Source organism: Staurois parvus, unplaced genomic scaffold (assembly GCF_062004578.1).
Source record: "Staurois parvus isolate SC_StPar_1 unplaced genomic scaffold, SC_StPar_1.0 ptg000423l, whole genome shotgun sequence".
Lineage (NCBI taxonomy): Eukaryota > Metazoa > Chordata > Amphibia > Anura > Ranidae > Staurois > Staurois parvus.
The window spans coordinates 1,413,197-1,557,375 of record NW_028318219.1 but is presented as its reverse complement, the minus strand read 5'-3'; the positions used below and the strand labels follow the sequence as shown (position 1 = coordinate 1,557,375).

Below are 144,179 nucleotides of genomic sequence, written 5' to 3'. Positions count from 1 at the left end.
TGTACAAATATATCATAATTGTTTGGACTCTTTACCTCTAAAATGTCTTTAAAACTTTTTTTTTTTTAATAAAAATGCTGGACCCTAAGATTTTTGTTTTTTTTATTATTATTATTAATAATAATAATAATAATATTCAGTGAGGACTACGTGACTGCAGCAGTTGGGTTGTCTAGGGCTCACAGCAGGCATCTTCCACCCGTCACTGTTGGTGGGACCTAAAGATTAATTCCAGGTATGGCAATTTTTACATGGTTCCATTGACCCACTTTGGACCAATGTACCTGTTCATGTGCCATACCTGTGAAATCGTTAAGGAAGCTGGAAATGACTGTAGTAATTACTGCTACTACAGTGATCAGTGCTCCAATCGGGGTCCTGTGTCAAGCGGTTGCCCTGATTTCCACCACATTCAATCAGTGAAGAAAGTGTTCTATGAATGGCACCTGTACCAAACTGGTATCCTTCCAGTTCAGAAAGCAGCAGGCCAGGTGCTCGGCACGGGACCCGGAAGCTAGCAGTAACCACTGGAGTGCCTGCTACAGTGATTTCCAGCTTTCACAGCATTCCCACAGGTATGGTAGATACTGTACATATACATTGCTCCAAGCTGGACCAATGCAACTATGTAAAAATTGCCATACCTGGAATTCAGTTTTTAAGTATGTGCTCTCTTTTGGTCTGATAAATATATTATTTTGTTATATCTGTTCTATAACGGCAAACATCTATCTTCTGATCCTGCCAGAAACCTAGTGAGCTGATAATTTCCTGGTCTCGTTGCCTCTGGACTGTTTTCAGTTAGCATTGTTCCCAGGTCTCTATGTGGACTACAAAACATCTTGTCGTTATGTTATGGACAGGGGGAAGTATTCTGTAGTCCTAAGATACTTCCTGTCCTACTGTGACAACACTCCTACATAGATTCAGCACAGTGACTGTTGTCTCCATAGTATAGGAAGTGATTTACTGCCAGGAACACCAGGTGAAAACAAAGGAAATAGAAAACTAATGTAGCCATAGATTGCTTGCCCCCATAAGGATGCTACTATAAATCACTTGCCCCCATTACTGTACCCCCATAGATTAGTTGCCTCCATCACAATGCCTCCGTAGATCAGTTGCCGCATGACAGTGCCCCATAGACTAGTTGCTCTTATCACAGTGCCCTTATAGATTTGTTGCCCCATCACAGTGCCCTTATAGATCAGTTGCCCCATCCTAGTACCCCCATAGATTACTTACCCCATCAGAATGCCCCCATAAATTAGTTTCCCCCTTTACAGTGCGTCCATAGATCAGTACCCAAATAAATTGTCCCCACAAATCAGCTGCCCCCATCACAGTGCCCCCATAGATTTGTTGCCCCATCAGAGAACATATATAGATCAGTTTCCTCATGACAGTCTCCCCATAGATTCGGTGCCCCATCTCTGTGTCCACATAGATTAGATGCCCCATCTCTGTGTCCTCATTGATTACTACGTGGAGCCGGGGACAATGCGTGGAAGGGTACTCATCTACTCTTTCCATATATGAAGGATGATAGGAGAATTCAGATTGAGTAGGTGGAGCAGAATAGTTAGGGGCGGGGTGGAGGCGTATGTGGTGATCCCTCTACTATAGTGTTGTGGGGGAGGTGCTAGGAGAAGGAGACTGCAGCTGTCACCAATGCCCCACCTCCCAACATAGTGTCGGGGTCAGGTGACCCTTCTCTGCCCCTTGTCCTTCTTGCACTAGTATGGGGACATACTGCTTACCTCCCAAGTTTTTGAGATGGGAACGAGGGACACCTATAATGTATGTAGGCATAGGACAACCCCCCCCCCCACCCCCCCCCGCCATGCCCCCTTAAAGGAGAATTATACCAAAAAATAGACTAGTTAAACTCACAAGTGCTTTTTTTTTTTTAACCAATGCTATTCTTTTATACTGGCTTTTGAAGTTTACAAATCCAGCAATTTAGAAACTGGATGAAAGGTTTAACAGTGGGAAACACTTTTTGAAACATAAATAGTTAATTTTATACACAACAATATAGATCAGGCCAAAATGAGGGACAAATGTGGAGGAAAGAGGGACAGACGGACTTTGTTCCAAATCAGGGACAGTGCCTTGAAATCAGGGACAGTTGGGAGGTATGCATACTGTATAAACCACCCATGAATTGTAGAGATAACTAAACACCAGTAAGATTGCGTTCATATCTGAGTGACACAGAAGCCTCACTTTTTTGTACACTTTTTTTATGCATTTTGGCTCATTTTTAGTTACGTTCTAGAAATGCGGGCAGAATCACATCATTTTTCCTGCAATTCTGATATGCTCAGAAGTGAATGGGGCCTAAGTGCAACAACACCAAAATGTCAGCCATATACTTCCCCCCATCCATATATGTCCTGCTCTGTATGTAGAATCACTCATGCCTGGAACTTGCTGAAAAAGGAAAAACTGGAACAGTGAAGAAAGCAAAAAAAAAAAAAACCCGGAAACCTGGCGGAACAACAACGCATAACTCTGTGACCTGTTTCATGTATACCACATCTGCTTGAGAAACTTGCCATTAACAGTGACTAAATGCAGCAGTTTGCTGTGCTGCTCCACCATATCAGTTAGTCTGTTCACATCTGTGCATTCTTTTCCACAAATTCCTGGAACATGCAGAAAAACAAGTGTGTCACGCCTGTGTTACCATTAATTTTAAATGGTACCCCAAATGCGAGAAGCCAATGTGTGTAAATAAAACACGCAAACTGGAACACGCCATGAGCTACTATGGCGCACATTGGACAGCCGATTGTAATCATTGGGCTATTATTGCTTGTCACAGAAAAAAATTGCTAGATAAAAATGGGCATTTGCCATACAGGTGTATGTCAGTGGTGTGAATGGGGCCTTAATAATTTCATACACTATGTAATGCTTTGAGGACAGACATGACCAATTAGCAAAAATGGGGGGGAAAATGTCCAGCAGGGAAAGGGTTAAAATTACCCTAAAAATGACTGAGCAAAAAAAAAACCTGAAGGGGGGGGAGGTTTGGCAGTGAATGGGTTAAAAACAAAGGGGGGGGGGATTTGTTTTGACAATGAAAGAGTAAAAAAAAAATGAATAGGAAAAAAAAAAAAAAACCTTAGTTTGGCAGTGAAAGGGTTTAAAAAATTGAAAATGGGGAAAAAATTGGCTTGGTAGTGAAAGGGTTAAAAAAATAAAAAGGCAAAAACATATATGGGTTGGCAGTGAAAGGGTTAAAAAAAAGCTGAAAGGGGGGGAAGTTTGGCAGTGAAAGGGTTAAGAAAATGAAAAAGGGGGGGGGGGAGGATTTGGATTGACAATGCGAGATACAAAAAAAAAAAAAAATCAACAAAAAAAAAACCTTGTTTTGGCCGTGGAGGGGTTAAAAAAAATTGAAAGGCAAAAAATAAGGTTTGGCAGTGAAAGGGTTAACAAAATTGAAATGGCAAAAAATATGGTTTGGCAGTAAAAAGGTTAAAAACAAACTAAGCGGGGGGGAGGGGGAAAAAAAAGTTTGGTAATGAAAGGGTTAAAAAATGAAGGGGGGGGGGGGGGATTTGGTTTGACAATGAAAGTTAAAAAAAAAATACTTGGTTTGGCAGTGAACGGGTTAAAAAAAATTGAAAAACCAAAAAAAAAAAAAAGTGGCTTGGCAGTGAAAGGGTTAAACATTTGAAAAACCTGTTCTAAAAATAGAAGCCTCTTCTGAACAGTGATGTCATCACACGCCCATATAAGGAGCTGTGCACACAGTCACTTCATTTGCAGCATTTACCTGGTACAGAGCAGACGTGATTTCTCCTCTGGACAGTTCTGCTTGCAGTTTCATTGGATCAGAATGTATTTCATTCGAGTTTGCGGCAGTTTTATTCTTGCACAGTTACAGCAAGTTTTATTATTCTTCATAATTAGACCATTTCAGCTTAAAATGTTTGTTTCTCCGGAAAACACCAAAGAGAAACCAACCAAAGGAAAGCCCCTTATGGAAGGCAGGATCACTGAGCAGCCTGAAGGCACCCCAACCAAGAAGACCACCAGAATGAAAAGAAAGAAGAGAAAGAGGACTCAAGCTTGCATTGAGACTTTGTCAGGATGTGATGTTCGCATTGAGACTTCGCTAGCATCTGACGTTCGCATGGAGACTCCCCAAGAATGTGCCGTTCACATTGAGAATCTGCCAAAATGTGGCATTTACATGGAGACTCCCCAAGAATGTGACGTCCGCATTGAGACTTCGCCAGAATATGACATTCGCATTGAGACGCCGCCAGCATGTGAGATTCAGATTGAGACGCTGCCAGAATGTGACATTCACATGGAGACTCACCAAAAATGTGACGTTCGCATTGAGACTCCGCCAGCATGTGACGTTTACATGGACACTTCGCCAGAATGTGGTGTTAACCAGGATACTCTGCCAGCATGTGATGTTCACATGGAGACTCTGCTAGAATGTGACAGTCATCATATGACTCCACCAAAACGTTGTGTTGACTTTCAGACTCCACTAAGAAATGACGTTCCACAAAAACTTAAAGGCATTTTGCGTTCTGAGAAAATTTGCGTTAACCTTAAGACTCCACTAGAATGTGGTGTTCAGGTTGAGGCTCCACCAAAACGCTGTGTTCACTTTCTGACTCCAGAAGTAAGTGACGTTCGCTATATCGTTCCATATCCACTTAAAGGCATTTTGCGTTCTCAGAAAAGTTGCGTCAACATTGAGACTCCACTAGAATGTGGCGTTCACATTGAGACGCCACCAAAACGTAGTGTTCACTTTCTGACTTCACTAGTAAGTGATACATTTATATTTCATGATGACAGTCCACAAAAACGTCGCAAAGGGAGTCCTCATTCTGAAAAAAGTCGCGATCACTATGAGGCCATACGAAAACGTGCTAATCGCAGTACGCTTCCTCCGGAAAGTGACGTTATTAATAAGACTACACAAAAACATCACGATCACTGTGAGGCCGTACCAAAACGTGCTAATCGTGTTACGCGTCCTCCAGAAAGTGATGTTAATAGAAAGATTCCACAAAAACGTCCCGATCGCTCGCAGATTCCACCAACAGATGAAGATGACTGTAAAGTTCCACAAAGACTTCACAAACACATTGAGCGTTCTACAAAAAAGTCGCAAAAGTCACACCGCTAGAGTCTGACCTTCCCACTCTGGATCAGCTATGAGGGGAGGATGGAGGTGGTACTATTTTCAGGCGTGTGAAGGACAAGCTAAGAGGGGAGAATGGAGGCTGGTATTTTGTTAGGTGTGTGTTGGGCCAGCTATGAGGGGAGGTTGGAGGCTGGTATTTTTTTGAAACGCCGCAGGAATATGATGTTCGCATTGAGATTTCGCCAGAATGTGACGTTCACATGGAGAATCCCCAAGAATATGACGTTCGCATTGAGACTTCACCAGAATGTAACGTTCCCATTGAGACTCCCCAAGAATGTGACGTTCACATTGAGACTTCGCAAGACTGTGACGTTCACATGGAGACTCCTCAAAAAATGTGACGTTCACGTTGAGACGCCGCAGAACTATGAAGTTCGCATTGAGACTTCGCCAGAATGTGACGTTAGCATTGAGACTTCGCCAGAATGTGACGTTAGCATTGAGACTTCGCCAGAATGTGACGTTAGCATTGAGACTTCGCCAGAATGTGACGTTCACATGGAGACTCCCCAAGAATGTGACATTCGCATGGAGACTCCGCAAGAATGTGACGTTCGCATTGAGAATTCACCAGAATGTGACGGTCGCATTGAGACGTCGCAAGAATGTGACATTAGCATTGAGACTTTGCAAGAATGTGATGTTCACATTGAGACTTCGCAAGAATGTGACGTTCACATGGAGACTCCCCAAGAATGTGACGTTCGCATGAAGACTCCCCAAGTATGTGACGTTCGCATGAAGACTCCCCAAGTATGTGACGTTCACATGGAGACTCCCCAAGTATGTGACGGTTGCATTGACACTTCGCAAGAATGTGACGTTCGCATGGAGACTCCCCAAGTATGTGACGTTCGCATTGACACTTCGCAAGAATGTGACGTTCACATGGAGACTCCCCAAGAATGTGACGTTTGCATTGAAACTTCGAAAGAATGTGATGTTCACATGGAGACTGTGGTAGAATGTGAAGTTCACATGGAGACTCCCCAGGAATGTGACGTTCACATGGAGACTCCCCAGGAATGTGACGTTCGCATTGACACGCCGCAGGAATATGACGTTCACATAGAGACTTCGCCAGAATGTGACGTTCATATGGAGACTCCCCAAGAATGTGACGTTCACATGGATACTTCACCAGAATGTGACATTTGCATTGAGACGTCGCCGGCATGTAACGTTCACATGGAGACTCCACCATCATGTGACGTTCGCAGTGAGACTCTGCCAGCATGTGACGTTCACATGGACACTCTGCCAGAATGTGGTGTTCACCTGGATACTCTGCCACAATTTGACATTCATCATATGACTCCACCAAAACGTTGTGTTGGCTTTCAGACTCCACTAAGAAATGACGTTCCACAAAAACTTAAAGGCATTTTGCGTTCTGAGAAAAGTTGCGTTAACCTTAAGACTCCACTAGAATGTGGTGTTCAGGTTGAGGCTCCACCAAAACGTTGTGTTCACTTTCTGACTCCAGAAGTAAGTGACGTTCGCTATATCCTTCCATATCAACTTAAAGGCATTTTGCATTCTCAGAAAAGTTGCGTCAACATTGAGACTCCACTAGAATGTGGCGTTCACATTGAGATGCCACCAAAACGTCGTGTTCACTTTCTGACTTCACTAGTAAGTGATACATTTATATTTCATGATGACAGTCCACAAAAATGTCGCAAAGGGAGTCCTCATTCTGAAAAAAGTCGCGATCACTATGAGGCCATACTAAAACGTGCTAATCGCAGTACGCTTCCTCCGGAAAGTGACGTTATTAATAAGACTCCACAAAAACATCACGATCACTGTGAGGCCGTACCAAAACGTGCTAATCATGTTACGCGTCCTCCAGAAAGTGCTGTTAATAGAAAGATTCCACAAAAACGTCCCGATCGCTCGCAGATTCCACCAACAGATGAAGATGACTGTAAAGTTCCACGAAGACTTCGCAAACACTTTGAGCGTTCTACAAAAAAGTCGCAAAAGTCACGCCGCTAGAGTTTGACCTTCCTACTCTGAATCAGCTATGAGGGGAGGATGGAGGCGGTACTATTTTCAGGCGTGTGAAGGACCAGCTAAGAGGGGAGACTGGAGTCTGGTACTTCTTTCAGGCGTGTGTTGGGCCAGCTATGAGGGGAGGTTGGAGGCTGGAATTTTTTTGAGACCCCGCAGGAATATGACTTTCGCATTGAGACTTCGCCAGAATGTGACGTTCACATGGAGAATCCCCAAGAATGTGACGTTCGCATTCAGACTTCGCCAGATTCTGACATTCACATGGCGACTCCACAAGAATGTGATGTTCGCATTGAAACTTCGCCAGAATGTGACGTTCGTATGGAGGCTCCCCAAGAATGTGACGTTCGCATTCAGACTTCGCCAGAACGTGACATTCACATGGAGACTCCCCAAGAATGTGACATTCGCATTGACACTTCACCAGAATGTGAAGTTCGCATTGAGACTTCACCAGAATGTGACTTTCCCATGGAGACTCCCCAAGAATGTGACGTTCACATGGAGACTCCCCAAGAATGTGACGTTCACATGGAGACTCCCCAAGAATGTGACGTTCACATGGAGACTCCCCAAGAATGTGACGTTCACATTGAGACTCCCCAAGAATGTGACGTTCACATTGAGACTTCCCAAGAATGTGACGTTCACATTGAGACTTCGCCAGAATGTGACGTTCACATGGAGAATCCCCAAGAATGTGACGTTCGCATTGAGACTTCGCCAGAATGTGACGTTCCCATGGAGACTCCCCAAGAATGTGACGTTCACATGGAGACTCCCCGAGAATGTGAAATTCGCATTGAGACTTAACAAGAATGTGACGTTCGCATTGAGACTTCGCCAGAATGTGACGTTCGCACGGAGGCTCCCCAAGAATATGAAGATGGCATTCAGACTTCGCCAGAATGTGACGTTCTCATGGAGACTCCCCAAGAATGTGACATTCACATTAAGACTTCGCAACAATGTGACGTTCGCATTGAGACTTCGCAAGAATGTGACGTTCACATTGAGACTTCGCCAGAATGTGAAGTTCGCACTGAGACTTCACCAGAATGTGACTTTCCCATGGAGACTCCCCAAGAATGTGACGTTCACATTGAGACTTAACAAGAATGTGACGTTCGCATTGAAACTTCGCCAATATGTGACATTCATATGGAGACTCCGCCAGAATGTGACGTTCACATGGAGACTCCCCAAGAATGTGACGTTCACATGGAGACTCCCCAAGAATGTGACGTTCGCATGGAGACCATACCAAAACGTGCTAATCGCAGTACGCTTCCTCCGGAAAGTGACGTTATTAATACGACTCCACAAAAACATCACGATCACTGTGAGGCCGCACCAAAACGTGCTAATCGTGTTACGCGTCCTCCAGAAAGTGCTGTTAACAGATAGATTCCACAAAAACGTCCCGATCGCTCGCAGATTCCACCAACAGATGAAGATGACTGTAAAGTTCCACGAAGACTTCACAAACACATTGAGCGTTCTACAAAAAAGTCGCAAAAGTCACGCCGCTAGAGTTTGACCTTCCCACTCTAGATCAGCTTTGACAGGAGGATGGAGGCGGTACTATTTTCAGGCGTGTGAAGGACCAGCTAAGAGGGGAGACTGGAGTCTGGTACTTCTTTCAGGCGTGTGTTGGGCCAGCTATGAGGGGAGGTTGGAGGCTGGTATTTTTTTGAGACGCCGCAGGAATATGACTTTCGCATTGAGACATCGCATTGAGACGTCACATTCTCGGGGAGTCTCCATGTGAACGTCACATTCTTGGGGAGTCTCCATGGGAAAGTCACATTCTGGTGAAGTCTCAGTGCGAACTTCACATTCTGGCGAAGTCTCAATGCGAACGTCACATTCTTGCGAAGTCTAAATGCGAACGTCACATTCTTGCGAAGTCTGAATGCGATCGTCACATTCTTGGGGAGCCTCCGTGCGAACGTCACAACGTTCACATGGAGAATCCCCAAGAATGTGACGTTCGCATTGAGACTTCGCCAGAATGTGACGTTCGCACGGAGGCTCCCCAAGAATGTGGCGATCGCATTCAGACTTCGCCAGAATGTGACATTCACATGGAGACTCCCCAAGAATGTGAAATTCGTATTAAGACTTCGCAAGAATGTGACGTTCGCATTGAGACGTCGCAAGAATGTGACGTTCACATTGAGACTTCACCAGAATGTGACTTTCCCATGGAGACTCCCCAAGAATGTGACGTTCACATGGAGACTCCCCAAGAATGTGACGTTCACATGGAGACTCCCCAAGAATGTGACGTTCGCATGGAGACTTTGCAAGGATGTGACGTTTGCATGGAGACTTCACCAGAATGTGACGTTCACATGGCGAATCCCCAAGAATGTGACGTTCGCCTTGAGACTTCGCAAGAATATGACGTTCGCATTGACACTTCGCAAGAATGTGACGTTTGCATTGAGACTTCGTCAGAATGTGATGTTCACATGGAGACTCCCCAAGAATGTGACGTTCACATGGAGACTCCCCAAGAATGTGACGTTCACATGGAGACTCCCCAAGAATGTGACGTTCACATGGAGACTCCCCAAGAATGTGACGCTCGCATTGAGACTTCGCCAATATGTGACATTCATATTGAGACTCCGCTAGAATGTGACGTTCACATGGAGACTCCCCAAGAATGTGACGTTCACATGGAGACTCCCCAAGAATGTGACGTTCGCATGGAGACTTTGCAAGGATGTGACGTTTGCATGGAGACTTCACCAGAATGTGACGTTCACATGGCGAATCCCCAAGAATGTGACGTTCGCCTTGAGACTTCGCAAGAATATGACGTTCGCATTGACACTTCGCAAGAATGTGACGTTTGCATTGAGACTTCGTCAGAATGTGATGTTCACATGGAGACTCCCCAAGAATGTGACGTTCACATTGAGACTTCGTCAGAATGTATGCACGCATTGAGGCTTCGCCACAATGTGACGTTCACATGGAGACTCCCTAAGAATGTGACGTTCGCATTGAGACTTCGCCAGTATGTGACATTCAGATTGAGATGCTGCCAGAATGTGACGTTCACATGGTGACTCCCCATGAATGTGGCGTTCGCATTGAGACTTCGCCAGAATGTGACGTTCACATGGAGACTCCGCCAGAATGTGGCGTTCACATTGAGATTCCACCAATACGTTGTGCTCACTTTCTGACTTCACTAGTAGGTGATACATTTATATTTCATGATGACAGTCCACAAAAATGTCGCAAAGGCAGTTCTCATTCTGAAAAAAGTCGCGATCACTTTGAGGCCATACGAAAACGTGCTAATCGTAGTACGCTTCCTCCAGACAGTGACATTAATTGTAAGACTCCACAAAAACATCCAGATCGCTCTCAGATTCCACCAACAGATGAAGATGACTGTAAAGTTCCACGAAGACTTCACAAACACATTGAGCGTTCTACAAAAAAGTCGCAAAAGTCACACCGCAAGAGTCTGACCTTTCCACTCTGGATCAGCTATGACGGGAGGATGGAGGCGGTACTATTTTCAGGCGTGTGAAGGACCAGCTAAGAGGGGAGACTGGAGTCTGGTACTTCTTTCAGGCGTGTGTTGGACCAGCTATAAGGGGAGGTTGGAGGCTGGTACTTTTTTTTTTCTGTCATGTTTTGGAACAACTATAATGGAAGGTGATTTCACATATGATTGCAAATATATGCAACCAAAACCTCTGTTTTTGAATGATTTTTTGAAGAACTAGTTTAGACCCTGAATGTATTTCTTGTTATGTATGTCACAATTTGGAAATGACATTAGAGTAGAGTTAGGGACCGCACTTTGCAGAGGGGCCTTGACGTGGCAGTGCGGCTTCACATATATTTGCAAATGTATCCAACATAAACTATAAGCAAATTGCTGAAACATTTTAGACTTTTTGTGATTTTGCTGGCTGCCGGGTAAGTACGCTGGATGTCTCTGTGCATTGTAATGTTCTGGGAACGACCCTGTCTGTGTGCACCTTACTTTAAGCATCCAATCACACTTTTGTGTTGCGGTAACATGTATTACTGCAGCGTAGGGTGACGCATGTTACATGTGTTAGTATGTTGCAGTGCCAGCCATTGTCGATGGTAACCCAACACATTCACCCCACGCACCCCTGACACACATGCATTGTACCAGACTACACTGCACATCCAATGTGGTGCGCTGAGTCAGAAGAAATGGTGCGTGTCTGATATTTATTTTGTCTATTCTGGGGTGTTGGCAACATGTTCAGTTGAACACAATGCAGCGGAATAAACAACTGGGATTCCAGTCTTGTAGCTAGCAATAAATTGATCAGAGGAGGTGCAGCTCTGACAACAGAAATCTTTAAGGGCCAGTTCACACTGCATGCATTTCAGTTGCTTTTTTTCTGCATCCAAAATGCACAGAAAGTAGGTTATATGGTTGTCAGTGTCATCAGTGCTTGCAGTTCCAGTGCGTTCCGGTTGCAGAAAAGAACGTAGACCAGGCTGCATTATTCCTGCACAGAGCTGTACTGGAATGCGGTAAAACGCATCAAATACGCACTGGAGCGCACATGTCCCTATTTGCATTGAAGAAAAAGAGAGGGAAAAAAAACGAAATTGAATGAATAAAAATCAGAATGCATCAAAAACACACAGGAACGCTAGTAGCATGAATACAGGGATCAGTGAAACATTCTATATACAAACACTGTACTAATGGCACTGGCTGGGTGATGGGGACGATCAGAGGGTTAATAGGGGCGATCAAAGGGTTAAATGTGCTCATCTAACGTGTGCGTGTAAACTGTAGTGCTTTTACTCTGTGCCGTGTTCTCTTTCTCTACCTGGACAAACGGGGGGGAGGGGGGGGGCACTCACGCCCTGAAATAGGAAGTGACATAAGATTACATCGCTTTGCCCAGAGCCGCTGCTCGCCCACAAAATGCGGGTAAGCAGTTGGCACGTAGTTAAAAAAAAAACAAACATTAAAAAATGTTTTTTTAAATTCTCAATATGGTATTTTTTATTTTATTTTTTAAACTTTATTTTTATACTTTTATCAGAATAGTACAATGTTACCATCGTAATATTGTACTACTGTGGAGGGGATCAGGGATTTTTTTATACACACTTTGCTGTGCAGGGGAAATAAAGAGAATTTCTCCTGGAATACAAAGCTTGCTGTCAGAACCTGTTGAACTGTCACGAATGAGTTAGGTTTTTGACAGCTCAAGATAGTGATCTGTGAATGGCTGGAAATGGTCACACGGTACAGGGTGCTGTGATTGGCCCCAGGTATTATGTGACAGCTGTGGGCCAATCACAACTCACTAGGAAGAGAAGCAGAGCTGTTATGAATGAGAATGATCCAGCTTTGCTTACATTGTGATCATGTGATTGCATCGCTATAGCAGAAATACTGCTACAGGGCGGCACGGGTGCGCAAAATCACGTATATATATATGTGATTTCGCATTTTCTGGGTAAGGGGCCCACGCAATGCGGGCGCCCTACCCGCGCCTCCGTTCACAGCTGTGGCTGTCAATCACTGGGTTCTGGCATGTTTAATAGCAAAAAGTCAAAAATATTGTTTTTTTTCCTCAAAATTGTTGTTTTTTTTCTCAATTTGTGAAAAAAAAAAGAGGACTTAAATTTCATTTTGGTGCAGCGTTGCATGACCGCGCAATTTTCAGTTAAAAACGCAGCACCGTAATGCAAAAAATGGCCTGGTCAGGAAGGGTGGTAAATCCTCTGGAGGGCAAGGGGTTAAACTCGTTTGCAAAACACTGCTTTAGGCACATTTTTTAAGTTGCTTTTCCCCTGCCGGGAGACAAGCGTTTAGAAGAGCCCCAGTGTGCCTGAGGCCTTTTTGTCCCCTATGATATAAATAAAGTTTTGGCTAAAGAAAAAAAAATGTTGCACCCAAGTACTTAACACCCCTTCAAAAAAAACTTTGAGCCCCCCCGCCACCAAATCCGCGCACATAGGAATATAAACACACATGTTGGGAGCATAAAAAAACATTGCTTCACATGTCAGATATTGCCGCACACAGCGCAGTGACAGCAATCATTCACAATTATCTCTAAGCTGATGACCTGGAAGGTGCTTTTAAAGCATCATGTATGAACAATAGAGCAACGTTTGCTGCCATTTCACACACACAACATTTTTAGGTCTGACATGTTGGGTATCTATTTACTCAACACAACCTCATCTCTTATTATAAAAAAAATAGTCATGTATTTGTACAAAGATGAGAAATGGTCAACGAGAGTGAGAGCCGTCCTACAGATCTTCAAGGAATGCATTAAGAGGGCTCAGTCATTTGGGCCCGATAACATGGGTAGGCGGCCGCCCCTCCCTCTTTTCATTTAACCAATCACCTACAGGGCACTTATACCCCCTTCCTGCCCAGGCCAGCTTTCAGTGCTGTTGTACTTTGAATGACAATTGCGCGGTCATGCAACACTGTACCCATATTACATTTTTATAATTTTTTTGTGACAGATAGAGTTCTCTTTTGGTGGTATTTAATCAGCTCTGAATTTTTTATTTTTTGCTAAACAAACCAAAAACCACTGATTTTTTTTTTAAAGTTTTTTCTTAATTTTTGTTATAAAATTTTGTAAATAAGTAATTTTTCTCCTACACTGATGTGCACTAATGAGGCTGCAGTGATGGGCACTGATAGGCTGCACTGATGGACACTGATGAGGAGGAACTGGTAGGTGGCACTGATGGGCATTGACAGGCATCACTGATGGGCACTGAAAGGCTGCACTCATATATGGCACTGATAGGCGGCATTGATGTGCAGTGATAGGTGGCATTGATGTGCACTGATAGGCGGCACTGATATGCGGCACTGATAGGTAACACTGATAGGTGACACTGAGAGGCAGCTCAGATGGGCACTGATATGTGGCATAGATGTGCACTGGTAGGTACTGATATGTGGCTTTGATGTGGCACTAATGAGCACTGACAGCTGGCATTGATGGACACTGACAGGTGGCACTGCTGGGGCTACACTGATCATCAGTGCTCTGATGATCAGTGTACATGTCCCCTCTGAGTAAAGCCGATTACCAGCTCTCCTCTCCTCTGTCAGCGTGACAGCTCGTGAGGAGAGAAATGCCGATTACCGACATTTCCCTATTTACATGTGATCAGCTGTGATTGGACACAGCTGATCACATGACCGAGCCAACATCTTTAGCTCTTTCCGTTGACCGGTTATCCTCTGTGTCAGAGGGACACAGCACATCATCGATCGCTGCGCTGCGCGCTCCCTGAGCCGCGCATATGCGGTTGGAATGGGAGGATATTATATGACGTCCTCCCAGAACGAGAGAACCGCCTTTCGCCCATCATTACCTTATATGGTGGGCTGGAGGCGGGTAAAAAAAAAATTGAGCTATGTATATACATACAGTTGTGGCCAAAATTATTCAACCCCCAATGCTGTAAAGGGGTTTAGGGACTATAGTGTACATTTGGAATTGTATTCAGAATCAAATCCTACAAGGACGTTGTAACTACCCAAATGCAACTAAAATGACATCAATTGTTTATGTAATACAGTAGTAAATGGTTCTTATGTGGTTTCTTCATTGCCACAATTATTCAACCCCTTAAAGACTACCACTCTGAAGAACAGAGGTTCATACAGGTGCTTTCCATCAGGTATTGAAAACACCTGTGGATGTCACCGAGCAGCAATCAAGCATAATAAGCACCAATTAGGCAGCTTTAAAATGACTGTGATACTCAGCTCCTTCTAGACATTTACTGGTGTGGTTACAAACATGGTGAAGGCAAGAGAATGGTCCAGGAAGACAAGAGAAGAGGTGATTTCTCTTCACAGGAAGGGCAATGGCTATAAGAAGATTGCAAAGATGTTAAACATACCAAGAGACACCTTAGGAAGCATCATTCGCAAATTCAAGGCAAAGGGCACTGTTGAAACGCTACCTGGTCGTGGCAGAAAGAAGATGCTGACTTCGACTGCTGTGCGCTACCTGAAGCGTAGAGTGGAGAGAAGTCCCCGTGTGACTGCTGAGGAACTGAGAAAAGATTTGTCAGATGTGGGTACAGAAGTTTCAGCCCAGACAATAAGACGCACACTGCGTAATGAAGGCCTCCGTGCCAGAACTCCCAGGCGTACCCCCTTGCTGTCTCCAAAGAATAAGAAGAGTCGACTGCAGTATGCCAAAAGCCATGTGGACAAACCACAAAAGTTGTGGGATAGTGTTCTGTGGACTGATGAAACAAAATTAGAACTGTTTGGGCCCATGGATCAACGCTATGTTTGGAGGAGGAAGAACAAGGCCTATGATGAAAAGAACACCTTGCCTACTGTGAAGCATGGTGGAGGGTCAATCATGCTTTGGGGCTGTTTTGCTTCTGCAGGTACAGGGAAGCTTCAGCGTGTGCAAGGTACCATGAATTCTCTTCAGTACCAGGAGATATTGGATGGAAACGTGATGCAGTCCGTCACACACCTGAGGCTTGGGAGACGTTGGACCTTTCAACAGGACAATGATCCCAAGCATACCTCCAAGTCCACTAGAGCATGGTTGCAGAGGAAAGGCTGGAACATTTTGGAGTGGCCATCGCAGTCACCAGACTTAAATCCGATTGAGAACCTCTGGTGGGACTTAAAGAAAGCAGTTGCAGTGCGCAAGCCTAAGAATGTGACTGAACTGGAGGCCTTTGCCCATGAAGAATGGGCGAAGATACCCGTAGATCGCTGCAAGACACTTGTGTCAAGCTATGCTTCACGTTTAAAAGCTGTTATAACTGTAAAAGGATGCTGTACTAAGTACTAAGATTGAATGTCACTTGGGGGTTGAATAAAACTGATAATGCTGTGAGCACAGAAAAGACATTTGTGGTTATTTCATTATAACTGTTATGTTATATTTGTCTGACCTACAAGTGCCTCTTTAATGTAAATGTAAGCAAGATGACTGAATGATCAAAAGCAATGTCAAACTGGCCAAAACACTCAATTTCAGTGGGGGTTGAATAATTTTGGCCACAACTGTATATATAAGGTTACTGGGCCTTTAAATTTTAAAGAGAGTTTTGGCAGAAAAACAAGTAGCACGTGACCTGGGAGAAAATTCCAGAAGGTCACATGACTAGTGAAAAGCTGTAGAAAGTGGGGCTCATTATATAAAGGCGCTCCATCGGCAGGAGATTGCCAACTGGTCCGTGTCAGTGCATGAGCTCCAGGGAACCTGCACCTGACCATGAAGACACCGATGAGGAGAGTATTGGAGCGAGCGGGCACCAGAGGAGGAGAAGAATGGCTCAGAAAATACCTATAGATGGCTGAAGAGGATGAGGAGCGGCAGGAGCAAGTGGAGGAGACAGCAGAAGACAAGCCTGAAGACTCAGCAGGATGTCGTGCAGCACAGGGGCTAAATGGTTGGCACTTCCGCCTGGCAGTACTAGGGTTGCTGCTTCAAATCCCAACCACAGCACCACCTGCATGAAGTTTGCATGTTCTCCCTGTGTGGGTTTCCTCCGGGTACTCCAGTTTCCTCCCACACTCCAAAGCCATGCTGGTAGGTTAATTGGCTCCTGTCTAAACTGGCTCTAGTATGTGAATGTATGAATGTAAACCCTTAGATTGTACGCCCCTTGAGGGTCATGGACTGATGTGAATGTACAATATATATGTGAAGTGCTGTGTAAATTGATGGCGCTATATAAGTACCTGAAATAAATGACTGTTGTTGGGACAGAGGGAGACCAGCAGCTAGGAGTCCCAGAATCTCCGACAGAACCAGCGCGGCCCGCTGCTGTGTTCAAATCCTTCCCCGGGTCACCAGGAGGCCAGTCTGGAGCAGCAGGAAGAGGCGGCATCAAATGTGGGACAGCAGAGTAAATCCCTGTGAGAAGAGGAGGAGGAGGGGCCGTCCCCATCACCGCCCAGAAGGTCAGGTAGGAGGGCCCAACACTCAGCTTCACATGAGGTGGCTGTGGAGGCAGCGGCTGCTGAAGAGGTTGCTAGGCAACTGACTCTGCTTTCCTGGGGGCGGGAAGGTCAGCACAGGGCTCCTATGGAACAAGCCATTGAGACAGAGACATCTAGTGGTGAGTTAACAGATTTATTGTATTTTGGATTCTTTAAAAAAAATGTATTTATTTATTTCAGGTACTTATATATCGCCATCAATTTACACAGCGCTTTACATATATATTGTACATTTACATCAGTCCATAACCCTCAAGGGGCGTACAATCTAAGGTCCCTAACTCACATTCATACATACACATACTAGGGACAATTTAGACAGGAGCCAGTTAACCTACCAGCATGTCTTTGGAGTGTGGGAGGAAACCAGAGTACCTAGAAGAAACCCACACAGGCACAGGGAGAATATGCAAACTCCAGGCAGGTGGTGTCATGGCTGGGATTCAAACCAACGACCCAAGTACTGCCAGGCGGAAGTGCTAACCATTTAGCCACTGTGCTGGTTTATTTATTTCTTTCAGGTACTTATATAGTGCCCAGGGGCGGACTGACAACTCATGGGGCCCCCGGGCATTAGGAGATCATGGGGCCCTGTGTCCTTGCCCAAACAAGCACCTGGGACACCTTATGGGGCTCCCTACTGACCCTGTGCCCTCGGGCATTGCCCTAGTTTCCAAATGGTCAGTCCACCCCTGATAGTGCCGTCAATTTACGCAGCGCTTTACATATACATTGTACATTCACATCAGTCCCTAACCCTCAAGGGGCGTACAATCTAAAGTCCCTCACTTACATTCATACATACACATACTAGGGACAATTTAGACAGGAGCCAGTTAACCTACCAGCATGTCTTTGGAGTGTGGGAGGAAACCGGAGTACCCAGAGGAAACCCATGCAGTCACAGGAAGAACATGCAAACTCCAGGCAGGTGGTGCTGTGGCTGGGATTCGAACCAATGACCCCAGTATTGCCAGGCGAAAGTGCTAACCACTTAGCCACTGTGCTGCCCGTATAGTTAACAATATTCCTGCTTCTGTTAATACTGATACTAATTATGCGGCTGTTTGGTCAAGTGCGTTAGGTAATTCCAATTCAAGGGATATTTTTCCCATCAATAATTCTATAGGAAAGTTTGTGAGCAATACTTTGCCTTTGGTACAATCTACAACACCTAATTCGTCTATTAATAATTTAGCAGTTCCTGAGACGTGTCTAAAGGAGGCATTGCCTTGTGAAATATCACCGCTAGGTTATCACCTCTCAGCTCAGATAAAAGAAAACATTTGGAAAGGGGAATTTATTATTATTATTATTATTATTATTATACAGGATTTATATAGCGCCAACAGTTTGCTCAGCACTTTACAATATAACGGGAGACAATACAGCAACAATACAGTTCAATACAAGAGGGATAGGAGGGCCCTGATCCTTGGAGCTTACAATCTAGGAGGGAGGGGCTAGTGGTACAAAAGGTAGTAACTGTGGGGGATGGACTGGTTGGAAGAGTAGAAGATTCCATTATTAGCTGAGGGCAGGATAGGCTTCCCTGAAGAGATAGGTTTTCAGAGATCACCTAAAAGTGAGCAGAGTAGGTGATAGTCTATTAAATTGGGGTAGAGAGTTCCAGAGGATGGGGGAAGCTCTGGAGAAGTCCTGGAGACGAGCATGGGAGGAGGAGACAAGGGAGCTAGAGAGTAGGAGGTCTTGTGAGGAGCGCAGAGTACGGTTTGGGTGATATTTAGAGACAAGATCGGTGATGTAATTTGGGGCAGAGTTATAAATGGCTTTATATGTTATTGTTAATGTTTTGAATTTTATCCGTTGGGCAATGGGAAGCCAGTGGAGGGATTGGCAGAGAGGGATGGCTGATACAGAACGGTTAGTAAGGTGGATGAGTCTGACAGCAGCATTTATGATAGACTGAAGAGGGGATAGCCTGCGATGAGGTAGGCCAATGAGGAGGGAGTTACAATAGTCAAGGCGAGATATAACAAGGGAGTGAATGAGTTGCTTAGTGGTTCCCGAGGTTAGGAACGGGCGTATCTTGGAGATGTTGTGGAGGTGAAGTCTACAAGATTTGGACAGTGATTGGATTTGGGACTGAAAGGACAGATGGGAGTCTAGGATTACACCTAGTACCCTGGCATGAGGGGAGGGACTGATGATTGTGTTATTGATCTTGATGGCGAAGTCAGAGGAGGGGGCACGGGCTGGAGGGAATAGTATGAGCTCAGTTTTGGAAAGACTGAGTTTGAGGAAGTGGAGTGACATCCATGCCGATATGTCACTTAGTGGGTTAGTAATGGTTAGCTCCAGGTATTGCACTCTGGTGCTGCAGACCAGCTGGCCACCCATGAGCGTGCGTTCAGTACCCAGAGAGTAGAGAATGCACACGGAGACTGAGGACTGCAATAAAGTGTATTCACGTAAAATTCCAGCAAGGTGGAACAAGAGTCTGTGTAACACAGCTGAACTGGATTGGCAGCATTTACAGAGAGTTTGCAGAGCCTATCCAGAAACAACGTATGATGGCGATAACATCTGTCAGAGGAGGCGACTGGAAGGCAGTCTGCCAACAAGTTAGTCTGTAAGGTTCAATATTGAGTTGGCCCCGCCCTTTGCAGCTATAACAGCTTCAGCTCTTCTGGGAAGGTTGTCCACAAGGTTTAGGAGGGTGTCTATGGGAAGGTTTGACCATTCTTCCAGAAGTGCATTTGTGAGGTCAGGCACTGATGTTGGATGAGAAGGCCTGGCTCACAGTCACAGCTCTAATTCATCCCAAAGGTGTTCTATGGGGTTGAGGTCAGGACTCTGCAGGCCAGTCAAGTTCCTCCAACCCAAACTCACTCATCCATGTCTTTATGGACCTTGCTTTGTGCACTGGTGCGCAGTCATGTTGGAACATGAGGCCATCCCCAAACTCTTCCCACAAAGTTGGGAGCATGAAATTGTCCAAAATGTCTTGGTATGCTGACGCCTTAAGAGTTCCCTTCACTGGAACTAGGGGGCCAAGTCCAACCCCTGAAAAACAACCCCACACCATAATCCCCCCTCCACCAAACTTTACACTGGGCACAATGCAGTCAGGCAAGTACTGTTCTCGTGGCAACCACCAAACCCAGACACATCCATCAGATAACCAGACAGAGAAGCGTCATTCATCACTCCAGAGAACATGTTTCCACTGCTCTAGAGTCCAGTTGCGGCGTGCTTTACACCCCTGCATCCGATGCTTTGCGTTGCACTTGGTGATATAAGGCTTGGATGCAGCTGCTCGGCCATGGAAACCCATTCCATGAAGCTCTCTACACACTGTTGTTGTGCTAATCTGAAGACCACATGAAGTTTGGAGGTCTTTAGCTATTGACTCTGCAGACAGTTGGCGACGTCTGTGCACTGTGCGCTTCAGCATGCGCTAACCCCGCTCTGTCATTTTACGTGGCCTACCACTTGGTGGCTGAGTTGTTGTTGTTCCCAGTTGCTTCCACTTTGTTATAATCCCACTAACAGCTGACCGTGGAATATTTAGTAGCCAGGAAATGTCACGGATGGACTTATTGCACAGCTGACAACCTATCACAGTACCACGCTTGAATTCACTGAGCTCCTGAGAGCGACCCATTCTTTCACAAATGTTTGTAGAAGCAGTCTGCATGCCTAGGTGATGATTTTATACACCTGTGGCCATGGAGGTGATTGGAACACCTGAATCACATGATTTGGAGGGCTGGCCCAATACCTTTGGCAATGTAGTGTATGTAATATACATTCTCTGCAAGATCACAAAGAAAACAATTGTTCTCTATGTGCCCTGTTCACACCCCAATGTTGATGTCACATCAGGTTTTTTCCATGCAGAAAACTTCATAAACATTGCAGATTCTTGCGTAGAAAAAAATCTGCACATGATACCAGTGTTGTAGTGTGAACAGGGCACATAGAGAACAATTGTTTTCTTTGTGTTCATGCAGAACGCATGCAGAAAAACTGCACATGGTGTGAATGAGGCCTCAGTCATACAGTGTATATTAGTGCCATAAAAATATGAAAAAATAAATGTTAGCAGTAATTCTGAAACCCAAGTCTGTCCACAATTCTGTATTTGAAATGCTATCATGAAAACAGCACAGTAAACATTATAAAAAGTCATAAATCTTTTTCCCATACATTTTGCAATAATAACTATAACTCAGAATTGAATTCACTAAAAATACCAATCTATATCCATTTAAAGAAAACCTGTGCTGAGAGAAAAATAGTTGTTATGACTGATCTATCATTCTGGAAATGTCAGTTGCCTGACTGGCATACTAATTTAAAGCCTAACTGAGCCACCACAGCCTGAGTAGAAAAGCCTGTCCCCTGCCAGCATGTTGCAGAGAAGGACCTTTCTCTCCAGGTGGAAATAGTAGCGCCTCTGCAGAGATCCAAGACAGCGAACCCCATTGAGCCAGGCCTATAGCTCTGCAGTCAACCAAACTCATGTTACCTGCTGATTGGAGGGCTTCTTCAGAGAGAAGATTTTTTCACAACAAATCGATTTTCAGATGCAAATATGATTTTCAGAAATTCGGATGTATACAAATCTCCAAATGGACATAGTAATGAATGTCAACGAATCCAAAAAAAGTTATAACAAAATTACCGAATGCATTTGTTTCATTCAAATGTCACATGATGCAATAATAGTTTGGGCCTATGGGGAAATCCATTAAAATTTAGAATTTGCTCGATAATTCGCATTCAAAGACATCTTTTATTTAAATTGATTTAATTGTCACAGCCAGTTCAATTTCACAGTCTAATGCAGTGGCCACCACATTTTGCATTATTTATTCCGTTGCGTCTGAAAAGATCCAATCCTTCCGAATAGTTATGATAGAGGACTATTGATCGAATCCTTCTGAAATATACAGCAATCTTTCAAATAAAAAAAAACACCAACATTTTTCTAATCTACCCAGATCAATGAATATACAAGACGAATGCCAGAAATATGAAACATCCCGAATACAAATCCGTTCAACATAACAAAATATGATGAAATAAAATTCTTCGATGAACAAATGCATCCAAAATAAAAGGAAATGAAAATGTCCAGCGTGTACATGTCTAACCACTGCTTCCACACAGAACTCAAACAGCTTCTGCAGCATGCTGGCAGAGATCAGGCTTTTCTACTCAGGCTGTGGCTGCCTTCTAAAAGTATGAACTACAAGACTTTAAACAACTTTTGTTGTGATATACCTGTGTAGCCCCCTCAAAGCATAGGATGCTAGGCAAAAACGCATTGACTCCTGCTGCTTTTCTCTGGGTAAACGCACCTGTCTCCACTCTTAACTAGGAAAAAAAAAATGGTAATGTATTTGTACAAAGATGAGAAATGGTCAACGAGAGTGAGAGCCGTCCTACAGATCTTCAAGGAGTGAAAACCCATATTTATTCAGCTTTGGATGGATCGGTGAGGGATTAGAACCTCTGTTGGGTTTCATTGTCTGTGTTCTCACAAGGCAGAGTCACGCTCTAGAATAGCCCTGGGGGGGGGGGGGGACCATTCTCTATGGGACTGAAAATGAGAGAAAATCCAAACTTTTGAGCAGTAATCAGATCAGCAATAGAGGGTAGTAATGGTGCCGCTTGTCACTTGAACCAAAGACAAATATGTTTTTCTTTGGTGTCTCATTGGGACAATTTCCCTTCACTTTCTGTCCAAGAGACACAACAGGCAGCGAGAAGATCTCTCCAAAGTAAGGGTGTCATTTGTCACTTGAACAGGTGTCCTCATTGGTAGGGGGGACACCTGTTGAAGTGATAAATGTCACCATTACTTTGGAAAGATTGTTCTCACTTCCTGTTGTGTCTCTTGGACAGGAAGTGAAGGGATATTGCCCCAATGAGACCCAAAAAAATGGCTTTGGAAACACCTTATGAGAGGGAGAACCCAGCCAAGGTGGGGGATGGACACAAATGATGACCTCACATGTTACGGAATAACTCACTTCTCTTGAACGCATGTAGGTGCAGGTGTACTCTGAGCTTGCAAATGGTATCTTCTCCATCACCAGGCACCTCTATGGTGGCGACCATTCTTGGAGCTCTGCAAGGAAGAATAGACCAAAAATGTTATATGGGAGACAAGCTGACCATAATTCAGTTATCATGGAATCTCAATGCTGCTCATCACCTCCAGCCTCTTTCAGCCGCTTCCTGTCTACATGCACTAAATTCAACATTGGCAAATAGTTGCTGTGGACTGAACCATGCCTGAGCTATGTGTGTCAGTATAACCACCGTGTGGTGGGCGCACCGAGTGTGAGACTCGCTTCTAACTCCGGGTGCCGCATTATTGCTGAATTCGCATGACCGCAGCCCCGCCCTGTCCCGAACATTAGTGGGTGTGCACACCGGAGAGGGAGGAGGTCTCCTGTGCACTGGTGGGGTGGTCCCGCCCACACGCCATTCTAACCTAAGTGACGCAGTGTCTCCTCCCACAGCCTGCTGGGAGATCCATGTCACATGACAAGAGGCTGCAGGAGCCGGGACTCACAGGGGCCAGAGGGGCCGCAAGTCATCTGGGGCCCAAAGCCGGAAGTCAGCAGAAAAGGCCGGCTCCCAATAACATGGCGAAGCAGAACTCGGATCACAGCAGGAGGAAACACTGCACTGGCAGAGTGGGTGTCCCCATCAGAGTCCCCCCTTATATCAGTGTCCCCATCAGAATCCCCCCCCACTTATATCAGTGACCCCCCATCCTAGTCCTCCTTACATCAGTGACCCCATCAGAGTCCTCCTTACATCAGTGTCCCCATCAGAGTCCTTCTTATATTAGTGACTCCATCAGAGTACCCCCCCTTATATCAGTGCCCCCATCAGAGTCCCCCTTATATCAGTGTCCCCATCAGAGTCCCTCCCTTATATCAGTGACCCCATCAGAGTCCTCATTACATCAATAATCCCATCAGAGTCCTCCTTATATCAGTGTGCCCATCAGAGCCCCCCCTTATATTAGTGACCCCGTCAGAGTTCTCTTTATATCAGTGACCCCATTAGAGTCCCCCTTACATCACTGACCCCATCAGAGTCCCCCTATAAACCAGTGTCCCCATCAGAGTCCTCCTTAAATTAGTGATACCATCAGAGTCCCCCCTTACATCAGTATCCCCATCAGAGTCCTCATTACATCAGTAACCCCATCAGAGTATTCCTTATATCAGTGTCCCCATCAGAGCTCCCCCTTATATCAGTATCCCCAGCAGAATCCCCCCTTATATCAGTGACCCCATCCGAGACCCACCCTTATATCAGTGCCCCCATCAGAGTCCCCATTATATCAGTGCCCCCATCAGAGTCCCCATTATATCAGTGTCCCCATCAGAGTCCCTCCCTTACATCACTGACCCCATCAGAGTCCTCATTACATCAATAACCCCATCAGAGTCCCCCTATAAACCAGTGTCCCCATCAGAGTCCTCCTTAAATCAGTGATACTATCAGAGTCCCCCCTTACATCAGTGTTCCCATCAGAGTCCCCCTTATATCAGTGACCCCATCAGAGTCCTTATATCTATCCTCTTCAGAATCCCTTTCCTCCATGTCAGTCCTCTTCACATTAATGTCCCCATCAGTGACCCCCTATACAGCACACGTCCGGTGTCCCTGTAGCTGGGCAAACAGGAAGCAAAGACGAGATTGGCAGGGGGGCGGGGTACAATTGGTTGCTAGGAATGTGCCGTCCATAGCAACTAGTGAAGCAGCCCACCATTTTGAAAAAAGCTTTCCATTCATGCCATTCATGAAATATTACATGATGCAGATATATATTATACAATGAATATATATACACACATGTATACACGATGCACGTGTAGCCACCAATACAAATCCCTGCAACCCACTCCCCGCCCACCACACTCTCCTATTGGTCCTTGGAGGGCAGGGCGGCCATGTGTTGTCTGTAGAATGTAGGCGGAGGTGGGGTGGTGAAGGGGGTGTTACCCAAGGTCTCTTGGAGGCGGGGTGAAAGGTGTTCAGTGAAGGTCTGGGTATAGGAATGTGGGCAGTATCGGGGAAGGGAGTAGGTGGAGCAGGGGGTGTGACCAAGTCTTCGGTCCTGGTGTCTGATCCAAAAACAATATGGCTTTTCCAGTGACCCCCCCACCCCAGAGAGCTGACCTGAAAATAAACATGGCAGCCAACATCTCACCTCTACCAATCAGATGTCACCCTCTCCTGTCTTTGTGTTTTCGGATTTCCCTTCCCTGGATGTATACATCTCTAGTCATAACCTGTTTTTATTGTGATAGCAATAAAGTTGAATGTAAAAAGAACGTTTAAAAGGTGCAAAAAATACATTTAAATAAAATACATTCAAATAAAAAATAAATAAAACAACGTTTCTCAGGCGTGCACAATTTAAACTACTTCCCACCCTGGCCAATCCTGCCATTTCTCTCAGACATGTAAAAATCATCATTTATTTGCTATAAAATTACTCAGAACTTTCAAACATTATATATATTTTTTAGCAAAGACTCTAGAGAATAAAACGGTGGTTCTTGTAATTTTTTACCTCACACAGTATTTGCGCAGCAATATTTCAAACACAATTTTTTTTTGTGAAAAAATACACTTTGATGAATTTTATTGCAAAAAAAACCCCACATTCTATAATCCACTTTTTTGGTAAAATATAAAAGATGATGTTACGCTGAGTAAATAGATACCAAACATATCACACTTGTGGAATGGCGACAAACTACGGTGCTCAGAATCTCCATAGGTGAAGATTTAAACATTTTTACAGGTTACCAGTTGAAAGTCACAGAGGAGATCTAGCGCTGGAATTATTGCTCTCACTATAATGTTCATGCCGATACCTCACGAGTGGATCGAACATCCTCTACATACGCACTTGCTTTTGCATGTGAGCAGGAGGGGACAGGGGCGCTTTAAAAAAATGTATTTATTTAATTAAAATTTTTGTAATTTTACACTAATTCCTTCATTTTCTTTTATTCCTATTACAAGGAAGGTAAACATCCCTTATAATAGGAAAAAGGCACGACAGGTCCTCTTTATGGAGAGATCTAGGGTCACATCTCTCCTCTATGCTGGAAAAAAAAACAAAAAAACAATAGAAATTGGTCTCAGGCTCTCCAGCAAAAAAAAGTCACGTCCGACCTCCCGGGGTCATAGCTCTGTGGTAACCCGGCACCACCGCAGGATCGGTTCTCAGGCGCCTTGATCGCACGACAGAGCATGGAGAGATGACGATGGGCAGCGGGAGGGACGTCCCCACCTGTAAAAGCCATCCAGCGGCTAGGATGGCTTTTACATTGCAGGGAATCGCAGGCTGAAATAAAAGATATCTGCAAGATACCGATAGGTGCAACCATCATCCCGATATCTCCAATCAAAGTCCAGAACGTCATATGACGTCATGTGGACGGGAGGTGGTCATATATGACCATGTTGGGTATCTTAACTTCTCGGCTCATCATCATCATGTTTTATCAAAAAATTGGGAATCATATTGTATTTGTCTGCATGAAAATGCATTTAAGTGGATTTTTTCAATAAAATTTGCATTTAATAAACAACTGCGCCAATATCATGCAACATATAAAAACAAAAGAAAAAAAATAGTGAAGCGCTTAAATGAAATGATATAGCAATAAAATCCTCTCAAAATTGTGCTGAAATATATACCATTTCCAAGTAAAATCAATGGAATATAATCCACATTAATACCGCCCCCCAGTGGAGGAAGGTGGAATAGTGCAACCAAATGTATTTAGAATTGGTGAATTAACACACACAGTGAAAAAACGGACTTACAGGGCATAGACTTGAAAACTCCACAGATCGGAGTAAATAATAAATAAAATAAAGCAGTGAGTGAAAACCACTTATAATATATGAATTATTCACTTTCATTAGTGTCTTATGCAAATAAACTATATAAACATCAGAAGTGAAAAAGTCCATGCATGTGACTCTGTGCTTCAAAAACACGCGTGTTCTCCACTTCTAGGTGCAAAATTGGATCCTCCGAATGGCAGCAATGCCTGCTCGCCTCCCCTCCTTGACCCACACAGGGCCACACAGCTATTTCCACCTCAGTGGTAGATCCCTTCTGGCAAACTCCTGATTTATAATTGGACTTGTTGGTTTAAGTTGAGTGACAGCAGCTAAATAATAGGCATTAATTATCCCATTGAGCGCAGGAGGATTTCTTCATATTTAACATATAAAAACAGTAACAACCCCCATTTTAATCTCCGGGGTCTCTGCTTTCAGAAATGATATCATGTTTGGGCATTCTTAGTCATTTTCTAGCAGAAAAAAAAATGCTGTTTGTAATAAATGTGTGAGAATTGTTAAACATGTATTGGGCAGCGAGGAGATAACAACTTCAAAAATGTGAATTTTGTCAGGTTAAGGTCACATGACCTTGGCTTGGCTCTAACTGAAAAAATTCAAATTTTTGAATTTGTTAACCCCTGAGTATAAGCCCCGCCCCCAGCAGTTAGAGCCAAGGTCATTTGACCCTTCAGTCTGAGTATAAGCCCCGCCCCCAGCAGTTAGAGCCAAGCCAAGGTCATGTGAACCTACAGTCTGAGTATAAGCCCCGCCCCCAGCAGTTAGAGCCAAGCCAAGGTCATGTAACCCTACAGTCTGAGTATAAGCCCCGCCCCCAGCAGTTAGAGCTAAGCCAAGGTCATGTGACCCTGCAGTCTGAGTATAAGCCCCGCCCCCAGCAGTTAGAGCCAAGGTCATGTGACCCTGCAGTCTGAGTAGAAGCCCCGCCCCCAGCAGTGGAGGCTCATTCGCTGAGTTTCCCTTGTGTGGAGAGGAAGCGAATCTTGTTGCTCTGACAGACGTTGCTGATTATTCTATAATGGCACGTTTTCATTGCCAGCAAACAGCCAGAAAACCAGCCGATCTTCTGAACACCATCAAAGGAGAACCAGTTATGTTTTCAAAAATGGTCCCCTTATCTGGGAACCAGAATCCCCCCGCCCAGTCCACAGGCCCTCGTAAGGGGGTATTGAAGGCCATCAGGCGGGGGCTCAGGGCGCTTCTACACACCACCTGCCCTTGTATTCACCTAAGAACCCGACAGAACAACGCAAAAGGTACGTAAGATCTTGGTCTATGACTGCATTATAATACAACCAAGTATAGGGACATATATAGAGAGAGATAGATAGAACAGTGTCAGGGTCTATATATAGATACACTGTATATACACTATTTTCTGGCGTATAAGACTACTTTTTATACTTCAAAATATACCCCAAAAATTGGGGGTCGTCTTATACGCGGGGTATAAAATGTGAACCTTGACTTTGTTTGGGTCAAGCTGGCTGGATGTGTGCTAATACTGTACATACAGTATACCGTGCTGAGCCAAGCTGCCTCAAAACAAATGTCCCTATGACAGATGAATCTGCCAGCCTGCTGGATGTGCGGTATATACAGTATACTGCGCTGAGCCAAGCGCTTTCAAAACGTACCGGTACGTCCCTACTGTAATCAGCCCGCTGGATGCGTGTATGTACGGTAGCTGCGGCTACATACAGTATACACTGGGCCAATCATGGCGAGGGATGTATTCTACTAATGAATACAAAGCCTGCTCGGATTGGCTAAGTCAGAGAGGTGGGCTGATTATGTCACAACCTCAGCCAATCCGAGCAGGCTTTGTATTCATTAGTAGAATACATCGCTCGCCGTGATTGGCCCGGTGTATACTGTATGTAGCCTCAGCTACTGTGCATACACATATCCAGCAGTCTGATTACCGTAGGGACGTACCGGTACGTTTTGAAACGGCTTGGCTCAGTATACTGGATATATCGCACATCCAGCGGGAACCATCTGACTTGGAATTTGATCCATATGATGACTGTCTTACAAATGTATCACAAGATGTCATTCATGAACTTATGATGTCAGAGGATGAACATGAGGATTTTGAAGGATTTTAAGTACCGGTAAGTCATAACCATTTCAAATAAAAAATCTGATGTTTTTAAATGGTGTTGCCTCGGAAGGGGGGTAGTCTTATACGGCGAGTATAGCCCAAAACCGAGGTTTTAACTGGAAAATTAGGGGGTCGTCTTATACACCCAGTCGCCTTATACGCCGGAAAATACAGTAGATCCTGCCACGTTTTATTAAAATATATATACTGTATACACAACTGCCAGGCAACCGGCATTTTTATACGAAGGCCAACAATAGTCACGGCTGTGTGCCTGTCATCTTCGGGTTTATTGATTGCCCCAGGCACTGGAGTTTTGATGTTTTCTTTCTATAATTTTAGGTTTTATACAGACAAATATATAAAATGTAAATGAAGGTGCTAAATGCAATTCTTCTTTATTACAGATGTAAGCAGTATTTACTACAGACACAGCTCACACGGCAGGCCTGCCCTAATGAGCGAGAATGAGCTTGAAATCCACATGAAGACTCCACCAGCGTGTGATGTTCAAATTGAGACTTCGCCCGAATGTGACGTTCACATGGAGAGTCCCCAAGAATGTGATGTTCGCATTGAGACTTCGCCAGAATGTGACGTTCGCATTGAGACTTCGCCAGAATGTGACGTTCGCATTGAGATTTCGCCAGAATGTGACGTTCGCATTGAGACTTCGCAAGAATGTGACGTTCGCATTGAGACTTCGCAAGAATGTGACGTTCGCATTCAGACTTCGCCAGAATGTGACGTTCGCATTGAGACTTCGCCAGAATGTGACGTTCGCATTGAGACTTCGCCAGAATGTGACGTTCGCATTGAGACTTCGCCAGAATGTGACGTTCGCATTGAGACTTCGCCAGAATGTGACGTTCGCATTGAGACTTCGCCAGAATGTGACGTTCGCATTGAGACTTCGCAAGAATGTGACGTTCGCATTGAGACTTCGCCAGAATGTGACGTTCGCATTGAGACTTCGCCAGAATGTGACGTTCGCATTGAGACTTCGCCAGAATGTGACGTTCGCATTGAGACTTCGCAAGAATGTGACGTTCGCATTGAGACTTCGCAAGAATGTGACGTTCGCATTGAGACTTCGCAAGAATGTGACGTTCGCATTGAGACTTCGCCAGAATGTGACGTTCGCATTGAGACTTCGCCAGAATGTGACGGTCGCATGGAGAATCCCCAAGAATATGACGTTCGCATTGAGACTTCGCCAGAATGTGACGATCGCATGGAGACTCCCCAAGAATGTGACGTTCGCATTGAGATTTTGCCAGAATGTGACGATCACATGGAGACTCCCCAAGAATGTGACGTTCGCATTAAGACTTTGCAAGAATGTGACGATCACATGGAGACTCCCCAAGAATGTGACGTTCACATTGAGACTTTGCAAGAATGTGACGTTCACATGGAGACTCCCCAAGAATGTGACGTTCGCATTGAGATGCCGCAGGAATATGACGTTCACATTGAGAGTTCGCCAGAATGCGACGTTCGCATTGAGAGTTCGCCAGAATGCGACGTTCGCATTGAGACTTCGCCAGAATGCGACGTTCGCATTGAGACTTCGCCAGAATGCGACGTTCGCATTGAGACTTCGCCAGAATGCGACGTTCGCATTGAGACTTCGCCAGAATGCGACGTTCGCATTGAGACTTCGCCAGAATGCGACGTTCGCATTGAGACTTCGCCAGAATGCGACGTTCGCATTGAGACTTCGCCAGAATGCGACGTTCGCATTGAGACTTCGCCAGAATGCGACGTTCGCATTGAGACTTCGCCAGAATGCGACGTTCGCATTGAGACTTCGCCAGAATGCGACGTTCGCATTGAGACTTCGCCAGAATGCGACGTTCGCATTGAGAATTCGTCAGAATGTGACGTTCGCATTGAGACTTCGCCAGAATGTGACGTTCACATTGAGACTTCGCCAGAATGTGACGTTCATATGGAGACTCCCCAAGAATGTGACATTCACATGGAGACTCCCAAGGAATGTGACGTTCACATGGAGACTCCCCAGGAATGTGACGTTCACATGGAGACTCCCCAGGAATGTGACGTTCACATGGAGACTCCCCAGGAATGTGACGTTCACATGGAGACTCCCCAGCAATGTGACGTTCACATGGAGACTCCCCAGGAAAGTGACGTTCATATTGAGATGCCGCAGGAATATGACGTTCACATTGAGACTTCGCCAGAATGTGACGTTCACATGGAGACTCCCCAGGAATGTGACGTTCGCAGTGAGACTTCGCCAGAATGTGAAGCTCACATGGAGACTCTCCCAGAATGTGAAGCTCACATGGAGACTCTCCCAGAATGTGAAGCTCACATGGAGACTCTCCCAGAATGTGAAGCTCACATGGAGACTCCCCGAGAATGTGACGTTCACATGGAGACTCTCCCAGAATGTGAAGCTCACATGAAGACTCCGCAAGAATGTGACTTTCACATGGAGACTCCCCAAGAATGTGACTTTCACATGGAGACTCCCCAAGAATGTGACGTTCACATTGAGACTCCCCAAGAATGTGACGTTCACATGGATACTTCGCCAGAATGTGACATTTGCACTGAGATGCCGCCAGCATGTAACGTTCACATGGAGACTCCACCATCATGTGACGTTCGCAGTGAGACTCTGCCAGCATGTGATGTTCACATGGACACTCTGCCAGAATGTGGTGTTCACCTGGATACTCTGCCACAATTTGACAGTCATCATATGACTCCACCAAAACGTTGTGTTGGCTTTCAGACTCCACTAAGAAATGACGTTCCAAAAAAACTTAAAGGCATTTTGCGTTCTGAGAAAAGTTGTGTTAACCTTAAGACTCCACTAGAATGTGGTGTTCAGGTTGAGGCTCCACCAAAACGTTGTGTTCACTTTCTGACTCCAGAAGTAAGTGACGTTCGCTATATCGTTCCATTGCCACTTAAAGGCATTTTGCATTCTCAGAAAAGTTGCGTCAACATTGAGACTCCACTAGAATGTGGCGTTCACATTGAGACGCCACCAAAACGTAGTGTTCACTTTCTGACTTCACTAGTAAGTGATACATTTATATTTCAAGATGACAGTCCACAAAAACGTCGCAAAGGGAATCCTCATTCTGAAAAAAGTCGCGATCACTATGAGGCCATACGAAAACGTGCTAATAGCAGTACACTTCCTCCGGAAAGTGACGTTATTAGTAAGACTCCACAAAAAAGTCGCGATCACTTTGAGGCCGTACCAAAACGTGCTAATCGCAGTACGCTTCCTCCGGAAAGTGACGTTATTAATAAGACTCCACAAAAACATCACGATCACTGCGAGGCCGTACCAAAACATGCTAATCGCATTACGCGTCCTCCAGAAAGTGACGTTAATAGTAAGACTCCACAAAAACATCACGATCACTCTGAGGCCGTACCAAAACGTGCTAATCGTGTTACGCGTCCTCCAGAAAGTGCTGTTAACAGAAAGATTCCACAAAAACGTCCCGATCGCTCGCAGATTCCACCAACAGATGAAGATGACTGTAAAGTTCCACGAAGACTTCGCAAACACATTGAGCGTTCTACAAAAAAGTCGCAAAAGTCACGCCGCTAGAGTTTGACCTTCCCACTCTGGATCAGCTATGAGGGGAGGATGAAGGCGGTACTATTTTCAGGCGTGTGAAGGACCAGCTAAGAGGGGAGACTGGAGTCTGGTACTTCTTTCAGGCGTGTGTTGGGCCAGCAATGAGGGGAGGTTGGAGGCTGGTATTTTTTTGAGACGCCGCAGGAATATGACTTTCGCATTGAGACTTCGCCAGAATGTGACGTTCACATGGAGAATCCCTAAGAATGTGACGTTCGCATTGAGACTTCGCCAGAATGTGACATTCACATGGAGACTCCCCAAAAATGTGACATTCGCATTAAGACTTCGCAAGAATGTGACGTTCGCATTGAGACTTCGCAAGAATGTGACGTTCGCATTGAGACTTCGCAAGAATGTGACGTTCGCATTGAGACTTCGCCAGAATGGGAAGTTCGCACTGAGATTTCACCAGAATGTGACTTTCCCATGGAGACTCCCCAAGAATGTGACGTTCACATGGAGACTCCCTAAGAATGTGACGCTCGCATTGAGACTTCGCCAGAATGTGACGCTCACATGGAAACTCCCCGAGAATGTGAACTTCGCATTGAGACTTAACAAGAATGTGACGTTCGCATTGAGACTTCGCCAATATGTGACATTCATATTGAGACTCCGCCAGAATGTGACGTTCACATGGAGACTCCCCAAGAATGTGACGTTCACATGGAGACTCCCCAAGAATGTGACGTTCACATGGAGACCATACCAAAACGTGCTAATCGCAGTACGCTTCCTCCGGAAAGTGACGTTATTAATAAGACTCCACAAAAACATCACGATCACTGTGAGGCCGTACCAAAACGTGCTAATCGTGTTACGCGTCCTCCAGAAAGTGCTGTTAATAGAAAGATTCCACAAAAACGTCCCGATCGCTCGCAGATTCCACCAACAGATGAAGATGACTGTAAAGTTCCACGAAGACTTCGCAAACACTTTGAGCGTTCTACAAAAAAGTCGCAAAAGTCACGCCGCTAGAGTTTGACCTTCCCACTCTGGATCAGCTATGAGGGGAGGATGGAGGCGGTACTATTTTCAGGCGTGTGAAGGACCAGCTAAGAGGGGAGACTGGAGTCTGGTACTTCTTTCAGGCGTGTGTTGGGCCAGCTATGAGGGGAGGTTGGAGGCTGGTATTTTTTTGAGACGCCGCAGGAATATGACTTTCGCATTGAGACTTCGCCAGAATGTGACGTTCACATGGAGAATCCCCAAGAATGTGACGTTCGCATTCAGACTTCGCCAGATTCTGACGTTCACATGGCGACTCCACAAGAATGTGATGTTCGCATTGAAACTTCGCCAGAATGTGACGTTCGCATTGAGCATTCGCCAGAATGTGACGTTCGCATGGAGGCTCCCCAAGAATGTGACGTTCGCATTCAGACTTCGCCAGAACGTGACATTCACATGGAGACTCCCCAAGAATGTGACATTCGCATTGACACTTCGCCAGAATGTGAAGTTCCCATGGAGACTCCCCAAGAATGTGACGTTCACATGGAGACTCCCCAAGAATGTGACGTTCACATGGAGACTCCCCAAGAATGTGACGTTCACATGGAGACTCCCCAAGAATGTGACGTTCACATGGAGACTCCCCAAGAATGTGACGTTCACATTGAGACTCCCCAAGAATGTGACGTTCGCATTGAGACTTCGCCAGAATGTGACGTTCACATGGAGAATCCCCAAGAATGTGACGTTCGCATTGAGACTTCGCCAGAATGTGACGTTCGCATGGAGAATCCCCAAGAATGTGACGTTCGCATTGAGACTTCGCCAGAATGTGACGTTCGCACGGAGGCTCCCCAAGAATGTGACGATCGCATTCAGACTTCGCCAGAATGTGACGTTCTCATGGAGACTCCCCAAGAATGTGACATTCGCATTAAGACTTCGCAAGAATGTGACGTTCGCATTGAGACTTCGCAAGAATGTGACGTTCACATTGAGACTTCGCCAGAATGTGAAGTTCGCACTGAGACTTCACCAGAATGTGACTTTCCCATGGAGACTCCCCAAGAATGTGACGTTCACATGGAGACTCCCCGAGAATGTGACATTCGCATTGAGACTTCGCCAATATGTGACATTCATATGGAGACTCCGCCAGAATGTGACGTTCACATGGAGACTCCCCAAGAATGTGACGTTCACATGGAGACTCCCCAAGAATGTGACGTTCGCATGGAGACCATACCAAAACGTGCTAATCGTGTTACGCGTCCTCCAGAAAGTGCTGTTAACAGATAGATTCCACAAAAACGTCCCGATCGCTCGCAGATTCCACCAACAGATGAAGATGACTGTAAAGTTCCACGAAGACTTCACAAACACATTGAGCGTTCTACAAAAAAGTCACAAAAGTCACGCCGCTAGAGTTTGACCTTCCCACTCTGGATCAGCTATGAGGGGAGGATGAAGGCGGTACTATTTTAAGGCGTGTGAAGGACCAGCTAAGAGGGGAGACTGGAGTCTGGTACTTCTTTCAGGCGTGTGTTGGGCCAGCTATGAGGGGAGGTTGGAGGCTGGTATTTTTTTGAGACGCCGCAGGAATATGACTTTCGCATTGAGACGTCGCCAGAATGTGACGTTCACATGGAGAATCCCCAAGAATGTGACGTTCGCATTGAGACTTCGCCAGAATGTGACGTTCGCACGGAGGCTCCCCAAGAATGTGACGATCGCATTCAGACTTCGCCAGAATGTGACATTCACATGGAGACTCCCCAAGAATGTGACATTCGTATTAAGACTTCGCAAGAATGTGACGTTCACATTGAGACTTCACCAGAATGTGACTTTCCCATGGAGACTCCCCAAGAATGTGACGTTCACATGGAGACTCCCCAAGAATGTGACGTTCACATGGAGACTCCCCAAGAATGTGACGCTCGCATTGAGACTTCGCCAATATGTGACATTCATATTGAGACTCCGCTAGAATGTGACGTTCACATGGAGACTCCCCAAGAATGTGACGTTCACATGGAGACTCCCCAAGAATGTGACGTTCGCATGGAGACTTTGCAAGGATGTGACGTTTGCATGGAGACTTCACCAGAATGTGACGTTCACATGGCGAATCCCCAAGAATGTGACGTTCGCCTTGAGACTTCGCAAGAATATGACGTTCGCATTGACACTTCGTAAGAATGTGACGTTTGCATTGAGACTTCGTCAGAATGTGATGTTCACATGGAGACTCCCCAAGAATGTGACGTTCACATTGAGACTTCGTCAGAATGTACGCACGCATTGAGGCTTCGCCAGTATGTGACATTCAGATTGAGATGCTGCCAGAATGTGACGTTCACATGGTGACTCCCCATGAATGTGGCGTTCGCATTGAGACTTCGCCAGAATGTGACGTTCACATGGAGACTCCGCCAGAATGTGGCGTTCACATTGAGATTCCACCAATACGTTGTGCTCACTTTCTGACTTCACTAGTAAGTGATACATTTATATTTCATGATGACAGTCCACAAAAAATGTCGCAAAGGCAGTTCTCATTCTGAAAAAAGTCGCGATCACTTTGAGGCCATACGAAAACGTGCTAATCGCAGTACGCTTCCTCCAGACAGTGATATTAATTGTAAGACTCCACAAAAACATCCAGATCGCTCTCAGATTCCACCAACAGATGAAAATGACTGTAAAGTTCCACGAAGACTTCACAAACACATTGAGCGTTCTACAAAAAAGTCGCAAAAGTCACACCGCAAGAGTCTGACCTTCCCACTCTGGATCAGCTATGACGGGAGGATGGAGGTGGTACTATTTTCAGGCGTGTGAAGGACCAGCTAAGAGGGGAGACTGGAGTCTGGTACTTCTTTCAGGCGTGTGTTGGACCAGCTATAAGGGGAGGTTGGAGGCTGGTACTTTTTTTTTTCTGTCATGTTTTGGAACAACTATAATGGAAGGTGATTTCACATATGATTGCAAATATATGCAACCAAAACCTCTGTTTTTGAATGATTTTTTGAAGAACTAGTTTAGACCCTGAATGTATTTCTTGTTATGTATGTCACAATTTGGAAATGACATTAGAGTAGAGTTAGGGACCGCACTTTGCAGAGGGGCCTTGACGTGGCAGTGCGGCTTCACATATATTTGCAAATGTATCCAACATAAACTGCAAGCAAATTGCTGAAACATTTTAGACTTTTTGTGATTTTGCTGGAGGCCGGGTAAGTACGCTGGATGTCTCTGTGCATTGTAATGTTCTGGGAACGACCCTGTCTGTGTGCACCTTACTTTAAGCATCCAATCACACTTTTGTGTTGCGGTAACATGTATTACTGCAACGTAGGGTGACGCATGTTTCATGTGTTAGTATGTTGCAGTGCCAGCCATTGTCGATGGTAACCCAACACATTCACCCAACGCACCCCTGACACACATGCATTGTACCAGACTACACTGCACATCCAATGTGGTGCGCTGAGTCAGAAGAAATGGTGCGTGTCTGATATTTATTTTGTCTATTCTGGGGTGTTGGCAACATGTTCAGTTGAGCACAATGCAGCGGAATAAACAACTGGGATTCCAGTCTTGTAGCTAGCAATAAATTGATCAGAGGAGGTGCAGCTCTGACAACAGAAATCTTTAAGGGCCAGTTCACACTGCATGCATTTCAGTTGCTTTTTTTCTGCATCCAAAATGCACAGAAAGTAGGTTATATGGTTGTCAGTGTCATCAGTGCTTGCAGTTCCAGTGCGTTCCGGTTGCAGAAAAGAACGTAGACCAGGCTGCATTATTCCTGCACAGAGCTGTACTGGAATGTGGTAAAACGCATCAAATACGCACTGGAGCGCACATGTCCCTATTTGCATTGAAGAAAAAGAGAGGGGAAAAAAACAAAATTGAATGAATAAAAATCAGAATGCATCAAAAACACACAGGAACGCTAGTAGCATGAATACAGGGATCAGTGAAACATTCTATATACAAACACTGTACTAATGGCACTGGCTGGGTGATGGGGTCGATCAGAGGGTTAATAGGGGCGATCAAAGGGTTAAATGTGCTCATCTAACGTGTGCGTGTAAACTGTAGTGCTTTTACTCTGTGCCGTGTTCTCTTTCTCTACCTGGACAAACGGGGGGGGGGAGGGGGGGGCACTCACGCCCTGAAATAGGAAGTGACATAAGATTACATCGCTTTGCCCAGAGCCGCTGCTTGCCCACAAAATGCAGGTAAGCAGTTTGCACGTAGTTAAAAAAAAAACAAACATTAAAAAATGTTTTTTTAAATTCTCAATATGGTATTTTTTATTTTATTTTTTAAACTTTATTTTTATACTTTTATCAGAATAGTACAATGTTACCATCGTAATATTGTACTACTGTGGAGGGGATCAGGGATTTTTTTATACACACTTTGCTGTGCAGGGGAAATAAAGATAATTTCTCCTGGAATACAAAGCTTGCTGTCAGAACCTGTTGAACTGTCACGAATGAGTTAGGTTTTTGACAGCTCAAGATAGTGATCTGTGAATGGCTGGAAATGGTCACACGGTACAGGGTGCTGTGATTGGCCCCAGGTATTATGTGACAGCTGTGGGCCAATCACAACTCACTAGGAAGAGAAGCAGAGCTGTTATGAATGAGAATGATCCAGCTTTGCTTACATTGTGATCATGTGATTGCATCGTTATAGCAGAAATACTGCTACAGGGTGGCACGGGTGCGCAAAATCACGTATATATATATATGTGATTTCGCATTTTCTGGGTAAGGGGCCCACGCAATGCGGGCGCCCTACCCGCGCCTCCGTTCACAGCTGTGGCTGTCAATCACCGGGTTCTGGCATGTTTAATAGCAAAAAGTCAAAAATATTGTTTTTTTTCTCAAAATTGTTGGTCTTTTTCTCAATTTGTGAAAAAAAAAAAGAGGACTTAAATTTCATTTTGGTGCAGCGTTGCATGACCGCGCAATTTTCAGTTAAAAAGCACCGTAATGCAAAAAATGGCCTGGTCATGAAGGGGGGTAAATCCTCTGGAGGGCAAGGGGTTAAACTCGTTTGCAAAACACTGCTTTAGGCACATTTTTTAAGTTGCTTTTCCCCTGCCGGGAGACAAGCGTTTAGAAGAGCCCCAGTGTGCATGAGGCCTTTTTGTCCCCTATGATATAAATAAAGTTTTGGCTAAAGAAAAACAAATGTTGCACCCAAGTACTTAACACCCCTTCATAAAAAACTTTGAGCCCCCCCCGCCACCAAATCCGCGCACATAGGAATATAAACACACATGTTGGGAGCGTAAAAAAACATTGCTTCACATGTCAGATATTGCCGCACACACCGCAGTGACAGCAATCATTCACAATTATCTCTAAGCTGATGACCTGGAAGGTGCTTTTAAAGCATCATCTATGAAAAATAGAGCAAAGTTTGCTGCCATTTCACACACACAACATTTTTAGGTCTGACATGTTGGGTATCTATTTACTCAACACAACCTCATCTTTTATTATAAAAAAAATAGTCATGTATTTGTACAAAGATGAGAAATGGTCAACGAGAGTGAGAGCCGTCCTACAGATCTACAAGGAATGCATTAAGAGGGCTCAGTCATTTGGGCCCGATAACATGGGTAGGCGGCCGCCCCTCCCTCTTTTCATTTAACCAATCACCTACAGGGCACTTATACCCCCTTCCTGCCCAGGACAGCTTTCAGTGCTGTTGTACTTTGAATGACAATTGCACGGTCATGCAACACTGTACCCATATTACATTTTTATCATTTTTTTGTGACAGATAGAGCTCTCTTTTGGTGGTATTTAATCAGCTCTGAATTTTTTGCTAAACAAACCAAAAACCACTGATTTTTTTTTTTTAAGTTTTTTCTTAGTTTTTGTTATAAAATTTTGTAAATAAGTAATTTTTCTCCTTCACTGATGTGCGCTAATGAGGCTGCAGTGATGGGCAGTGATAGGCTGCACTGATGAGGAGGTACTGGTAGGTGGCACTGATGGGCACTGACAGGCTGCACTCATATATGGCACTGATAGGCGGCACTGACTGGCACTGTTAGGTGGCAGTGATAGGCAGCATTGATGTGCACTGATAGGCGGCATTGATGTGCACTGATAGGCGGCACTGACTGGCACTGATAGTTGGCACTGATAGGTAACACTGAGAGGCAGCTCAGATGGGCACAGACATGTGGCATTGATGTGCACTGGTAGGCACTGATATGTGGCTTTGATGTGGCACTTATGAGCACTAACAGCTGGCATTGATGGACACTGACAGGTGGCACTGCTGGGGCTACACTGATCATCAGTGCCCTGATGATCAGTGTACATGTCCCCTCTGAGTAAAGCCGATTACCTGGTCTCCTCTCCTCTGTCAGTGTGACAGCTCGTGAGGAGAGAAATGCAGATAATCGGCATTTCCCTATTTACATGTGATCAGCTGTGATTGGACACAGCTGATCACATGACCGAGCCGACATCTTCGGCTCTTTCCATTGATCGGTGATCCTCTGTGTCCGAGGGACACAGCACATCATCGATCGCTGCGCTGCGCGCTCCCTGAGCCGCGCATGCGTGGTTAGAATGGGAGGAATGGTTGAGCTATGTATATACATATATATAAGGTTACTGTGCCTTTAAATTTTAAAGAGACTTTGGGCGGGAAAACAAGTAGCACGTGACCTGGGAGAAAATTCCAGAAGGTCACATGACTAGTGAAAAGTTGTAGAAAGTGGGGCTCATTATATAAAGGCGCTCCATCGGCAGGAGATTGCCATCTGGTCCGTGTCAGTGCATGAGCTCCAGGGAACCTGCACCTGACCATGAAGACACCGATGAGGAGAGTATTGGAGCAAGCGGGCACCAGAGGAGGAGAAGAATGGCTCAGAAAATACCTATAGATGGCTGAAGAGGATGAGGAGCGGCAGGAGCAAGTGGAGGAGACAGCGGAAGACAAGCCTGAAGACTCAGCAGGATGTCGTGCAGCACAGGGGCTAAATGGTTAGCACTTCTGCCTGGCAGTACTAGGGTTGCTGCTTCAAATCTTAACCACAGCACCACCTGCATGGAGTTTGCATGTTCTCCCTGTGTGGGTTTCCTCCGGGTACTCCGGTTTCCTCCCACACTCCCAAAGCCATGCTGGTAGGTTAATTGGCTCCTGTCTAAACTGGCTCTAGTATGTGAATGTATGAATGTAAACCCTTAGATTGTACGCCCCTTGAGGGTCATGGACTGATGTGAATGTACAATATATATGTGAAGTGCTGTGTAAATTGATGGCGCTATATAAGTACCTGAAATAAATGACTGTTGTTGGGACAGAGGGAGACCAGCAGCTAGGAGTCCCCAGAATCTCCAACAGAACCGGCGCGGCCCGCTGCTGTGTTCAAATCCTTCCCCGAGTCACCAGGAGGCCAGTCTGGAGCAGCAGGAAGAGGCGGCATCAAGTGTGGGACAGCAGAGTAAATCCCTGTAAGAAGAGGAGGAGGGGCCGTCCCCGTCACCGCCCAGAAGGTCAGGTAGGAGGGCCCAACAGTCAGCTTCACATGAGGTGGCTGTGGAGGCAGCGGCTGCTGAAGAGGTTGCTAGGCAACTGACTCTGCTTTCCTTGGGGTGGGAAGGTCAGGTGACTGACACAGTGGAAGAGCCTGTGTGTGTTATCCCGGCCATAACCAGCAGGGGGAGAAATGGTCAGCACAGGGCTCCTATGGAACAAGCCATTGAGACAGAGACATCTAGTGGGGAGTTAACAGATTTATTGTATTTTGGATTTTAAAATTATAATACTTTTAAAAAAAATGTATTTATTTATTTTAGGTACTTATATAGCGCCGTCAATTTACGCAGCGCTTTACATATATATTGTACATTCACATCAGTCCCTAACCCTCAAGGGGCGTACAATCTAAGGTCCCTAACTCACATTCATATATACACATTCTAGGGCCAATTTGGACAGGAACCAATTCACCTACCAGCATGTCTTTGGAGTGTGGGAGGAAACCAGAGTACCCAGAAGAAACCCACACAGGCACAGGGAGAAAATGCAAACTCCAGGCAGGTGGTGTCATGGCTGGGATTCAAACCAACGACCCAAGTACTGCCAGGCGGAAGTGCTAACCATTTAGCCACTGTGCTGATTTCTTTCTTTCAGGTACTTATATAGTGCCCAGGGGCAGACTGACAACTAATGGGGCCCCCCTGCAATAGGGGATCATGGGGCCCCCAGGCAATAGGGGATCATGGGGCCCCCAGGCAATAGGGGATCATGGGGCCCCTGTGTCCTTGCCCAAACTCAAAAAAGCCTATGAAAAAAGTACCTGGGGCATCTTATGGGGCTCCCTACTGACCCTGTGCCCTCGGGCATTGCCCTAGTTTCCAAATGGTCAGTCCACCCCTGATAGTGCCGTCAATTTACACAGCGCTTTACATATACATTGTACATTCACATCAGTCCCTAACCCTCAAGGGGTGTACAATCTAAAGTCCCTCACTTACATTCATACATACACATACTAGGGACAATTTAGACAGGAGCCAGTTAACCTACCAGCATGTCTTTGGAGTGTGGGAGGAAACCGGAGTACCAAGAGGAAACCCACGCAGTCCCAGGGAGAACATGCAAACTCCAGGCAGCTGGTGTCATGGCTGGGATTCGAACCAACGACGCCAGTATTGCCAGGCGGAAGTGCTAACCACTTAGCCACTGTGCTGCTCGTATAGTTAACAATATTCCTGCTTCTGTTAATACTGATACTAATTATGCGGCTGTTTGGTCAAGTGCGTTAGGTAATTCCAATTCAAGGGATATTTTTCCCATCAATAATTCTATAGGAAAGTTTGTGAGCAATACTTTGCCTTTGGTACAATCTACAACACCTAATTCATCTATTAATAATTTAGCAGTTCCTGAAACGTGTCTAAAGGAGGCATTGCCTTGTGAAATATCACCGCTAGGTTATCACCTCTCAGCTCATATAAAAGAAAACATTTGGAAAGGGGAATTTATTATTATTATTATTATACAGGATTTATATAGCGCCAACAGTTTGCTCAGCACTTTACAATATAACGGGAGACAATACAGCAACAATACAGTTCAATACAAGAGGGATAGGAGGGCCCTGCTCCTTGGAGCTTACAATCTAGGAGGGAGGGGCTAGTTGTACAAAAGGTAGTAACTGTGGGGGATGGACTGGTTGGAAGAGTAGAAGATTCCATTATTAGCTGAGGGCAGGATAGGCTTCCCTGAAGAGATAGGTTTTCAGAGATCACCTAAAAGTGAGCAGAGTAGGCGATAGTCTGATAAATTGGGGTAGAGAGTTCCAGAGGATGGAGGAAGCTCTGGAGAAGTCCTGGAGATGAGAATGGGAGGAGGAGACAAGGGAGCTAGAGAGTAGGAGGTCTTGCGAGGAGCGCAGAGTATGGTTTGGGTGATATTTAGAGACAAGATTGGTGATGTGATTTGGGGCAGAGTTATAAATGGCTTTATACGTTATTGTTAATGTTTTGAATTTTATCCGTTGGGCAATGGGAAGCCAGTGGAGGGATTGGCAGAAAGGGATGGCTGATACAGAACGCTTAGTAAGGTGGATGAGTCTGGCAGCAGCATTTATGATAGACTAAAGAGGGGATAGCCTGCGATGAGGTAGGCCAATGAGGAGGGAGTTACAATAGTCAAGGCGAGAGATAACAAGGGAGTAAATAAGTTGCTTAGTGGTTTCCGAGGTTAGGAACGGGCGTATCTTGGAGATGTTGTGGAGGTGAAGTCTACAAGATTTGGACTGAAAGGACAGATGGGGGTCTAGGATTACACCTAGTACCCTGGCATGAGGGGAGGGACTGATGATTGTGTTATTGATCTTGATGGAGAAGTCAGAGGAGGGGGCACGGGCTGGAGGGAATAGTATGAGCTCAGTTTTGGAAAGATTGAGTTTAAGGAAGTGGAGTGACATCCATGCCGATATGTCACTTAGTGGGTTAGTAATGTGAGAGGAGACTGAAGGGGTGAGGTGAGGAGTAGAAAGATAGATTTGTGTGTCATCTGCATAGAGATGGTACTTAAAGCCATAGGAGTTTATCAAGTGACGAAGGGAGGAGGTGTAGATGGAGAAGAGTAGGGGCCCAAGGACGGAACCTTGAAGGACCCCTACAGAAAGAGGGAGTGAAGAGGAGGAGCCAGAGTTAGAAGTAATGCTGAAGGAGAGCTGCGATTGGTAGGAGGAGAACCAGGCGAGAGCAGAGTCTCTGAGCCCAAGAGAACGGAGATTTTTGAGGAGGAGGGGATGGTCAACAGTATCAAAAGCCGCAGAGAGGTCTAGTAGTAAGAGTACGGAGTAGTGACCATTGGTTTTATCTGTTAGTAGATCATTAGTGAGTTTTAGTAGGGCAGTTTCAGTGGAGTGGAGTGAGCGAAACCCAGACTGTAAAGGGTCAAGAAGGTTGTTGTCAGTGAGGTGGGAGCTCAGGCGATTGTACACTAAGCATTCTAGGAGTTTCGAGGTAAATGGGAGCAGAGAGAAGGGTCTTAAGTTGTTCAGGTTGGTGGGATCCAGGGAGGGCTTTTTAAGTATGGGAGTGATGTGTGCATGCTTTAGAGGGGAGGGGAAGGCACCGTTAGAGAGGGAGAGATTGAAGATGTACGACTATGTCGTTTAAGTTTTCTGGTGTCGTCAGTCTGCCAAGGTTGTAATGGTCAGGGCCTGATGCTTCGTGTTGTTAGAGGAGCAAGTGAGTCTAATGTGGATGAAAGTGAACTGTTGTAGACAGCAGTGGCCAGGCCAGGGCAGGACAGGGAAGAGATCCTGTCGTAGAGTTGGTCAGTTGCAGAGTGGAAAGGAGCAGGGTTCAAGTTGTGAAGGTTTCGGGTAATTGTTTGCTGCTGGAGGGATAGGTGTTTGAAGACAAGGACACTCTGAACGTGATGAGATTGTGATCAGAGAGAGGAAAGGGGGTGTTTTTGAGGTTGTAGGGAGTGCAAAGATGGGAGAAAACAAGGTCCAATGTATTCCCATCAGAGTAAGTGGAGGACTGTATGCACTGTGCTAATGCAAAAGATGAGGTTGTCAGGAATGGACTCACCACTGGTGGTGCTGGGGTTCACCTGCCGTGTGGGCTGCAGTACCGATGCTTGCCGGCGGGTGCTTTCAGCAGCCAGGATCTCACTCCTGCAATCTAGCCATCTCCTGAGGCTGATTGCAGGAGGTGTATTTAGGCAGATCCAGGCCTGCAATCAGCGCCTTGGTGTTTGTTTCCCATGTGCCCTTTTGTCCGGATCCTGTTTCCTGTATCCTGTCTCCTGCCTGCTCGACTCTCCTGCTTGACTCTGACTCTGCTAGAACTCCGCCTGCACCGACCCCAGCTATTTCTGACCATTCTCATGCCTGCTCCTGTTGTACCTTTCTGCCCGATTGTTCTTGACCCGGCCTGCCTGACCACTCCACCTCTCCAGCCCTGACTGCACTTGTACATATTAGTATTAGTTTAAGGTTTGTTTTGTTTTGCACTGCATTTGTTTATTTTGTGCAACTCATAATAAATATTATTATTATTTCATCATTTCTGAAGCCTGCTATTTCCCTGTGTTAGTCCACACATCTCTGGTCATACCTGGATCCCTGACAGAGGTTATGCTGAAGAGTTGGGATGTAGCCGGGTTGTTGACATTAATAGGGATGTTAAAAACTCTGAGAATGATAGTGGGTAGTTCAGAGGAGAGAAAGTAGGGTAGCCAGGTGGAGAAATCATCAAGAAAGCGGGACACCAGTCCAGGATCACTGCAATCCTCAGAGAAATGGGAGAAAACAGCCGGATGCAGTGAGTCTGGAAAGAAGAGAAGGATAGAGAGGGAGGGTTAGGGAGGACTTGAAAGGTGCTCAGTGGGGATAGAAGCAAACCAGCTCCACCACCTTTCCCACCACTGGGTCTGGGTGAGTGGTCCAGAGAAGGCCTCCATAGGAAAGTGCTGCGGGAGAAGAAGAATCTGCTGCTTGAAGCCATGTTTCAGTGCGGATTCCACCAGGTTCCACCTCAAACTGTCCATTAATCAGCATCTAAGGCAATTATCAAACTAGTTCCCTGTTTAGGATCACTGCAGTTTTTTGATGGTCCAATGTACATTTTGTTTGGCACTGCCAGGCTCTGATGAAGGAGGGCCTGTTAAATCCCCAAAATGTGTTGGATTTTTTTTACACAAGAGTAAGAATGAAATTGAATCTGGACTTAATACAATCTACTGTTGGTGCTTTCCTTTTGGCATACTCAGTCCCTACTTGAGCAGAGGGCCAACCTTCAGCCCCATTTTCGAGGTCGTTAATTATGAGATCCCTAAATAGAACCATTTCCTTTTCACTTCTTAAGACCTGACGAAGAACATTTACTACTTTAAGAGATTCAGCGTCCCACACCTTTCTTCTGCTTTCAGCAATAAAAGCGTAACAGAGGTTCTAACTATTTTCAATCTATCCAAAATTTAAAAAAAACTATTGGCTTTAGACAGACTTTAGTTTACTAAAACAAGATATAAATTATTTAACCACTGCCCGCCCTGCCGGTGTACATTTACTGTGGCGGGTCAGCACGGACAGGCACAGTCACATTTCTATATGTGACTGCCCTCTTCTGAGTGCTCCCTCTGGCAGCTGATTTCAGCCAATGATTTTGGCTGTAGTCAGATGATCGGCTGTGTCCAATCACACACAGAGTTCTGTTTACAAAACACAGAATGTTGTGTACAGGGAGCAAAAAACATCCCTACAGTATAAGCAGCACATATTATACACACTACACATGAATAGGCACACAATTAACCCTTTGATTGCACCTGGATGGCAACCCTTTCCCAGTCAGTGTCTTTAGTACACTGACAGTGTACAGTTTTAGCACTGATATCTGTATTAGTGTCACTAATGATGTCGCTGTCAGTTACTGTCCCTCCCAGCCAGCATCAGCTAGTGCCAGATTGCCTGCCACACTATCACAGTCCCACTATAAGGCGCTGCTCACCTCCATTACCAGTATAGCATCATAGTTGCATCAATTCCAGTATATATAATATACTATATAGACGCTATACCTTTCACACAAACTAATGAATATACACTTTTTGGGATTTTTTTTTTTTACCAAAGACTGAAAATGTAGCTGAATACATTTGGCCTACATTTTTTTGAATAAATTAGATTTTTAAATTTTTTTTTAATTGGATATGTTTTATAACAGAAAGTAGAAAACAGTTTTTTTCCAAAATGTTCAGTCTTTTTTCGTTTATATAATAAAACAATTAAAAACCCAGTGGTGATCAAATACCACCAAAAATTATATAAAATTCTTTTGGGTACAGTGTTGCATGACCGACCAATTACCAGTTAATGTAGTGCAGTACTGAATAGCAAAAAACGTCTGGTTATGAAGGGGGTAAAACCCTTACAGAGGTCACATTTTTGTATTGTTTGTAAACACTGTGGTATATACTTGAAATCACTTCCAGTGTCCTGGGTGAAGATTTCAAACTGCTCTCCCCTACCCCAGATGTCTTCTGCAGCTGTGATCTATGATACTGGCACTGCAGCATAGTTTCTGCCTGTCTGAAAGTTACAAGGTGCAAAAGAAAAAAAAATCGCCCTCAGTGTGCCACTACCCAGTGCGGACTGCAGCCCCTAAGTATGTCACAGGTGTAGATAATGGATCGTCTCACCTGCTCGGGCTCCTCCTGTCAGGCAGGGCAGCCCCCAGGCAGCAGGATGGAAGGGGTGAAGTTGGGCTATCAGTTCAGTTGAATATACTCTATGGGCTGCTGCCTTGTGGCAACCCCCAACACATAAAGACACTGCTCTGAGGGCAGCTGCCCCTCCTGCCCTCCCAGTCCTGACCCTGCTTGAAAAAAATATTTTTATTCTTAACATTTGTGTGAATATCTTTGCTAGTGAGTAAAAAGTGCACATCACATAGTGACACAGATGTTCTGTCTTCATTGCAGTGCCCCTATAGACACAAGTGTGAATGGGTCGCAGTGCCATGCGTGTATTAAGAAGGGAAATACTTGCACACCAATAGAATCCGCCACTTGCCTAGAATCCCAAGATCGTTGCTTTGAATTTTTTGGAGGTGTCTAAGGCAAGTGAGGAAGGCTTTTCAATTATTCATTGACTGCTATTTACACTTTTACCCAACCACACATGTATTATTATTATTATTATAATACAGAATGTATATAGCGCCAACAGTTTGCTCAGCGCTTTACAATATAACGGGAGACAATACAGCAACAATACAGTTCAATACAAGAGGGTTAGGAGGGCCCTGCTCCTTGGAGCTTACAATGTATCCAGTGTTACATTGTTACATCTCTGAATTGCATGAGAAGGTTTATTAGGGTGAAGAAAGTATATGATGCCAAGTTATCTGTATTTAGATAACTTAACAGGCACAAAGAAAAAAGGCCATACATTAAAAAAAAAGGAAAAAGAAAAGAAAAAACAAAGAAGAAAGGTAAATCAGAAAAGAAAAAATGGTCATGAATCCAACTTAATATTTTCTGTTGTGTTTCACAGTGTTCTCCATTAGATTCCAGCCTGAATATTATCCAAAGAAGGGTTTAGACTTGCAGCCTGGAAAGTTTGGAAATAAATAGAAATGTTCGATTTGTTTCATTACGAAACAAAATTTGGACAAAATGTTTGTTATTCGGATGTATCACAATAGTAATGAATTTCAATGAATCTGAAATTAATTAAAACAAAAAACGAATTAATGCATATTCATTTGTTTCATTCGGAAGACACAATGATAGTTTGGGCCTTTAGTTAATGCTTGCAGCATCTGAAATAACGTAACAACATATCAAATAATACAAAATTATGGTAACTTCGTTCCATTCATTCTTTTGGATTCATTTCATTTTTATTTTGCATTAACATTTTCATTATTATAAAAAATGCAATACATATGAAATGGGAACATATTGGAATAAATACAGTAAGGTATAAAAGTGAAATAAGATGATCCCTACTTGTTGTGTTTGGGTTGGATGGAGGTAGATTCATCAGAATCTCCCAATCATAACATAATAACCAATAAATCCAAAATTAATTTTGTCCCTTTCATTCTTTCGGATGCATGTGACTCCAGTCAATATTGTCCAACCAGCTCGTTCCATTTCTTGTTGTGGGTTGGACTAGCAGGGATGACTCAGAGTGCGTAAGTAATCTCCTAAAATAACATGTTAAAAAAATCATAGCCAATCTTTCGAAATAACTTCTGAAATTACAAATCAATTCAGTACAATGAATATATTAAACAAATTTGAATATACAAAATGAATCTGAATATACAAAACAAATCCAAAAATGAATCATTCTGTATAGTTACATAGTTGCATAGTTAGTCTGGCTGAAAAAAGACAAAATTCCATCCAGTTCAACCATTAAAAAAAAAGTTATAATCCTACACCCACCACAGTTAATCCAGAGAAAGGCAAAAAAACCCAGCAATGCATGAACCAATTTGCTCCTGCAGGGAAAAAAATTCCTTCCTGATCCCCTGAGAGGCAATTGGATATTCCCTGGATCAACTTTACCTATAAATGTTAGTATCCATTCTGACATAACGAATATGACAAAATGAAATGATTTACAAATAAATCAGAAATTAATTTTTTGTCATGCACATCTCTAGAAATAAACTGTGGGTATCAATGAATGTGACAATTTTTAGCAAAATTTCACCTAAATTTTTAAAAATTTGCCAAAAATTGCTAATTTTTTCACTTATCCCTAGTGGCAAAATTCTGGTATGGTGAAACTTTGTCTTTTGGATAAACACACTGGAGCTACTGGAGAAAGTGAAATGAAAGTGGAACCCCATTTATTTACTTTTATCTAATTTTTGTGTCCCTCCCCCCAGTGATAAAAAAATATGCTCAAACATTACTTACTTTCTATGTTCGAGTGCTGTCCCCAGCTCTCTCCTCCATCCAGCTCCTCCATTCCTCTTATGGCAGAATGACACTGAGGTCATCCTGCTCATATCCAGTTAGCTCAACCCAACCTTTCGTTCACACACCCCAGTGGGTTGCGCCATCACGCAAGCTAGGTTCACAATATTCCACACTGCCCTCTGCTTGCTAGGCCTCAGACTATTTATGGGCTCTCTCTCCACCTTCTGAGCACACCTCCACATGGATTGGCTGGAAATATTTAGGCTGCGTGCCCTGTTCTTCCTCCACTATGGTTCTAGAATCCTCTAGAACATGGGTCTCCAAACTTTCTAAAGAAAGGGCCAGCTTACTGTCCTTCAGACTTTAGGGGGACTTCCCATATGGAAGAAAAATATATTTGAAATATATTTTAAAAATATTCTTCCCAAATATATTGCCATATATTTGAAGAAATGCTACAATTTTGGCCATATTCAATATATATATATCTATATAATGTTGAAATGTGTTTTTATTGCGAAATATATGACAAATATATATATATATATATATATATATATATATATATATAAAAATACATTTCAAATATGCTGTATGTCTTTTAAACTACAAATCTACATTTTTGGAATGCATTTACAAATATATGTAAAAATATATGTTAAAATGACTTTATTATATGTTAAAAAAATCTGAAGAATATAGTTAAAAAATATATATTTTTAAAAATATATATTTTTTTAATATATTATGAGATGCCCCTGGTACTGTTTTCATAGGCTTTTTTGAGCTTGGGCAAGGACACAGGGACCCCATGATCCCCTATTGCCCGGGGGCCCCATGATTTGTCAGTCCGCCCCTGCTCCAGTCCAACTCCCCCCATCCCATGTCCTCCTCCTTCTCCATCCCATGTCCTTCTCCAGGCTCATCTCTCCCATCCTATGTCCTCTTCCTCCTCCAGTCCCATCCCCCCATCCCATGACAGTGATGTAACACGTAGGTCGGAGAGCGGACTGTGGTGACATTATTTCTGACACGAATGGCCGCAGCCATATTGGTACACCCAGTACACCCATATCAACACATGTGATTGATGCCTTGTTTGATCTGTTCCCATGTAAGTGCGCATTTATCTTTACAATAAATTTGATTCATTTACAATATTACACTATGGAAGCACTTTTTCTTGTCTCCCTGGGAGTGCTGTGAGCTGGCAGTTTTTTCTGGTCCAAAGAACCCCTGGCAGGAGTTTTGTGCGTTGGCGGATTTCTGTGTCCAACGGTGAAAGATATATTACCTCCACTGAACAGTATGGTCCACCATTGAGGGAGATATCATCCCTACATCGCCATTTGGGATTCCACTTAAAGGGCCCCTGCAGTGAGTGTCCTGAAAGCCTTTTGGCCCCTTGGGGTCTGGGTGCAGAGGTGAGAAGGCAATTTAGCTGGTGTGGGATTCAACAATCATTTACTTATCCGCGTTGTGTTTATTTTCTTGTTGGATGTTGTATTTACGATTTTTTTTGTCACATGTTATTTATTTCTTCATTGTGTTATTGTATTTTACGGTACACAGTAATACATTCATTTGGTTTCACTGTGCGTTTATATCACCATTTTCTGTTTTATACTAGTTGCACTCTTTATATGTTTGCTGCATTTATTTATGATATTTATATGGTCAATTATTAGTCGTTTTATGTCACATGGCTCTTTGATGCACATTGTGTTATGACTCTTTAGTCGCATGGTCACAATTTTTGGCCTCACTGTGCGTTGTTATTGTCATTCTTCTGTGATAAGTGGTTTGTCCACTTTTAATATTAAGCACTTCATTTTGTATTTTTCACATTTTGCTCATCAGTTGTATTCACATTATTTCATTTATGTTGTAACGGACTCATATGTCTCACTATTACTGTGATTTAGTTAATATTTTATTTCTCCCTGATCATTTCCGTGCGATTTGCCCACGGTCACGATTTATTGTCTGTTACACCTTTTGGTCCTCATTTTGAACCTTTATTGTTTCACCTTTCCCTTCACTCCCATACTCCTTCCATTTACTGATTATGTTATGGTGTATTATCTATTGTCTCCTCATCTCATTATTTGTTTTGGAATGTCATTATTGTGACATTATTGTGATTAGCGCAACATCAAATTTCTCTTTGTTGTCTTTTGCTAGTGGTATAGCCAGGTGTGTGCTGCTGTCCCAATAGTCCTATCTTTTCTAGTAGCAGCGCGAAAAGTTTTTTACATATTTCTTCCCCATTCATCGTATATATATATATATATATATATATATATATATATATATATATATATATATAAATATTATATACTGATGCCGCAAGAAACATTTCTACAGATATGCAGTAAGTACTGTCCTGACATTGCCAGAAACATCATCAATAATGAATTCACACAACTAAGTCATATGATATGGGTGGGGAGGGCAGTTTTGTGGGATATTAGACTATATAAGCCTCTTAATAAGCCAGCAATATAAGTATGATCATTGGCACATACCACCAGGCAAGAATGTGTGTTGTAAAAGGAGAAGAGCAACACCCTGCCCTCACTCAGTGGGCATGAGGGAAAAAGTTCATAATAAACATTGGTGTAGTCTGGGACAATGTTTGCATGTGTTTACTGCACAGATCAAATGGGAGAGGGTGGAGACACAGAGCGTGCCATCATAGTGGGTAGAACTTTATCCAGGAAAAGAACAAAGATGTCATGTCACTGAAGCACAAAACACTATGTTCATCTAAGTCAGATTGCGTCTAGTTTAATTTTCACCAGCTGCCTGGGAACACTTTAAGTGGCACTTCTCTGTAAGGATGGGGCCCCTAGGAACACCCCTGATACACAGCTCAGTGTACAATCAGCATGTCTCCGTGGCGGGATAAATTAACTGCTATGTGCAAAAGAGGTGCCCCCCGGGTTATATCATCTTAACCTAGCCAATCAAAATGGCTGAAGATTCCAAACCTAGATGATAATGGGGTAAAGGATTCAGCGCCAGCGAACGAGCTAGCAGATGTCCCATCACTTGATGGGAGGTATGCACTTGGCCAGGTAGCAACACAAATTAAAGCAGCTCTGTAATCATTAGCTAATCATTAAAATGTATTTTTCTAAATACCAGCAATGTAAGTGCCTGAATTTGACTTGGTATTGGCATCTTGAAATCCCTTGTAGAGTAGAGTGGAGGATGGAGAAGCAACACAAGGAGCTAATCAGTTGCACTGCAGTGCTCATATACCAACAAGGAGCATGCTGATTGAAGAGAGCAATTGAGAAAGAGATGAGATCATCAGTCTGCTGCTTCTTCTTTCACTGTCCAGTCATAAGCTGGGGGAAGGACTATGTAACTGAAACAGAGGAAAATTAGGTAACCTGCCCTGCAGGACATGGTTGGGCTACACGGCAGAGCATTGTATGCCTTTGCACTTTAATTTGTTTAGCGTCAGCTAGAGAATAAAGATGATATTTGTCATAAGGGGTTTCGATAACAAACTCCTATAGATATGATACCAGACACTGGCCATGCCACAAATTTTAACCCGTTCTTATCCAACCGTTGCTGGCCCTGTCATTAGGAGGGCAGTACCCTACCACACATCTGGTGGGATTGCCCCCTGCTTCAATCCTGTTGGTACAAGGTGCATTCAGTGATTTCTTGAGTGACGCCTTATACCTTGGATTACTTCCTAGAACAACACTTATTACATCACACCTCGCTCCCCTAAGGTATACTTTAAGTCACTTGCCATGCATATGGTGAAAGTGGCTATGATGTGGTTACCTGTTCACTGGTGCTCCATACATGCACCTTTCATCCTGCAGTGGTTCACTCTCCAGGGAAAATTTATATTTTCAATTCTTATTGCTAAAGATTCCCCTTCCAACTTCATGGCAACAAGGGCTTGTTGGCTTCACTTTCTGGAGATGGGTACCTACAATCAAATTAAGAACGACTCTCCGGCGTCACAGACACCAACCAATGCAACTGCTATCTGAACAACTTGCAACTTCTTGATGTGGGTTAAGTTTACACCCTCTCTGTATTTGTATGGCACTGTCCGCACGGCCCATCCCTTCTGCACAGGGTGGCTGAGGTTGCAGAGTCCCTATGCCAGAGGGCCTTCTTTGTTGGTTCCACTTTCGCTCCCTACCCCACCACCCAACTCCCTCCCCCCACTGTGCTCTTATTTCTTTTTTTCCTCTTCTTTTAGCCCTCTTGGGATCCTATAGACCACTGGACATGTTCAATACCTGGGTGCCACAGTTAAATTGAACCCTCCACTACTCAAGACAACACACTCTTCCCCTTCCAGGAGCAAGATACCACCAGTTTCTTCCCTAACTCTACACTGCCCCCCTGCCTCGTTCAGGTTTACCCCTTTATGCCTTGGGTTCTAAGCAAGATTCCACAATGAAAATATCACCACATGCTTGATTTTAGCAATTAGACACCTGCATCTTATTGTCGATTTAGCCTTATTATTTCATGATCTCTCTCTACAGCTACATACCACTGAATCTATGTAAAATGTAATAGGCATGGAACCTGGGGTGGTATCTTCTGTATTGTTATGACCTTGATCTGGTTATAAATACTTTTATCATTTGACTGTCATTTTACTGCAATGTGTATTGTGGATAATTCCAATAAAGTTTGTTTGGAAAAAAAAATATATTTTTCTGGTCACTACAGGCAACAGACCACAGCCACTTTATTAGGTACACCTGTTCAATTGCTAATCAGCCAATCACATGGCAACAACTCAATGCATTTAGGCATCTAGACGAGGTGAATATTACTTGCTGAAGTTCAAACCGAGCATCAGAATGGAGAAGAAAGGGGATTTAAGTTACTTTGAAAGTGTCATGCTTGTTGGTGCCAGATGGGCTGGTCTGAGTATTTCATAAACTGCTGACCTACTGGGATTGTTACGCTCAACCACCTCTATGGTTTACAGAGAATGGTCCAAAAAAGAGAATTTATCCATTGACCGGCAGTTGTGTGGATGAAAATGCCTTGTTGATGTCAGAGGTCAGAGGAGAATGGACAGACTGGCTCGAGGTGATAGAAAGGCAACAGTAACTTATGTCAATATGGACTAAAATCTCTGAGGAATGTTTCCAATACCTTGCTGAATCTATGCCATGAAGAATTAAGGCAGTTTTGAAGGCATACCTAATAAAGTGGCCTAGATTTAGATTAGCAGCTACCTAGGGCTGTCTTACACTTAGAGTGACAGGCACTGGATCCCCTGTCCAGGGATTCCTCCAGGCAGCCGGATAAAGGAGTATCTGGGGTCTAGGGTAGTACATCCGGAGAGGTTGGCTAGCTGTTCAAGAAGAGGATATTTGTCTAGAGACTTGTACATAGTTCCAGGAAGTTGTCCTCAGTTACTATACCCTTGGGCATCCCATGCACCCCTTACCCCATCCAAGTTCAATCTCCTAATAAAACAAAGCTCAAGGATTGGTTACTGTCTCCTAGATGTAAGTCTGTGTGAGGAAAATGCATGTTGCCTGGCTGTGCAGAACTATAGGGGGACCCAAACTTCAGTGACTCCTAAGGGGGCAGTGCTACACATGTAACATGTTATGAAATATGATCTTATCCTTTAACATAGGATTAAAATAAGGCCTGGTTCACACCACAAAAACACACTCCAGATCCATTTTGGATGCATTTCTACATGTGCGTTATGGTGCTTCAGGATGCATTCCAGATGCTTTTTCACTTCTTTATTCCTGTTTTTTTTTTCACTGCACTGTACTGTACTGTACTGGTGCCTGGTGTATTTAAGATGCATTATTGATGCGTTCCAGTACAGCCCAGTGCAGGAAAAATGCAGCATGTTCTACTTTTTTTCTGGAACTGGAATGCCCTGGAACTGACCGCACTGATGTGAACTATGCCATTGGAAACCATATAACCAACTTTCCATACGTTTTTGATGCAGAAAAAAAAAACGCACTGGACTGCATGTGGCGTGAACTGGCCCTAATAGTAGATTTATTCTGCAAATGGGTAAGATCTAACGAGGGACAGATGTGGAAGAAAAAAGTGCAGAGGGATTGGGATCCAGGTCAGGGACTGTCCCTCTAAATAGGAACATTTGGGAACTACAAATAATCACTACACCACACCTTAAGTACAGAATATTTTGATGACTTCCTTTAGGATCATTTCAAACCTTTGCAGCACAATGATTATCCAAGTATCCATACAAATAGTAAGCCTCCTCAAGCCTAGAGATGGGAAAAACACATAACAATAAGCTGAATGGCAAACATAAATATTAGGACAAACATATCATGTATCCTGCTAGTGTGTGAATTTACATATTGAGAGCTTTTATAGGTTTTGAACACAACAGTTTACATCTTTGAGATATCGACTGTACAAACAATATTCAAGCATACAAGCGTAAATTATATTAAAGGGAGGCTATTGATATATACCGTTTGAAAAAAATATATAGCAAGCAAATATAGAAAAACATTATTATTATTTAAGACTCCTGGCACAGCTACTGTAACATGCGAAATGGAGGTAAAATGATGAACATGGAGGTCATTAGTCTATTTGGCTTCCCTTCTATTTATGTGACTTCAGTTGGGCTTTAATGGTCAGGGTTTAAATGAGGTGTTAGGTTCAGAGTTAGGTGTAAGGGTTAGGATGAAGTTGAGTGTAAGGTTTAGTGGTTTAGCAACGGTTAAGTCTCAAAGAATATGTGAACCTTCACATTATTAAAATAGAAATGAAGGGCAAAACATTTATTCATTGATATAAAAAGTATTATAAATACCTTTTAATTCCATTTTTATAAGTGATCACATACCTTCTGTTCTCAACTGCATAACAATCTTAGAGAGCTGGGGGAGGACTAGCAGCAGTACATTGGTCTTTCTAATGAATGACTGTGTCACCACAAGTCTGATCATTGGAGGAGAGCAGGCTACGTTCCCAGCACAGCTAGAAAACTGACCATGCTGTGCTCTCATGCCTAGTGTGGTCAGTTTTTAATAGGAAAAAAGAGGAACTGGGATTTCACACAATGGAAGCAATACAAGGGAACAGGATACTTTTGTCATGCAAAATGTTTGTGAAATGAAATTTTGGGTTGACATATTCTTTAACCCCTTGGTGCCAGCACCTGTCAGCCCTTTAAGAGGTTTGTGAGGCCGGGAGGTGGGGCAGAGTTTAGGGTCATGTGACCACTGTGATTGGTTGTCACGGCGGTCACATGATTGGAAAGCTCTCGACTGCATGTAGCAATCGGAACCTTTCCATGAGGCACCAGTAAATGTACTGGGAATGCGCGGGGCACGTGCTCTTGGTACATGTTTTGTTTACACTGGGTATGCAAATCTGTGTCCCCTCAGCGCCAAGGCCCAGCCACTGAGAAGCCGCATATTTTCGTACGTTCGGTGCCAAGGAGTTAGGCGCAGAGGTTTGGTTTTGGTCAAGGAAAAGGAATAGGGATTGTGTAAAGGTTAAAATTGAGGTGTAGGGGTGTCACAGTCAGGGGTCAGGCTCGGAGACCATTAGCTATAGCAGTAGAGGAACTCCCACTGACCAGCTAGATAAGTACACAAGCAGGCCACCCTGATGTGTGATGTGGGCTCACCTGAGGTGTGGGGGGTCTAAGCACTAACTGGTGTTCTCCTGAGCTGCTGATGGTGGAGATGAGTTTTGTTGTGTGTTAGTACCAGGTTGCCCCTCCAGGAGAAGTGCAAGGTGGGGTCCAGGACCAGATATAGCAGGAAGGGATGAAACATTAGTGTAGTCAGTAAACAAGCCAAAGATCATTAACCTCTCTAGCAGTTTTCCCGAGCCTGGCTCGGGGTTAAATCTAGCTGTCAAAAGCTGTCACGGTCACCGCAAAATACATACTTGGTCCTGTGATCCGTGTCCCAGGTCCTGCAGCCACTTCGAGCCACCCCGTCTCCTTCCCAGCTATCTCACGCTTTTCAGCATGAGACATTCGCGCTGTGCCATTGGGGGGCGGGGCTTGCGGGAGGCGGGAGTTTTAAAAATAGACCTGTGTCAAAATAAAGTGTTATTCTAGTGCATACATTGTAACATTACCTCAGATATATCCATACTGCAGTTTTTCAGTTTCTGTGACTAAAAACGGTGTTGCACTCATGGCTTCCAAAAAGTGTCTCGCTAGGGCCAAAGCGGTTTATGATGAGCTAGCAAACAGCGACAGTGAGGCGCTACTTGAATTGAGCGATAGCGACTCATGTGGCGATTTGTCTTCAAACACCGACAGTGAAGACAGCGGCGAATCTGAGATTGACGTGAGTGATCTGCGAACGTGGTGCACTATTGATTGCAATACGCCAGCGCCACAAGGGTTTCCATTTACCAGCGCACCTGGTATGAAAATCCACATTGAAGGTGACAACCCCTTGGCATACTTAGAATTGTTTCTGACCGAAGAGGTTATTGAAATAGTCGTGATGGAGACAAATAGGTACGCAGTGCAACAACTTGCTGCTCTACACAGCAGGTTTTCATGAAGCAGAAAGTGGCAACCTGTGACCAAAGAGGACATTTGGCTGTTTCTCGGCCTAATTATTCTGCAAGGAGTGGTGGGGAAACCTCTGCAGAAGTGTTACTGGACCACCAACAAAATGCTTGCCATGCCATTCTTTGGCACAGTCATGTCGGAGTACAGCTTTTCACTTATTATGAAATTCTAATGACCTACAAGGGAAGGCTCAGCTGGATACAGTATATCGCATCGAGGAGAGCACAATTTGGCGTCAAATCCTACCTGCTGTGCGAATACTCTACCTGCTACATATGGAACACAGTTATATAAGTCAGGAGAAATAGTTGCTTGGCAGAAAGGCAAAATGATGGCACTGAGATGAAGAGACAAGGATGTGTGCCTAATGAGTACCATTCACAATGCCTCCACAGTGATGGTACAAACAAAAGGTGGGAAAAACATCCAGAAGCCTCAGGTTATTATTGACTACAATAGCACCATGGGAGCTGTCAACAGAGCTGACCAAGCTATGACTTTCTATCCAGTGATGAGAAAGCATCTTCTGGAACAGTGCTTGTGGAATGCTTATATTCTGTTCAGCAAAAAACAGTGACAAGCCTGTGCTTCATGAGGACTTTATCTGGAAAGTTGCGGAATCCATTTTCCTCAAACATCAAACACCATCAGTGTCTGTGGGTAGATCCGGATGTCGTGCTGTGGGAGTTGTCAACCCAGAACTCCTGACTGGACGTCACTTTATGGACCACATCCCACCAACCCAAAAAAGGCAGCACCTACACGGATGTGCGTGGTATGTTGCTCTTGGCAAGATGAGCATGGAAAAAAAATCCAGAAGGAAATGAGGTTTCACTATCCTGATTGCGATGTCGGACTTTGTGCAGTCCCGTGTTTTAAAATATGCCACGCCTGTGATGTTTTCTAGAATATGCAAAGCACAGAGTTCCGTGTGTTTGATTTGATTACATTGTTTAATTTATTATTATATTATTATTTTTTATTTTATTATAATTTATGATTTAATGTATTAAACTTTATTGAACCCAGGATTTCTACTAGACTCTTGTTTAAACAGATTTCAGTGAGTTATTCCTAAGAAGTAAAGGCCTACAATAAAAAAACAACATATTTCCATTGAAAACAATGTACTGCTTTGAGCACAGAAATACTGACCACGGGCGGACTGATCATTTGGAAACTCGGGCACTGCCTGAGGGCCCGGGGTCAGTAGGGGGCCCCTTGAGATGCCCCTGGTACCTTTTTCATAGGCTTTTTTTGGTTTGGGCAAGGACACAGGGGCCCCATGATCCCCTATTGCCCGGGGGCCCCATGAGTTGTCAGTCCGCCCCTGATACTGACATAATCATACTGCTAGGGAGGTTAACAAGTGGTTGCAGGTTGGGATCAAGATGAAGCATAGTTGAGGAACAAGCCAAGAGTGATAACTAATGGTTGCAGGTTGGGATCAAGAAAAAATTTATTCGAGGAACAAGCCAAAAGGTCAAAGACGAGTGGTAGTGGATAAAAGGACAGCTGCAGGTATGCAAAGGATCAAGATATCAGCTGGAGAGAGCACAAAAATCTGGCAAACAGAAATTGCAGAGACATGGCTTAAATCAGGAAGTTCATGGGAGGAGCAAAAGTTCAAGCTTCACCAGAAAAAAGAGACAAGGCAAGATAGTCCAAACAGTTCAGATAGGGAGCTGTCCAGCATCTCAGGTTGCACAGTGAAAGCTGCTGCAGCCAGATACCACAAATTTCACAGGTTCAGATCTAGACCCTAACAAGGGGTGAGGTTGAGTTTTAAGGGTTATGTTGCAGTTTGGGGATTCAGTTTATAGGATAGTTTATGTTTTTACATTGTGGTTAAGGTTGAAGCTGCCCATAGATTAATCATTTTATTGTTCAGTTAGTGGGCCGAGTGAAAAAACAAATTCCCCCATCCACACAATCGAGATTGGTGGAGGAGTCCTCGCCACTGTCAGAATGCACTGATCAGCGCCTGCAGCCACTGATTGACAAACGTTTTCCAACGTTCCCATTAGTTGAGTTCTGTTGAGTGGGAATGGTGGGTGGAACTTTGGCCAGTCCCTGCTAAACCAGTTGGATTTCAGTGCATCTATGGCCAGCTTTAGCTAAATGGTGCTTGTGTAGGGTAAGAATTAGAATTAGGGACTATGATAAGATTAGGTTGGGGTGTAATGGTTGGTTGAAGTTTAAGCTTTATGTTGTAGTTTGGGACAAGGGTAAGGTTGAAGTAAGCAGTTAGGTTTAGTGGTTACGTTGTAATTAAAACTTACTGTAGGGTGTTTGGCTTAGGTTAAAGGCTTGCATTATGTTAACGGTAGTTTGAGGTGTAGGCATTATTACGTAGTTTGGGGTTTGGTATAGGTAGTTAGGGGTAAATGTATTGGTTACACTTTAATTAGTGTTTAGGTGTAGAAGGTATGGTTAGGTTTAGGGTTTATCCTCAGGTTAAATACAGGTGAGGGGGTTAGACTGAGGCTTATGGGATTCTGGGGTCTGGTATAGGGGTTAAAGTAAAGTTTAGTATAGGGGTCAAGTTAAAGTTAATGGTTAGGTTTAGAGGGTATGTTGAGATTAATGGTCAAAAAAAGAGGTTGCGTTTTTTCGTTTTCAGAAGAATGAGCTGAGTTTGAGAAATCACAGGTTCATGTACAGTACCGAATTGGAAGGTCAGGTCAATATTTTAACCTATATGGTTGGCCCACAGTGTCAGTAAAGAAGGGGACTACAGCAACAGCCGTAATAATCATAAACCAGACTCACTTGTCCGGAAATGTAATGCCATCCACTCATACTGGAAGAAACATTATGCCAACCTCTGGCACCAAACTGTGATGTCTACTTTCTACAAACAACCAGTGAAATTGGTACCATTTGTATGAAAATAAAAAATATGCAAAATACGTGAAAATGTAAATGCATTAAAGTGTTTGTTTACCAATGCCAGAAGCCTGCCAATTAAAATAGGTGAGTTGGAAGCTTTGGTGCATGAATAGAACTATGATTTAATTGGCATTGCTGAATCTTGGCTTCATTCTTCACATGACTGGGCCATTAATATTTCTGGCTATGTTCTCTTTCGGAGAGACAGGGTAAATAGGAAAGGTGTAGGTGTCTGTCTGTATGTGATAAGTGATCTCAGAGCGAGTGTGAAAGAGGACCTAGTTGATGGAGAGTGTGATGAGGCTGAAGTATTATGGGTGGAACTGCACATGGGGGCGCGTACTACAAAGGTAATCATTGGAGTTTGTTATGAATGTCCATATAAAAGAACATCTGGGTAGCAGTGACCAAAACATGGTGTCAGGAATCTAGGAATGACCAGAAAGGTGTGGACTGACACAGGGAAACGCGGGTTTCAGGTATAGTATAATAATACAGTTTATTATTAGCCACCCAGATATATATATATATATATATAAACGCACAGTGAACAAACCAACCTTCCACTAATCTTAGTAGGTGCAGGAACACAGGCGTAGTCAGGGCTGGAGAGGTGGAACGGTCAGGCCGGCCGTAGGGTTCTGTAATGACCGTTTGGTGGTACCTCTAGTGGTCCCCAGGACAGGATTCCCCAGGGTGCGGAGTCTAAGTCCCAGTCTGCTTATTCACCAGGGCCCCTGATGGTGGGGATGGACTTGGAGCAGACAGGAACCAGGTCGCGGCCCCTGAGTACACCTGCTAGTGGTAGAGGGATCCGCCAGAGGTATGTGCAGGTACGGCTGGATCCGTGCAGGATGGATGGATGGCAGAGTAGTTAGCGTGGTCAGACGGGCCAAGTCAGCAATGTGCGGGCAGCAAGGTACCAAAGGAGCAGGCAGAGAATAGTCAAGGTCACAAGCCGGGTTCAGTAACTCACGGGCAGCGCAGTACAGGGGATCAGGCAGAAGGATGGTCAGGCAAGCCAGGGGTTCAACAGGAGACGGTCAGCAGAGGTCAGGATCAAGCCGGGTCAGCAACGAAGCAGGAACACAGGATACCAGGTACAGAGGCTCATGGGAAAACATACACCAAGGCCCAGAGCACAGGCCTGGCCATGCCTTAAATACACCTTTCTGCAATCAGCCCCAGGTTTGGCTGATTGCACGTGTGAGCTTCTGGCTGCTGAGAGCACCCGCTGGTCAGCTCTGGTGCTGCAGCCCACACGGCAGGTGAGTCCCACCACCAGTGCTGAGTCCATTCCTGACACATGGTTTCATTTATTGTTAGCTGTAAACAGCAAGCACATATGGGAGAAATAAAAATGCTCAATTTTAAGAGAGTTAATTTTCCAAGGCTGAGAGCTGCTCTCCAAGACTTAGACTGGGATGGAATATTGGCATCAATGAACACAACACAGAAATGGGAGTTCTGTAAGATATATTCCTATGGGCAACAAGTTTAAAAGGCTAAAAATCAAACCTATGTGGCTTACGGCCAAAGTTAAAAAAGCTATAGATAATAAGAAAAGAGCTTTTATTAAATATAAAAATGAAGGAACGCTATCATCGTTTAAACATTACAAAGAATATAACAAAATATGCAAAAAGGAAATAAAGGCCGCAAAAACTGAAAACGAACGACAGATTGCAAAAGATAGCAGAACCAGCCCCCAAAAATTCCTCAAATATATTAATAGTAAAAAGGTTCGGTCCGAGCATGTAGGCCCTCTAAAAATAATATAGAGTTTGTGACTGGGGAGAAAGAGAAGGCAAATTTATTAAATACCTTCTTCAGCTCTGTGTATACAAAGGAGTATGGGGGAGCTCTTGTCCATAATGGGCATGGTATTGACACAGCTCCAGATGATCCACATTGGCTCACAATTGATATGATCCAAAAATATTTAGACATAATAAAGGTGAATAAGGCACCTGGACTGGATGGCATACACCCACGGGTCCTTAAAGAATTGAGCTCTGTCATTTCAAAGCCATTGTTTCTTATTTTTAGGGACTCTTTAATGACTGGCATAGTACCACTAGATTGGCGTAAGGCCAATGTGGTGCCAATATTTAAAAAGGGGTCAAAATCTTTACCAAGTAATTATGGACCAGTTAGTTTAACTTCTATAGTTGGGAAGATACTGGAGAGTTTAATAAAAGACCACATAGATGAGTTCTTGCTGGAAAAAAATATTTTATGCAACAGACAGCATGAATTCATGAAAGACAGTACATAAGACAGCTAGTAAACATACCTTAACATAACCGGCTAGTAAATTTATTGAATTTTTCTTTTTTTCTCATGATACACGTTTGCCGTCTTATGCTAAGGATAATGGATAAATAAAGTGCAGCGCTAAAAATAGTAAGAACTATAATAAATAAAATCAAAGTTCGTTCAAAAATATTCGTTCACTCGGCTGAATCTTTTAAGTGACACAAATAATAATCTCCACAACAGCAGATATCTCTAAGAGCTTGTGACAGGAAACAAATAGCAGAAATGCGCACTCACCAACTGCGCATAAGAAATGCACATATATATATAACCGCCAGATGGGGTATAAACAGCAGGCAGATGGTGGGCTTCTCTCAGAAGACAAGGTCATCAAGCTTGGGTGTAGTGATACTCTGCTGGGTCCAGAGGTCTCCTTTAGGGATGTGTGGGTATTCAGCCTGGATACAGGGCTCCCTCCTCTGGCTACTGGATGTTATTGGGAATTGCTCTGTGGGTTTAATAGCTCCTCCAATAAGGAGCCAAAGCAGAGGGGGTGCCAATAGTGTAGTAACTTCTGATATTTATTGAATAAACATGGTAAAAATGGTCAAAATCATAGGGTGCAGGTACAATACAGAGTGCCAAATGTTAAGTAAAGCAGAGTACTGCAGCACTGACCCTTAAGCAAGATGGCTGCCGGACCTCCTCGTGGTCTCGGCGGCGATGACGTCACACGCTGTCAGCTCCTCCTGAGGCCTTTCGTGCTAAGGCACATCGTCAGAGGGGAGGCTAACAGCCGTGTGACTGACGTCTGATTCTTAAATAGCAAAAATGGCGCATGCGCATTACGCCGCAGCCATTTTCGTGGAGAGCTTGGGACTGCACATGTACGCTCCCAGAGACGCCATTTTGCCGTGGATCATTCCAACAACAGGACACACTCCACAGAGCAGTGTTCATCTCAATGAAAAAAAGCCGACAGCCTGAAGCAGAAACGGCACAGTACCCAGGGGGATTATATACAGCCAATGAAGTGGCTGGTGATATATATTGAAAGGGGGAGCAATATATTGGAGAATACTCACAAAACTCCACAGCTCCTAAACTATTCATATCCCAGGGATGTTAATCCTGAAAAGGATTCCTGAAAACAATCTGTGTTATTAAGTAATAATATCCACGACATGTAAGGCGCTCGAAAATAACAATATTAATGAATACCATAAAACATAATTAAATAAATTAATAGTATCAGCAAAAGACATAAAAGAATAATTATAGGGTCATATTTACAGGAAGAAAATTGCACACAATATCAGAAAAAATAGGTCATTAATGATAAACCATCAATGGCACATAGGGCTCATGCAGATGGTAATAGAAATAAAATCAATATATGTAGCAATGTTAAAAATATATATAAAAGATAATAATTGATAAATGTAAGGTTAAGCACTTGGGGGCTAAGAATATGCATGCATCATACCAGGGGCGGACTGACCGTTTGAACACTCGGGCATTGCCTGAGGGCCCGGGGTCAGTAGGGGGCCCCATGAAATCCCCCTGGTACCTTTTAGAGGCTTTTTTGGGTGTGCTTTGAGTGTGGGCAAGGACACAGGGGCCCCATGATCCCCTATTGCCCGGGGGCCCCATGAGTTGTCAGTCCGCCCCTGCATCATACATACTAGGGGGAGTAAACTGGGGGAATCAATGGTGGAGAAGGATCTGGGAATTCTGGCAGATCACACGCTTAATAATGGCATGCAATGCCAAGCTGCGGTTTCTAAAGCGAACAAAATCCTCTCTTGTATTAAAAGAAGTATAGACTCCAGAGAGAGAGATATCACATTACCTCTGTACAAATCATTAGTAAAACCTCATCTGGAATATGCAGTTCAGTTTTGGGCACCAAGTCACGAAAAGAACATTGGGGAACTGGAGAAAGTACAGAGAAGGGCAACCAAACTGATAAGAGGCATGAAGGAGCTCATCTATGAGGAAACATTAGAGGAACTGAATTTATTATTTTTTGAGAAGAGAAGATTAAGGGGGGATATGATCACCATGTATAAATACATAAGGGAGGATATGATCTCCATGTATAATACATAAGGGGGGATATTATCTCCATGTATAATACATGAGGGGGGATATGATCTCCATGTATAATACATAAGGGGGGATATGATCTCCATGTATAATACATAAGGGGGGATATGATCTCCATGTATAATACATAAGGGGGGATATGATCTCCATGTATAAATACATCAGTGGTTCATATAGTGAACTCGGTGTAGAGTTATTCACCCTGAGGTCATCACAGAGGACAAGGGGGCACTCTTTACGTCTGGAGGAAAAGAAATTTAATCTCCAAACAGGGAAAAGTTTCTTCACAGTAAGATCTGTGAAAATGTTGAATAGACTCCCTCAAGAGTTGGTTCTGGCCAGCTCAGTGGATTGCTTTAAAAAAGGCCTGGATTGTTTCTTAGATACACAGAATATAATTGGATACTAACATTTATAGGTAAAGTTGATCCAGGGAATACCCGATTGCCTCTGGGGGATCAGGAAGGAATTTTTTCCCAGCAGGAGTAAATTGGATCATACTTTGCTGGGTTTTTTTTACCTTCCTCTTGATCAACCAAAGGTATAGGATTATAACTTTTTTTTTTTTTTTATGGTTGAACTGGATGGACTTTTTTCAGCCAGACTAACTATGTAACTATGTAACTTTGGCTTCTTCCATCAAAATTAATTTGACTTCTACTATGGAAAAAAAAATGCTACCATGATGTATTAAATGGGGACAACTTAATTCTGTTGCTACTTTTCAAAAGGATCAGCCCACCCAAGGATGAAATTTTAGTGATAGATGGAACATGATGGCTGGCTGATGCGAGACAGCTTCTGGAATATTCCATATCTTGGATGTTCTTTAATTAAGATCTACTTGACATAATTCAGATCCTGTTTCTGTCCACCTAGAAGGTTTTGGTGTTTCCACCCATATATTTGTGTTTCAGTTCCTTCTCTGTTACATGTTCTGTGATATAAAATAAATCAAATTTCTAGCAGGGAAGGACAACCCTTCATAATGGGCACATGAGTGTGCAGACCTGGGAACAGAGATCTCACCCAGGGGTGGACTGACAACTCATAAGGCCCCTGGGCAATAAGAGATAATGGGGCCCCCTGTTTCTCCGCCTACACTCAAGCCACACCCACACAACACCCCACCTACATATTGCAGCTCAGTTGCATAGAAAGGGCATTAAAAAAATGGCATGGGGTCCCCCCCAAGATCCATATCAGACCCTTATCTGAGCATGCAGCCAGGCAGGTCAGGAAAGGGTGGGAGACAAGCGAGCACCTCCCCTCCTTAACCATTTCAGGCCATATTCCCTCGACATGGGGGGGTGCTTTGGGGGGTTCCATGTTGATGGGGACAAAGAACTCTTCCCTTCAACCCTGGCAAGTGGTTGTGGGGTTCTGCGGGTGTGGGGCTTATCGGAATCTGGAAGCCCCCAGATCCTGGCATCCCCCCATATGAATGAGTATGGGGTACATGGTACCGCTACCCATTCACAAAAAAAGAGTGTAGTGTGAAAAAAGACAGGAGACAGTCTTTGACAAGTCCTTTATTAACCTCCCTGGCGGTATGATTATTTCAGATTTTTGGTGCTGAAAGCGGTACCATTATTTTGCATGGAAATATGTAGTTTTTTTATTGTAGGCTGATATTTTTTCGGAATAACTCCCTGAAATCTGTACAAACAAGAGTCTAGTAAACATCCCGGGTATGATAAAATTTGAAACACGAAATCATAAATTATAATTTAATAAATAATCATAAAAAATAATAATATAATAATAATACATTTAATTCAATAATATAATCAAACCAAAAACACTGAAATTTGAAATAGAGCGCCAAGTTCGCACATTGCTGAGCAAAGTCGCAAAATCGTTTTCAGTGTCTGATGACGAATTTCCCCACGAATCATTATCACTCAATTCTGCAAGTGGTTCTGATTTACTATCGCTGTTCTCTAGCTGGTCTAAACCCGCTTTTGACCTAAAGGGACACTTTTTGGACGCCATGGACTTTTCTCAGTTTCCAGGCAGAAAGAACAGACAAAATGCAGGCAGGGCACAGGACAAAGCACTAGGGACAACATGTATGTGGAATGGGTTGAAACAGCAATGTTTTACTATGTAAAATTCGTTTGGAAAAAAATGACGTTTTTTACAATTTTCAAATTTCCCGCCGCCGCCGGCAGCGGCGCACGTACGTCCCGGCGTCACAAGGACTGGAACACAGAAGCCGGATGCCGGCATCGGCCGGAGGAGATGGCCGGGGACGCTGCAGGGGACACATCGCGGGAGCAAAGGACAAGGTAAGCTCTGCAGGGAATCCCTATGCAGCGCCGCATGGTAAGCCCGAGTGGGGCTCGGGGTTACCGCTTTTGGTACTGACATTTTACCCCGAGCTACCCTCAGGAATACCGCTAGGGAGGTTAAAAGAATAAAGAGGAATATCCCCAGAAGTAGATCCAACGTCAATCACGATGCCCGCTGCCTCCGCTACCCGAACATTTTTTTAAAAAAAAAGCTCTATCCGGACGCTGGCTCCCGGCTGACTGCTCTGGTGGCTTGACAGCTCTTAAATATGTAAGGGGCAGGGCCACCCAGGGACATCACTATGTGACCCCGCCCCTTGTGGTGTCATCAACCGGGGGATGCTGGGTCAATGATGTCACAAGGAGGTGGGCCACACTCATGATGTCACTGGGTGGCCCCGCCCCTTACATATTTAAGAACTGTCAAGCCAGAGGAGCAGTCAGATGGCTGGAGCCAGTATCAGGGTCAGAGTTTTTTTTTTTCGGGCAGCGGCGGCGGTGGGCATCGTAATTGACATTGGATCTACTTTGGGGGATATTCTTTTATTTTTCTCCTTTTAATACAGGAATTGTAAAAGACTGTCTCCTGTCTTTTTTCACGCTACACTTTTTTTTGTGTGAATGGGTAGCAGTATGATGTACCCCATACTCATTCACATGGGGTTGCTAAAGGGGGCTTCCAGATTCCGATAAATCCCCCACCCGCAGACCCCCACAACCACTTGCCAGGGTGGTCGGGAAGAGGCCCTTGTCCCCATCAACATGGGGACAAGGTGATTTGGGGGGGAGTCCCCGCTCCCCAAAGCACCCCCCTCATGTTGAGGGCATGTGGCCTGGTATGGTTAAGGAGGGGGAGGGTGCTTGCTCGTCCCCCCCTTTCCTGACCTGCCAGGCTGCATGCTTGGATAAGGATCTGGTATGGATTTTGGGGGGGAACCCATGCCATTTTTTTTTTAATTATGGTGTGGGGGTTCCCCTCAAAATCCATATCAGAACCGAAGGGCTTGGTATGGATGGGAGGGGAGACCCCACGCCATTTTTTTATTATTTTTTAAATTTCCGGCAATTCTTTCTTTTTCATTCATCTGTCAGTGGGAACCCCGCTGACAGCTGAAACATTAACACATGGCTTTCTCTATTAAAATACTGCATGACTTGATAAAATAACTCATGCGGTATTTTAGTAGCGTTTTTTGGTGAATTCAAACTTTTTTTTAAAAAATGCTGTGCGGTATCCTACCGCATACTCGGATATGGTAAGATACCACTTAGGGAATTATGCCCAGTGAGCCTCTTACCAGGCCCCCTATTCACCCCAGGTCCTCGGGCAATGCCTGATTGCCCGAATGGTCAGTCTGCCCCTGATCTCACCAATAGAACCCCCAAGAGATATAAGAGGTCGTTTATCTTTTCGTTCCCTATCAAAACCCTAAATCTTGTTATTGGTGGGTCTGTCTATTTAAAGGATCATTATCATTAGGTTCTTATTAGGATTAATATTATTAGCAGTATTATTATTATTACTGTTAGGATTACTATTATTTTAGGATTATTATATTAGGATTAATTATGTATTAAAAATAATGATATTAGAATTATTCTATTAGGATTATTATTATTATTACTTTTGTTATGATCATTATTAGGATTTTTCCCATAATTCCACTGATTGTCCTCCTGGACAAGAACCCTCGCTGCCCCAGGCCTCGGACTATTTATGCATTCCCTCAGCCACCTACTGGGCAATTCCACCCAAGGGCTGGGACTACAAAAATATGCAGGTTACCTATTTGACTTTCCTAACCCACTACATTTCAAAAGCCTCCAGAAGGCAGGGGGAAGCAGTTAAACCTGCACCCAGTGAGACACAGAACAACCCAAAATAATCACAAGCTGCTCAGCTGCTTGTAAGAGAGCTACAGGAAGTAAATGTACCTAACCTAGCTAGTAGCCTAACAAGGGGTTGAACAAAAGTTTGGAAACACTCCATGGTTTGCAGGTGTGAAAGCGACGACATGTTTTGCGTTGAAAGCAGAAGTGATGTAACATTCTTTTGCTTCCGCTGTGTGATGAGACACCTAGCTAACAGGTGAAAAGCCTCACTTTCGTCATTCACTGCATGTGCTGCTATTAATATGGAGTCATATTGGAACTTAGTGAGCTTCAAAAATTGTAATTGTAAAAATTGCTGCAATTGTAAACCCTTAGTCACCAATATTGATGCTCAGAAGAGGAGAGAGTGGTGTAACACACATAAATAATGAATTATTGATCAAAGGAAGACTGTAATATGATCCAATGAATTGAGCTTCACACTGTTCCCAACCACCGGACGTGTTTACATGTGGCAAACAATGTCCCAAGCTTATGACCAGGACTGTCTTGTACCAACGGTAAAGCATCATGGCAGCACAATCATGGTTTGGGCAGCCATATCTTGGTATTCTGCAGGTCCCATCATCGCCTTGAAAGGTAGAGTCACTGTACAAATTGTGGCCAACCATGTGTACCCCATAGTGCAGACATTGGGGTTTATTTACTAAAACTGGTTCACTCATAACCTGGTGCAGCTGTGCATGGTAGCCAATCAGCTTCTAACCTCAGCTTGTTCAATTAAGCTTTAGCAATAAAACCTGGAAGCTGATTGGTTTCTATGCGGAAGTGAACAAGATTCTGAGTGAACCAGCTTTAGTAAAGAAACCCCATTGTTTCCCGAAGACAGCACCATTTAACAAGATGATAATGCTCCGATTTAAACAGCTGGTGTTGTCAAATCGTGGTTTGACTAGCATGCAGACTAGCATCCTTTCCTAGGCACCGCAGTTGCTGGACCTCAATATCATAGAGACACTATGGTTAATTTTGGAGAACAAGGTTTGGGATTGTTTTCTGCCTCCAGCATCCCTGCAAGGGTTGGAACAATTTTTGCATGATGAGTGGTATCAGATTCCACTATCCAACATCCACGACTTATATTTGTCAATTACCAGGAGAGTTCAGGCCGCCTTGGATGCCAAATGCGGTCCAACAGTGTGTTAGGTAATAATTTTGTTCTTTTACCTGGTGCTTCCATAATTTTTTCCAACCCCTGTAGGTTTCCCGTAGGCAAAATGGCCTTTAACTATACTTTGGCTGGAAAAACGTTTTTCAAGTAGGACTTTAATATAGGAGTAAAGTAATAGTAGGTTTATTCTCCCATGACCTCCTGTTCTCTAGCTCCCTTGTCTCCTCCTCACATGCTCATCTCCAGAACTTCTCCAGAGCCTCCCCCATTTTCTGGAACTCTCTACCACAATCTATCCGACTAGCGCCTACTCTTCCCACTTTTAGGCGATCTCTGAAAACCTATCTCTTCAGGGAAGCCTATACTGCCTTCAACTAATAACTGAATCTTCCATTTCCCCTATCAGTTCATCCCCCACAGTTATTACCTTTTTCACCACCAGCCCCTCCCTCTTAGATTGTAAGCTCAAAGAAGCAAGACCTCCCTAACCATCTTGTATTGAACTGTATTGTCTTTCTTTAACTTGTAAAGTGCTGAGCAAACAGTTGACGCTATATAAATCTTGTATAATAATAATAATAATTCTACAGATCTATAGGTCACATCGAAAGGACAGATGTGGTTTAAAAGGGGCAGAGGGACTGGGGCCCAGAACAGAGACTGTCCCCTTAAAAAGGAACATTTGGGAACTACAAATAGTCATCACACCACAACTTAAGTGCAGAATATTTCAATGACTTCCTTTAGGACCAATTTAGACCTTTGCACCACAATGATTATCCAAGTATCTTTACATATAGTAAGCCTCCTCAAGCCTAAAGATGGGAAAAACACACAACAGAAAGCTGAATGACAAACATAAATATAAGGACAAATATATCATGTTTCCTGCTAGTGTGTGAAGTTACAAATGCAAATTTAGCACCATATGGAGAGCTTTTACATTTGTATAATGTTGTATAATAAAGGGTCATATGTTATATATATACAGATATATATTCAGCTTAACAAAAACATTTACACCTTAAAAAAATACTTACTGGATGATGTTTGTTTTAATAAATTCCTTCTGTGTGCCAATGGTAGACCGGCTTCCCACGATAGCTGGAGTCCAGGCATTATATATATAGAACAAAGTCTCCCAGCTCTCTATAACAAACATCTGCATCCTCCCCTGCCAATATGTTCTTTGTTGTGAGCCTCCTCCTGCTGTGTGCTGGAATCTCTGCCTTTGGAGGTAAGTCTTTTCTCCCTTCCCATCTATTTGTACTTTATATGGAGGTTAGACATTATTTTTCAATATTTTATACTACAGTAGTCAAAGGAGTAGTCTGCAGTCATTCTTTAATGCCAATCAGTATTCAGTATTTGGCATTTTGAAATGAGCAGATTAATTTCAAGTTCACCTTTTGTTACATGTTACACACGTAATCAGGGTGTAACATGTGACATGTTACATTTCCAATAGTCCCCGCACCCCCCCCCCCATCCCTGTTTTGACAGCAAGCCGGGGATCCTCTCCCTGCACCCGCTGTCACAATTCTGGCTACGTCATTCTTTTGCAGAGTTCTGTAAAGATGAAAATTACTTTGTGTCTGTCATCTTATAGTTCTCAATGAACTACCAGGATGCTGATGAACGATCTAGGTAGTTATTTGATTCTTCTTGTCATTCAGTAACTGCCTACCTCTACAAGGAAAAGGCAGACAGCTAACGATGACAGTCTACAGGAGCCTTGCATTGCACCCGCAATCTGATGATCATGGATTCAATGCTTTGCAGGCTCCTAGAAAAATTTTTTTATTTTTTTTACCTGTAAAAATACGTGCATTTATTATTTTTTTTACAAAGGTGAACTTTTCCTTCAAGTAATGTCTGATTGGTAGCACTGGGTTGCCGTACATTGCTGCCTAAAGAAAAGAAAATAATGTGTATACAAACAGTGCATATTATTTGTTTTCATAATTTTTTCTTGAATTCAGATTTGCAGTGCAAAGTAATTCCTGGAAAACTGAAACAGATTGACGCTGGTGCTGGTGAAGTGTACGGTGTGAACGATAATGATGACATTTACCGTTGGGTGGACAATAACTGGAAACACATTCCTGGAAAGCTCATCCATGTTTCTGTTGGACCTGCTGGAGTTTGGGGTGTGAACAGAGCCAATAACATCTATAGGTTCCAGGACAATGAATGGATGTCTGTGTCAGGTAAAAAGAAAAAAAAATCTTTGATAAATTACACACCTGATATAAATAGTATGCATATAAAAGAAGAAAATGATACATTGATGCACTGCATTTTGTTTATGTATTTTTAGAAAAAAATTTTTATTATATAGCCATAAAAATACTACACAAGACCAAACACCCCACATCTGCTAAAAGTAACCAACTGTAAGAGTGTGAACAGCACCCAACATAAGACAAAGACAATAGATGCACAGAAAACACTGAAAGTGCATGAAGATAGGAATACATATAAATGTATGTAATGTAAATCAATATTTCACAACCAGATAGAGGAAACTTCAGGACTCAGATATATGAATAGTTACAGAAGAGGAATGAGGGTGAGAACCACAAGACTAAAACCACTAGGAAAAGAACATGCAATCCCAAACAAAGGTGTGGTCATGGAAACCTAGTAAAGTTTCCATTAAACAAAATGAGTCTGGACACCCAGAACAGCACACAAAAGAATCAGTCTAATATAGCACATAAATGGCAAAAAGAGCCAAAACATAGTAATAAGCACATATATGTCAAAAAAGTTTGCCAAAGAGATCGTGGTCAGAACTTATAAGTATAATGAAGGCCATCAGCTGCATATCCATCCCATCAAGGAGTATATATACCATCAAGGCTCCTTCCACATGAGGTGGGCTTATTTGGAGTCTGCTTGCTCAGCGGGGGATCTGTCCACTGATCCCTGCTGACCAGTTGGATGGCTGGTCTGTGTCCAAACAGACACAGCCTGTTCTCTTCAGGTGGTCGGATGTAAATAGTCAACCTGTCTATTTACACCCTACTACCATCTGATCAGCTCCACTAGATGGATGGGGAACAGATCCCCATCCGTTTGTTTTTAGTGGTTAGGATCAGATCAAATGTAGTGGGGTATAAATGGACACATGTTCATTTACATCCACCGCTCCATAAAGGAGACTGAAGGCTCCGATCGGGTCTGCCTGAAAACCAGACAGGAAGATGTGATCAGTCTGCTAGTGTGAATGGGGACTAACTGCTCTGCCCATCATTTCAGCATGAATTAGTGCAAAAAGCACCAATAGTCACCCAGAAGTTCCAAAGGATCATAAAAAGCAATTGAGGCCTAGCTGTTCATTAAGCCTCTTAGGGGCCAAAGTTACTAATTCATGGATCCATCAGCTTTTACTTTGTAACAACAGCTGATGGAGGTAACCCCCCTAGGTAAGGGAGGGACATAGTCAATCAGCATGCAAAAGTGTTGTGCCACTGGTAGATTGGAAGCTCAGGAAGCAATTGCCTGGCAGATGGCAGATCTGTGTTTATTGAATCGATCCCTAAAGGAGGTAATTCCTATACAGTACAGACTGCAGGGACAGCAAAGCATGTAAATTACATATTCTGATGTGCAAGAAATTTTGTGTTTAATATACACACGTTTGCCTGATTGCAGGTGTAAAAATAATTGACCGGTAAGCATATGGTAACACATGGTACAATCTGGACAGCTGTAACAACCAGGTTTGCAAGGAGTGAGCCAGGTGGATGTTTTTTTTTTCCAAAAAAAATTTTTCTTAGAAGAAAGCATTCATAACGATACATGTACAGACGGAAATCCAAGTTCGGACATATCACTGTATGGCGCTTCCCGTATCGCAGACGGGTCAAATCACAACAGGCAATACAAAACATACCATTGTGAAACATTGTGTCAACGTAATGTTACAATCCAGGAAATATACAGCATATATGAAATGCGCAAAGAGATATATTGTCTTTTGACCTTTGAGCAGCATTTTCTGTCATGGGAGTGTGAAGAGTATGATAGAGAATATGAACAGCATATGCTCAAGTTTTGGATCTGCTTCACGAGTCTAAGAATTGGATATGTGAGTGATATGGGGCATAGTATGTCTTTTTGAAGAACAGCATTCTGTATCGGTTATGGTACAAAAACAAAGATAGGAGTAGGTTATAGGTGGGAGCTAGAGATCAGGTAGAGAGAAGGTTAGTTAGTAAGTAGAATAATGAGGTGATAAAGGTAAGTATAAAAAAAAGGGGGGGGGGAGGAAGGGGGGGGGGGGGGGAGTGGGTTGGGAGGGGGGGCATAGGGTGAGGTAAAACGGAAAGGAGGAGTGAATGTCCATGGATAGTGGCTCTCAACCTGTGAAATGAGCCACATTGAAAATACCTACTTATAGCTCAGGACGTGGTGCGTATCAAAACAGTCAACCCGGTAATATGCGGATGTTTTAGTAATAGATGGTAATTCTGTGTGCATCAGGAGATTTTTCAAGCTTTTTTCCCTCCGATAACTCATGAAAGAAGGAGGTCTGTTAGCTTATGTTAAACTTTGATAGCTAGAAGCGATCAGCCACCAGGATAAAACCACATCCTTCACTGTATACCTCTCTTCTGAGTAAAAAGTTGGAAAAAAAATTCAGTTTTGTCAGATGTTGTCCTAGGGACTCCCCAGCATTCGTTCCCTGTTGATGAAGGAGTTATCATGAGTAGCCACATTCAGAAAATCACTCCATCATTTCATCAAGCTGTATTTCAGCTGGTATGGGGTTGGAATTGCTCCTTTTAACTCTCAGCATTTGGGCATATGAAATTCCACAGACTAGTGCTGGGGGGTGTGCACTACACTCATGAAGCAAAGTGTTTCTGTTAGTCAGCTTGTGGTATAGTCGAGTCCCCAAGATTGTATTGTTGTTGATGATCATTTTATAAATGTTAAGATTCTTCAAATTGATGTTAGTATTGAAGGTTATAAGAGTCAACGTGATTGGGGTAGACATGCATTATATGCCAAAAGTATTGGGACGTCTGCCTTTACACACACATGAACTTTAATGGCATCCCAGTCTTAATCTGTGGGGTTCAATATTGAGTAGGCCCACCCTTTGCAGCTATAACAGCTTCAACTCTTCTGGGAAGGCTGTTCACAAGGTTTAGGAATGTGTCTATGGGAAGGTTTAACCATTCTTCCAGAAGTGCATTTGTGAGGTCAGGCACTGATGTCAGACAGGAAGGCCTTGCTCACAGTCTCCGCTCTAATTCATCCCAAAGTTGTTCTATCAAGTTGAGGAACTCTGTGCAGGCCAGTCAAGTTCCTCCACCCCAAACTCACTAACCATGTCTTTATGGACTTTGCTTTGTGTACTTGTGCACAGTCATGTTGGAACAGGAAGGGGCTATCCCCAAACTGTTCCCACAAGGCTGAGAGCATGAAATTGTCCACAATGTCTTAGTATGCTGACACCTTAAGAGTTCCCTTCACTGGAACTAATGGGCCAAGCCCAAGCCCTGAAAAACAACTCTGCGCTATAATCCCCCCTCCACCAAACTTTACACTTGGCACAATGCAGTCAGGCAAGTACCCTTCTCCTGGCAACCCAGACACATCCATCGGATTGCCAGACAGAGAATCATGATTGGTCACTCCAGAGAACACGTCTCCACTACTCTAGAGTCCAGTGGCAGCGTGCTTTCTGCCCCTGCATCTGACACTTTGCATTGCAGTTGGTGATGTAAGGCTTGGATGCAGCTGCTTGGTCATGGAAACCCATTTCATGAAGCTCTCTACACACTGTTTTTGTGCTAATCTGAAGGCCACACAAAGTTTGGAGGTCTTTAGCTATTGACTCTGCAGAAAGTTGGCAACTTATGCGTATTGTGCACTTCAGCATGTGCTGACCCTGTCATTTTACATTGCCTACCACTTCATGACTGATTTGGTGTTGTTCCCAGTTACTTCCACTTTGTTATAATACCACTAACAGTTTTCCATGGAATATTTAGTAGCAAGGAAATTTCATGGATGGACTTATTGCACAGGTGGCAACCTATCACGGTACCACACTTGAATTCATTCATTCTTTCACAAATGTTTGTAGAAGACGTCTGCATGCCTAGGGGCTTGATTTTATACCCCTGTGGCCATGGAGGTGATTGGAATACCTGAATCCAATGATTTGGAGGGTTTCCCAATACTTTTGGCAATATAGTGTATCATTGAGCTCATCAATCCTCTGTGTCAGATCATTATCACTTCCAGACCAAAGGAGCAAAAGGTTGTCTATATAGAGACAATAAAACAACACGTGGTTCCAATCTAGGCAATAAGATGCTGTGTTCATACTGGTGCATGAATATGTTGGCAAAAGAGGATGCAACCTTAGAACCCATAGCAGTCCCAGAACAATGTAGGCCAAATTGTCATCAAATTTAAAGTAATTAACCACTTGCCGCCCTGCCACTGTACATATACGGCGGCAGGGCGGCACTCGCAGGCAAAACCACGTTTTAAGACGTGTGTTTTGTAAACAAATAGGGGGCGCGCACGAGGCGCGCCGCCGCCCTATCTGTCCCGCCGATCACCGCAGCAGATGTGAGTCGCCGGGTCACAGCCGCTCCTTAGCGGCTGTTTACCGGCGATCGGCGGCAAACAGTGACAGACAGCACAGCTGAAGTAGCTGTGCTGTCTGTCACTTCCCTGTCAGCTCGAGGATGAGCTGATCGAGAAAGAACAGTTTCTCTTTCTCGATCAGCCTTGTCCCGTGCAGCACACACCCCGCCCCCTAGTACAACACTCCCCTCACTCCTATAACCCTTCCCTGCAAAATAAAGTTAACCCCTTCCTCCCCATTGCCATTAGTACAGTGTCAGTGGTTTTTTTTTTTGCACTGATCACTGTATTAGTGTTTTTGGGGATGTCAGTGACCCCAAGTCAGTACCCCCCAATTTCAGAATGTCCACCGCAGTACCTCAGTCCCGCCATAAGTCTCTGGTCGCTGCCATAAGTCCCTGATCGCCGCCATAATTCGCTGATCGCCGCCATTATTAGTATAAAAAAAAACTAAAAATCCCAGTATCTTTCCCACCATTTGTAAACGCTATAACTTTCACGTAAACCAATTAATTTACACGTATTGGTTTTTTTTTTTAGCAAAGACATGTCGCAGAATGCATTTTGGCAGAAATTTATGACTAAATTTGATTTTTGCATTTTTTTTTACTGGACATGTTTTATAGCAAAAAGTCCAAAATATTGTTTTTTTTTTCTCAAAATTGTCAGCCTTTTTTTTTTTATAGCACAAAAAATAAAAATCGCACAGGCGATCAAATACCACCGAAAGAAAGCTCAATTTGTGGGAAAAAAAAGGATGTAAATTTCATTTATGTATCGTATTGCATGACCGCGCAATTGTCCGTTAAACTAGCGCAGTGCTGTATAGCAGAAAAATGGCGAAAATTGCAGTATTTATACCATCGTTTTTAGACGCTATAACTTCCACACAAAGCAATCAATATACACTTATTGGGATTTTTTTACCAAAAACATGTAGCAGAATACATTTTGGCCTAAATTTATAACCAACTTTGAGTTTACTATATATTTTTTATAGCTGAAAGTAAAAGATATTGTTTTTCTTCAAAATTTTTGGCCTTTTTTTGTTTATAGCGTGAAAAGTGCACAGGTGATCAAATTACACCGAAAGAAAGCTCTATTTGTGTGAAAAAAAGGACGTAAATTTTGTTTGGGTGCAGCATTGCATGACCGCGCAATTATCAGTTGAATTAGTGCAGCGCCGAGTAGCAAAAAGAGGCCTGGTCATTAAGGGGGGGGGGGGGGGTAAATCCTCTGGAGCTCAAGTGGTTAAAGGTGAGGATAAAGCCAAGAAAATCAAGAAAGAAAGAGATAGGTGGTTTGATATGTTCTAATTTCATAAGGGCTTTGTGTACCTCCTAAATCCCTTCATGGTGTGGGAGGACTGTATAGAGGCTCTTCACATCTAAAGTAGCCAATACACAGTCAGATGGAATTGGGCCAAGTTCCTGGAGTAGGTTGATGACCATTCCCGAATCCCTTAAAAAAGGAGGGCATATCTCTTACAAAGGGCTGCAGAGAGTAATCCACAAATACTGCTAATGGTTGCAAGACAAATCCTCTAGCAGATATAATTGGGTGCCAACAGGAGTGTTGTGAATCCTTTCTGGATTTTTAGGGGGGGTGTATATAACAGGATGTCACATCAAACTCTTCTTTAATAATCTATCCCTGGGCATATCCCTCACTGAGTTTAGTATCGATATTTCACTTAAAGCGAACCATGGAGTCATTTGATAATAAAGTGTAAGTCATGTTATCCTCAAGTTGAAGCAGGATTTCATTTTGGTAGTCAGAAACACCCGATATCACAATTGTACCTCCCTTGTCGGCAGGGCAAAACACAATGGAGGAATCAGAAGACAGGAACTTTATAGTCTCCTTCTCAGCCCTGGTGAGATTATTTCTGGAAATCCCTTACTTTACCCCCAACTAATGTTTTATTTCATGATTCACTGCCTGACAGAACGTCCTCAGGAGCGAGGGTACCTCAGTGGTACTATGTGTCCGAAATGGAGTAAAAGATTGGTGGAGAATTTTTCACCTTATCACACTCTGCTCTGAATTCAGAAGCAGTGCAGAATAGTTGCCAAACCATCACAGGAAGCTATATTACGTGGACTTCACTGGCAGGATCAACAGGTATTTGTGGGGCAAGAAGACTAACTGTAAAAACTGCAAGAGTTTTTTTCTAAAGGCCATTCTACTTTGAACTACAGCCCACCCTACTGTGGAAATCAGGTTCTCAAGTGCCATCATCAATTACAATGACCTCTTCTTTGAAAGCTGTTGTGTTTCAAAAGTCAACACCTGGTAAACTAGTTAATGTAGCATAAATAACAACAGTCCTCAAAAAAATGGAAGGAGACTTACCTGTGTCAAGTAAAAATGGCTGCCCTGCTGCCCTGCTGATTTAAGGGGACGTAGTACAGTTTGCAAAATAGCTGCCTGGTCTGTAAATAAGGACACTTGGTAACCATGCTATAAGCAACAATGAGATGCAGACATCTATATCACTACATAGAAGCAATCCAGTCCCATTTAACTCTTATTAATTATTCTCCCTGTTATTACATGTAATTTATAAAAACCAATGTTTTGTGTTTATTCAACAGGGCTCCTAAAGCAGGTAGATGCTGGTGGTGATAAGTTCTTGAGTGGAGTGAATGCACAAGACAACATTTTCTGCTTGAGACAGAGTTGCACAGTTTCAAGATCTTCTGCCGTATCCTGGACTCCATTGGAAGGGGCGCTGAAATATTACAGTTGTGGGCCAATGGGCTGCTGGGGAGTGAACAGCGCCAACAATATTTACTTCCGCCATAATGTCAACCCAACAGCCTGCATCGGATCAAAATGGCAGCAAATTGAAGGAAGTCTGGTAATGATAGAAGTTGGAGCGGATGGTTCTGTGTTTGGTGTTAATTCAGCAGGCAACGTGTACCGAAGGTATTTTTTTTTTACCTATAAATGCAATATCATTAAGGCAATAGGGAATGTTGAGGATAAGCCAATTAGACAAGTCTACTACTTATCATTTATCAACCATTGTGTATGCTCATAATGGCATTGATGGGTTTGTGACTTTTTTCTTCCTCTAGTCAACGTAGATTTTACTTTTTGAATTTTCAATACAGGCATTCAATGATACCTCCACTGACAAATGGTTTTTGACCATTTGGTCACTCTGTAAAGTTTATTCTAGTAACGGCCATAGCTTTCTGAGTTGCTCTGTTGGCTGGTATTCTATAAAACATTCCCTAGAGGAAACGCTACTGTACATGTAATATTACTTTTTATGTTGTATAACTGAGAAAGATTTTTGTTTTAGGGATGGAATCAGTGCCAAAACCCCTCTTGGAACAACTTGGACCCAGCTGGACCTCTGCGCCACTTTCAAACACGTCACTTATGACGATGGCTATCTGTGGCTTCTCAACCCAACTGGTGACATCTATCGATGTGCAGAAACAGATAACTGACTTGGCCATAATGAAAGACCAAGCTGAGCAATCTATAGCGTAATCTGAGTTTAGATGAATACACGGACTGCTTTCTCCATCTACTCACTTCTGTCAATTGGTGTTTGGGTATGCTCCTATTTCTGCAATGTTTTGCACTACTACTAAGAGCATCTAATGCTAACTAGGACTTTCAATCCACCACACATACTGTATGTGTCTCTTTTCAAAAAATTTTCAGAGCAAATAAAATTTTGTTGTATGAATCAATTAAATAATCTTGCACGCTTCTATAGATAACAACTACACATCTATTAAATCACCCCAGTGTTAAATAAAATACATAATATAACCAAAAACCAATTTGTTTTTTTAAAAATAAAAAGTCGCTAATACACCCAAATCTCATATCAGGAACAGCTTATAAATACAGTATATAGAAAAACTTCAGCGCAATAGGTACCTCCTTACAGATGTGCAGCTAGCATGTAATGTGTTCCTACACATAACAAATAAATAATGTAGAATTCAGCATAACAAATAAATAAATACAATGACACGTCTATATCAAATGTGAACCTTGAACCTGCTGGATGCGTATTAATAAACAGTGACAGTGAAAAACACTCCTCAGTGCTTGTGAATACTTAGTAATCAAACATACTTCCTGGTCATATATTCCAATGGATATATATAGATGCACACATAATCTGTAACATCCACAGTGCTTGTGATACTTTTATACAACATAAATCGTGCGACTTTATACAATATAAATTCTAGTGAACAGTCCCATGTATTCCACGATAACTTTGTGTAGACAGGTGCAGGGGCAGACTGACAACTCATGGGGACCCCGGGGCAATAGGGGATCATGGGGCCCCTGTGTCCTCACCCACACTCAAAAACCCTATAAAAAGGTACCAGGGGCATCTCATGGGCCCCCTACTGACCCCGGGCCCTCGGGCACTGCCCGAGTGCTCGAATGGTCAGTCCACCCCTGGACAGGTGTAATCACACCACTAAGTACAAGTGTACTGTGCTCCTGTATCACCCCTTTGTGCTCTTCCACCTCCAGCACACTTGTGCGCTCACCTCAAAGTTTGACCCATAATGACAGGTCAAACTGAACTTTTCCCTTCTAACTAGGGAAGGTATATATGGTACAAAGTCTTCCTACTCTTTGTTAACTCTTTGCCAACACTTTGTATAGATCCAATCCACTCCGAAATCATGTCAAAAAATGCTGAATATAGTGTAGTATGTACAACCAAAAATAGCCTTTATTAAAAATATTTATATCCACTCACATTAAAATGTGTCCTCCTGTGTTAAAAACTTACTATACAGTGCTCCAGGTTGAATACATGCTGTAATCCCTTTTGCAAAATGGCAGCATGTAGACTTCTGCTTTGCAGCTTGATGTCATCGGCACACCCTACGAGTTACGTCATAACACTTGACTTTATCAGGAGTAGCCCATTGGATGTCAAGTCTTCCATTTATACTCATTCAGAGATGGTAATACTTTACATCTGTGCCAGCACCATTTTGTTGTGGACCATCACATGGTCTCACATGCCATTTTCCTGTGGATTGTTCCTAAACAATGTATACTAGCCTCACTTTGCAAGGTAATGTTGCCACAATGATAATGGCTGTATATACATACATAAAATATAGTGGGAGAGCAAAATAGAGATCCTAGTAAATTAATATACATATCTATGACTAATAATGGGGATTATGGACAAATTTAAAATGTAATATAATTGATCAGTGTATATTAGCCTACTTTGCAGGAGAATACTATCCCAATGCAGTTGGCTATATATATGCATAAATGTACCGGGTAATCATAATATCGGTCTGGATCAACTAATATATATATATCTCTACCAACACAGTACTAATCATAAAAAAGATACATATACTGTATCTATACATGAATGTACTGGTATAACATATGATAAAGGATGAGTGCTAAATATGAACTAGGTACTATCTATGTGATACCTCATCATTTTAAATCATCTTACCCCGTAATCCAACGATAGGATATAGAAAAAAATTTATAAAAATAATCAAAAAAGGAAAGAAAAAGGGTATACTAGATGGGAAAGAAGAAAGATACTTGATACCAACAGCATGCAGAATACCAATTAAAATACTCCATACCGAAGATGCATAAGGATAAAGAGAATCACCCAGGAAGACTCATAGTCAATGGGATTGGCTCAGTAACAGAAAGATTGGGACAGTGTAGGATTTTTAGACACATATAATACTTCTTTTAGTGTCTTGAAACGATTATGAATGAAAGAGACGTTGAAATAAAAAATAAAGTGTGATTTTATTCTATCACATAATGGCTTAAAATAAAAAAGCGTATGTGATCTTGTCTTGTTCAACGCAGCTGAGTCCGAGTAAGAAGACGGAAGTGACGTTAATGACTATTTCTTGTCTTGAAGCACCTGTTCCAGCTTCTCAGAATGTCCTTATGTGAGTCTGTTTGAACAGCCATGTGTGTGTGTGTTAGAGTGTCCTCTGTCAGACTCCCTTATGGTCTTCTATGAAGAAAATACACGTCATAACTTTGGGATCTTGAGGCCTTGTATGGAAATCAGTACTGCTTAGCAGAGCAATTTCATAGAAGGGAGGGGACGCTATATATATATATGGAGATTTGATGGACAGGTACATATGCTGATGTACATAATAAGCTGATGATGTAACCTCAACTATCATATTTAAATGATAATATAACTTAAGAACGTATCTTTACAACATCACAATGTATAATCACTAATCTACATATGTAACAATATTACCAAATTATAAATCATACTAAATACACACAGATACTATTAAAATACATTATATAATAGTTATTCTATAGTAAATCACTTCTAATACCCTTGACCTTTACTACCAGTCTTCTAACCAGCTATGCCTTAATATAGAATACTCAGCTATCAGCTGGTTTAGCTAGTCTCAGCTTAACTAACTCATATTTTTCGGTCTCAGCTATAACTGAAGAATTGTAATACCATTTTAAGAATTTTTAGAAGTGCCGCGCCCTTAGAATAAATGAATGACTAATTAGTGTAAATGATATATATACATACATATAACACGTGGTTTTGAAATATAATAATGGAAATGTGCAATAAATCCTCTCCAAGTAAACAACTATAAATATGCTTAGAGAAAAAAAAAAGGAACAACTGTGACTTGTATAACTTGGAATGTGAAATCAAATAATATGGAATAATAAGTCCACAATGCTGAATGAATAAAAAATATAAAAAATAATAATAATAATGTGTCCAAATAAATATAAACTTCCAAAAAATAGTGCAGATCCTTCCTTGGGTAGTGACACTTTTATATGCTCACCTTCCTGTAAGCCTAAATCTAGGCTGAACACATGGTTGGATTCTATTAGGTGATAATGTGCTGGAATCCTTCAAGGTGAGATGCGCTGTGGAAATGTGCTTGGTTCTCCTGGATAGCCATTATCATGCCTAGTGTAGACAAAGAGATGTTTCCCTCCTTACACTGCTGTGCTTGGCTTCATCCCCTCGCTCTTCTCCTCGGGTGTCCTCTCCCACCATGTATACTCGTGTTTACTTGGAGAGGATTTATTGCACATTTCCATTATTATATTTCAAAACCACGGGTTATATGTATGTATGTATATATATCATTTACATTAATTAGTCATTCATTTATTCTAAGGGCGCGGCACTTCTAAAAATTCTTAAAATGGTAGAATTACAATTCTTCAGTTATAGCTGAGACCGAAAAATGAGTCATTAATTTATTCTAAGGGCGCGGCACTTCTAAAAATTCTTATCTTGGTTACTACATTGCACACATATATGAGGATGTGATCAAGTGCCAGCGAACTACATCATATACAACTTTTATTTATTTTGTGGCTCACAAGTATTTTACAATCTTACTGTAATACTACCATTTGTCAAAGACCATTCACACATATTAATATTAACCACTTCCTGTCCGGACACTTTTACCCCCTTCCTGTCCAGGGCAATTTTCAGCTTTCAGCGCTATCACACTTTGAATGACAATTGCACGGTCATGCAATACTGTACCCATATGAATTTTTTACCATTTCTTTGAGACAGATAAAGCTTTATTTTGGTGGTATTTATTCACCGCTGGGATTTTTATTTTTTTTACTATGTAAATGAAAATGTCCAAAAATTTTGAAAAAAAATGTTTTTTTTATAAAATTTTGCAAATAATCAATATTTCATCATAAATCTTGGCCAAAATTAATTCAGTTATTTTTTTAGTAAAAAAAAAAATCCAAATTAGTTTATAACCAAAAATTATAATTTTTAAACATTTTTTTTTACATTTTAATTAAATTTTTTTTTATTATTATTTTTTTATCTATTTATTTTTTTTACATACTGTCACCCTAGCAGTACAGTGTCACCATGGTGACACTGTACTACTTGTGGGGGGTGATGAAGATTTTTTTTTTTTTTTTTTACACTGATTGCTTTTACACCCATATAGGATGTAAAAGCAATCATTTCTCTTTCTCTCTGTCTGCATTCTTGCAGTCATTGAGAAGTACTGAGTGAGCTGTGTTTGGTCACAGCTTGTCACATGGTACAAAGCTGTTGTGAATAGCCTTGTACCATGTGACCTCTGTGATCATTCACAGATTTCACACATAGTAAGCAATGATGTCACAAGTGACATCTTGCTTACTACTTTGCATGTGATCACTGATTGGCCACCGGATCGTGGTGCTGCGCGCTCCCAAGGAGCACGCACAGCTAGAAAAGGCGGGTGCCATTTATGAACGGCAACCCGCCTCTGGACTGCCACCGCCCTGCCGTTTATAAACAACAGGCGGACGGCAAGTGGTTAATTATGATTAATCATAAAAACCAAATACTTTGCAAGCTTGCCATCAATGTAAGTGTGGAATCATGAATTTGATATATTAATTTTCTTCAGACAGTATATAGACATCTTTCTACAACCGGAAGTACAAAATACTAAAGCCTTCTTGAAAGACACAAAACATGTACAACAGTTATTAGAGGAAATTAATGTTTGGAAGACATAATCTTCGCAACATCTGATGTAGGATCACTGTACACGATTATTAACCATAGAGATGCAATGGAAGCGGTAAAATGAGCTCTTGATAAGAATGAAAATATGGAAGACAAACAGAAGAAATATATAAGGAGATGTCTAGAATTTTGTCTGGAGCATGCATACTTCTGGTATGATGGTAAATACTATAAACAGGAAATGGGAGTATCGGTGGGAGCCAAATTTTCACCAAGCATTGCAAATCTATTTATGTCAAGATGGGAGGAGATGGTATTTAATCATAAACCACAAGAGCTCATTCTATACCGTAGATTCATCGATGACATCTTGGTCATATGGAAGGGTAGTAATAGCTATTTAAAAAACTTCATGATGAGAATGAATAACAACCAAAAAAAATATAATACTAACGTGGGAAGTGAGTAGGGAATCCATACATTATTTGGACCTAAGTAATAGCGACAAGACAAAATAAGATCATTACTCACACATACTTTAAACCCACTGACAAAAATTGCTATATCACGATGGATAGTTGTCACCACATCACATGGTTGATGAACATTCCAAAGGGACAGTTCATGAGACTCAAAAGAAATTGCACTATACCCACAAGATCATCTATTCGTACAGTAGGTCATATTAGTGATGACAATTAGACAATATCTTGGCTGGGAAACATTTTGCATGGTGGACCGTAAAGATTGGCGTAAAGTAATAGTAGATTTATTATACAGATCCATAGGTCACACCTAACGATGGACAGATGTGGATAAAATAGGGGCAGAGGGATTTGGGTCCAGAACAGGGACTGTCCCCTTAAATAGGAACATTTGGGCGCAATACATAATCATTACATCACACGTTAAGTAACGAATGGCAACCATAAATATAAGGACAAAATTATCATAATTCTTGCCAATGTGTGAACTTATAAATGTAATGTCATATTAAGAACTCCTTCATATGTGTATAATAATGAGTTATAATATATATATATATATATATATATATATATATATATATGTGTATATATATATATATATATATATATATATGCAGTTTAACAAAGACATATACACTGAAAAAGAGGAAGAAAAAAAAAAACCTACGTGATGTTTTATTAAATTCCTTCTGTCAGTCAACCAGCTTCCCACAATAGGTGGAGTCCAGGCATCATACATATATAGAACAAAGTCTCCCAGCTCTCGATACCAAACATCTGCATAATCATCTACCAAGATGTTCTTTGCTGTGAGTCTCCTCCTGCTGTGTGCCGGAATCTCTGCCTCTGGAGGTAAGACCTCTCTCCCATCTCAACTATTTCTACATACAGTTATACGGTGGTCAGCCACTATCATTGAATATTTTATACTACAGTAGTCACAGCAGTCTTCCTTTTATAGTCAGAATCAGAATTCAGTATTTGGTACCTTGGAATGGGCAGACTAATTGTAATGATTTCTATATTGCCTTGAGTTAATGCACATTAATGAGAAAGAAAAAGAAAGAGAGAGAGAGAGAGAGAGAGAGAGAGAGAGAAAGAAAGAAAGAAAGAAAGAAAGATAAAAAATAAGATTGAAATTCTTTTTAAATTGGGTTGCCTCAGGATATTGCAAACGTTTGTAGGGTCCTGCAAATAAAAAAAGATTGAGAATCACTGTACTATAATATATATATATATATATATATATATATATATATATATACTGTATATATATACATACTCACTGGCCACTCCATTGCAAGGTACACCTTGCTAGTGCCAAGAAAATCTCCCCCTCACCATTACACCACCACCAACAGTCTGAACCGTTGATAGGTAGGATGGATCCATGCTTTCATGTTGTTTATGCCAAAGTCTGACCCTACCATCTGAATGTTGCAGCAACCAGTCTGCCCAGTCTCCTCTGAACTCTGATATTAACAATGCATTTTTATGCACACAACTGCCACTCACTGGATATATTGTTATTATATAACCACTCATTGGATGGATGCATGGTTGTGCATGAAAATCCCAGGAGATCAGCAGTTTTTGAAATACTCAGACCAGCCTGTCTGGCACCAACAACCATGCCTTGTTCAAAATCACTTAAATCCCCTTTCTTCCCCATTCTGATGCTCAGCTTGAACTTCAGCAAGTCGTTTTCACTTCAATTTGTGTTACCAAGCAATTGAACAGGTGTACCTAATACTAATGAAGCGGCCAATGAGTACAGTGCATCCAGAAAGTATTCACAGCGCTTAACTTTTGCCACATTTTGTTATGTCACAGCCTTATTCCAAAATGGATTAAATTCATTTTTTTTCCTCTACATTCTACAAATAATACCCCATAATGACAACATGAAAGAAGTTCATTTTGACATTTTTGCAATTTACTAAAAATAAAAAACGAAAATAAACACATGTACATAAGTATTTACAGCAAATTAATCAAAAAACAAGGTGTCACGCTCCACTGACAATAATTAAGATGTGAAATATATAAACATACATATATATGAATAAATGAAAAAGATTTAAAAATAATTAAATTAAATATAATAAATAAAGTAAAGTGAGTAAGTCCAACATTAATTCAGCAGCATGATGTTGCAATCATGCTGATGCTGCGTGTGTCTTTGAATACTCTGTGACTTAGATGTGCCTTTAAATGGTATAATAAAAAATAAATAACATATAGTCCACCAATCTTTAAATTATGTGCTCCTTCACCAATTGTGCTCTCACCTGACGTATATTGCCAAACTGTTAAGTGAGGTCAAAAAAGCTTGTGTCCCCTTGTATCCCTGTTTCCCAGATGGATGGATGGATGGATGGATGGATGAATGGAGTTATCCCTCTTCCCACTACGGGGTCTCTTCACTCCCTTCAGATTTTTCTTGACTACTGCACCATAGATAGGCTTGTCCACTCCTACTTCCACCATTGCCTATCCTTACCACCCCAAACCCCCCCCCCCCCTTAACCAAATAAACGTTACAAAAAACATGACACCATTTTTGGAGTAAATGGCCAACATGGCCTTTTATTAACAACTTCACAATTTACATACATCAACCGTTCCTTAACGAAACCAAAGAATTGTTGTTGGTCTTCAAAGGCACCCACAAACGATCCAAAATGCACCTGCGGACAACCCTATACACTAGGCCTCCAGCCGCAACCAACCAGCTCGGAGACAACCATACCGTCCGCAGTGCAGCACCACCACCTTCCAGCTAAACCTTGGTTAACTGGGAATATCCACCGGGCCCCCCATACCTCGGATGGGGTCCCACACCATTGTTTTCCTTCCAAGATGAGAACCGCCTCCAAAGACCAACAACCGCACCTGCCCCCGGACAAGACCCGATACCCAACCTAACAGGGAGGGCGGGAGGGAAGCTCTGGTCCTTGCACTCATCCAGCTGCAATGACGCCCCTTCCGCAGCAACCCCCACCCTACGGTGCCACAGACACCTCCTACACTCCACGTCTGCCAATCCAATTATTCCCAATCCCATTCCCCACCCCTTGGAGCTAAATTTTTTAACCCTTTCCGTTCCCAACCACTCTGGGCCTAGTCATGTATGCCCTGCGCTATTTCCATTCTTCCCTATTCGCTACGGGCATTTCTTTCCATATGCATAAGTACAATTTAATTTAAAAAATAGAATATAGTACTTTATCTTCTTTTTAAAATATTTATTAAACAAATGTAGTGCACTCACATGAAATTTTAATTAACATCGCTTTTTATACAAAAATACACGATCCTCAATGTGTTTGCAACACTCCAGTATACTTGCTGTGTAGTTGCCTTTAAGCGTCGTGATGTAAGAGCCCTTCCCCTGCGTGTTATGCCACCGGGTCACGTGGCTTCATCAGGGGAAAATGATTGGACGACACGGCGCTCATTGATTTATATAGGAACTTCGGCCTCCAATTTCTAGTGGTCCGCATGGCGGCGGCCATGTTTATAGGGCTAGATTTGTCTTATAGTGATCGGAGTTAGCGCGATCAGCATGCAGTGTGTCAGATCCATCAAGATAGCATGACGGATCCAGCAAATATATTGAAGTTTACCTATATACAACTATTGTCAGAATATTAGCATTTTATTCCATTTAGCTACAAATATGGTGGGGGAGAGTGATGTAAGTAGCGATTACTTACACCACTCTCCCCCACCATATTTGTAGCTAAATGGAATAAAATGCTAATATTCTGACAATAATTGTATATAGGTAAACTTCAATATATTTGCTGGATACATTAATCCTATGTGGGTATATGATTCCCAATAATGAGCACAATCTGATTGCCAAGGTTATTATGGGAAAAAAAACAGCTATCTGAGCATGTAGTATTGTGTGTGGGGGGTACACATACGAAGATAAATTTTAAATAAAATGTTTAGAAATAAAAATATTACAATTAAAATACACATATCCAAGAATAAAATAATTAAAATTCAAGGAACAATTGTGAAAATTAATTAATAAGCCATACATATAGCATCACTAATACTCTATGTCCCTATATTAAAATACCCAATCCTATAATAGTGTGTACCGCTTACATTCAAATATTTTAATAAATACCAGTGTCTGCATTCTACCCATAGGTGGGTGACTGTATCTAGTACTACTGCTGCCATATTCTTACTAATTAAAAATAAATTTGATGCTATTCTGGATGTTAAATTGATTTGGTAATTAGTAATAAAATAGAGGTTGAATTCACTGTGCAAATAATGCAAAATAATAAAAATAATAAAATAAATAAAATAATAAAAATATGTTATACGTCAGATCAATATTGCTCTGTGAGCCTATGTTATGTTATATTATTTCTATGATTAGTATGAAGAAAATATACTAAAATAAATATATAATAAAATTGTGTATTTTATAAATTGTAGTCCCAGAGGCGGATGACCATATCTACTACCACTGCTAAGTTTAAATTGTATATTAATGTTATTGTGGATATTAAATTAATTATTCTAGAGGATTGTGATCCTGATTAAAATAAAGGTGAAATATATTTTAATAGTTACTAATGAAACACGAGAGGTCAGATTCCTTATTGAAGCCCATTGGAGCTAGACTCTTCATCTCATGAATCCATCTTGATTCTTTTTTACTTAATTATCTGATTTTATTGTCCCCTCTCCAATGACTAGTATGTTTTTCAGTGCCCCCAAATTGCAGAAGACTAGCGTCCTTGTTAAAGAATGTGCGAAAATGCTGTGATAAATGATGACATTTGTAACACCTATTTATACTATAGACATGTTCCTTTATTCTATCTTTCAAGGCTCTTTTAGTCCTCCCTCTATAGATAATGTTACAAGGGCATTTTAAAGCATAAACTACTCCCTTTCTATCGCATGAGATAAATTGTTTGATTTTGTATTCCCTCCCAGTGTGAGAATTTTGGAAAGTGAATCTTTTCAGGTTGTTGGTGACTCTACTACAGCTATAACATCTCCCACATGTATAGAAGCCAATTCCCTGAAAAAATTAACACTCAGTGTGTGTGTGTGGGGGGCTCTATAACATTTTTCGAATCTCAGTACATTCCAGTGTTTTGGAATAATATCCTCCACTGCTCTATATTGTTTATTATATTGTAAAACGACTGGTAAATAAAAATTCCCCTTATTTTCTTGTAGTTTGTCCATTAATATGGTGTTTCTATCACACTGTCCTACTATGTGCCTTTCTTTTTCTAGCATATCTTGCTTATATCCTTTATTAGTAAACCTCTGTGCTAGAATTGCACTTTGTTCCATATAGTCTGTATCCCTTGTGCAATTCCTCTGTATGCGCATAAACTGTCCTCTAGGAACATTCGTAAGCCAGGGCTTATAATGGCATCTATTTAGCAGGATATATGTGTTTCTACCCGTATTCTTAAAATGAGTTTTTGTGTGCAGTGTGGGTTCCTCCTTTATGATCTGAATTAGAGATGAGCGAAGAAATGAAAAATTCGATTCGACTGATTCGGCGAATTCGTGGACAATATTCGATTCGAGTCGAATAAATTCGCTGTGAATTTAACTTAAAAAAGGGTGTTTCTAGGCTTCAGAGAGACTTAATATTAGTGCAGAACACTGTACCTTTAATTTAAATGCCCTTGGAGTCTGCTGGGGAAGAGAAATAATACTGTCTGTCAGTATGACATGCAGATGAGTGCCGTCGATCTTAGAATCACCGCACACTTCACTCCTTTGGCCAGTCACGGGGCCAAAACCAGTGTTTGGAGCCACAGTGTGGCGGTGGAGGCAGCAGCAATGGGAGGCCATACAGCAACCTATGACAAAATGGAAACCAGCAGGAGCGTGAGGAGACCTGAAAGTGGCACATGGCAGAGTGGGAGCAATGGGAGGCGGTACAGGGACCCAGGTCACACTATGGGCCCAGCAGCAGCGTGACCAGGCGGTACGGGGGCCCATGGCCGATATGGGGCTTGGTGGCACCTATGGAAGGCCTGTAATCTGCCAGCAACCTATGACAAAATGGACAACCGCAGGAGTGTGAGGAGATTTCAAAGTGGCACATGGCAGAGTGGAAGCAATGGAAGGCCGTACAGGGACCCAGGTCACACTGTGGGACCAGCATCAGCGTGAACAGGCGGTACGGGGGCCCATGGCCGATTTGACCTCATTCATCCCATAGTCCTGCCGACTCACGAATAGCGTGGCCTCCTCAAAGGGCCTGAGCAAGCGCAGGTGTCACACATGAGCTGCCAATGGCTGACATCTAAGTTACACAGGGAGTACCTTTATCCGCTTTTAACATCAGGAAATCTGTGATGGCCTTTAGCTGTTCGTAAAGGCGGTCTAACATATGTAGGGTTGAATTCCACCTTGTTGCAACGTCACAGCATGAGGAGTCGGTACGGGGGCCCATGGCAGATTACATGTCTGGCAGCAGCTATGTGAGGCCCGTAATCTGCCTGCACCCTATGTCAAAAAATTTAACACACCAGCAGTGTGAAGAGACCTGAAAGTGGCACATGGCAGCAGAGTGTGGCGATGGAGACAGCAGCAATGGGAGGCCGTACAGGGACCCATGAGAGACTCTAGACTTGGCAGCAGCATGAGGAGGCGGTATATAGGGGCCCATGGCAGATTAGGGGCCTGGCAGCAGCTATGTGAGGCCCGTAATCTGCCTGCACCCTATGTCAAAAAATTTAACACACCAGCAGTGTGAAGAGACCTGAAAGTGGCACATGGCAGCAGAGTGTGGCGATGGAGACAGCAGCAATGGGAGGCCATACAGGGACCCATGACAGACTCTGGACTTGGCAGCAGCATGAGGAGGCGGTATATAGGGGCCCATGGCAGATTAGGGGCCTGGCAGCAGCTATGTGAGGCCCGTAATCTGCCTGCACCCTATGTCAAAAAATTTAACACACCAGCAGTGTGAAGAGACCTGAAAGTGGCACATGGCAGCAGAGTGTGGCGATGGAGACAGCAGCAATGGGAGGCCGTACAGGGACCCATGAGAGACTCTAGACTTGGCAGCAGCATGAGGAGGCGGTATATAGGGGCCCATGGCAGATTAGGGGCCTGGCAGCAGCTATGTGAGGCCCGTAATCTGCCTGCACCCTATGTCAAAAAAGTTAACACACCAGCAGTGTGTGAGGAGACCTGAAAGTGGCACATGGCAGAGTGTGGCGATGGAGACAGCAGCAATGGGAGGCCGTACAGGGACCCATGAGAGACTCTGGACCTGGCAGCAGCATGAGGAAGCGGTATATAGGGGCCTATGGCAGATTAGGGGCCTGGCAGCAGCTATAGGAGGCCCATAATCTGCCAGCACCCTATGTCAAAAAATTCTACACACCAGCAGTGTGTGAGGAGACCTGAAAGTGGCACATGGCAGAGTGTGGCGATGGAGACAGCAGCAATGGGAGGCCGTACAGGGACCCATGAGAGACTCTGGACCTGGCAGCAGCATGAGGAGGCGGTATATAGGGGCCTATGGCAGATTAGGGGCCTGGCAGCAGCTATAGGAGGCCCATAATCTGCCAGCACCCTATGTCAAAAAATTCTACACACCAGCAGTGTGAGGAGACCTGAAAGTGGCACATGGCAGCAGAGTGTGGCGATGGAGACAGCAGCAATGGGAGGCCGTACAGGGACCCATGACAGACTCTAGACTTGGCAGCAGCATGAGGAGGCGGTATATAGGGGCCCATGGCAGATTAGGGGCCTGGCAGCAGCTATGTGAGGCCCGTAATCTGCCTGCACCCTATGTCAAAAAATTTAACACACCAGCAGTGTGAAGAGACCTGAAAGTGGCACATGGCAGCAGAGTGTGGCGATGGAGACAGCAGCAATGGGAGGCCGTACAGGGACCCATGAGAGACTCTGGACTTGGCAGCAGCATGAGGAGGCGGTATATAGGGGCCCATGGCAGATTAGGGGCCTGGCAGCAGCTATGTGAGGCCCGTAATCTGCCTGCACCCTATGTCAAAAAATTTAACACACCAGCAGTGTGAAGAGACCTGAAAGTGGCACATGGCAGCAGAGTGTGGCGATGGAGACAGCAGCAATGGGAGGCCGTACAGGGACCCATGAGAGACTCTGGACTTGGCAGCAGCATGAGGAGGCGGTATATAGGGGCCCATGGCAGATTAGGGGCCTGGCAGCAGCTATGTGAGGCCCGTAATCTGCCTGCACCCTATGTCAAAAAATTTAACACACCAGCAGTGTGAAGAGACCTGAAAGTGGCACATGGCAGCAGAGTGTGGCGATGGAGACAGCAGCAATGGGAGGCCGTACAGGGACCCATGAGAGACTCTAGACTTGGCAGCAGCATGAGGAGGCGGTATATAGGGGCCCATGGCAGATTAGGGGCCTGGCAGCAGCTATGTGAGGCCCGTAATCTGCCTGCACCCTATGTCAAAAAATTTAACACACCAGCAGTGTGAAGAGACCTGAAAGTGGCACATGGCAGCAGAGTGTGGCGATGGAGACAGCAGCAATGGGAGGCTGTACAGGGACCCATGAGAGACTCTAGACTTGGCAGCAGCATGAGGAGGCGGTATATAGGGGCCCATGGCAGATTAGGGGCCTGGCAGCAGCTATGTGAGGCCCGTAATCTGCCTGCACCCTATGTCAAAAAATTTAACACACCAGCAGTGTGAAGAGACCTGAAAGTGGCACATGGCAGCAGAGTGTGGCGATGGAGACAGCAGCAATGGGAGGCCGTACAGGGACCCATGAGAGACTCTAGACTTGGCAGCAGCATGAGGAGGCGGTATATAGGGGCCCATGGCAGATTAGGGGCCTGGCAGCAGCTATGTGAGGCCCGTAATCTGCCTGCACCCTATGTCAAAAAATTTAACACACCAGCAGTGTGAAGAGACCTGAAAGTGGCACATGGCAGCAGAGTGTGGCGATGGAGACAGCAGCAATGGGAGGCCGTACAGGGACCCATGAGAGACTCTAGACTTGGCAGCAGCATGAGGAGGCGGTATATAGGGGCCCATGGCAGATTAGGGGCCTGGCAGCAGCTATGTGAGGCCCGTAATCTGCCTGCACCCTATGTCAAAAAATTTAACACACCAGCAGTGTGAAGAGACCTGAAAGTGGCACATGGCAGCAGAGTGTGGCGATGGAGACAGCAGCAATGGGAGGCCGTACAGGGACCCATGAGAGACTCTAGACTTGGCAGCAGCATGAGGAGGCGGTATATAGGGGCCCATGGCAGATTAGGGGCCTGGCAGCAGCTATGTGAGGCCCGTAATCTGCCTGCACCCTATGTCAAAAAATTTAACACACCAGCAGTGTGAAGAGACCTGAAAGTGGCACATGGCAGCAGAGTGTGGCGATGGAGACAGCAGCAATGGGAGGCCGTACAGGGACCCATGAGAGACTCTGGACTTGGCAGCAGCATGAGGAGGCGGTATATAGGGGCCCATGGCAGATTAGGGGCCTGGCAGCAGCTATGTGAGGCCCGTAATCTGCCTGCACCCTATGTCAAAAAATTTAACACACCAGCAGTGTGAAGAGACCTGAAAGTGGCACATGGCAGCAGAGTGTGGCGATGGAGACAGCAGCAATGGGAGGCCGTACAGGGACCCATGAGAGACTCTGGACTTGGCAGCAGCATGAGGAGGCGGTATATAGGGGCCCATGGCAGATTAGGGGCCTGGCAGCAGCTATGTGAGGCCCGTAATCTGCCTGCACCCTATGTCAAAAAATTTAACACACCAGCAGTGTGAAGAGACCTGAAAGTGGCACATGGCAGCAGAGTGTGGCGATGGAGACAGCAGCAATGGGAGGCCGTACAGGGACCCATGAGAGACTCTAGACTTGGCAGCAGCATGAGGAGGCGGTATATAGGGGCCCATGGCAGATTAGGGGCCTGGCAGCAGCTATGTGAGGCCCGTAATCTGCCTGCACCCTATGTCAAAAAATGTAACACACCAGCAGTGTGTGAGGAGACCTGAAAGTGGCACATGGCAGAGTGTGGCGATGGAGACAGCAGCAATGGGAGGCCGTACAGGGACCCATGAGAGACTCTGGACCTGGCAGCAGCATGAGGAAGCGGTATATAGGGGCCTATGGCAGATTAGGGGCCTGGCAGCAGCTATAGGAGGCCCGTAATCTGCCAGCACCCTATGTCAAAAAATTAAACACACCAGCAGTGTGAGGAGACCTGAAAGTGGCACATGTTTGAGGCATGATTCATGGCGGATTTAGTCAGTTGTGTCAGGAACTGGTGGTTTGAAATCCAGACTAATCCACGCCTGATTCATTTTCACAAACGTGAGTCTCTCCACACTTTGGGTGGACAGTCGTGTCCTCCGCGGAGTTACAATACCTCCTGCCGCACTAAACACGCGCTCCGATGCCACGCTACTGGCCGGGCATGACAGCCTTTCAAGGGCAAATTCAGCTAGTTGGGGCCAAAGGTCAAGTTTCGTTGCCCAGTAGTCAAGGGGATTGTCTACCTCGGTTGGCAGGGTGCTGTCCAAGTAGGCCCAAGCCTGTTGTTTGAGCTCCTGCTCCAGGTCCACCTGATGCTGCTGCTGCTGCTGCGGCTGGTTAGTAGTTTCCTCACTGCGCTGGTGAAGAAAGCTACTCATCATCGACTGCAGACTGAGGCAGCCGCTGCTGGTGGAGCTGCCACTGCTCCTACCACCCCACCCCTCCCCTGCTGCCATGCCAGCGGAACGCGAGCGCACAGGGCCCACAGTGTCTGAGGATGGACGTTGGCGCACAAAGGCAGAGACCAACTGACTACATAGGTGGTTTTTATAGTACGTAATTTTGGCCTCCCTCTCAGCAGGTGTGAAAAAGGCCACCATTTTGGACCGGTAGCGAGGGTCCAACAAGGTGGACAGCCAAAAGTCATCCCTCTGTCTGATGGTTATTATTCGGCTGTCGCTACGCAAGCAACCGAGCATGTTATGGGCCATTTGTGCCAAGGAATGCGAGGGACTCCCTGCCTCCATCTCCACAGCATACTGCCACGGTGCGTCTGGGTCCTCTGTCTCCTCCTCCTCCTCTACCAGATGCTCCTGCTCCTCCACTCCTGTCCGCTGAGTGGAAAAACCACCCATTTCACTCAATAATTCCTGAGCACAAATGTCCTCCTCTACCTCCTCCTCTTCTTCCTGTCCTGCCCCCACAGGGGTCATGTGGCGTTGAGATCTGTGCGCCACGTCTACCGCACCCTGACCAGCCATTGTTAACAGCATTTGTTCCAGGACGTGCAACAGAGGAATGACGTCGTTCATCCCATAGTCCTGCCGACTCACGAATAGCGTGGCCTCCTCAAAGGGCCTGAGCAAGCGGCAGGTGTCACGCATGAGCTGCCAATGGCTGACATCTAAGTTACACAGGGGAGTACCTTTATCCGCTTGTAACATCAGGAAATCGGTGATGGCCTTTCGCTGCTCGTAAAGGCGGTCTAACATGTGTAGGGTTGAATTCCACCTTGTTGCAACGTCGCAGATCAGGCGATGCTGTGGAATTCCGTTCTGCCGCTGCAGCTCAATGAGGGTGTTCTTTGCGGTGTAGGAATGGCTGAAATGCATGCACAGTTTACGTGACATTTTAAGGATGTCTTGCAGTGGGATGGTGGATTTTAGGAACCGCTTGACAACCAGATTGAACACGTGAGCCATGCATGGCGCATGGCACAACCTTCCTTGACGCAGAGCAGACACCATGTTCTTTCCGTTGTCAGTCAACATGGTTCCGATTTTTAGTTTGCGCGGAGACAGCCATCTGTCGATTTCTCTGTTCATTACACTCAGCAGTTCCTCCCCTGTGTGACTACGTTCGCCAAGGCATACCAGGTGCAGCACAGCGTGACACCGTTGCGCCCTGCACATGTGATATGCCGGTCGGGTAATGGGACTTGGCACGGGGGTGGCGGCTGAGGACACGGCGGAAAAAGAGGTGGTAGAGGCGGACATGCTTGCTGGACCAAGGACGTGCAAACGTGGAGGCAAAAGCGTCGTGACCTGTCCAAGTTGCTGGTGCGGCTGTGCCGGCACCACGTTCACCCAGTGGGCCGTAAATGACATGTACTGTCCCTGACCGTAGTTACAGCTCCACACGTCGGCGCTGCCGTGCACTTTGGCAGAGACCGACATGCTCAAAGACTGGCCCACCATCTCTTCTACATGTGAATGCAGGGCTGGCACTGCCTTTTGGGCAAAGAAATGACGGCTTGGCACTCTCCACCGCGGCGCGGCACAAGCCATCATTTCTCGGAAAGGTGCTGAGTCCACCAGTTGGAAAGGGAGGGACTGCAGCACCAGCAACTTGGACAGGAGGACGTTCAGCTTTTGCACCGTCGGGTGCGTGCTCGCAAACTGTTGTCTCTTGGATACGGATTCCAAGAAAGACTGTTGACGGAATCCGAGAAGAGGAGTAGCAGGAGAAGGAGCATCTGAACGAGCGGAAGATGCCAATGAGCGACAACTCCCCTCAGCAGAGGTGTTGGAGCCTTGACTGGCTGATAGAGGGCGATTGACGACGTCGGGTGACGGAGCAAGTAACGGAGCGGGTGATGGAGCGGGGGCTGGGGCAGGCAGAACCGCCGTATGTTTATCACGGTTTTCCCAGGCCACCGAATGGTGACGCTGCATATGCTGACGCAACGCTGTAGTCCCAACATGGGCCCCCTGGCCACGCTTGCATTTCTGGCCACATAGTCGACATACGGCTACGTTTACTTCCTCGGGCGGCTTGAGGAAAAATTGCCACACCACCGAGTAGGAAACTTTGCCCCCGCTACTCTTCACTGGCTGACTGCTACTTCCTCCGTGCGCAACGGCACCACTACTGGCCGTGGTGGTAGGCTGCAGTGGAGCTGGTGCTCTACTCCGTGGACGTTTGGCTCCACTGACACTGATGCGACCCTGCTGCTGTCTCCTGGGCAACCCACCGACTGTTTTGCTCGCTGCCAAGCTGCCACCCTCTTCTCCTGATGATGCGGAAGAAATTGCCTGATGACGACGAGGCTGCCAAGTGCGATCAACCTCCTCATCATCAAGTAGGGTCTCCGCCTCACTACTAGCCCCCTCGGCTGCGTCTGGGTCAGGAGACAGACCTGTCTCTAGACCGGCTACCGAGCCACTCTCCTCGCCAGTACTTGTTCGCTTGGCTGCTGAAAAGGCCGATGTCTCCCCCCGTTCCTGACCGCCCTCTGTTAGCTCTTCCTCACTGTACAGTGGGGCTGAGCCCACAGCATGCGATACTTCGCTTGGTGAGGGAACAGCAAAGGACAGGGGCAGGTAGAGGACACGTGATTTCAGTGGGCTTGGTCCCGGGCCATGCCAACTAACGGTTGTGTCTGACGTACCCACCGACCGTTGGCTGTAGGTGTCAGAGGTGACCTGGGAAGAGGAAGACGACCGAGCCAACCAATCAATGACGGCAGGGTTGTCGGTGGAGACACGACCGCTGGATGACACCGGGAGCACTGGCCTCTGGCTGCGAATACTGCTGCCTCGACCCCTTCCTCTGCTGCCACGTCTGCTCGCTCCTAAAACATTGCCTCCTCTGCCACTCCTCTGCATGTTGTCTGACATACTATTTAATTCAACGATTAGGTGTCCCTGAGTAACAATTCTCTGGCACTCAGTAACAATTCTGTCTGTCCCTGAGTATGAATTCTGTGGCCCTGAGTAACAATTATGTGTCTGTGCGAGTAACAATTCTGTGTCTGTGCGAGTAACAATTCTGTGTCTGTGCAAGTAACAATTTTGTGTCTGTGCGAGTAACAATTCTCTGGCACTCAGTAACAATTCTGTCTGTCCCTGAGTAACAATTCTCTGGCACTCAGTAACAATTCTGTCTGTCCCTGAGTATGAATTCTGTGGCCCTGAGTAACAATTCTGTGTCTGTGCGAGTAACAATTCTGTGTCTGTGCAAGTAACAATTTTGTGTCTGTGCGAGTAACAATTCTCTGGCACTCAGTAACAATTCTGTCTGTCCCTGAGTAACAATTCTCTGGCACTCAGTAACAATTCTGTCTGTCCCTGAGTATGAATTCTGTGGCCCTGAGTAACAATTCTGTGTCTGTGCGAGTAACAATTCTGTGTCTGTGCAAGTAACAATTTTGTGTCTGTGCGAGTAACAAATCTCTGGCACTCAGTAACAATTCTGTCTGTCCCTGAGTAACAATTCTCTGGCACTCAGTAACAATTCTGTCTGTCCCTGAGTAACAATTCTCTGGCACTCAGTAACAATTCTGTCTGTCCCTGAGTATGAATTCTGTGGCCCTGAGTAACAATTCTGTGTCTGTGCGAGTAACAATTCTGTGTCTGTGCAAGTAACAATTTTGTGTCTGTGCGAGTAACAATTCTCTGGCACTCAGTAACAATTCTGTCTGTCCCTGAGTAACAATTCTCTGGCACTCAGTAACAATTCTGTCTGTCCCTGAGTAACAATTCTCTGGCACTCAGTAACAATTCTGTCTATCCCTGAGTATGAATTCTGTGGCCCTGAGTAACAATTCTGTGTCTGTGCGAGTAACAATTCTGTGTCTGTGCAAGTAACAATTTTGTGTCTGTGCGAGTAACAATTCTCTGGCACTCAGTAACAATTCTGTCTGTCCCTGAGTAACAATTCTCTGGCACTCAGTAACAATTCTGTCTGTCCCTGAGTATGAATTCTGTGGCCCTGAGTAACAATTCTGTGTCTGTGCGAGTAACAATTCTGTGTCTGTGCAAGTAACAATTTTGTGTCTGTGCGAGTAACAATTCTCTGGCACTCAGTAACAATTCTGTCTGTCCCTGAGTAACAATTCTCTGGCACTCAGTAACAATTCTGTCTGTCCCTGAGTAACAATTCTCTGGCACTCAGTAACAATTCTGTCTATCCCTGAGTATGAATTCTGTGGCCCTGAGTAACAATTCTGTGTCTGTGCGAGTAACAATTCTGTGTCTGTGCAAGTAACAATTTTGTGTCTGTGCGAGTAACAATTCTCTGGCACTCAGTAACAATTCTGTCTGTCCCTGAGTAACAATTCTCTGGCACTCAGTAACAATTCTGTCTGTCCCTGAGTAACAATTCTCTGGCACTCAGTAACAATTCTGTCTATCCCTGAGTATGAATTCTGTGGCCCTGAGTAACAATTCTGTGTCTGTGCGAGTAACAATTCTGTGTCTGTGCAAGTAACAATTTTGTGTCTGTGCGAGTAACAATTCTCTGGCACTCAGTAACAATTCTGTCTGTCCCTGAGTAACAATTCTCTGGCACTCAGTAACAATTCTGTCTGTCCCTGAGTAACAATTCTCTGGCACTCAGTAACAATTCTGTCTGTCCCTGAGTAACAATTCTCTGGCACTCAGTAACAATTCTGTCTGTCCCTGAGTAACAATTCTCTGGCACTCAGTAACAATTCTGTCTGTCCCTGAGTATGAATTCTGTGGCCCTGAGTAACAATTCTGTGTCTGTGCGAGTAACAATTCTGTGTCTGTGCAAGTAACAATTTTGTGTCTGTGCGAGTAACAAATCTCTGGCACTCAGTAACAATTCTGTCTGTCCCTGAGTAACAATTCTCTGGCACTCAGTAACAATTCTGTCTGTCCCTGAGTAACAATTCTCTGGCACTCAGTAACAATTCTGTCTGTCCCTGAGTATGAATTCTGTGGCCCTGAGTAACAATTCTGTGTCTGTGCGAGTAACAATTCTGTGTCTGTGCAAGTAACAATTTTGTGTCTGTGCGAGTAACAATTCTCTGGCACTCAGTAACAATTCTGTCTGTCCCTGAGTAACAATTCTCTGGCACTCAGTAACAATTCTGTCTGTCCCTGAGTAACAATTCTCTGGCACTCAGTAACAATTCTGTCTATCCCTGAGTATGAATTCTGTGGCCCTGAGTAACAATTCTGTGTCTGTGCGAGTAACAATTCTGTGTCTGTGCAAGTAACAATTTTGTGTCTGTGCGAGTAACAATTCTCTGGCACTCAGTAACAATTCTGTCTGTCCCTGAGTAACAATTCTCTGGCACTCAGTAACAATTCTGTCTGTCCCTGAGTAACAATTCTCTGGCACTCAGTAACAATTCTGTCTGTCCCTGAGTAACAATTCTCTGGCACTCAGTAACAATTCTGTCTGTCCCTGAGTAACAATTCTCTGGCACTCAGTAACAATTCTGTCTGTCCCTGAGTATGAATTCTGTGGCCCTGAGTAACAATTCTGTGTCTGTGCGAGTAACAATTCTGTGTCTGTGCAAGTAACAATTTTGTGTCTGTGCGAGTAACAATTCTCTGGCACTCAGTAACAATTCTGTCTGTCCCTGAGTAACAATTCTCTGGCACTCAGTAACAATTCTGTCTGTCCCTGAGTAACAATTCTCTGGCACTCAGTAACAATTCTGTCTATCCCTGAGTATGAATTCTGTGGCCCTGAGTAACAATTCTGTGTCTGTGCGAGTAACAATTCTGTGTCTGTGCAAGTAACAATTTTGTGTCTGTGCGAGTAACAATTCTCTGGCACTCAGTAACAATTCTGTCTGTCCCTGAGTAACAATTCTCTGGCACTCAGTAACAATTCTGTCTGTCCCTGAGTAACAATTCTCTGGCACTCAGTAACAATTCTGTCTGTCCCTGAGTAACAATTCTCTGGCACTCAGTAACAATTCTGTCTGTCCCTGAGTAACAATTCTCTGGCACTCAGTAACAATTCTGTCTGTCCCTGAGTAACAATTCTCTGGCACTCAGTAACAATTCTGTCTGTCCCTGAGTAACAATTCTCTGGCACTCAGTAACAATTCTGTCTGTCCCTGAGTAACAATTCTGTCTGTCCCTGAGAATGAATTCTGTGGCCCTAAGAATTCTCTGGCACTCAGTAACAATTCTGTCTGTCCCTGAGTAACAATTCTCTGGCACTCAGTAACAATTCTGTCTGTCCCTGAGTAAAAATTCTGTGGCCCTAATAACGTTTCTGTGGCCCTAAGTAACAATTCTCTGGCACTGAGTAACAATTCTGTCTGTCCCTGAGTATGAATTCTGTGGCCCTAACTAGCGTTTCTTTGTCCCTAAATAACGATTCTGTGGCCCTCATTAACAAGTGTGTGTCCCTGAGTAATGGTTCTCTGTCCCTAAGTAACTTCTCTCTGTCCCCAATTCTCGTTTCTGTGGCCCTAACTCTGTCCCTGTCCCTAGTACAGAGCGGTCTGCCTCTGTTCAATGACTGCAGGCAAATGAAGATTTCCAAAATGGCCGCTATATATACCTCGACCATTACACAGTGCTGGCTGGCTGGCTGCTGATTGGCTGATGCGATCACATGTCGTTGAGGAATGCATTATGGGGCAGCGCGCCTTGTCTGCGCGCCTTCCCCGACATCCCCGCTCCGTCGCCGCACATGTCAGCCGCCATTTTCGGAAAAATTTCGATTCGCGCGTCCGAATTAGGCTGTTTTTCGGATTCGGCACGAATCGAAATTTTTCCGATATTCGACTCGAATTCCACTTCGGATACTTCGATTCGCTCATCTCTAATCTGAATGTCTAAGAAATGAATACTAGTTGAGCTAATGTTCCAACTAAGTTGAATATTTTGGTAATTTCTATTCAGATGTTCATAAAATATATTTAAACCATGTGAATTGCCTTTCCATAAGGTCATCAATGAACCTTTTATATAGAATTATTTCCTTTTTAGGATCACTGAAAAAATCCCATTTCACCGTGTACAAATTGGCTATGCTCGGGGCAAACTTTCGCCCATTGCTACACCCCTCTGTTGTAAAAAATATTCACCTTTGTAGCAGAATAGTTGTGGGTTAAACAAAATTTTAAACATTTTATGATGAACCTTTGGTGTTTCAATGGTATTTGGAAATATTTATTGAGGGCCCATTTTGCTGCCTCTATTGCTCCTTTGTGATTAATATTAGTATATAGCACTGATACGTCGGCCGTGCTCATATTGGTATTGCTATTGGTAATTATTTCCTGGGTTAACTGTATGATATGTTTAGTTTCCTTTAAATAGGCTGGGGTTTGCGTTACTAACGGTTGCAGAAAACTATCTATGTATTCCCCCAAATTGGCTGACAGTGAGCCTATCCCGTTTATAATGGGACTTCCTGGTTGTTTATTAGAGCTATTCAGCTTGAGGTCATCACAGAGGACAAGGTGGCACTCTTTACGTCTGGAGGAAAAGAAATTTAATCTCCAAACACAGAAAGGTTTCTTCACAGTGAGAGCTGTGAAAATGTGGAATAGACTCCCTCAAGAGTTGGTTCTGGCCAGCTCAGTGGATTGCTTTAAAAAAGTCCTGGATTCTTTCTTGGATACACAGAATATAACTGGATACTAACATTTATAGGTAAAGTTGATCCAGGGAATATCCGATTGCCTCTCGGGGGATCAGAAAGGAATTTTTTTGCCTGCAGGAGCAAATTGGATCATGTTTTGCTGGGGTTTTTTGCCTTCCTCTGGATCAACTGTGGGTATAGGATTATAACTTTTTTTTTTAATGGTTGAATTGGATGGACTTTTGTCTTTTTTCAACCAGACTAACTATGTAACTATGACAATGTATAGGAATTAGGATTCTAGCTGTGCACAGTAGTAGTGAGTAGTGATTTCTTAACTGAGGACATGGAGCCAGAGATCACTGAATGCAAGACCATTTCTGGGGTCCACTTGAGGCTTGTTGACAATTCTTTATTAGATACGTATCTGCTCTTCTCCCTCCCATTTTTTTTAATAATGGTCACTTTCACCGTATATGCAGATAAATGCCTGCCCCCACTGTACGTCCCCAGCATGCCCTTGGCTTCGGGGCAGATATCTGGTTTATTCAGTGTGTAGTTCTATACCAGCAACGTAACAGTTTAGAATGTCTTTCTTGTGCTTTCCTGGCCATATTTAATTTACGAGTTAGCTTTTAGAAATATCTTCTTCTGATAGTGTGATCTTCAATTCTCTTTCCCATGTCCTCATATAATTCTCTCTCTCTCCTTGTTGGGTAGAGTGGAGGAGATTATACAAGAAAGAAATTTTATGAGTTTGGATTTCCCCTGAGATGTTCGAAGGTCATGGGTGCACAATACAATCAATTATAGCTCGCAGAAGTCAGTGAAATGTTTTTAACTAACAATATCGCATCTAAGCTCCTCTCTGCATCATTTTAGGATAGACCTCTCACGTGTAGGCATTGAAACATATATGAAGGCTTGGTTGTTCACCATTGTGAAAAAAGATGCAGATTTACATTTTGGGCAGAGTCATCTGCACACGTGCACATGGGGTCACCTCTCATGCATAAGGGTGCTCATCTATGCCTTGGACCAGGAGGAGACCTGGGTCATGTGAAAAATTTAACATTAAGACAGTTCCCCAACTTAGAGATGAGCCATCACTGTGTGTAATAATAGGGTCCAGAGTTCCTCTGAAAAACAACTTGTCCCATATCACTGCACACTGTTACTTAAATGTTGGATTAGGCGTGACCAGGGGTGGACTGACAACTCATGGGCCCCCGGGCAATAAGGGATCATGGGGCCCCTGTGTCCTCGCCCACACTCAAACCGCACCCAAAAAAAGCCTATAAAAGGTACCAGGGGCATCTCATGGGGCCCCCTACCGACCCCGGGCCCTCGGGCAGTGCCCGAGTGCTCAAATGGTCAGTCCGCCCCTGGGAGTGATATGCTGAGCCTGGGTACTCCAGGAGTGGAGTGGGCACTCCACCAGTCCAGCGTACCACTGTTACTTTACTCCCAGTAACAAAATGGGGTCCTGCCAATCACCTACCATGGACCTTAACTCTTCCCTTCTCATACATCATGACCAGTCCGTAGATCTCTGTAACGCAGGTTCAGATCCAGTTGATATTGGATACCGACCACTAGGGAGGGAGCCAGAACATCGTCCCCCTCGCCACCGAAAGATCTGTCACCTTTAACAGGTACAACACTGAATGACTGGTTGCTTGTAGCTTGTTCCTTCACTTAATTACACATGACAACTACCCTCCTCTTCTTGTCTTGCCGAGTTAACCGTTTTGTAGTTACATCATACCCCGTAGTGCTTTACAGACCCAGGTTCTTTGGAATATGCCAGAACCAACAAGCACCCCTTTGAATACCTTCAGACCAGGCTCCTAACAGTTAATATAACTTTACTGAACATGATGCAGGATAAAATTCAATATGAACAATGTCCTGCTCCTAATCCTAACTAGAATAATATAGGCCCAGGCATAACTCCATGAGATGGAAGTCCATTACGGCATTGTCCATTGCTTGGATGTCCTCCGCAATTCTCAGTTCCTTCAGCAGAGCCACAATGAGACAGCAACACTTGAACGCACTGGTACCTGCATTCCCGTTACTGCTCCAGCCGCTGGACGTTTGCTGTCCCCCTTTTTATAGCACAGGTGGGCCAGCTAGGACCAAAAGTCCAGGAACTGAGCTAAAACAATTAACTCTTTCCACGGCCTGGGCCAGCTGCTGGCTAACTAAGCTGTACATAATTACAACCTGCCTACACACATGATGGGGGATATTCTGGATTGCCAAATATAGGTGTTAAGGGTTCATTGTTTTAAGAGAGGTGATAATCATTATAAAAAACTGTTTTGGGGTGTGTGGCCTGACGTGCCATGTGAATGGACGTTCCCTACAGTAGCTCTGGGATATCATCCGACAATCCTGCTCCATCCTGATCACCCACGCAACACGGCTCTTTTTTACCCCTAGTTTGTTGGGGCACATCCTTACCTCCCTTATTGACGGTTTGGTGGATGGTAAGGCATTATAAGCAGTCTCCGGACAGAATGAGCCTTTCGCCTGCACTTGCCAAGATGGTGCTCTTCCACGGCCTCCACTCCGGAATTGTTTGGGGAGGCGTTGGAGGTTTCTCCACCCTCCTCGCCTGCTGCTCTGGATCCACTGCTGTTGCTCTCTCAGACTTCCCCCAGTGACGATGGTGCAGAGGAGGCTGCGGAACCCACCCTGTCAGATTGGCGACCCCCCTCTGAAGACATACTTGAGCACAATATGCGTCAGGAGGAGCCATATCACGCCTTGACGTCACGCTGCCGGAGCAATGTGGAACTCCGGCGGACATCTTTTAAAACTGGACGGTTAGTCCTATGTACACAATCTATATTTTTCTTTACCGGATATAATTTATATATTGTTTTGACTGATCACAGTCATTGCCATTACTATTTTAGCGATTGGTTATCTGTGCATAGCGGTTTTCCTTATTATTCCATACATTTTATAAGGCGCTTGCATCTTTATCTATATACACCCTGTCAGATGTTCTGGCCACTATCAAGGTAAATCACTCTGATCTGATGGGGAAGGTAGAAGAGTTCAAACTTGATTTTACCACGACAGGACATGCATAAAGTCAGAAAATGGGTGTCTGCTACAGAGAAGCGCATTAGTGATTTGGAGGACGACGTGCTTAACCCTCTCCTGCCTACAGTTAATTTGTATGGGGGTAAAGTTAAATCTCTGTAAGATAAGGTGGATGACTTGCAAAATTGCCATCGCAGGAATAACTTGCAGTTGGTGGGCCTGCCCGAGAAAGTGAAGGGGTCTGATCCAGTGGCCTTTCTGGAGAGTTGGCTGTAACAGGAATTTGGCCATGCCTGCTTATTTACCTGCTTTGTAATTGAGAGAGTACATAGAGTCCCAAGTAGGCCTCTCCCTGAGGGTAGTCCCCCCCTCGCACTATATTCTTCTAAACTACAGGGACAGGGATTCGATTCTACGCGCTGCTCGCCTGTAAGGAAGCCTTCACATCAACAATGCTGTGGTGTCTCTCTTCCCTGATTATTCTATGCCGGTTTGCAACCTTAGGGCCAAATACCAGCATGTCAAGCAGAAGCTACGTGAACATGGACTGTCGTACTCTATGCTCTTTCCTGCTACTCTACGTGTGGTACATGAAGATAAAGTACACTTTTTTCTGGCCCCTGACATTGTCATCCCATGGTTTGAGGCCCTGCCGCATCCCCCTAGATCTATTTCTTCCTCTCCGGTACATTGATGGTCATGTTGCAGCCTACAAGCAAGCCACTTCAATACTTTCCTTCTTGTCCTCTTGGCTGTGCGATCACTATTGTTTTCCCTGCAACAAGGTTTTATAGCCTTCTGGCTGGCTGCTGATGTATGTTTTTTTTGCTTAATATTCCAGCTTGACTGGTTCTGCTTTCCTTTTTTTTTGTTTGAACATTTTTGGTCCTTTTTGACCACTATGGGACTCAGGTTATGTTTCCCGAGACTGTCCTTGGTTTTGGGATTAAGCACACTCCTTTTTTTTGGAGCTGGGCAGGGGGTTATTGCTTGTTTGTTTTCCTGTGCAATTTTTTTTATTGGGTTGTCTGTGGTGTGGCTGGTTTGTATGTTTGATTTGTGTGATTGTGCACCATCTCCCCCTAGTGGTATCACAGTAGTGACGGGGCTTGAGGCTGGTCCTGGGCCCCTGTTACCCTTCCACCTAGTTACCATATTTCAATTTTGAGCAATGTCTTCTGTTACGTTCTTGTCCTGGAATGTCCGTGGACTGAACTCTAAATTCAAAAGGGCCTCTGTTTTTGAGCTCAAGTCCCACAGTCCTCAGTCCTATGCCTCCAAGAGACGCATCTCACGGGCTCCAAAATTCTTTCCCTTAAGAAACATTGGGTACTACATGGATGCCACTCTACCTATTCGAATTAAGCATGTGGAGTGTCTGTGTTGATTTGTAAGGGCCTCCCTTTCTCCTGTGATCAGGTGATCATTGACCCAAAGGTTAATATGTCCTTTTATTATGTTCAATACATGCTGATCCTGGTAGCTGTTTACTTTTCCCCTCCTGTCACGGCTGCGATGTTTACTGACTTGAGTGTACGATTGTCTTCACTGCCTTGTTTTGCTACTGGTCTACTGGGGGACTTCAATTCGGTCCTGGATCCTTGTGTTGGACCGATTGAGGCCCCTCTCTTTTAATCCTAGGTTGTTTGGGCAGTGGTGTGACTCTTATCACTATGTTGATATTTGGCGTTTGAAATTCCCTACGGCTAGGGTGTATTCTTGTCAATCCAAATCATACCGTGCTCTTTCCAGGTTGGATTTTGCTTTGGCTTCACTTGTGGTGCTACCTTGGGTGCTCTCTATTTCGTATCTTCCTCAGACAGTTTCAAATCACTCTCTGCTGCGGTTAGAATTGCAATTGGGCCATAAACCTACTTTTTGCTCCTGGAGGCTCAGCCCACTCTGGATCTCTATACCAGAATTTCAGGGACCCATTCATACTGATATGCTTAATTATTGGGCTACTAATGAACACTCTTCTTCCCCGGGCTACCAATGGGACGCCTTTAAGGCGGTAATTGGGGGGTCCTATATTTCCAATATTGATCGTTACTGTAAAGTCATTAGGGCTACCCAACGGCAGCTTGAGGCGCTCTTGTCTTCTGCACGTTCTCAGTATACATCTTCTCCCTCGCCAGAGTCTCAGGGTGCTTTTATCAATGCTCATCGTGCCCTGCAGCTCCATCTAGTTAATTTAACTCATAAACAACAACTTTATTTATCAGCTCGGTTGCTTGAGCATAGTGGAAAGAATGGTAAGTTGTTAGCGTATCTCTCCCGCACAGAGATTGCTGATAGCTCTAAACCCAAAACTCGGTTGTCTGTTGGCACAATTTCCTCTGATTGTTATTAAACAGACTTTTGCTCATTTTTACGAAATGTTATATTTGGATGTGGGAGCTCTGACTGAGGACTCCTTTGTAGGTTTTTTTGCTTCTCTTGAATTTTCCACCAGTGAATTAGACAGTTCTCTCCTTGATGCGCCATTAACAGTGGAAGAAATACTGGCAGCGGTATGTACCCTGCCTTCCAATTAGACACTGGGGTTAGATGGGTTGCCTTCTGAATGGTATGGAACATACAGGAAGGAGCTGGCTACGCGTTTACATAACCTTTTTAATTCAGCTTTTGAGGATAGATCACTTCCAGATTCTATGAATAAAGCTCTCATAGTGCTAATACCCAAGCCTGATAAGGACTTGTTACAGTGTGGGTTGTATCGTCCAATTTCATTGCTTAATAGTGATGTTAAAATTTTGGCTAAACTTCTTGCCACCCATTTGCAGAGAGTGATCTTGACGCTAGTGCACCCGGACCAGTCTGGATTCATGCCTGGAAAGAGCACTTTTGATAATATATGACGTCTATATTTACATATACATAGAGCTGCTGTTGAGGGGCGAAGTGGGTTGGTGTTATCCTTGGATGTGCAAAAGGCCTTTGACACAGTTCGCTGGCCTTTTTTATGGGAAACCATGTTCCAAACTTATATGCTGGGTTCAACTGCTGTATGCCAATCCCAGGGCTAGGGTCTGTACTAACAGGGATGTGTCTTCGGCCTTCCTCTTGCATAGGGGCATGAGACAGGGCTGCCCCCTCTCGCCCCTCCTGTTTGCTCTGGCCATTGAGCCCCTGGCTTTGGCGGTTCGTCAGGTGGTGGCGATCAATTGCATTTGTGTTGGTTTGCTAGAGGGAAACATTTCACTATATGCTGATGATGCCATGGTATATTTGGATGGCTCCACTGAATCATTCTCTGGTCTGATGTGTGTGGTACAGGAATTTGGAGAGGCTTCAGGTTTTTAGGTTGGTTTGGACAAATCGTTGGTGTTTCCTATTGGCCCCATAGTTCCGTATGACCTTTGTCTAACAAAAAATTGCAAATTTCACATCAATTTCTTTATTTGGGTATCCAAATTCATTCTGACCTTTCCACTTTTGAATCGCTCAATGTTGCACCCCTTGTTACGCATATGGAGACTAGACTTCGTACTTGGGCTACACTGATTCTCAATTTGATTGGTAGGATTAATATTTTCAAAATTATATACTTACCCAAATTTTGGTATGTATTTAGGGCCTCACCAGTTTTTATCCCTAGAAAGCTATTTAACAAACTGGATTTGGTTTTGTACTCTTTTCTTTGGGGTGGGTCTCACCTGCGGGTGGCCAGGGCCTCGCTTCAGGCATCTATGGTGGATGGGGGTTTGGCTTGTCCTAACCTCCTTAATTATTTTATCGCCTCCCAGCTCGCTTACGTGTACGATTGGTTCCGTGATTCTTCTCCTACTTCCTCCACTGCTTTTCTCTCTGCCCAGTTTGGCTCTCTTGCCTCTGTTTAGGATATTCTTTAGAGGTCGGTTACTTCCCGTTGCTCCCATTACTCTCAGATAGACACTAGTTGGCTGGCTTGGCTGGTGTATCCCTTCAAATTCCTTTCTGGTACAATCCGAGTGTCCCTGAGTTTCTAAACCACCTTGATTCAGGATGGTGGAGTCGCCTTGGGGTCATTCATCTTTCCCACTTTTTTGTTGATAGGTGTTTTCTGTCCTTTGAGAATATTAAAACTCATTACATGTGATTAATACATTTTTGTACAAATATTTATTATTACGGCATGCTCTACGGGTTCGGTTTGATACTTTAGCCCTTGAACTTTCCACTTTGCCCCTTGAGGGACTGATGCTGGAGCCTGATGTGATGAAGCTGGTTACTACCTTTTACGCCTCCAGGCGGCTGGGACTAACCCCTTTCAAAATTGCTCTTCGTAAGTGAGAGGCGATCATTCCCGGGCTGCCTGGGGTGGGTTGGGAGGAGGTGGAGGAGGTCTGTTTTCCAGATCTTATTAGTACTGCTGACAGGTTTATTCAATTCAAATTCATACATCATCTTTACTATCATCTTCACTATACCCCCCTGTCCAGCTGACTTGTTTTGTTGAATTGGAAGGGTGATACTCCACCTTCTATACAGTACACCGATTTTATCGCATGGTTAATCTGGTGCTGCCTCAATATAAACTGATCTATAAAGGACAGGTCTGCCCCCAAAAATTTTACGAAAATCTGTCATCCTTGGCTGGAGATCCTCTCTTGTCTCAACCATTGTCACAAGCTTCTATGGTTTGAGTGGTTGGATTTTACATGCTAGTGATTTCCTCTGATCTGTAAGGGAGTTAATGATGTGAGTGTTTGTGTTTGTTGTATATGTTTGGCTGTGTGTTTGTATGTTTCTGACTTCTTACCTGTTATGTTATTATTTGTGTTTTGTGATTTTTTTCTTGTTATCTGTATGGGGTTTCTGGCCTGCAATAATTTGTTGTTTATTTTTATTTTGATCCCCTTTTATCCCCTTACTTTTTGATTTTAGTTTTGAGTTTCTATTATTATTTGTCTTTTTCTTGTTCTGTTATTGTTTGTGTTTTATAAATGCAAAATAAACACCTTTAAAAAAAACAAAAACAAACTGTTTCCATGTCTTTAAGACCATTGGTGTAAAGAAGGATAGCTTGCAGCAGGGGAAGGAGGCATTGCTAAAGATGATATCCAGGGTAAAGCAGATATTGATATTGGGTACATGTTACATTCTATTACAGCTCAAAAATGTATATGGGATATATCAAACCAATCCAGTATGTGTGCCAGATGCGATGCTTTATAATACATCTCTATATAAGGAAAACCTGCTGTACCTCGATTCTTTTTTCCATTAAGGATTCTATAAAAGTCTGGATTATCTTCCTTCCCAGAAATATTTTTCGTCATTGTTTTCATCCTGGGGAAGAATGTTTTTGAACTATCTAAAATAAATATAAACATAGAGGAAGCAAATTCATTTTAATAAGAATAATCCTTCCAAACCATGTACGATGATTTACTTTTGACCACCATTGTAATTTAGCGCACAAATCACTAAGTAGTGTTCACAGAGAAAATAACGGGAACTTAAGCTATATCTCCGGAGGTAATTCACAGACACCATAGTATAAAATATTATTTTTTTAATCAAAAAATCCTTCATAAAAATGAGACCACAGTCAGTATAAAAACATCAGTTAAAGAATGGGGTTCATCACAAGACCTTAGAGAACAGTGCAGAGTAAATACAAACATGAGAACCAAAGTCTACATGTTTTGAGGTTAGACATCTTCTTTTTCAGGACTTTTTCTGGACATACACATGGATTTTTACAGCATCATAAGGTCCACCCCACAAATATACTGAAGGGGTGAGGTGAGGAGTAGAAAGATAGATTTGTGTGTCATCAGCATAGAGATGGTACTTAAAGCCATGGGAGTTTATCAAGTGACCAAGGGAGGAGGTGTAGAAGGAGAAGAGTAGGGGTCTAAGGACAGAACCTTGAGGGACCCCTACAGAAAGAGGGAGTGAAGAGGAATCGTTATAGGTAATGCTGAAGGAGCGCTGCGATAGGTAGGAGGAGAACCAGGAGAGAGCTGAGTCTCGGAGGACAAGAGAGTAGAGTTTTTTGAGGAGGAGGGGATGGTCAACCGTATCAAAAGCCGCACAGAGGTCAAGTAGTAAGAGTATGGAGTAGTGGCCATTGGTTTTATCAGATAGTAGATCATTAGTGAGTTTTAGTAGGGCAGTTTCAGTGGAGTGTAGTGAGCGAAAGCCAGACTGTAAAGGGTCAAGAAAGTTGTCAGTGAGGTAGGAGCTCAGGTGATTGTAGACTAAGCGTTCTAAGAGTTTAGAGGTAAATGGCAGCAGGGAGATGGGTCTTAAGTTGTTCAGTTTGGTGGGGTCTAGGGAGGGCTTTTTAAGTATGGGAGTGATGTGCGCATGCTTTAGAGGGGAGGGCACCGTTAGAGAGGGAGAGATTGAAGATGTAAGGGAGCATAGGGTGGAAGAAGAGGATGACCGTAGTAGTTGTGAGGGGACAGGATCCAGGGGGCAGGTAGTGAGACGGGCTTCTGAGAACACCTTAGTGGCCTCTTCGGTAGTAGCAAGGTCAAAAGAGGAGAGTGTTGAGGGGGGTTTAGTATAAGGTATGCTAAGTAGGATGGATGTCTGTGCAGTGGCAATGCCCCTACAAATTGCGTCAATCTTGTTTTTGAAATGATTTGCAATCTCATGAGCAGTGAGTGAGGTACTGGATGGAGGTGGAGAAAGTAGAGAGCTAAAAGTAGAAAAGAGACGACAAGGACTGGACGACAAGCTATTGATGAGATAAAATAGGCTTGTTTGGCAGCATGAAGGGAGGAATTGTATGTTAAGAAAGCAGATTGCTGAGATTTGGTTTTACGCCACAATCGCTCCAGTGCACGATTATGTTGTTTAAGATTTCTGGTGTCGCCAGTCTGCCAAGGTTGTAATGGTCGGGGCCTGATGCTTCGTGTTGTTAGAGGAGCAAGTGAGTCTAATGTGGATGAAAGCGAACTGTTGTAGACAGTAGTGGCCAGGTCAGGGCAGGACAGGGGAGAGATTCTGTCATAGAGTTGGTCAGTTGCAGAGTGGAAAGGAGCAGGGTTCAAGTTGTGAAGGTTTCTGCGGGTAATTGTTTGCTGCTTGGAGGGATAGGCGTTTGAAGACGAGGAGACTGTGAAGGTGATGTGATTATGGTCAGAGAGAGGAAAGGGGGTGTTTGTGAGGTTGTAGGGAGTGCAAAGATTGGAGAAAACAAGGTCTAATGATTGCACCCTGTTCTTCTTCAGAAATGCAACAGTGGTCTTAGATGTGTGTTTTGGATTATTGTCATGTTGGAAAAGTGCACGATAACCAAGGGCACGGAGTAATGGTAGCATCTTCTCTTTCAATATAGAGCAGTATAGACACCAGCAACACTCATGCAGCCCCACAGAAGCACACTGCCACCACCATGTTTCACTGTAGGCACCATACATTTTTCTTTGTACTCCTCACCTTTGCGACACCATACAGTTTTAAAGCCATCAGTTCCAAAAACATTTATCTTAAACTCATTACTCTAGAGTACCAGTAGTCTTAATTTTTTTCAGCATGGGCCCTTGCAAATTCTAGGTGGGCTTTAGGAGATGCTCCCTTCACCCATGCATGCCATTCCTCTTCAGTGTACGCCATATTGTGTCACAGGAAACAATCACCACAGTTTGGCTTTCTACTTCTTTAGCTAACTGCAGTGAATTTGCATAGTGATTTTCTTCAACCCTTCTCGTCAGGTGATGTATCTGGCAAGGTGTTAACGTCCATGGACAGCCTGGACGTCTCTGTGAGATGGTTGCAGTTTGATCTCCGTTAAAGTTTTGGATCTCTTTTGCTACAGTATTCTGACTGATAAGTAAAGCTTTGCCGATCTTCTTGTAGCCTAAAGAAAATATTTTCTTTCTCAGGTCTTCTGACATTTCTCTTCCATGTGGTGCCATTGCTGACAGCATGAAATGGAAGGGGGTTTCTTTGTTTAGTAATTCCCTTTTATAATCAGCTGTTTGCTGGACACCTGTTTAATTAATAATTAGACTCATCTGTAGTTGCATTCTCATTGATTAGGATTGTGTTATCTAAAATTTAGCTTCACTCCTAAGACTTTCATTGGGGTGTATTCATTTTTGCAACATGGTCTTGAATGAGTTTGTTAGGAAAAATACTTTTTTGTGTGTGCAAATGAACAAATTTTGTTTGCAATCCATGGCTCACATTTGTGGGAGTATTTTATAAGTGAAATTATAAGTGGGCACTTACACTCCCCATAGACATCCCAGACTCAATCTCCAAATACCATGAACCAAAATAACATAAACAATAAATAGTGCTACATGCGGTCCAACACCAATATGGAAATGCTAATTCTGTGCCACCGAATCTTCCCAAAGTGTTTCACCTCCTGTGTCACCACAATGCCCTCACCAAAGATCCATGATCCTCTTATTTAAAAGAAAAGGTCATAAAGCGCTGTTTGCCCCAGATGCTCTCCAACTGCTCTTCCTCACTTTTCCTCCAATCATCACTTGTCCCATGTGACTGGTGTCTTTCCATCAATGTCACCCAAGGACCACAAATACAGAATCTCTCATTGTGCAGTATTTAATTAAGACTTGGCAGTAAAAAGTATATCTCGGCACTAATACACTCAGCGTCTGTGCACCACTGTTCCAGTTCCTGGACCTCGGCGTGCATTCCAAATACCGGAAACTGGAAGAGACGTAGGAATTTGGCCGGACATAACAACTGTAAGCGGCCTCTACATGTTTTGTCCTGAGTATAATGTCCCGTAGAAAATGTTTATTCTGAAAGGAAAGTAAAAGTTTTCTGACAAATCTCTTGGGGTGTACTCATTTATCCTGAGCACTGTACTTTAAATAAGTAATATATCTGATATGATATCCGACTTCCACTAAAAAAGGGAAACGCCTTTCATACATAGGTTAGTCACATCTACTGCTTTAGTGTTTTGTAAGTTATAATTACTGAGTCTTCCATATTCTTTGCTTATGTGTGTAATATGTGAATGATTTTTCTTTGGTTCAGAGTTTGAGTGTACACTAATCCCAGGAAAACTGAAACAGATTGATGCCGGAGCTGGTGGCGTGTACGGTGTGAATGATAATGATGACATTTTTCACTGGGTAGACACTACCTGGAAGCAAATTCCTGGAAAGCTCATCCATGTTTCTGTTGGACCTGCTGGAGTTTGGGGTGCGAACAGAGCCAACAACGTCTATAAGTTCCAGGACAATAACTGGACATCTGTATCAGGTAAAAGAAAATCCTATATTATTAATATCTGGTGTGTAAGTTATAAAAATTATAAATAATATAGAAGGAAAGATAATTATATCACCGACATAAAATTGAGATATTCTACATCGCTTTAGAAAATACATAGAAAAATTCATATCAATCTCTTAAAAAACTAAATGTGCTATTTTTTCCTTTTTTTTTAATTTTCTGCAGTCCTGAGTCTGGCTGGACACTGGAGTTGCACGCGTTGATTTAACATACAAGTAAATGCTCCTTTATGTGATCTATACAAGTAGCAAACCCAGTTACTATGTTATGCACAAGCCTCATAAAGTAAGCAAAACACTTTCATTACCCTCCCTTTCAGCCAAATACTCTGGTTCTCACACATTCCCCCTCCCAGACACTGCAGCTCCCAGTGGGAGGGTTTCAGTAACAGAGGCAGAGCTGTCAGTCCAGAAAGCAGTGGCTAGGGCAAGGTGTGGTCAGGTGCTGATTGACAAACTACAGTTGTGGCCAAAATTATTCAACCCCCACTGAAATTGAGTGTTTTGGCCAGTTTGACATTGCTTTTGATCATTCAGTCATCTTGCTTACATTTACATTAAAGAGGCACTTGTAGGTCAGACAAATATAACATAACAGTTATAATGAAATAACCACAAATGTCTTTTCTGTGCTCACAGCATTATCAGTTTTATTCAACCCCCAAGTGACATTCAATCTTAGTACTTAGTACAGCATCCTTTTACAGTTATAACAGCTTTTAAACGTGAAGCATAGCTTGACACAAGTGTCTTGCAGCGATCTACGGGTATCTTCGCCCATTCTTCATGGGCAAAGGCCTCCAGTTCAGTCACATTCTTAGGCTTGCGCACTGCAACTGCTTTCTTTAAGTCCCACCAGAGGTTCTCAATCGGATTTAAGTCTGGTGACTGCGATGGCCACTCCAAAATGTTCCAGCCTTTCCTCTGCAACCATGCTCTAGTGGACTTGGAGGTATGCTTGGGATCATTGTCCTGTTGAAAGGTCCAACGTCTCCCAAGCCTCAGGTGTGTGACGGACTGCATCACGTTTCCATCCAATATCTCCTGGTACTGAAGAGAATTCATGGTACCTTGCACACGCTGAAGCTTCCCTGTACCTGCAGAAGCAAAACAGCCCCAAAGCATGATTGACCCTCCACCATGCTTCACAGTAGGCAAGGTGTTCTTTTCATCATAGGCCTTGTTCTTCCTCCTCCAAACATAGCGTTGATCCATGGGCCCAAACAGTTCTAATTTTGTTTCATCAGTCCACAGAACACTATCCCACAACTTTTGTGGTTTGTCCACATGGCTTTTGGCATACTGCAGTCGACTCTTCTTATTCTTTGGAGACAGCAAGGGGGTACGCCTGGGAGTTCTGGCACGGAGGCCTTCATTACGCAGTGTGCGTCTTATTGTCTGGGCTGAAACTTCTGTACCCACATCTGACAAATCTTTTCTCAGTTCCTCAGCAGTCACACGGGGACTTCTCTCCACTCTACGCTTCAGGTAGCGCACAGCAGTCGAAGTCAGCATCTTCTTTCTGCCACGACCAGGTAGCGTTTCAACAGTGCCCTTTGCCTTGAATTTGCGAATGATGCTTCCTAAGGTGTCTCTTGGTATGTTTAACATCTTTGCAATCTTCTTATAGCCATTGCCCTTCCTGTGAAGAGAAATCACCTCTTCTCTTGTCTTCCTGGACCATTCTCTTGCCTTCACCATGTTTGTAACCACACCAGTAAATGTCTAGAAGGAGCTGAGTATCACAGTCATTTTAAAGCTGCCTAATTGGTGCTTATTATGCTTGATTGCTGCTCGGTGACATCCACAGGTGTTTTCAATACCTGATGGAAAGCACCTGTATGAACCTCTGTTCTTCAGAGTGGTAGTCTTTAAGGGGTTGAATAATTGTGGCAATGAAGAAACCACATAAGAACCATTTACTACTGTATTACATAAACAATTGATGTCATTTTAGTTGCATTTGGGTAGTTACAACGTCCTTGTAGGATTTGATTCTGAATACAATTCCAAATGTACACTATAGTCCCTAAACCCCTTTACAGCATTGGGGGTTGAATAATTTTGGCCACAACTGTACATGCTGGTTATACAGCAGTGACAAGGTCATATCTCCTACAACAGTGATGACGAACCTTTTTATAGACCGAGTGCCCGAACTGCAACCCAAAACCCACTTATTCATAGCCAAGTGCCAACACTGCAATTAAACCTGAATACTGAGGTTTTAGTTTAGAAAAAACAACCCATACAGAAATATCTTTTGTCTTAAAAGAAAAACACAATAACAGAGCTTCCACTGACCACCAGCACAAGGGGGCAAAGATTCACAGTTCACCAGCACAAGGGGGCAAAGTTCCACTGATCACCAGCACAAGGGGGCAAAGTTCCATGGACCACCAGCACAAGGGGGCAAAGTTCCACTGACCACCAGCACAAGGGGGCAACGTTCCACTGATCACCAGCACAAGGGGACAAAGTTCCACAGACTACCAGCACAAGGGGGCAAATTTCCACTGATCACCAGCACAAGGGGGCAAAGTTCCACTGACCACCAGCACAAGGGGGCAAAGTTCCATTGACCACCAGCACAAGGGGGCAAAGTTCCATTGATCACCATCAAAAGGGGGCAAAGTTCCACTGATCACTAGCACAGGCTAAAATCTTGTGTTAATAAAAATGAATGTATTAAAACTCACAGCCAGTCCAAAATATATATCCTTGGTATCGCACCGACCGGCCATGCGAAAGCTTGGATGAGTCGCAGCGAATGAGTTGCAGCTTATGACGTCATCGCCTGGTGCCGCAACTCCTTTCCGAGCATGTGCACGGGCCCCTATGTGTGCCAACAAAGAGGGCTCTGCTTGCCCACTATGGCTAGTGTGCCATAGGTTCGCCACCACTGTCCTACAACATCCCTTTGTAGTACAGGCAGGGACAGTCTAAATTCGAGTGACAACTCTGTTCTGAATTCAGGAGTAGTGCAGTATTGTTGCCACCCCATCACAGGATATTACATTAGGTTGACTTCACTGGCAGGATCATCTGGTATTTATAGGACTTTGCATAGGGACTAAGAGAGAATATTAAATGCAGGTGCATCTATAATTGAGTGCGCAGCACACGTATTTTTTAATGGACACAGTTTTACTTTAAGATACAGCCCGCCCAACTGGTGAACATTGTTACTCCAGTGACACCATCTATTACAATGGTCCTCCTCTATGAGGAGCTGTTGCATTTCAAAGTCAGTTCTTGATATACTATATACTGTAACAAAGATGTCAGCAGCTCTGAAATGATTGGAAGGACATTTTCTCATGACAAGGAAAAACAACTTCCCTGCTGCTGAAATGTTGTGGTGTCTCCTTTGGACTGAAGGTGACACAGCACATTTTCGAAAATAGGGGATTGGCCTGCAAAAATAAGGACACTTGGCAACCGTGCTGTAAGCAACAATGACATGCAGCTATTTATGTTACAACATAGGAAGGTGCCAATCCAATTTAACTTCATTTAATCTCCTTTCTGTTATTACACTCAATTTATTGGAGCAATGTTTTGTTTTGTGTTTTTTCACCAGGGCTCTTGAAGCAGGTAGATGCTGGTGGTGATAGGTTCTTGGCTGGAGTGAACGCAAAAGACAACATCTTCTGCTTGAGAAGGAGCTGCACGGTTTCAAGATCTTCTGCTGTATACTTCACCGAACTGGATGGGGCGCTGAAATATTACAGCTGTGGGCCAATGGGCTGCTGGGGAGTGAACAGCGCCAACAATATTTTCTTCCGCCATAATGTCAAACCAACATCCTGCCAGGGATCCCACTGGGAGCAGACTGATGGCAGTCTGGTGATGATAGAGGTTGGCATAGATGGCTCTGTGTATGGCGTCAATTCAGCAGGCAACGTGTACAAAAGGTAATTTTTTAACTATGTATGCAATAGCATAAAGCCTCTTTCACATGGGGTGGATTCCATGTGGAATACATTCTGATCAGCAGAGAATCAGCTCATAGATTCCCTGGTGATGGGTGCAGAGTGGGCAAATGACACGTGTCTGTTCAGTTTGTGCAGAGTACACAAGGACAGAGCCCGCTCTGCTTAATGGGTGTCAGGGAGTAAACAGACTCCTCGTGTCTGTTTACACCCAACTACCATCTAAACAGAAGAGGAGGGATCCCCTTCAGTTTTTTTTTGAGCAGACTGGATCAGGCCAGGAGGTAGGTGGGTGTAAATGGACAAAAGTCTGTTTACACCCGCCTATCCATAGGGAATCATAGACCATACGATCATGTCTGCCTGAAAAACTGACAGCAAACCCGCTCAGAACTCCCGTATGAAATGGGTATTAAGGCAATGTGTATATAAATGTTACTTTTGTAAATAAGTTTTAATGGTAAATACTGCAGATAAGCCACTTAGAAGAGTCTACTAGGTATAATTCAGCAACCACTGTACATGCTCACATTAGTGTTAGAGCAGGGGTGTCCAAACTTTTGACTTTCTTGGGCCACATTTTAAGAAGCATTGTCTTGGACCACACATAAAATACACAAATATTAAATCGCTGATGAGCAGAAAACATTGGGCAGAAGTTATTGATCACTGATATAGATAATGTACCTATCTGAGTAATAAAACTTTTTTGTAACATTTTTTCTTATTAAAATGTAAAAGAGAGTAACATAAAATTAGTGCGGTATTTGACACTGTTTTTGAAAAAACGAATACAGCAATAACTGATTCGATGAATGTAGCAGCAATTCTCATTGAATCCTCAAGGTGCTCATTGGATATTTTGGTTCTAATTTTGCCCTTCGTATGTTTCATCCTTGAAAATAGTTGCTCACAAATAATGGTGCTTTCGAAAACTGATGATGTGAAAAAGACGTGATTGTGAAGAGTGGGATATTTTACTTTGAGGAGATAAAACTTGTAATAGTCCAGTAAAGAGACACTGTCAAATTTTTCTTCAGCCACCTTGTGTTCACTAAGTGTAGTGATACCCTCATGAGGGCCGCTGTGTAGTGGGTATCCCTAAGCCAGGCAACAGGTATTTCTCACAGAAACTTGCATCCAAAGACAAAGACCAGTTCATGGGCTTGTTTTTGTTGTTAAAACAGGGGAAATCAACTTGGATAGGGAAATAGGGATTATAGGATGCCCAGTTTGGGTTGAATCAATGGAAGATGGACACTTCTTTCCTATGCGCAAAGGCAGATCCTGGACTGTTCTTTTCCTGAAGTCCATCAGTTATTGCTGATCAGTGATCAGTATTCCCTCAAAAATCAGCTTTACTTCTCTTCTCGTAGCTACATGCAGAGATGTCTTCTCTCCCCCTGTAGAGCTGCTCCCAGCTCCATAACCTGCAAACAGTACCAGCCCTACTGGCTTCTCGGAAGATTTCCTAGGACAAGAATAAAGGACTGAACCCAGCACTATCCTTGGAAAGCTTGGTACGTGTGGCAGTCTTTCCCTTTGTGGATCCCAGGGAGTGCTGCTGTACTCACACTGTTGTCTTCACTCCCTGCTGCTCCAGGTCTCGATCACATTCACGCCTAACCGCTGAATGTATCCTTCTGAGCCAGACCGAGACCCCCCCTTAGGCCTAGGGGAACCCCTCCCAGGCACCGACAGTCTCCTCAGCACTCCATCTGTCAGGAATGGACTCGCCAATAGTGGTGGGACTCACCTGCCTTGTGGGTTGCAGTACCAGGGCTGGCCAGCGGGTGCTCTCAGCAACCAGAGGCTCATTGCTGCAATCAGCCAAAACACCTGAGGCTGATTGCAGGAGGTGCATATAAGGAATGACCAGGCCTGTGATCTGGGCCTTGGTGTATGTTTCCCATGAGCCCCTGTACCTGGTATCCTGTGTTCCTGCCTTGTTGCTGACCCTGCTTTGATCCTGACCTCTTCTGACCATCTCCTGTTGAACCCCTGGCTTGCCTGACCATCCTTCTGCCTGATCCTCGGTACCGCACTACCTGCTGAACCTGGCTTGTGATCCCGACCATTCTCTGCTTGCTCCTCCTGTACTACGCTGCCCGCATGATACCGACCCGGCCTGTCTGACTACGCTTACTTCACCCGACGATCCATCCATCCCGCACGGATCACCTTTGGTAAGTCTGCCTGCCTCTTCCCATCAGATTCCGTTCCTGCACTCCCCTGCCAGTACTCTCTACCACAGCCGGACGCACTCAGGGGTCGCGACCTGGTTCCAGTCTGCACCAAGTCCATCCCCACCATCAGGGTCCCTGGTGAATAGCAGGCTGGTACTTAGACCCCGTGCCCTGGGGAAATCCATGCTGTGGGCTGCTAGAGACACTGCCAGGTGGCACCTGACAGTACCTTACGGCCTGCCTGACCATTCCACCTCTGCAGCCTGACTACGCCTGTGTTCTTGAAGCCTGCTACTTCCCTGTGTCAGTCCACACATTTCTGGTCATACCCGGATCCCTAACACCATCTTCCACCCAACTCCTCTGTCAGCCTGACTCTTCCACGTTTATGGGCCAGTTCACCATACTACCAGGGCCTCCAAACCTGGGATTGTCCAGACTCTAATAAACCTGCAGATCAGGTCTACACCATTTCCTGCTTACTGACTTCTGGAAGGTTCTATGGTCCTCCAGAGTCAGCAGGAGGTGATAGAGTCACAACCTGTTGAGTCATCCAGCTGACCTGCAATAACCCGACCTCACTCAGACTCAAAAAACTACCATGAGTCATACACAATGATTTTACCTACAATACACTACCAATACACTACACTATTCTAGTAGCACACTAGAGGGTGCTACACAAGTGTAAATGCATTTTTACCAAAAACTCCAAAAAAATGAACATTTTTAAGTAACTTTATGATTTTATGTGGGGCCGTATTCATAGTTGTCCTGGGCCCATGGGCCATGGGTTGGACAAGCCTGTGTTAGAAGATCCTTGACTTTTTTCTCTCTTTATTCAGTTGAGATTGTACTTTTTCCGAACCCTCAACATGGGCATTAAATTATATCTCCAGTGACTATAGATTTACAACATTGACTATTTGGTCAGTCTGAAAAGCTTATCCTAGTAATTGTTTTTTTATTTGCTATTTTGTCTTGAATACCATAAAAAATGTGCATTTGCCTTTGTTTTAGGGATGGGATCAGTTCTGAAACCCCAACTGGAAGAGTCTGGACCCAGCTAGACTTCTGTGCCACTTTCAAACACGTCACTTATGACAATGGCTCTCTGTGGCTTCTCAGCCCAACTGGTGACATCTATCAATGTGCAGAAACAGACCATTGATTTTGCCTTAAACAAGACCAAGTATACGCATCTCTGTAAATTGGCATTGGAGTATTCTTGAATTTTTGCAATGATTTCTGCTACTACTAAAAGCATCTAATGCTAGCTTGGACGTCCAGCCCATAACACATCTGTATCTTGCTTTAAAAATGTTTGCATCAAATAAATTTTTTTTTCAATGAAATGGTTTTAGTATTTATTTATTTATCTCACTTTTTTTTTTATTTATTTATCTCACTTTATCTGAGTCTAACAATTTTGCAGTCGCCAGCCTTCTTCTTTCACAGTCCAGTCACAGGCTGGGGTTAGACAAGACCTATAAATGTTACCTAACTGCTGAAGAAAAAAACAAGTTCTACTGCCCTGCCGGACAAGGCTGTGTTGTGTAGCAGATTTATGTATATCTTAGCACTAAATGGACAGAAATATAATTTGGCAGGTAAAACAACTCTCTTTTATGTGTTTCATTTTAGCAAAGTATCATGTTATAGGAGCTCTAAGTCCCCTAAGAGTTTAAAATACTAACCCACCCATCTACTGTAGCTGATCCCAGGACAGGAGATTGAGTAAGCTATGAACTGTCCCCTAATGTCTTGTCAGAACTTGCATCCAGCAGACTTCTTCCTTCTAGGCCATGGGGGTGGGTCTCTGTAGTTGGGCTGGTTCCTCTCCAAGCTTGGCAGGCTGGTTTTCCCAGGTGGACTACAGGGCAATGGAGCTCCCTCTTTCAGCTTCCAGCCTCCAGCCTGGAAGCATGACCCCTTCTTCGGGGCCCCGTCCCAGGCTACACAACAGCACCTTTCAGCACTTCATCTTCCACCCGTCCCCCTGCTGGCCAGGTTCTGCCATATTTATGGGCTGATCTCCCACACTGCCAAGCCTCCTGGCTGGGATTGGCCAAACTCCCATAAGTATGCAGATCAGCCCCTCCTCACCTCTGCTTACTGACTTCTCGAAGCTTCTCCAAGTTTCTAGAGTAAGGAGAGGTACCAGAGGACTGACCAGAAGAGCCCTCCAGCCTTGACCTGAAGTAAATCCTCTAACTAAACCCAGATTTCTGGCAAGCCTCTCACTATTCTCAACAACTATGTACACCAGAGGGTGCTACAGACAGAACATGGTCAAGCATTACCCAACGTAGTTGTCTGCCTCTAGATGGACTATTGATGTGTTGATTTGATAACCCATTGTTGTTTTTCACAGCATTTTTTTCACAAATTACTTTAGTTTTATATATCTAGAGATCTATTGATTTAATGCCCTTTATGCATATACAGTCAGGTCCATAAATAATGGGACATTAACACAATTCTAACATTTTTGGCTCTATACACCACCACAATGGATTTGAAATGAAACAAACAAGATGTGCTTTAACTGCAGACTGTCAGCTTTAATTTGAGGGTATTTACATCCACATCAGGTGAACGGTGTAGGAATTACAACAGTTTGCATATGTGCCTCCCACTTGTTAAGGGACCAAAAGTAATGGGACAATTGGCTTCTCAGCTGTTCCATGGCCAGGTGTGTGTTATTCCCTCATTATCCCAATTACAATGAGCAGATAAAAGGTCCAGAGTTAATTTCAAGTGTGCTATTTGCATTTGGAATCTGTTGCTGTCAACTCTCAAGATGAGATCCAAAGAGCTGTCACTATCAGTGAAGCAAGCCATCATTAGGCTGAAAAAACAAAACAAACCCATCAGAGAGATAGCAAAAACATTAGGCGTGGCCAAAACAACTGTTTGGAACATCCTTAAAAAGAAGGAACGCACCGGTGAGCTCAGCAACACCAAAAGACCCGGAAGACCACGGAAAACAACTGTAGTGGATGAGCGAAGAATTCTTTCCCTGGTGAAGAAAACACCCTTCACAACAGTTGGCCAGATCAAGAACACTCTCCAGGAGGTAGGTGTATGTGTGTCAAAGTCAACAATCAAGAGAAGACTTCACCAGAGTGAATACAGAGGGTTCACCACAAGATGTAAACCATTGGTGAGCCTCAAAAACAGGAAGGCCAGATTAGAGTTTGCCAAACGACATCTAAAAAAGCCTTCACAGTTCTGGAACAACATCCTATGGACAGATGAGACCAAGATCAACTTGTACCAGAGTGATGGGAAGAGAAGAGTATGGAGAAGGAAAGGAACTGCTCATGATCCTAAGCATACCACCTCATCAGTGAAGCATGGTGGTGGTAGTGTCATGGCGTGGGCATGTATGGCTGCCAATGGAACTGCTTCTCTTGTATTTATTGATGATGTGACTGCTGACAAAAGCAGCAGGATGAATTCTGAAGTGTTTCGGGCAATATTATCTGCTCATATTCAGCCAAATGCTTCAGAACTCATTGGACGCCGCTTCACAGTGCAGATGGACAATGACCCAAAGCAGACTGCAAAAGCAACCAAAGAGTTTTTTAAGGGAAAGAAGTGGAATGTTATGCAATGGCCAAGTCCATCACCTGACCTGAATCCAATTGAGCATACATTTCACTTGCTGAAGACAAACCTGAAGGGAAAATGCCCCAAGAACAAGCAGGAACTGAACACAGTTGCAGTAGAGGCCTGGCAGAGCATCACCAGGGATGAAATTCAACATCTGGTGATGTCTATGCGTTCCAGACTTCAGGCTGTAATTGACTGCAAAGGATTTGCAACCAAGTATTAAAAAGTGAAAGTTTGATTTATGATTATTATTCTGTCCTATTACTTTTGGTCTCTTAACAAGTGGGAGGCACATATGCAAACTGTTGTAATTCCTACACCGTTCACCTGATTTGGATGTAAATACCCTCAAATTAAAGCTGACAGTTTGTAGTTAAAGCACATCTTGTTCGTTTCATTTCAAATCCATTGTGGTGGTGTATAGAGCCAAAAATGTTAGAATTGTGTCCATGTCCCAATATTTATGGACCTGACTGTAGATTATTGTTATGGTATGAATTTTTAGGGTTTTTTACATATTTATTTTTGGGTATGTTGCATCAAAAGATTTTTTCTTTCAGCCTCATGTTTTATTGAAAACGTTTTGGTATACAAACAAAAAAAAAAAATTGCAGGCTTGACAGTGTATATATGCATATGGACAGCACAGTGGCTAAATGGTTAGCATATTTGTATTGAATCCTAAATATTTGATAGAGCAGGTTTTACCAGGGGTTCCCTGACCAACTGTGTAAGGGGAAACATTATTGTTAACCAATGCAAGGGACCATTACAATTTTCACTGCCTGATTTTCTTTTTGTCATTATTGTTTATGTCACTTCAATGTTATGACTAAAAATAATTGGCATATAAATTGTCGTGTTGTCATGAAAATTGTCTGGTGATGTAGTTAATGTGATATCACAGACTAGGAATTGAATGCTGCACTACTGCACTTAAAGCAGAACTCCAGGCAAAAACGTCTTTACATGTCCTGATTTTCTACCTTCGCTTTATGTCATCCATCGTCTGGTTTACTCAGTAGTTGTTCTGAAATAGCCTATTCATTTTCAAATCAAACTGTTAAGTCTCTTTGATTTCCTGTTTGTAAGATGGGTGACTGCTATGCCTCCTATTCCCCCAGCCACTGGTCTTGGCATGTCCCTTCTGTAGTTCTTTCTCAAAGAAGCAGTGATGTCATTTAGCCACACTTGCAGTGGTGGGCAGACCGAAAATCTCAGACACATTCAACATTTACAGGCCTAGTGCACCTGCCCATATTCACTACAATTCTCTGTTGTTGATGGGAACTGTAGTTTCCACTTACTGCAGAGACAGAGGACAGGACATGATGTAATCCCTGCTGTTATACCTCCTGCTTGGCAGAGCAGATGCTCTTATCTTTTGAATTGCAGAGGTGAGGTCATGAAAATTCAAGGAGAGTTTCCTCATAATTGGTCAGAATTTTCAAAATTGTATTAACTGCTTAGTGTTCTGTGTAAGGGGTGTACTAACGGGTGATTTTTTATGCCTATCCCGGAGTTCTTCTTTAAAGTAGAACTAAAACAAAACCTTTCTATTTTCGGGTGTTTTTTTTGTTGCCATCTGTGTTCCATTGGGGAGGTTTCCCTTCACTTCTTGTCCCATAGATCAACTAAAATGAGGGAATCCCTGGTTGTCATCAGATGATTTTACCTCTATTATTGTTCTACTGTCAACCCAAAAATTGGGATTTTTTTTTAAACTTTCACTCTCAGTGATAATGGTAAACAGGACAAATAAAGAGGGTTAATCTCTTTAACAGGGGCACAGACCACAATAAACACTTTCAGATGTTCTAGTCCCTCTCCACTGTATCCAAAATTAAAAAAGAAAAAAAAAAATCTTGCTGTTACTTATACAGTAGTTTAATGGGTTAAAGTGGTTGCAAACCTCAGAAATGGCACATCCCTGTATAGTGTGTACTTGTTTCAGTTAAGAACATTTCTGTCATTTCCGTTTGCTGCTTTGTTCCTCATCAGCATGAGTCACTTCTGACAAGTTTTCCTGACACCAACAGAAAAATGGTGAAGGGGTAGGGACCTCCAGCAGATTGACAGTTTCAGCTCTGGTCTTGTGAGCTGCGTGGAGGGAGTCTGTATTTTCCCACCAATCAGCTCTCAGAGATCTCCTCACTGAGCCCCACACAAACACACACATACACTTTCTGGAAGCTCAGACAAGCTTTATAAATTCTGGACTTTGAACAGATGTAGAGAAGAGAAAACTGCAGATACAGGTACAACTTATGTAGGAGGATTTGTATCATCTCTGAGTATCACCTGAGCCCAGTCACTTCACTGGGTATATGGAAGGGTTTATAACCACTTTAAGCTTGGTTACATTTATACAAGAAGAAGATACACAAAGGTGTATAATGAGCTGGACCAATGAGGTTTTTAAAAATCATAAATTGGATAATAATAGATAAACAAAGAATAAGAAAAGATATAATACATAGGATAGATAAAACATAGATAGCAGATAATACAGATAAGCAAACATAGGTTATTGATTTTTCTCAACTAATGTAGTTTTGCTGACAAAATACATCAGAAAGAATAACAAGTATGAGTCAATGGACTCAATCGGTAAAGGTACACAAGGATTACATCTAGATATCTAATTTTTTTTAAAAAACTTTTTTTTCCCTTGTATCACACAAAATCAACATATATACTTTAAAAATATTCCAATACATATCAAGCCTTCCTTCATGATGGGTCCCTTCATGATGGGTCCTTGTAACTAATATCTCACACCACTGTATTCAAATTGGAGCTATACGGCCTTCACTAGTGTAAATTCTAATCTTGCATTGAAGCTGTTATGGGAATCCAATATTCACAAACATGTGTGAGTGATGTATATATTAATAATTACCAAGCGGTCATCATCCCTAAAATTACCAAAAACCACATCCAATAAGAGAACATCAAGGGAGTTCAAGGTTGACCACAAAGTACTGTATATACACCAAACTGAATATAGTTTAAAAACAAATGTTTATTACAAAAGATCTTCAGAAAATCATCAAAAACATCTAAAACGGACAATACGCTTCTTCAGGACCATATTTTGGGACAGGTATGTATTACATAGCATGCTCCATCTACAGCAGGAAAATACAAATACTTTTGAGAATATCACACAGACAAAAAAATCCATGTTTTGATACAGATTCCTGTGTGTTAACCATTCAAATACTGCCAGAAAAAAAAATAAAAATAAATATATATATATATATACAGTCATGGCCGAAATTGTTGGCACCCTTGATATTTTTCCTGAAAATCAAGTATTTCACACAAAAAAGGTATTGCATTAACACATGTTTTGCTATACACATGTTTATTCCCTTTGTATGTATTGGAACAAATATAAAACAGAGGCAGAAAAGCAAATATGACATAATGTCACACAAAACCCCAAAAATGGGCTGGACAAAAGTATTGGCACCCTTAACTTAATATTTGGTTGCACACCCTTTGGAAAACATAACTGAAATCAGTCGCTTCCTATAACCATCAATAAGCTTCTGACACCTCTCACCCGGAATTTTGGACCACTCTTCCTTTGCAAACAGCTCCAGGTCTCTCTTATTGGAAGGACACCTTTTCCCAACAGCAATTTTAAGATCTCTCCACAGGTGTTCAATGGGATTTAGATCTGGGCTCATTGCTGGCCACTTCAGAACTCTCCAGCGCTTCTTTGCCATCCATTTCTGAGTGCTTTTTGACGTATGTTTGGGGTCATTGTCCTGCTGGAAGACCCAGGATCTTGGACGCAAACCCAGCTTTCTGACACTGGGCCCTACAGTGCGACCCAAAATCCTTTGGTAATCCTCAGATTTCATGATGCCTTGCACACAGTCAAGGCACCCAGTGCCAGAGGCAGCAAAACAACCCCAAAACATCATTGAACCTCCACCATATTTTACCGTAGGTACTGTGTTTTGTTCTTTGTAGGCCTCATTCCGTTTTTGGTAAACAGTAGAATGATGTGCTTTACTGAAAAGCTCTATCTTGGTCTCATCTGTCCACAAGACGTTTTCCCAGAAGGCTTTTGGCTTACTCAAGTACATTTTGGCAAACTGTAGTCTTGCTTTTTTATGTCTCTGTGTCAGCAGTGGGGTCCTCCTGGGTCTCCTGCCATAGCGTTTCATTTCATTTAAATGTCGACGGATAGTTCGCGCTGACACTGATGCTCCCTGAGCCTGCAGGACAGCTTGAATGTCTTTGGAACATGTTTGGGGCTGCTTATCCACCATCCGGACTATTCTGCGTTGCAATCTTTCATCAATTTTCCTCATCCGTCCACGACCAGGGAGATTAGCTACAGTGCCATGGGTTGCAAACTTCTTGATAATGTTGCGCACTGTGGACAAAGGCAAATCTAGTTCTCTGGAGATGGACTTGTAACCTTGAGATTGTTGATATTTTGCCACAATTTTGGTTCTCAGGTCCTCAGACAGTTCTCGTCTCCTCTTTCTGTTGTCCATGCTTAGTGTGGCACAGACAGACACACAATGCAAAGGTTAAGTGAACGTCTCTCCTTTTTATCTGCTTTCAGGTGTGATTTCTATATTGCCCACACCTGTTACTTGCCCCAGGTGAGTTTACAGGAGCATCACATGCTTGTAACATTCTTATTTATCCGCAGTTGTGAAAGGGTGCCAATACTTTTGTCCAGCCCATTTTTGGAGGTTTGTGTGACATTATGTCGAATTTGCTTTCTTTCCTCCCTTTTTTTGTTTTGTCCCAATACACACAAAGGGAATAAACATGTGTATAGCAAAACATGTGTTAATGCAATACGTTTCGTGAGAAATACATGATTTCCTGGAGAAATATCAAGGGTGCCAACAATTTCGGCCATGACTGTATATATATACACACACACACAGTTGTGTTCAAAATAATAGCAGTGTGTTGAAAAAAGTAAATAAAGCTTTTATTTCCATCCACACAAATGCAATGGGAACACTACACCTTCTACTCCAAATCAAAACATGAAGAAAAATATATCAAATTTGTGTTGTTCCTCTAAAAAAAAAATCGCAGAAAAGTGAATATTAGACGGTTCAAAAAAATAGCAGTGTTTGTATTCTTCTTTACAAATTCAAGCATTCACTATATAAACTGAAAAATGTTTGAAGATGTTGCTTTCCTTTGAATCACTTAATTAATATTTAGTTGTATAAGCACTGTTTCTGAGAACTGCTGTACATCTGTGTTGCATGGAGTCACCCAACTTCTGGCCCCTGTGATCAGGTATTCCAGCCCAGGATGATTGGACTACATTCCACAGTTCTTCTCTATTTCTTGATTTTGCCTCAGAAACTGCATTTTTGATGTCACCCCACAAGTTTTCTATTGGATTAAGATCTGGGGATTGGGCTGGCCACTCCATAACGTCAATCTTGTTGGTCTGGAACCAAGATGTTGCACGTTTACTGGTGTGTTTGGGGTCGTTGTCTTGTTGGAACACCCATTTCAAGGGCATTTCCTCTTCAGCATAAGGCAGCATGACCTCTTCAAGTATTCAGATGTATTCAAACTGATCCATGATCCCTGGTATGCGATAAATAGGCCCAACACCGTAGTATGAGAAACATCCCCATAACATGATGCTTGCGCAACCATGCTTCACTGTCTTCACAATGTACTGTGGCTTGAATTCAGTATTTGGGGGTCGTCTAACAAACTGTCTCTGGCCACTAGACCCAAAAAGAACAATCTTACTTCCATCAGTCAACAAAATGTTGTGCCATTTCTCTTTAGGCCAGTCAATATGCTCTTTGGCAAATTGTAACCTCTTCAGCACATGTCTTTTTTTCAACAGTGGGACTTTGCGGGGGCTTCTTGCAGATAGCTTGGCTTCACATAGGTGTCTTCTAATTGTAACAGTACTCACAGGTAACTTTAGACCTTCTTTGATATTCCTGGAGCTGATTGTTGGCTGAGTCTGTAAGCCGTGTACCGGGGTGGGCTCCCCAGGATACAGTGAAGTCACGAACGAGGAAAGCAACCCCAACACCAGCTTTTGCCACAACAGAATTTTACTTAGATGTGGCAAATAAACACAACCACAAATGCTGGAAACATACAATAAATTTACATACACCCAGCCCAAAGGCTGAGACCCTTGTGCTGCACAGCACGGCGCCTTCTGATGGATGAAGGTAGAAAGTGAAGTAATTTACCTACTGGCGGGCACAACTAAGCTGCCACACCTTACCTGTTATTACCCCAAAAGAGCAAGAATCGGTGTATGGGTGTACGGTATGGGCTAGCCTGCGGTGCAGCACAACAGCTTACAATCTTATACAAATCTACAGTATAACTGGTCCTGTAGCACGTGCCTGAGTATTCGTTCTGAGTAAACCGCCAGTCTGGCTTGAGTTTGTGGGATTTTATCAGCTCTCCAATGTGAAATGTCCCTTTAAGTTGTGGAGTCCTTCCAATAATCAGTAATAACACTTGTGGCCTGACACAAACAGAGACCCTAACTAATAACTATAGGCCTGGACTCAGTCTCAAGGCACCAACACTGAAATGAGGTGCGTGCACGATCTTACCGACCCAGGTCTGCTTTGCATCCGCTGGTGACTTTGAAGAGAACAAATGTCTCTCAAACAAGCATGCGGTCTCGCCGTATATGTTGCTTAGTTCCTCTGCTCTCATCAGCATTCCTGGCAGCTATCTCATCAGCTTCCTTTGGTTGCAGCTCTGGTTACGGAGGGATGCTTTAACACCTGGATGTCATCAGATTCTCAACTCACAGGGCCCATGCATTCACCATCCTCTAAACATGGCTGCTCTCTCTCCTCTTCCTGTTCCCTCAACTCTGTGTGAAAACTCCACCTCTTCATGAATATAGAAATATCTATGCAGTCTGAAGCTGTGTTAGAAAAACAGTGACATCTTGTGGCTAAACTGCAGAATGTCAGTCAAAACATTTAATTTACTCCACACAAGCAGTATTCAAACAATGAGAGCTGTTTCCCCATCTCACAAGTCCTTGCCATTTTGGCTATTCTTCTATCCATTCGAATGGTAGTTTTTCTTCCACGTCTTTCAGGTTTTGGTTGCCATTTTAAAGCATTTGCGATAATTTTAGCTGAGCATTTTCTGCACTTTTTTATATGTTTTCCCCTCTCCGATCAACTTTTAATCAAGGTACGCTGTTCTTCTGAACAATGTCTGGAACGACTCATTTTCCTCCGAATTTCAGAGAGAAATGCACTGTAACCAGCATGTACAACATTTGCTGCCTTCCTTCCTTAAATAAGGGCAATAATTGCCACCTGTTTTTTAAAGAATGAATAACCTCACTAATAGAACTCCACACTGCTATTATTTTTGAACATGCCCCTTTCAATTAGTGATTCAATTACACAGAATCAGCAGCATACATGTCATGACTGTTGGGTCTGTTGGATTTCTATTACTCTACTACACCTACTAGTAAATTATTTGAAATGTAGAAATATAATTTCTACCAAAAACAGTGATTGATCAGGTTAGTGATGTCTGACTGCTATTATTTTGAACACAACTGTATATATTACATAACCACATGCTCAACCTATGACAACAGATCAAGATGAACCAACTATATACATCAGGAAACCCAGCAAAGGGAAAGACCAACGTACAAGAACCCAAAATGGCTGACCACCTAAAACTATAACACACATTAATTCATAAAATCCCAGATTCATTTCCCAGGTAAAAAAAAAAGAAGAGAGGAGGAAGAGGGGATAGAGGAACCTAAACTCCTAAAGGTGGATACGCCTCCAACCGTCAATACTCACTTTTAACATGGACCCAATAAATTAAGTGTGTCCCAGATAGTATTTAGATGTTCCCATTCATAAAGGGAGGGGGGGAGAACTACCATCCACTAATCACAATAAAATAGCAATAATGAGCACTAACCATCATAGTCCAGAATAGTATTCAGATATTCCCATCTATCTATATATCTGCTCAAATCTTGTCAAAGTTTTCTTAGCTGCAATAGATGATATACAAGATGTATGCCACAGAGATAGAAGTAAAATAACACTAAGTATTGGGGATTGAATTCCATAGGGAAAGATCACCACGAAGTCACAAAGCAATGCTCAAACCCTCAAAATATCTCCATTCAATCAAACAAAGCATATGGGACATCTCCTCGCCACATCAAGTCCATGTTAGCCATAATTTGCCAACCAGGGGTTCTCTCCTCCCACTTATAGTCCCTGGGTCCTCCCGAGGACCACCCATAACATGCTGCATAAGAGGAATCCAGCCAATCATGACCATACTGATCTCCACCAGGAGAGCCCCCCTGGCAACAACTATACAAAGACCACCAATATGTAACCCCCCACCGGCATCTCCCAATTATGGAGAATACTGGGGGGAAGACCTCTGTGCTCCTGGGAGTTGCATGGTAATCCAGCTGGAAATGATACAACTAGCATGTCCACCTGGTCTCAATGATATCATTAGCTATGGGGATATCCTGCATCTCTTTAGAAAGTACACAGCAACAACCCTATCATTTTGTAAAAAACAAAATAAACTGAATATTTCCCTTTTTTTATTCTTTTTTGACTCCTGAGCCTGGCCGGAATATGGAGTTGCAAATATTGATTTAAAGTACAACTAAACGCTCCTGTATGCAGTCTATACAAATAGCAAATCTACTACATTATACACAAGCCTCGTATGGTAACCAAAAAACTTCCATTACATTCTCAGACTGAGCCAAACCAATCTTTATTTGTAGCTCACACACTCTCCCTCCCAGACACTGCAGCTCACAGTGGGAGGATTTCAGTAACAGAGGCAATGCTGTCAGTCCAGCAAGCAATGGGTGGGGCTAGGCATGTATGAGCAGGTTGCTTATGGTAGCCTGAATAGGTGCTGCCGGAGTTGGCAGGGTTAGGGTTAATGTTATTTCCCGGGTATTTCTTTGTTGAGCTTTTTCTGTCTGACCCACTGGTCCTGTACTTAGAAAAAGGGACAATGGTCCAGGACCCAGGAAGAGAAGAGAAGAGGGGAGAGAGAGTTTTGGTGTCATGTCGTGGGAGTTACCTGGGATCCTGTATGTCAGCAAAAGTTACCAATACTAGAGTACAGGATCAACTACTATCAGGAGCCTTCTGCAATGTAGGGGGACCACTGGAATATGCAGTCCACCCTGAAGTTGCCAGCTGCTGGATTCTGCCAAAACATGGACTCTGACACACTTGGACTCTACCTTTGTAGGTATGCTGGGGCAGCACACAAGCCTGAGATATGGGCTGGGGACATAGGGGAAGAACTGTGTTGCACCTTGAAATTTGTAATGTTCAGAACCTTTTCAGTAAAGCTTTCAAACCTTGCCTGGTCTGAAGTTACTTAAGGAATGTATGCAAGCACACATAGTCTCCAGCAGTGTATCACTAGGCACATTGGGGTATGAAGACAGCAAGTGGTTACCAAAAGTTACAGAAACTATTAGTCAGTTCAAGCAGCCTGGCATTACCTGTGATAGGTGGGACAGCCTCTTGTAGTAAGGGAATGTTGTCAGCACTCTGTCTGCGACCGGTCTGTCTCCCACGAAAACAGAATCAGATCAATGCTACAGAGGCCCCCAGCCTGTACAGAGGTATGGAAGAGCAAGAGTTAATTGAGTGCATGTAAGTGAACCCATTCTAGGTGCCCAGCGGGGTTCCATTCCACTACTGGGAGTGAGGTGGAGTTATGCTGGACAGGTGGAGTGGGTATAGGCTCAGCATGTCCCTCCGGGACAAGGCTGAGGCCGCCATCAGGGAATACTGCACTGCAAGGCAGATCTGTAATGATATAGATGGCCATACACCGTGTACACCTGAGCAATAAACTGTTCTCCGGTTAACTTTCTTGTACTCCTGTCAATGTACACCTTTATTGATTATTTCAGGTTCAGTTGGTACTTATGATATACATATAGGGAATCTTCTTAGGTATTTTTGGAGCGCTTCACTATTTAGTACGTGGTATTTATGACTTATTGGTTGAGGTAGAGTGATAGCAGCTGTAAGATAGGGACATATCCATATTAAGCGCAGGAGGACATCCCCCCTTTTTACTCTGCAGGAGATAAAATCGGACAGAAGAGGGCACCAATATGAGTGTAGAGGGTTAATACTTTAATGGTATCAAAGGGAGTAAAAACTACTCACAAACATATGTGGTTAAAAGGCATGGTATAAAATCATCCTCTGGTAATCTTTTTGTTAGCCAGCAGTGTAGTACTGTCAGCGGTGCAGGTGGTTACTGGTTACAAATACTGTATGATAACATGGAGATGTAACGTCCTCCAGGTTAGCTAGATTGGATGAGTTATTTTTGAACTGCATATGGCCATTGAAATTTGAACTGCTGCTCTAAATGGTTTCTGTGAAAAAATCCATACCTATAAATGTTGCACTTGGATCTATCACACCTCTGAGGAGATTCCAGACTTTTCAGAGAATATTTAGCATCATGGCTCTGTGGTTCAATGGTTCCACAAATAGGGGGATTTATACTAATGGGTATGGTGTTTTTGCTCCTTGGATTCCTATTGATCAATACTACTCAGGCTAAGGTAAATACCTACTTCACCACACTGATAAGCCAGGAAATAGCTGATGACAATGAGTTTGCTGTAATGAGACCTCACCTCAACCCCCCCCCCCCAAAATGAAAATGCCAATTCCGCTTCAGAACCTCACCAAGAAATGGACACCCCCAATGAGGGGTCACCCTCTAGGCCAGTGTCCTAAACATAAGGGGTGTGCCCTTTGGGGGGATGTTGGGCTGACATGTGGAATAGGTAGTTAGGGTGATCAATTAATTCTCAAGAGGGGGAAGATGGGGTGGCAAACAAGATGGCTGTTTAGGGACAAAATGGATAGATTTGCTGAAACTGGTGCACTTAGAATCTGGTGCAGCTATGCATGGTAGCCAGTTTTTAACTTCAGCTTATTCATTTAAGCTTTGACAATAAAACCTGGAAGCTGATTGGTTTCTATGAGGAGCTGCACCAGATTTTGCAGTTTAAATAAATCTCCCCCAATGGCTTCTCTATAAGAATATTATTCGGTGCTTGTCTTTTCCTACACATGCATACTTAGCATATTGCAAAAATAATTCTGATGACTTACTGAAACTTATGATTTATGTTTGGAGAACCTGTGACAAAGAACTTCCTGAAGATAGGCATCTGGAGGCTATTTTTTAATGACACATCAATCCACAAGAAATAAACAACCTTATTCACAAGACAATTAATTCAATGCTTGCCGTAATCATATAATTCTTTGCTTGGTCAATTTTATATCTTGACACCACCTACATGACATACATCAGTCTGTATACTTGATCTGAGAGCATGCAGAAATAAGCAAAAAGGCATTCTCACTAGAGATGAGCGAATCGAAGTATCCGAAGTGGAATTCGAGTCGAATATCGGAAAAATTTCGATTCGTGCCGAATCCGAAAAATAGCCTAATTCGGACGCGCGAATCGAAATTTTTCAGAAAATGGCGGCTGACATGTGCGGCGACGGAGCGGGGATGTCTGGGAAGGCGCGCAGACAAGGCGCGCTGACCCATAATGCATTCCTCAACTACATGTGATCGCATCAGCCTATCAGCAGCCAGCCAGCCAGCACTGTGTAATGGTCGAGCTATAAATAGCGGCCATTTTGGAATTCTTCATTTGCCTGCAGTTATTGAACAGAGGCAGACCGCTCTGTACTAGGGACAGGGACAGAGTTAGGGCCACAGAAACGATAATTGGGGACAGAGAAAAGTTACTTAGGGACAGAGAACCATTACTCAGGGACACAGACTTGTTAATGAGGGCCACAGAATCGTTATTTAGGGACAAAGAAACGCTAGTTAGGGCCACAGAATTCATAATCAGGGACAGACAGAATTGTTACTCAGTGCCAGAGAATTGTTACTTAGGGCCACAGAAACGTTATTAGGGCCACAGAATTGTTACTCAGGGACAGACAGAATTGTTACTGAGTGCCAGAGAATTGTTACTCAGGGACAGACAGAATTGTTACTGAGTGCCAGAGAATTGTTACTTAGGGCCACAGAAACTTTAATTAGGGCCACAGAATTTTTACTCAGGGACAGACAGAATTGTTACTGAGTGCCAGAGAATTGTTACTCAGGGACAGACAGAATTGTTACTGAGTGCCAGAGAATTGTTACTCAGGGCCACAGAAACTTTACTTAGGGCCACAGAATTTTTACTCAGGGACAGACAGAATTGTTACTGAGTGCCAGAGAATTGTTACTCAGGGACAGACAGAATTGTTACTGAGTGCCAGAGAATTGTTACTTAGGGCCACAGAAACTTTAATTAGGGCCACAGAATTTTTACTCAGGGACAGACAGAATTGTTACTGAGTGCCAGAGAATTGTTACTCAGGGACAGACAGAATTGTTACGGAGTGCCAGAGAATTGTTACTCAGGGCCACAGAAACTTTACTTAGGGCCACAGAATTTTTACTCAGGGACAGACAGAATTGTTACTGAGTGCCAGAGAATTGTTACTCAGGGACAGACAGAATTGTTACTGAGTGCCAGAGAATTGTTACTCAGGGACAGACAGAATTGTTACTGAGTGCCAGAGAATTGTTACTCAGGGCCACAGAAACTTTACTTAGGGCCACAGAATTTTTACTCAGGGACAGACAGAATTGTTACTGAGTGCCAGAGAATTGTTACTCAGGGACAGACAGAATTGTTACTGAGTGCCAGAGAATTGTTACTTAGGGCCACAGAAACTTTAATTAGGGCCACAGAATTTTTACTCAGGGACAGACAGAATTGTTACTGAGTGCCAGAGAATTGTTACTCAGGGACAGACAGAATTGTTACGGAGTGCCAGAGAATTGTTACTCAGGGCCACAGAAACTTTACTTAGGGCCACAGAATTTTTACTCAGGGACAGACAGAATTGTTACTGAGTGCCAGAGAATTGTTACTCAGGGACAGACAGAATTGTTACTGAGTGCCAGAGAATTGTTACTCAGGGACAGACAGAATTGTTACTGAGTGCCAGATAATTGTTACTCAGGGCCCCAGAAACTTTACTTAGGGCCACAGAATTTTTACTCAGGGACAGACAGAATTGTTACTGAGTGCCAGAGAATTGTTACTCAGGGACAGACAGAATTGTTACTGAGTGCCAGAGAATTGTTACTTAGGGCCACAGAAACTTTAATTAGGGCCACAGAATTTTTACTCAGGGACAGACAGAATTGTTACTGAGTGCCAGAGAATTGTTACTCAGGGACAGACAGAATTGTTACGGAGTGCCAGAGAATTGTTACTCAGGGACAGACAGAATTGTTACTGAGTGCCAGAGAATTGTTACTTAGGGCCACAGAAACTTTAATTAGGGCCACAGAATTTTTACTCAGGGACAGACAGAATTGTTACTGAGTGCCAGAGAATTGTTACTCAGGGACAGACAGAATTGTTACGGAGTGCCAGAGAATTGTTACTCAGGGACAGACAGAATTGTTACTGAGTGCCAGAGAATTGTTACTTAGGGCCACAGAAACTTTAATTAGGGCCACAGAATTTTTACTCAGGGACAGACAGAATTGTTACTGAGTGCCAGAGAATTGTTACTCAGGGACAGACAGAATTGTTACCGAGTGCCAGAGAATTGTTACTCAGGGCCACAGAAACTTTACTTAGGGCCACAGAATTTTTACTCAGGGACAGACAGAATTGTTACTGAGTGCCAGAGAATTGTTACTCAGGGACAGACAGAATTGTTACGGAGTGCCAGAGAATTGTTACTCAGGGACAGACAGAATTGTTACTGAGTGCCAGAGAATTGTTACTTAGGGCCACAGAAACTTTAATTAGGGCCACAGAATTTTTACTCAGGGACAGACAGAATTGTTACTGAGTGCCAGAGAATTGTTACTCAGGGACAGACAGAATTGTTACCGAGTGCCAGAGAATTGTTACTCAGGGACAGACAGAATTGTTACTGAGTGCCAGAGAATTGTTACTTAGGGCCACAGAAACTTTAATTAGGGCCACAGAATTTTTACTCAGGGACAGACAGAATTGTTACTGAGTGCCAGAGAATTGTTACTCAGGGACAGACAGAATTGTTACGGAGTGCCAGAGAATTGTTACTCAGGGCCACAGAAACTTTACTTAGGGCCAGAGAATTTTTACTCAGGGACAGACAGAATTGTTACTGAGTGCCAGAGAATTGTTACTCAGGGACAGACAGAATTGTTACGGAGTGCCAGATAATTGTTACTCAGGGCCCCAGAAACTTTACTTAGGGCCACAGAATTTTTACTCAGGGACAGACAGAATTGTTACTGAGTGCCAGAGAATTGTTACTCAGGGACAGACAGAATTGTTACTGAGTGCCAGAGAATTGTTACTTAGGGCCACAGAAACTTTACTTAGGGCCACAGAATTGTTACTCGCACAGACACAGAATTGTTACTCGCACAGACACAGAATTGTTACTGAGGGCCACAGAACTGTTACTTGGGGCCACAGAAACGTTAATCAGGGACACAGAATTGTTACTGAGGGCCACAGAACTGTTACTTAGGGCCACAGAATTGTTACTCGCACAGACACAGAATTGTTACTCAGGGACACAGAATTGTTACTCAGGGACACATAATCGTTTAATTAAAGAGTATGTCAGACAACATGCAGAGGAGTGGCAGAGGAGGCAATGTTTTAGGAGCGAGCAGACGTGGCAGCAGAGGAAGGGGTCGAGGCAGCACTATTCGCAGCCAGAGGCCAGTGCTCCCGGTGTCATCCAGCGGTCGTGTCTCCACCGACAACCCTGCCGTCGTCGATTGGTTGGCTCGGTCGTCTTCCTCTTCCCAGGTCACCTCTGACACCTACAGCCAACGGTCGGTGGGTACGTCAGACACAACCGTTAGTTGGCATGGCCCGGGACCAAGCCCACTGAAATCACGTGTCCTCTACCTGCCCCTGTCCTTTGGTGTTCCCTCACCAAGCGAAGTATCGCATGCTGTGGGCTCAGCCCCACTGTACAGTGAGGAAGAGCTAACAGAGGGCGGTCAGGAACGGGGGGAGACATCCGCCTTTTCAGCAGCCAGGCGAAGAAGTAGTGGCGAGGAGAGTGGCTCGGTAGCCGGTCTAGAGACAGGTCTGTCTCCTGACCCAGACGCAGCCGAGGGGGCTAGTAGTGAGGCGGAGACCCTACTTGATGATGAGGAGGTTGATCGCACTTGGCAGCCTCGTCGTCATCAGGCAATTTCTTCCGCATCATCAGGAGAAGAGGGTGGCAGCTTGGCAGCGAGCAAAACAGTCGGTGGGTTGCCCAGGAGACAGCAGCAGGGTCGCAGCAGTGTCAGTGGAGCCAAACGTCCACGGAGTAGAGCACCAGCTCCACTGCAGCCTACCACCACGGCCAGTAGTGGTGCCGGTGTGCACGGAGGAAGCAGCAGTCAGCCAGTGAGGAGTATCGGGGGCAAAGTTTCCTACTCGGCGGTGTGGCAATTTTTCGTCAAGCCGCCCGAGGAAGTAAACGTAGCCGTATGTCGACTATGTGGCCAGAAAGTCAAGCGTGGCCAGGGGGCCCATGTTGGGACTACAGCGTTGCGGCAGCATATGCAGCGTCGCCATTTGGTGGCCTGGGAAAACCGTGATAAAGATACGGCGGTTCTGCCCGCCCCAGCCCCCGCTCCATCACCCGCTCCGTTACTTGCTCCGTCACCCGACGTCAATCGCCCTCCATCAGCCAGTCAAGGCTCCAACACCTCTGCTGAGGGGAGTTGTCGCTCGTTGGCATCTTCCGCTCGTTCAGATGCTCCTTCTCCTGCTACTCCTCTTCACGGATTCCGTCAGCAGTCTTTCTTGGAATCCGTTTCCAAGAGACAACAGTTTGCGAGCACGCACCCGACGGTGCAAAAGCTGAACGTCCTCCTGTCCAAGTTGCTGGTGCTGCAGTCCCTCCCTTTCCAAGTGGTGGACTCAGCACCTTTCAGAGAAATGATGGCTTGTGCCGCGCCGCGGTGGAGAGTGCCAAGCCGTCATTTCTTCGCCAAAAAGGCAGTGCCAGCCCTGCATTCACATGTAGAAGACATGGTGGGCCAGTCTTTGAGCATGTCGGTCTCTGCCAAAGTGCACGGCAGCGCCGACGTGTGGAGCTGTAACTACGGTCAGGGACAGTACATGTCATTTACGGCCCACTGGGTGAACGTGGTGCCGTCACAGCCGCACCAGCAACTTGGACAGGTCACGCCGCTTTTGCCTCCACGTTTGCACGTCCTTGGTCCGGCAAAGATGTCCGCCTCTACCACCTCTTCTTCCGCCGTGTCCTCAGCCGCCACCCCCGTGCCAAGTCCCATTACCCGACCGGCATATCACATGTGCAGGGCGCAACGGTGTCACGCTGTTCTGCACCTGGTATGCCTTGGCGAACGTAGTCACACAGGGGAGGAACTTCTGAGTGTAATGAACAGAGAAATCGACAGATGGCTGTCTCCGCGCAAACTGAAAATCGGAACCATGTTGACCGACAACGGAAAGAACATGGTGTCTGCTCTGCGTCAAGGAAGGTTGTGCCATGCGCCATGCATGGCTCACGTGTTCAATCTGGTTGTCAAGCGGTTCTTAAAATCCACCATCCCACTGCAAGACATCCTTAAAATGTCACGTAAACTTTGCATGCATTTCAGCCATTCCTACACCGCAAAGCACACCCTCCTTGAGCTGCAGCAGCAGAACGGAATTCCACAGCATCGCCTGATCTGCGACGTTGCAACAAGGTGGAATTCAACCCTACACATGTTAGACCGCCTTTACGAACAGCGAAAGGCCATCACCGATTTCCTGATGTTACAAGCGGATAAAGGTACTCCCCTGTGTAACTTCGATGTCAGCCATTGGCAGCTCATGCGTGACACCTGCCGCTTGCTCAGGCCCTTTGAGGAGGCCACGCTATTCGTGAGTCGGCAGGACTATGGGATGAACGACGTCATTCCTCTGTTGCACGTCCTTGAACAAATGCTGTTAACAATGGCTGGTCAGGGTGCGGTAGACGTGGCGCACAGATCTCAACGCCACATGACCCCTGTGGGGGCAGGACAGGAAGAAGAGGAGGAGGTAGAGGAGGACATTTGTGCTCAGGAATTATTGAGTGAAATGGGTGGTTTTTCCACTCAGCGGACAGGAGTGGAGGAGCAGGAGCATCTGGTAGAGGAGGAGGAGGAGGAGACAGAGGACCCAGACGCACCGTGGCAGTATGCTGTGGAGATGGAGGCAGGGAGTCCCTCGCATTCCTTGGCACAA

The 144,179-nt window shown here is 43.7% G+C and overlaps 2 protein-coding genes across 2 annotated transcripts; both read left to right on the top strand.

Annotated features, from left to right (window-relative positions):
- Positions 1 to 72,045: 72,045 nt before the first annotated feature.
- On the top strand, positions 72,046 to 81,573 carry LOC149454567 (fish-egg lectin-like). The gene is made up of 4 exons (XM_089687327.1): positions 72,046 to 72,123; positions 72,869 to 73,096; positions 80,102 to 80,435; positions 80,818 to 81,573. Exons 1-4 carry the CDS (start codon positions 72,069 to 72,071, stop codon positions 80,966 to 80,968), a joined length of 768 nt encoding a protein of 255 aa, XP_089543453.1. The 5' UTR covers positions 72,046 to 72,068; the 3' UTR covers positions 80,969 to 81,573.
- A 5,653-nt stretch (positions 81,574 to 87,226) lies between these two features.
- Positions 87,227 to 124,555, top strand: LOC149454566 (fish-egg lectin-like). The gene is made up of 4 exons (XM_089687343.1): positions 87,227 to 87,353; positions 116,820 to 117,047; positions 120,663 to 120,996; positions 124,221 to 124,555. Exons 1-4 carry the CDS (start codon positions 87,299 to 87,301, stop codon positions 124,369 to 124,371), a joined length of 768 nt encoding a protein of 255 aa, XP_089543469.1. The 5' UTR covers positions 87,227 to 87,298; the 3' UTR covers positions 124,372 to 124,555.
- The last annotated feature ends 19,624 nt before the right edge of the window (positions 124,556 to 144,179 follow it).

Excerpts from the sequence above, each read along its gene's own strand:
- LOC149454566 (XM_089687343.1), top strand. The coding sequence starts at position 87,299 with ATGTTCTTTGCTGTGAGTCTCCTCCTGCTGTGTGCCGGAATCTCTGCC. Across the intron at positions 87,354-116,819 it reads CGGAATCTCTGCCTCTGGAG|AGTTTGAGTGTACACTAATC; the intron begins GTAAGACCTCTC and ends TCTTTGGTTCAG. Across the intron at positions 117,048-120,662 it reads TAACTGGACATCTGTATCAG|GGCTCTTGAAGCAGGTAGAT; the intron begins GTAAAAGAAAAT and ends TTTTTTCACCAG.
- LOC149454567 (XM_089687327.1), top strand. The coding sequence starts at position 72,069 with ATGTTCTTTGTTGTGAGCCTCCTCCTGCTGTGTGCTGGAATCTCTGCC. Across the intron at positions 72,124-72,868 it reads TGGAATCTCTGCCTTTGGAG|ATTTGCAGTGCAAAGTAATT; the intron begins GTAAGTCTTTTC and ends TCTTGAATTCAG. Across the intron at positions 80,436-80,817 it reads GCAGGCAACGTGTACCGAAG|GGATGGAATCAGTGCCAAAA; the intron begins GTATTTTTTTTT and ends TTTTTGTTTTAG.